Source organism: Sorex fumeus, unplaced genomic scaffold (assembly GCF_029834395.1).
Source record: "Sorex fumeus unplaced genomic scaffold, SorFum_2.1 ptg000008l, whole genome shotgun sequence".
NCBI lineage: Eukaryota > Metazoa > Chordata > Mammalia > Eulipotyphla > Soricidae > Sorex > Sorex fumeus.
The window spans coordinates 47616456-47760634 of record NW_026606065.1 but is presented as its reverse complement, the minus strand read 5'-3'; the positions used below and the strand labels follow the sequence as shown (position 1 = coordinate 47760634).

At 39.7% G+C, this 144179-nt stretch overlaps 1 pseudogene; it reads left to right on the top strand.

Annotated features, from left to right (window-relative positions):
- Positions 1-134608: 134608 nt before the first annotated feature.
- On the top strand, positions 134609-136669 carry LOC130019159 (craniofacial development protein 2-like; annotated as a pseudogene).
- Positions 136670-144179: the final 7510 nt, after the last annotated feature.

Genomic DNA, 144179 nt, shown 5'->3' with positions numbered 1-144179 from the left:
AAGGGTGTTGGGAGGATCATCCCAGGATGGGAGATGCATGCTGAGAGTAGACTCTAGACCAAACATGATTGCCACTCAATGACTCTTTTGCAAACCACAGGGCCCAAAAGGAGAGAGGGAACAAGGGGGAATGCCCTGCCACAGAGGCAGGGTAGGATTGGGGGGGGGGGGACAGGGGGTCGGAGGGATACTGAGATCCGTGGTGGTGGAGAATGGGCACTGGTGGAGGGATGGGTATTCGATCATTGTATAACTGAAACCCAAGCACAAAAATTTGTAAATCTACAACTTTACCTCATGGTGTTTCACTAATAGAAATCTAAATTAAAAAACAACTGAGCATAGTTCTACTTACTATGAAATGTGAATTCTAGTAGAACTTTGAGGATTAAATGTGAACATAACTATACAATACTTGCTCCAGAATTACTTGCTCCAGAGAAAAAAGTTAATAAAAATTAAGTTTGTATTTGGAGGTTAAGAAAATAGTTTTAGGGATCGGAGCAATAGGACAGAAGTAGGACATTTGTCTCAAATGAGACCTGAGTTCTAGCCCCACCATCCCATATGGTTCCCCCAATACTGCCAGGAGTAATTTCTGAGTGCAGAGTCAGGAATAACTCATGTACATCTCTGGGTATGATTCAAAAAGGGAGGGTGGGAAGGAAGGAAGGAAGGAAGGAAGGAAGGAAGGAAGGAAGGAAGGAAGGAAGGAAGGAAGGAAACCCTTAAAGTCAACTGTCTGCTTATCATATTTTAAAAGAAAGTTCCAAAAGATTGAAGTACAATTAGGAAAACTTGAATTAGATGATGTCCCATTCCTTTCCATTCAGAAATCACTGGATAGGATCTGGCTTCTACATTATTGTTTGCTTCAAAACTCTCTCCATAATTGCCAATGTGCCAGAGGTTGAATTTATTTTTTGGCAAAAGGACAAAATTAATATGGGAGCTTTTTAAATGCACATTCTCACAAGAATACTCTAGCTTTTCTCATTTTATTTCATCATTTTACATTTGCTACAAAAATTCCCAGTTAATTTTAAGCTTCATCCATGTACTTGGCTCTAATCCTCCAGTTTACAGCAGTCCGAGTGTTCCTATCTCCATACAGTCCAAGTTGCAGAGGCTCACACTTTCCTCATGTGAAGAATATGTGCAGAATCCCTGTGTCATAGTTGGAGTGGCGGAGAGCCAGAAAAAGATCCATGAACCTGTGTTTCATTTGTCACTAACAGGAGGTGATTGTGCTGGGATTGTCATCCAAATCAGCGTAACCTCAAAACCATGTCTCTTTCCCCAAACGACTTTCCATCTACAGGATCATAAACTGTGGAAGACAATAGAGAAAGGTTGCTGCTCCTAGGTAATGAATGACCTAACACTACACAAAAAACCCTTGACTGGAGGTGCAGGAAAGATACAATGCACTAGGATGCAAAGCCATTCTTTATATTCTTGCCCCTAGTGCATAACTTCAATCCAAAGCATGGTCATAACTCATCAAAAGCAAATTGAGGCATGTTCTAGAAAATAAATCACCCTCCCTTTTTTTAAAGCATGAGAGTCCCAAAAAACAAGGAAATATTAAGCAACCGTTGTAGGAAGGAAGAGGCTAGGGGAAAGACAAAGGGAGAGTCTGGATTTTACTATTTTACCCTGGGATAACAGAAAAGGTCAAAATGAAAATTGGTGAAGTTCAAATAATAACTAATTCATTTACTACTTCTTCAATCATGTTAATATTCTGTTTCTGTAAATTATACTATGCCCTGAAAAATTTAAACATTAGGTGAAATGAAATGAATGATAAAAGGGAACTCTTGTACTATGCAACTTTTCTATAAATCTTTGTTTATCATTGTATCTTTAGCTGACAAATTATTTGCATTAATCAGGAAATCTTACCTGAAGATATTACTGGTTATCATATCATTTGCTACCAACATTTTGGGATATCTAAGTTGAAAATAAGAACTCTTAGTGTCTCTTCTGTATGTAAAATTATAGGACATTCAATGAGTTCACATGTAATTTTCCCGATGAAAGGAGATGCTAAATCTCAGGATTAAATAATGGCTTTGATTAGGTTGAAAAAAACACACAAAGTTTCTGATAGAAAATTCCCTTAGAAATTAGGGGGGTGACAATAGTCTGAAAAACCTATTTAATTGAATAGATATAATGGTACTTTTCATGCCAATAAGTCAGAGTAATTCCTTTCCCAACTCTGGTAATTTAGAAGTAGAATGATTTATATTTCATAAATACCAGAAAAGAGAATTTTTACTGTTTAACTGGGCCCGCTCGAGCAAAAATAATTTTTACTACATAAACAATTATTTCAGTAGTTAAATAATTCAAAGGTTTAATTTGTTACTAGAAACCAGATTTGTTCACAGCATGAGTATGTCCTGAGAAAGCATGTACAGGAATCTGAATCCTTAGTTCCAGACTGTAACATCATCAAACATTGCTTTGGTGACAGGGTAGATGGAGACAGCAATAGAGATTGTAGACAGAGTCATGGGGATGCTTCTGTGTTTCAGTAATATAGGACAGGACCGTGACCCTCAGCATTTTAGCAAAGATGAAAAAAACAGAACTAACGGAGAAGTTACTAGCAAGAGGTCCAAAGCCTCTGATGACCTGTCTCAAATACTGTGTGAAATCAGTAACAATGAAAGTGATAGAGATAGAGAGGGAGGGTGGTGAGCATAGAAGTGACAAGAATGTAATGAAAAGGAAGTGAGGAAGAAAAGTGAGGTGATGGAAGAACGGAAGGACAATCTGTCTACTAAAAGTTTTCATTATAGTAAATATTCTGCAGAAAATAAAACAAGCTAGTGCGAAGAGTCTGGGGCTGGGGTGGAGGTAGGAGTGCTGGCTTAGAGAAGGAGTAATTCAAGGAATTATCACTTGATCTGAGAACCTGAAAAAAAATAAGTAACTCTGCCCTGAAAATCTCAAGAAGGGTTGGGTATGGACCCTGTAGAGATCTATGATGACAGCTACAGGCACATAGCCTGCACATAGCCAGACACTCTGGATTTGAATCATGTTTCTTCCAGTGACCCATATCTTTTCTTGGTCAAATTTCTTAATTTAACTATGTTCAGATTCCTCACTGTAAAATGAGAATAATAAGAGGACTAAGTAGGAGATATACTTGAATGTTATGTACTCTTTGCATTATTTAATCATACATACATTATATTCATATATAAGTTCTGCTTCAGGTTATACTTGGAGGCAATTGGTAAAATAGAGGGGGATGGTTATTTTTGATTCATGTTTTATCAAAGTATGAAATATTATTTACAATAGAATTGAACTCATTACCTTACTTTGCAGTGCTGATCTTGCCACCAGTGTTTCAAGATCCCTTCACCATTATCCCATGGATTCTTTTTATTCCCATACCTTAGACTCCTCAGTTCATAATTCTACATATTCTGTTCATAGTCTCTTAGAATTTGTTTACATTGGGAATTGCCTACTCCCTTTTTTGGTTTCTTTATACTCAATATGTTAGTGAGATCACCAGACATTTATTCTTAAAATTTTTTAAACATAGTTTGGGTCACATGGTTATACTAGCGTTGATACTTATATTTTGTTCTGTCTTTTTTTTTTTTTTTTGCTTTTTGGGTCACCAGATGATGCACACGGGCTACTCCTGGCTCATGCACTGAGGAATTACTCCCGGCGGTGCTCGGGGGAACATATGGGATGCTGGGAACTGAACCCAAGTTGGCCACATGCAAGGCAAACGTCCTACCTGCTGTGCTATGGCTCCAGCCCCGACACTTACAGTTTTGATGTACATAGTTACCTCACCTTAATGTCTCTGAAATAAATGTCCAAGACCCTAGACCAGTGCCATTATGGTATCTCCAAATTGCCTCCTCTTTGCCGACCACTCTCCTTCCATGGCCTTCTCATTTCTATAATCTAGTGCCAAGGATTTGCCATCATTTCTTCCCCTTATCACTGTATAACTAAAGATAAATGAGATCATTCTGGAGCTATCCTTCTGCCTCTGTTTAATCACTTAATCACTTAACTTCCCGTTAGTCGTCGATTTGCTCGAGCGGGTGCCAGTAACGTCTCCATTTGTCCCTGTCGCGTGCTAGTGTAGCCCAATGGCATCTGTTCGCTCCGGGAACATGAAGGGCCTCAAACCAATCGTTCATGATCTTGACGAAGAAGTCTGACCATCTGGTAGGTGGGCGGCCATCGGGTCTTTTGACATCCCGTGGAATCCAATCAGTAACAGCTCTAGTCCAACGGTCATCTTTAAATCTCATTACGTGACCAGCCCATCTGATTTTCGACACCTTGGCAAATGAGACAGCGTCCCTGATCCTTGATCGTCGACAGATGTCAGAACTCCGGATTCGTTCTCTCATTTGAGTGAAACGTGATATTCCAAGAATAGCTCTTTCTATTCTTCTTTGGGAGACCTGAATAGCATTCTCATCCTGTTTGCGTAGGGCCCAGGTCTCTGAGGCATATGTTAATGCAGGAAGAACAGTGGAATCAAAGAGATGTGCCCGGAGCCGGAGGTTCTTCGTCCTCTTAGCTATTTCTTCGACGTTCTTGAAGGCGTTCCAAGCTGCTCTCTTCCTCCTGCGCAGCTCGGGTGCCAGGTCATTTGTCATGTTGACTTCTCGACCTAGGTACACATAGCTGTTGCATTCGGAGATGGTCGTTCCGTTGAGAGCGAATGGGACGTCAGGAACGAGGCTGTTTCTCATAAACATTGTCTCCATAAGATTCAGCTGTAGTCCTACCTTTCCACACTCACAGTCAAAGTCGGCCAGCATTTGTGCTGCTTGGCTGATGTTTGGTGTTATTAAAACAATGTCATCAGCAAAGCGGAGATGGTGTAGTTGCCGACCATCTATCTTCACTCCCATTCCTTCCCATTCCAGTTGTCGCATGATGTTCTCGAGGGTGGCACTGAAGAGTTTTGGTGAAATGGTATCACCCTGCCGCACCCCTCTCTTGACATCAACGATCACGTCTTTGTAGAATGGTGAGATCCTGGTAGTGAATCCGCAATACAGCTCATGGAGGATCCTGATGTATAGGGCTTGAATGCCCTGATTGGCTAGGGCTTCAAGGACCGTTTCCGTCTCAACAGAATCAAAGGCCTTCTTTAAATCAATGAACGTTAAACAGAGCTGCATCTTGAACTCCCGAGAAACCTCAATGAGCTTGGTTATCATGTGGATATGGTCGATGGTGCTGAATCCTTTGCGGAACCCTGCTTGCTCGCATGGTTGTCTTTCATCTAGTGTTCTGCCAATCCTATTTAGGATGACTCGAGTGAACAACTTGTAGATGACAGACAATAGGCAGATTGGGCGATAGTTGCCAATGTCATGGATGTCTCCCTTCTTGAACAGTAGTACGGTCCTGCTGGTTTTCCATTGGGACGGAACCTTGCATTCAGACAGGTAGCGAGTGAAGAGCCGAGCCAGTGTATTGATGAGTACTGATGGCAGGTTCTTCAGGTGTTCAGGTCTGACCTTGTCTGGGCCAGGTGCTGTTTGTTTCTTTACCGACGAAATGGCGTGTCGGATTTCGGAAGGGAGAATGTTGGGAACGACATATCCATCCTGTGGAATTTGGTATGTCGGCAAGTGGACATGGCTATCGAAGAGATTTGAGTAGAAGTCATAGATAATCTTCTCCATTGCCATTCTGGAGGATGTGATGGATCCATCAGGACGTCGGAGGGCAGTCATCTTGGTCTTATAGTTGGCGAAGGACAGGCGGGCGTTACGAATACTTTTCCCGGCTTCTGCCGAATCTACCAGTACTTCTGCTCTTCTCTCTTTGAGGTCTTCCTTGATCGCATCTCTGCACTGCTTTGCGAGCTCGGACGTTAGCTTGCGGTTGCCTGAGGCATGCGCCAAACCACGCTGGCGAATTAGCTCAAGAGCTTTCGAAGATAGGCGATTTTTTGTGGCTATCTCTCTCTTGGCGTTCCTCGCACATTCATGGAGGTGCAGAACCAGTCGATCATATTCCTCGTCAATGTTGTCAACAATGGCATCTTCCCATGTTGCCACAATAGTACCAAAGAGTTCCCAGTTGGTGGTCATTCTGGGAGTTCTCTTTTTGAACTTTGCAGCCCTTTCTCCCCGCTCCGTGAAGTAGAATTTTGCACGAAGGAGACGGTGGTCCGATCCCGTTCAAAATTTTGGGACAACAGCGACATCAGTCAGGCAAAACCGTCGATTGAATATGATGTGGTCTATTTCGTTGTGGAATCGTCCACCGGGAGACTCCCATGTCCATCGTTTAGATTCTGCCTTCTGGAACTGTGAGTTACCATGAATGGTCTTGGTCAACATGATGAACTCAGACAGTCTCTCACCCTGTTCGTTCCATTCTAGGCCATGGGTCCCAATGTGAAGTTCTTCAGCTGATCTTCTCGGTCCTATCTTGGCATTAAAATCACCCACAATGATCTTGTAGAAGGTGTGGTCTTCTTTATAGAACATCTCTAGCTCCATGTAGAACTTCTCGATTTCTCTTTCATCATAATGAGATGTTGGTGCATAGACAACGAAGATAGAAACTGCAGGCAGTGAGCCACATCTATTCAAATATAAACGTCCAATTCGGGTTGTTAGGCATTCGAATGAATCAATGCTCTTGGCCAAGTTTGTGTTGACAAGGACACCGACGCCTCCAACACCTCTTTTATCGCATGTTCCGAGGAACAATTCTTCCCCAGTGTCGAAAACGGCATGGTGAGATTCGTGCCTTCTTGTCTCAGTCAGACCAATGATGTCGTACTTGATCATTCGCGCTTGTACCATCAGGTCCTCGATGGATGCATCTGATGCTAGCATACGTGCATTGAAAGTACAGACGATCATTTTTGTCTTCCTTCGTTGTGGCAGCCTAGGTCGGCCTTGAGATTTTGTCGGCCTCTCCTTCCTCATCCTTCTCAGTGCTGCCATGTCGGTGAAGCCTTCAGGGTCAGGTGAATGAGACCAGTTGTAGTTACTGGTTTTGGCATATCGAGTACACTGCGGATAGCTTGCCAGGCTCTTCCGTGCGGGCGGAATACTCTCGGTAGCTTGCCAGTCTTTCCGAGAGGGATAGAGGCTTTTGGGGTGACCTCTAATCACCCTTGTAGGTGTTACCATATTTGAACCCTATCAAATATGGTACAACAAATCCAGAAGATGGGTATTTAGTGTCTTATGATGTGTCGCGCGGCCGCTTTGCGGCTGCATGGGTCCGGAAAGTGTCCTGGAGTGTGGCGACGGCTGGGTAGTGGAAGTACTGTTTAATTTTACTTAATATGAAATCCTCCTGTTCCATGTAGGTTGCAGCAAACTGCAATGATATCAACTTTTCTCACAGCTGCATAGCATTCCATAGTGGAGTCATACCACAGTATTTTTTTTTGTACATTTGTTTGCCATTAGATATTTGGGGTTTTTATCCTAGCTACCATACTAAGTGCTACAATATACAAAGGTAAAATACCATGTTAAGGGAAGGGACAGAGGACAGTAGAAGAGACTGAAGCTCACACTTTGCAGTGCAATATCCTAATGCAATTCCAGTTTTGAATTCCTGGATATTGCAGGCTAAGATCCTGGAGAACACCTCTCCCCCTGCCCCAGCAGCCAAGCACACCCAAACACTAAGTGTGGACCTTACAGGCCACAGCACCCTAGGGCCTGAGCAGTGCTGCATATTTGGTGCACATATTGAACCACACAGAGATCTCCTGAAAATTGTTCAGGATATTAAGAAAGTTTTAAGGGTGTAAAGGTAACACTAAAGGAATAGTAAATAAAAAGGCTATTTAGAAACTTCTCAGACTATTTGAAGAACTTAAGGTAATTTGGAATAGATATAGGCAGAGGGCAGTTGCAGAGGACATCTGGTTATTTAGCACTAAATAACAAGAATCCTAAAACTTAAGTGCTTAAAACTGTAACTGATTATTATCTCTCATGATACCTGAGAATGTTGGGTGTAGTATTGTTTGGCTCATGCAGTCTCCCAAGTAACAGCATTCAGGTGGTAGTCAGGTTGGGATCATCTAAAGACTTCCTTCATATGTGTTTCTTGGGCTGGGTGTCTAAAACAGCTAGAATCTAATAAAGGCAATCTTTCTGCACTTCTTGGAGGTTAGCTTGGACCCCCTCCCCAAAATGGTGGTCTCAGGTAATAATGACTCTTAATTGGATGCTTTGTCTGGAGTGAGAGTTCTAGGAGAAAGAATGTGGAAGTAGCTAGTTTCTTGATGTCTTTATATGGAACCAGAACCATGAAATAGCTACCATGTTTGCTGGTTGAATGAACCACAAAACAGTCCAGACTCTTGCGGGGGGGGGGGGGGGGGGGCGAGATATAAATTCTAGTTTTGACAGGTCAAAAGAATATGTTACCATTTTTAATTTGCTCCAAGGGGTGATAAAACTCTAAAGATAGGGGTCCGGCAACTGTCTATTTTATCTGGTAGGCAATTTTGTAACAGTTTAGGTTCTAGCCTGGGAAACACTAAATTTCTAAGTTTTATAACTGAGGATTAGAAAATAAATGACTCCTTACTCCAAAGTTGTTGGTGAAACATGAGGAGAATAAACCCATAAGAAGAATGAAGTGTAACAAATTTTCCTTCAATTCTGAAAAATTATCATTTTGGTCCAGTACTGCTTTCCTGGTGCTGGAGTGATAGCAGAGTGGGTAGGGCATTTGCCTTGCATACGGCTGACCCAGGTTCAATTCCTCCGCCTTTTTCGGAGAGCCCGGCAAGCTGCTGAGAGTATCTCGCCCACACGGTAAAGCCTGGTAAGCTCCCCATGATGTATTTGATATGCCAAAAACAGTAACAACAGGTATTACAATTTGTCGTGAGATGTTACTGGTGCCTGCTTGAGCAAATCGATGAAAGACGGGAGGACAATGCTACAGTGTTCTTGCTTTCCTGAAGAGAAGTTTTTCTAATAGCCACAGATACTTCCTTAACTCCCATACAAAACAATTGTGAGCAGAACCTATTATGAATCAAAGCTAAGTTTGGATAAGGCACTTTGCCTACAATTTACTCAGAACTTCTCCTTTAATCACATTATTTTAATTCACACAGAGGCCATTTTGGTGTGGGAGAATGAACCCATCTAGAGAGGGAAGGTATTGACTATTTTGACCAGCTCTATTAGATCCACTTATCTTTTAAGAATTGATCTATTGAATCACTGTGAGATGATTATATGCTTTCATGTTTGGGTTACAATCACACAATGATCGAACACCCATCCCTCCACCAGTGCACATTCTCCACCACCAATGTCCCCAGTATAACCTCCCTTTCCCACCCTCCTTCTGCCTCCATGGCAGATATGATTCTCCATAATCTCTCTCTACTTTTAGGCATTATGGTTTTCAATACAGACCCTCAGAGGTTATCATGCTTGGTCCTTTATCTACTTTCCTCACACATCTCCCATCCCGACCGATTCTCCCAGCTATCTTTTTCTCAGTGATCCCTTCTCTATTCCAGATGCCTTCTCCCTTTTTTTCATGAGGCAGGCTTCCAGCTATGGAGCAATCTATCTGCCCCGTCTATCTACTGTCCTTAGATGTCAGCCTCATGTTATATCATTTTATACTCCACAATGAGTACAGTCCTTCTATGTCTGTCCCTCTCTTTCTGACTCATTTCACTTAGCATGATACTCTCCATGTCTATCCATTTATAAGCAAAGTTCATGACTTCATCCCTCCTGACAGTTGCATAGTATTCCATTGCATAGATGTACCAAAGTTGCTTTAACCAGTCATCTGTTCTAGGGCACTTGGGTTGTTTCCAGATTTTGGTTATTATGAACAGTGCCTCAATGAACATATAAAAATATAATTTAAAAAAACAAATCTGAACAATATAGGGTAGAGGTCTTGGCATTAAACCCAGTGCACCTACAACCCAATAATGGAAACTGTGTTGGCCAACCTCAGTCCATAACTTTTGTATTCATGACTCACCATAAAGCTCAGAGAGTCCCAAGTCTATCCGTACCATATTGAGTGTATTAAACATGAACATGTGTCTAATGTTTTACTGCTTTTATAAGCTGACATTGGTACATTATGAAGATCCATAGTTTCTACCTTTGTATAAGAATTTTCTTCTTGTCTTACATATGTATTTTGTCTTAATGTATTTTGAAAAATGTGTATTGCCAAATATCCATCATTAAAGTATCATATAGAATAAAAAAAAGAATTGATCTAATCCTATTGTGATTCTTCAGCAATTTGCTCTGCAGACATAATACATTTTCCTATGTACATTTACATAAGCATTGATTAACATTTTCTTCCCTTCAGTATCTATTTTAAAATCAGAGACAAAGAATTTAAAGGTTGCTCAGAGAAAGAGAAGAGCATTTATGCAGTTATGAAACCTAAAACAACTTGACTTTCATTGACAAAATCCCATCTGTAATGGACCCATAAAGGATTTCTGTACCAAATGGAGGCATTCTTATGTGAAAATTCCTAGGTACTAGGAATAACTGCCTACTGTGGCTAGCTGCCGCTTGCCCCATGAAAAATGAACCACAGGTACATGGTTTCTTCTCTAATATTTTCTTCTCAAATCATTTCCCCAAACCTCAGGACTTTGTTTATTTAACAAACACTTACATCCTGATTATTATGTGTCAGATATGACTCAAAGGACTTTGTAAATAATAACGCATTTTCTCATCATTACCACCCCAGGAGGTGATCATTGTTATCATTGTCCCAAGCTTTGTAGATGAGGCAGAGAATAGTTAGAAACACATCTAATAAAAAGCAAAATTAAGGTTGAACTCCAGAATTCACAGTCTAAATCCTGTGCTTTGTTGGCTTATCTCCCCTTTCCATGGTGACTTTGCGTCTAAATAACTCTCCCTTAGCCTTGGGCCAGACCATTTTAATTATTGTAAGCCCTAATGTTCAGAAGGCCAATTTTGTTCTTCGTTGTATTCATTGTATCTGGCCTTGTACTTAGAAGACAGAATTAAAGATATCAATTAAAAATAGGAAATAGAACTCAAATGAGTTAATTTTTCCTAAATTAAAGAAACTAGTTTAATTATCACTTCTATCACTTATTGTCCCATTGTTCATCCATTTGCTTGAGCGGGCTCCAGTAACGTCTCCATTCATTCCTGTGTCATGCTAGCGTAGACCAATGGCATATTGGGGGTATGTTGGGGGTTCTGTCAGGGTCAGGGGGATGAGGCCTATTATTTTTATTGTTTTTGGCATGTCAAATACGTCACGGGTATCTGCCAGGCTCTGCCATACAGGCAGGATACTCTCAGTAGCTTGCTGGGCTCTCCAAGAGGGAGAAACTGTTTAATTATAGTAGGAATAAATTATTCCTAGACTTGATCTGTCACCCAATAAATGGGGTCTATTTTATTTAATAGTGTCATTGTCTACATATGCTTTTTATTTTCAAATTGGCATGAATATGTATATATATGAATGCATATATATACAAACTATTTCTACCTTCTCTCTATATATACACATGTATATGTATGAATACATTTATATACACACTAACTCTACTTTCCCTATATTTCTTAGTATTCCCATTTATTTCTCTCTAGAGAAATTCTTAGGAAGACATAATTCAAATTTGATTCTAAGACAAAGATTAACTGACAATAATATGCAAGTATTAAATAGTATATACAAAAATAAAGGTAGATGTAATTTCTGAATTAGAAAGCTTTTCTGCTTCAGATGCAAATTTCTAAAGAAAATGCTTCTTGCACACAATCTGATGTTTTTAGCCTTATGCAAAAATTACTACCTAAGCACTGTACAGTAGTCAAACTGTTGTCTATAAATTATAATCTCCTAATTATACAAATATAATTGAGGTCTTAGTTGTAAAAAAATTTATGTATTATAAGACATGGTCACTGAATTTCTAATGCAACATAGACATGTGTAAGCACATAGAAATCAGAAAATTAATTCATTGTATTTTTTTCTAGTTTTTCAAAATGTTGACAACATTTAAGATGGAAAAAAATCATTACCATTGAACTCCATGCAGCAATTTTTTTCTTTTGGTTTTTGGGTCACACCCAGTGGTGTTCTTGGATCTGTACTCAGGGATAACTCCTGGCAGGAGTCAGGGGACATACAAGGTTCCAGGGATTGAACCTAGGTCATCCAGGTGCAAGGCAAGTGCCCCTGACTGCAGAACAATTACTTGAGGCCTTATGCATTCTATTTTAAACAACCTTCTTGAACTGAAGAGAAATTATAGGAGGGAAGGTGCTTGTCTTTCATGTGGCAAACCCTGGTTTGATTCCCAGTATCACATATGGTCCCTGAGTACTTCTAGGAGTGATCCTTGAGTACAGAGTTAGGAATAAACCTTCAGCCCTCCTAAGTGTGACCCACCACCTTCCCACCAGGTCTAAACAAAACAAGTTTCCTGACAAATAGAAAAATTTTTAAAAATTCCATTGATGAAAGCACTTTTGTGAAAAAAGTCATAATTACAGATACATTTATAATTAAAGGTAATTATAATTACATTTCTCATTTATTTATTTGGGTAATTAACTAGAAAATTCATACTGGAAAACAAAATACATAAATACACACAAATTCATGAAATGCTTTCAATGTTTGGAAAACACATTCCTCTTAAGGCTTTTTGTTGCAAATGCTGCTTTGAATGTTTTCTAAAAGTTAATTTAAAGTCATTTTATAGTGCAGAAATCATATATTTCTTGTATCTTGTAATAAGAAAAATAAAAAATAAGAACAATCTTTTCTTTTTCTTTTAAAAGTAAACTCAGAGATTCTAAGCATGTCAACACAGATAAATGATTATGCTTCAATCAAAACATGCCTTTCTTATTAAAGTTTTTGGGTGGGTTCAAGTTGCATAAAACACAAACCAGGAATATTGGAAGCTTGGACAGCACATAATTTGGGGATCTAATAAAATTGCAGACCTGAGCATACTTCTTCTGTTACAATGATGTTATCTGAACTGGTAAGTGTAGCTATTAGTCGGACTTGTCAACTCGCTGCAGTGGACCAAGAAAAGACCAGTCTTGATCTCACACCTTATTTTTAAACATATGTGGGAGAGTTTCAGAGAAAAAGATGCCAGATGAAATAGCATACAGTAGCAAAATAGTTTTGTTATTTTATGTTTCCCTTTGAATAGGGAATCACCTTATTCATGACAGCATTTCTGACATCAACAGAGTCAGATTAGAATGTGTTGAGTGCAGGTGCATGGTTAACTCATTACAAAAGCAGCAATGAGATGATCTTAAAATGTCAGAGACTCTAGGACACTGAAATGTTACCAGCAAGGGGGCTGGAGTGATAGCACAGCAGGCAGGGCATTTGCCTTACATGTGGCAGCCCTGAGTTTGATTCCCAGCATCCCATATGGTCCCCTGAGCACTGCCAGGAGTAATTCCTGAATGCAGAACCAAGAGTAACCCCTGAGCACCACTGGGTGTGACCCAAAAAACAACAACAAAATGTTAGCAACAAGATTTTTTACAACTAAAACCCCTAAATAAAGATGAATTTTTATTTGGTTGATTGATCTACAAAAATGCACACCTTCAGGAACAATCAGGTATACAACTTGGCTTCTTGTTATCTAACAGTGAGATTTTCTGTCTCAGGGTTTAAGTAGATCTAAGCCACACCAAAAAAATGCTCAGTTCCTAATTATATTGTATTTGCTTTCATTGATTTTTCTCAATGGCAACAGGATGACAATGACAATTATTTATGGAATGACAGACTGGGTGAAATCTTAGATTACTTACTTTTCAGAGAGATAAAGAATGAGAGAGTGCAAATTGAAGCTCTGGGTAAGCAAGTTACTAGGAATGTTACTAGGTTATCAAGATAACTAGAATGTTACCAAGCTCTAGTTAAAATGGAAGCCAGATGTGATGTCCCAAACTCCCATTGCAATCTTTTGATTAATATCTGCATAGTAATGTGATTGCTAGAAAATGATCACAAAAGCAAAGAGAATGCTATGCACATAAGAGGAAATGGTTAAATGTTTTAAGGTGAACCCACTTTCAGCATTTCAATAATAGTTATGCTCGTCACTCAATATTTTTTACAATTCAGGGCATAAAAATCCAGTTGCTGTTTCTATTATTAAGTGATGAATTGCTACCTCTTGAAATGTTGGGAAAATAACCAATTGCTCAAGTCCTGTGGTTAGTTGCCAAGCAGACACCAGGTATCAGAATTATATGATGGAATTATCAGAATTTACATGGCCACTCTTTGTTTAGTGATGGACACTCAGACAAACTTTGTGAGAAAGAAGAAGATGGAAATCTACGGGAGAAGATACAAGGTCCAGAAACAGAGTTTTTCCCATCCTGTCTGCCCCCATTGACCACTAGGATTCCAAAGTTTAGGAGAAGACAGCTTTATGGGAGCACTTTCCGAGTGGGTGGTGCAATGCATTATTTTTTAATTAAAAAAATTAATTTTTTAAAGCACAGATATACAAAGTTACTCATATTTGGGTTTTAGACATATTATCTTCTAGCACCAATTCCACCACCAGTGTTTTCGTCCTTCCACCAGGGTTCTCAGGTTCCCTCCATCTTTTCACCACCACTTCCCTTGCCTGCCACCTTGATGGGCACACTAAGTTTGGTTGTTGAAGTTTGGATCTCTTTTTTAATGTGTTGACTTGTGGTTTGGCTATTGAGCCATACCACTCCTTTACACCACTAATGTTCTCAAATCCCCTTGGTCCCTAATCCCCATTACTTTCTGTCTATCTCTTCTTCCCCGCTCAGTAACCTTCATTCTCTGCCCTCTCCTCCCTATATTCTTACACCAAGAGTTATCTAGGCATCCCCCCCCCCACTTTCAAACATTGCATTCCCTCATCCAATTGTTCTATATACTATAGGACACTGCCTGGTGCTTGGATGTTTTGTCAAATGGCTATGTTGTTACCATGCTCAAAGGCTCAAAGCCCAAAAGTTGTTTAGGAAGTTCCATGTTGACTGAATTTATGGAGATGAAGCAGTCTGTGATAAGGGAATAAAATGAGATGAATTTAGATTAAGGATAAAAGGGGGGGTATTCAACTCTACTGTGAACAAGAATTTATATGTCCATTTCTCTGGTTTTAAACAAAAACTACACTGGAGCATCTTTTAACCCAGTGCCAATATCTAACATGAAATAAAAGAATGATTGTCAATTGTGAGCAGTCACATGAATATGCCACTCTTGCTTCTCACTCAGGCTACTTTTGCAGACACTGGAGAGTAAGAGGCATGCTTGCTATACACTCTGGTGAACACAATAGCTTCAGCCCACAAAAAGTCCATGTTACTGGATATTTATTCAAGAGCTAAAATAATAATAAATGGCAGGCTGCTCATCTATTATGGTTTTAAGGCCTGGATACTTGAGGACATGAAATATGTATCCTGAAGCCTGAGAGTTTGCAGGATTCAGTCTCAAGTTAGTGCTATAGTACATCTTGCCACCATTGACATTGGCATACCTTTTTTTTTGCCTGGGGCATTAGATGTCTAATTTCATTAAATTCAGACCCTATAATTTGAGTTCAAGCCAAACCACAATCAAATCATAAAATTTCCAAAACCTCCACCATCTTGGAAATGTCAAATGCCAGTTGGGGGAGCAGGAAATGACTATACAGGGAATACAGAGAGTCTTGCTTTAATGACTTTTACATTTGGTATTTATGTGAAACCATAAGTTCATTAGCTAGAATTTGCACCTCTTGATTAACATATAATTCATGAGGGGGGAAATTATGTCTACATGTGACATGCATATCAAAATATCCTACAATGAGTTTCCAGGTGCTCTCAGGTCCCTTAGATGGTATCTGAAGTCCACTTCATATTAGGCATAAAAAAACAAATCTGGGAGAAAGGGATGTTTTTATATGCTCAGATATTAGAAGCTGTTAGAAGCTTTGACTGCTTTGGCAGTCACTGTCAGACCTCCCCGATGTCTGAGGAATTGTATGCTCCTTTCTAAATCCTTTCGGAAATTGCCAGTTTGATAGAATAACATTGCAGGAAACCACTCAAATTGAACATATTTGTTGTTTCATGTTCTGCCAGACAAATGTCAGAACAATGCCAGGAGACCATAGTGGGTCAGAATTGAAGGGGGCAGGAGAGGAGGTGGAGGGGAAGGAACCAGGGGCAAAAGAGACAAATGAAAATAGAATAGAGAATTGCTTTAATGAGGGAACTTAAAAGCTTTACAAATTCTCGCTTTTGAGAATTAAAAACAAAATACATTGTGCCTCGTCAATTGTCTTGTGGTCAATGGCATGACGGCCAATCTGAGAATTTTTTGTTGCAGAATTTAATTACTGTGGTCAACAATTTTCTGGTAAATCTCAATCCACTAGTCAATATGTTGCCAGCAATGAAGAATAAATACATGGCTCACTTGGAGAGCTTGCTAATGGAGTCTTATTCTTCCCATTTTGTTTCACTTATCTTGAATTTAAATCTGCTTCTCTACTGGGACCATTTTTTCCTTCACATTTTTTCATTTACATGCCGTGTCTTATAAATCATTTTAATTAATTAAGAACAACAATTTACCATAATCATCCCTTCAATCTCTGTTTGAAGTCCCGGTAAACTTTTTTTTCTAAATCTGACAGTATAATAGAACTTACTGGTAGTGATTCCAAATAGTCCTGTAGGAATTTATTTTTCCAGAAAGATCAGTATGGAAAGGACGATGTGAATAACCATATTAGCTTTGCTTCTTTGTTTGTTTTAATGGTTGACTCATAAATTAAGAACTTGGGTCTCTCTCCAGGACTTTGAATGGTCTTCTAATGAGTACAAAAACTGCTTTGTTTATTTATTTATTAACTGATATGGATTCTATCTTTTGATAGCAATTTAACACCTTAGTAATGGTGGTTATATTAGTTCCATAATGTTGTTTGGATATCAGGTAAAAAGTTTTGCCTTCTCTCCATTCAGGTATTAAACTCAGAGTCAGACATTTTTTTTTTGCAAGATTGTAACTACATTTTGACACATTGAAAAACTTGATATTGAGTGAAACCAATATTACTTTCAAGTAACCAAACAAATTTTCTACATCAGTTTCAAAAAAGAGATATTTCTTCTCCAAGTATCTAAATACATTTGTTTTAGCAGAAGTCATCTAGTAAAAACCATATCTTATTTTCAAGTACGTAAAATTGGCTTGTTCAAAATGCCACAAAATCCAGTAAATATTTTAAATCAGAATTTGAAAGAATTAGTTACTTTTTGGACAATGTTAATGTTTGGTTTTAGATCCATGTGCATCTAATTGCTCTAAAATTAGATATTTTTAATTTGTCCCCACCTCTTAGTTGAGATGCTCCTTCATCACATGGTCTTACCATCAGCAAAACTTTTATGCTTTTAAATGACCGAAAAAATATCAAACGGTAAAAAGTTTTGTGACCTATTGCATAGATAAGAAATTCCAAGTTTAGTGTCCAGTCTTTTAGAACTTTACATATGTTTGTACATTTTCTGGTGGCTATGGATGTATAATAGCAGAGTTGAGCAATTGCAATGTTCTGTAAGGTAATACAGTCTAAATTATTTGCTCTCAACAAAAGGGAATTCCCTGCCACAAAGGCAGGGTGGGATGGGGGGTATGGGGGATGGGAGGGATACTGGGATTAGTGGTGGTGGAGAATGGGCACTGGTAGAGGGATGGGTATTCGATCATTGTATAAGTGAAACCCAAGCACAAAAATCTGTAAGTCATCCCAACCAGGTACAGCCCGCCCCCAAGGGCCTGGGACCCTCTCTGTGCATGCGCAGCTAGCTCCATCTCCTAAAAAGCCGGTTTTCTCCCCTGATCTGCGCGGGACGGGCACGGAGGCCCAGCTCTGGGCAACAAAGCTGAACGGCTCCTATTACAACCAGGTACAGCCTGCCCCCAAGGGCCTGGGACCCTCTATGTGACTACACAGCTAGCTCCATCTCCTAGAAATCTGGTTTTCTCCCATGATATGCGCGGGACGGGCACAGAGGCCCAGCTCTGGGCAACAAAGCTGAACGGCTCCTATTCCAACCAGGTACAGCCTGCCCCCAAGGGCCTGGGACCATCTCTGTGATTGTGCAGCTAGCTCCATCTCCTAGAAAGCCGGTTTTCTCCCATGATCTGCGCGGGACGGGCACAGAGGCCCAGCTCTGGGCAACAAAGCTGAACGGCTCCTATTCCAACCAGGAGACATTCCCAACTACTCGCCCAGTGCCAGGGACTCTTTCCGGAGCCGCGGCCGCTAATGCGGCCGTGAAATAATTTCCCACTACATATGCCATAGGAACCATAAGCTACCTTCTTAGATGGAAAATTCTCTAGTTTAGCTCAGCCACTAGAAACACAGTAGCCAATAACTCATAAGCCTATCTTAACTCACACTGCATATCAAGCGGAATAGTAACAGTGAACGTGAAGGACTAAACCACACTTGTCACAATGGTAAAGCAACGCAAAAGCCCAACAAACTTTCTTATTGAAGAATCTAGCCCAGATGACACCAACAGTACTGTAGTGTTAGACAACCTCTCTGACAAGGAATTCAGAAGGGAGCTACTTAGGATGCTTAGGGAACTAAAAGAAACAATTGAAAGCAATGCCAATAGAAGACAAGAGGATTTGAAGGCAGAAATGAGGAAAATGCAATCAGAAATGTCAGACCTGAAAAATCTCGTAGGCGAATTGAAAAACTCAGTGGAAGGCCTCAGCAGCAGAGTAAGAGCTGCTGAGAACAGAATCAGTGAGCTCGAAGATGAAGTTCAGAGACTCTCCAGAAAAGAGCAGAAAATGGAAAAGAGACTCACAATTCGGGAACAGATGGCAAGAGAAGATCGTGATGAAGCCAAGAGGGGTAACATAAGAATTATTGGAGTCCCAGAGGAACAGGAAGAAAACCTTGATGAAGAAGAAGCTGTCAAAGACATCATTGCTACAATGTTTCCAGAGCTGAAGAAAACTTGTGACCACATTCAGGAGTCCCGAAGGGTACCAGCTAGAAGAAATCCGAATAAAAATACCCCAAGACACATTCTGATCAAAATGACAAAAACCTTAGACAGAGACAAAATTCTGAAAGCAGCAAGATCGACGAAAGAAATCTCTTACAAAGGAGCATCCTTAAAATTCACAGCTGATTTTTCTGATGAAACCCTCATGGCCCGTAAACAGTGGTGGGACATAGTGAAAAAACTCAGTGAAATAAATGGCTCTCCAAAAATACTTTACCCAGCGAGACTATCATTCATAATGTAAGGAACAACACACAGTTTCACAGACAAACAACAGCTCAGGAACTTCATAGCCTCAAAACCATGGTTACAAGAACAACTAAATGGGCTACTTTAAGGCAAGACAAGCCCCTCAAATACACCAAATTTCAACAGAACAATGGGGCAAAATCCCATAACAGTAATCTCTGTCAATTTCAATGGGATAAACGCACCAATTAAAAGACATAGAGTGGCAGGATGGATTAGAAAAGTTAACCCAACATTCTGCTGCCTGCAAGAAACACATCTCAATAGTCAAAGCAAACGCAGACTCAGAGTCAAAGGCTGGAAAACAATCCTACAGGCAAACAGCTTCCATAAAAAAGCTGGGGTAGCCATCCTAATATCAGACCACATCGATTTCAGAGTGAAGAAGGTCATAAGAGACAGTGAAGGCCATTTCTTATTGATCAAAGGATCTGTACAACAGGAAGAACTTACAATAATAAATGTATATGCACCTAATGAGAGACCAGCAAAGTATTTAAAACAACTACTCATAGATTTGGTAAAAGACATCAATAGCAACACAATAGTAGTGGGAGACTTCAACACCGCTTTGTCACCTCTGGATAGATCAACCAGACTCAAGCTTAGCAAGGACATACTTCATCTGAGGGAAACAATAGAAGAAAGGGACTTAGTAGATATATACAGGACACTTCATCCACAAAAAGCTGAATACACATTCTTCTCAAGTGTACATGGAACATTCTCCAAGATAGACCACATGCTGAGCCAAAAAACATGCCTCCATAAAATTAAGAAGATAGCGATTGTATCAACAATCTTCTCAGACCACAATGCGCTGAAATTAGAAGTAAATCACACACAAAAACAGAAAACTAAACCAAACACCTGGAAATTAAACAGTGCGCTATTGAACAACGAGTGAATTAGACAGGAAATCAAAGAGGAAATCAAAAGATTCCTACAAACGAATGAAAATGAGAACACGAATTACCAAAACTTATGGGACACAGCAAAAGCTGTGTTAAGAGGAAAGTTTATAGCTCTACAAGCATTCCTCAGGACGGAGGAGCGAGCACACGTAAGTAACCTAACCTCACAGCTTAAGAGCTTGGAGAAGGACCAAAAAAAGGAGCACAACCCGAACAGGAGAAAGGAAATAATAAAACTCAGAGCAGAGATTAACGAGATGGAAACCCAAAAAACAATCCGAAAGATCAATGAAACCAAGAGCTGGTTCTTCGAGAAAATTAACAAGATCGAGAAGCCTCTAGCAAAACTCACAAAGAAAGGGAGAGAGAAAACCCTAATAAACCGAATTAGAAATGAAAAGGGGGTCATTACAACAGAAACTACAGAAATTCAAAGGCTCCTCAGGGAGTACTTTGAGAAGCTTTATGCCACGGATCATCAAAACCTCGAGGAAATGGATAAATTCCTAGACTCCTACAGACTCCCAAGGCTGAACCAAGAAGACCTGGAATACCTGAACAGACCTATCACCATCAAGGAAATTGAAATGGTAATAAAAAGTCTCCCCAAGCACAAAAGTCCTGGCCCGGATGGATTCACTAGTGAATTCTTCCAAATCTTTAAAGAGGACTTACTCCCAACCCTCTTTAAGCTTTTCCACGAAACTGAAATATCAAAAACACTTCCCAACAGTTTCTACGAAGCAAATATCACACTGATACCAAAAGCAGACAGAGATACCACAAAGAAAGATAATTACAGACCGATATCCCTGATGAAAAGTCTCCAATGGAGACGTTACTGGGCCCGCTCGAGCAAATCGACTATCAACGGGAGGGCCTTTACCTTTTACCTTTTATCCCTGATGAACACAGATCCAAAGATACTCAATAAACTACTAGCAAATAGAATCCAACTACTCATCAAAAAGATCATACACCATGACCAAGTAGGATTCATCCCAGGGATGCAAGGATGGTTTAACATTCGGAAATCAATCAACATAATCCATCATATCAACAAAAGAAAAGATAAAAAGCATATGATTATATCAATAGATGCAGACAAAGCATTTGATAAGATCCAGCACCCCTTTATGATGAAAACCCTAGCCAAAATGGGTATAGAGGGGACCTTCCTCAACATAATTAAAGCCATCTACCACAAGCCTACAGCAAGCATCATCCTCAATGGGGAAAAACTGAGAGCCTTCCCTCTAAGATCAGGGACGAGACAAGGATGGCCACTCTCTCCACTGCTGTTCGATATAGTACTGGAAGTACTTGCAATAGCAATTAGGCAAGAAAAAGATATTAAGGGCATTCAGGTAGGAAAGGAAGAAATCAAGCTCTCACTATTCGCAGATGATATGATACTCTACTTAGAGAACCCAATAACCTCCACCAAAAAACTCCTAGAAACAGTAGACTCGTATAGTAAAGTTGCAGGCTATAAAATCAATACCCAAAATTCCATGGCTTTCCTATACGCAAACAGTGAGAGAGAAGAAAGCAACATGAAAAAAACAATCCCGTTCACAATTGTGCCCCAGAAAATCAAGTACTTAGGAATCAGCTTAACTAAGGAAGTAAAGGACCTGTACAAAGAAAACTACAAAACGCTACTTCAGGAAATAAAAGAGGACATGAGGAAATGGAAAGATATCCCCTGCTCATGCGTCGGGAGACTTAATATTGTCAAAATGGCAATACTACCGAAAGCATTGTATAAATTTAATGTAATCCCTATAAGGATACCCATGACATTCTTCATAAAAATGGAGCAAACACTCCTGAAATTTATATGGAACAATAAGCCCCCACGAATAGCTAAAGCAATTCTTGGGAAAAAGAAAATGGGAGGAATCAACCTTCCGAACTTCAAACTGTACTACAAAGCAGTAGTAATTAAAACAGCATGGTACTGGAACAAAGGCAGTATTGCAGACCAATGGAACAGGGTTGAATACACTGACATCTCCCCTCAATCATATGATCATCTTATCTTTGATAAAGGTGCAAGTAATGTGAAGTGGAGTAAGGAAAGCCTCTTTAATAAATTGTGTTGGCATCACTGGACGGCTACATGCAAAAAAATAGGCTCAGAACTCTGCCTAACACCATGTACAAAAGTAAGATCAAAATGGATTAAAGAACTCAACATCAGACCAGAAACCATAAGGTACATTGAAGACAAAGTTGACAAAACCCTCCATGACATTGAAGCTAATGGTATCTTCAAAGATGCCACGCCACTGGCTGAGCAAGTGAAAACAGAGATAGATAAATGGGACTATCTTAAACTAAGAAGCTTCTGTACCTCCAAAGAAACTGTGACCAAAATACAAAGACAGTCTACAGAATGGGAAAGGATATTTGCCGAATACACATCTGACAAGGGATTGATATCCAGGATATAAAAAATACTGGTTAAAATCCACAAGAAGAAAACATCCAACCCCATCAAAAAATGGGGTAATGAAATGAACAGAAACTTCCTCAAAGAAGAAATCCGAATGACAAAAAAGCACATGAGAAAATGCTCTACATCATTAATCATCAGGGAGATGCAGATCAAAACCACAATCAGATACCATCTCACACCTCAGAGACTGGCCCACATTCAAAAGAATAAAAGCAACCAATGCTGGCGTGGATGTGGTGAGAAAGGGACACTCCTTCACTGTTGGTGGGAATGCCGACTGGTTCAGCCCTTCTGGAAAACAGTATGGACGATTCTCAAAAAATTAGAAATTGAGCTCCCATTTGACCCAGCAATACCACTCCTGGGAATATATCCCAGAGAGGCAAAAATGTATAGTCGAAGTGACATCTGCACTTGTTTGTTCATTGCAGCACTCTTTACAATAGCCAGAAACTGGAGGAAACCTGAATGCCCAAGAATAGATGACTGGTTAAACAAACTTTGGTACATCTACACAATGGAGTACTATGTAGCTGTTAGAAAAGATGACATCATGAAATTTACATACAAGTGGTACAACATGGAAAGTATCATGCTAAGCGAAATGAGTCAGAAAGAGAGGGATAGACATAGAAAGAGTGCATTCATCTGGGGACTATAAAGTAACAAAATATGAGATTAATACCCAAGAATAGCTGAGATCAGCACCAGGAGGATTACTCCATAGCTTAGTGGCCAGCCCGGCATTCTACAGGAAAGGGCAGCTCAGATAGAGAAGGGAGCACCAAATAAAGGGTGTTTGGAGGATCCTCCCAGGAGGGGAGATTCATGTGAAAGTAGACTATGGACTGAACATGTTTGCCACTCAAAGCCTCTTTTGCAGACCACAACACCCAAAAGGAGAGAGAGAAGAAAGGGGAATGCCCTGCCACAGAGGCAGGGGGGATGGGGGGATGGGGGTGGGGGGTATATTATCCATGGTGGTTGAAAATGGGCACTGGTGGAGGGAAGAGTATCTGATCATTGTATAATCAAAACCCAAGCACAAAAATTTGTAAATCTACAACTGTACCTCATGGTGTTTCACTAATAAAAATTTAAAAAAAAAAGAAAAAGAAAAAATATATTTGCTCTCTTGTGTTTTTATAAAAGAAAAAAATCCTTGCTGAATTTTCCATATAGTCCTTGATCAAAATGACTGTAAGTGCCCATACTGTTGTGATTGCTAAGTGTGTCTCTTCTCTGCTAGAGAGTAAATTCCATAGAGTAAGCTTCATGTGAATCTTGTAATATTTCTAGTACCTAGAGAAAGTGAGGGCATGAAGTTAAGTGATCACGAATGAAATGTCAAATGTATTAACTCTCCCTAAGAAAGTCTTCTTTTATGAATGGTAAATACCATTCACATTCAATGTTTCCTTTATCAGTTAGGCATTATTTCTCAATCAACACAGCTTCTGGTTTTCTGGTAAAACTAACAACTAAATAAGAGGACAGAATCCAATTAAGAAAGAGCCTTTACCTAATTTGGATATATCTTATTTTTTATTAATGATCAATTAAATTCAGGACTTCCTCCTTCTCATCCCTTTCTCCATTTATTACAATCACCCTTACTTAAGAACTGAAGCAAGAACTAGAATTTATTGTTATAATTCACTTCTGTCTAGCTATCTGGGAAAGTCTTTTCTCTTTTTAATACTTGAGGTAATATGGTGGCAATAGTGTTTAATTTATGTTTATGGTGGACAAAATTAGAACCTCCACAGTGTTCAAGGGTCTCCACCCAATTCTAGTGTCACTTCTAATGTGCCTCTTTGGTCCTTCCCTCCTTTCTCCCTTTCAAAATCCAGTGGGTTATTGTCATTAGATATAGTCCATTTCCCTGCTCTGTTTCACTCACATAAGGGAGTGAGATCTTCTTGAATTTATCCTTTTCTTTCTGACTTAGTTTGTTCAACATGACCTATACTAGTTCCATCTGAGTTAAAGAAAAGATGAAATCAGAGAAAGTCTTTTACCTGTTTTTAAAAAAGACAAATGGTTTTATTTTATTTCTGTTTTTATTTTATTTATTTATTTTGGCTTTGGGGCCACATGTGGCAGTGCTCAGGGCTTACTTCTGGCTCTGTGCTAGTGATCACTCCTGGCAGTGTTTATAGCGGATCATGTGGGGTGTTGGGGATTGAACCTGGGTTGGCGGCATTCAAAACTGTGCTAATCCCTCTAGTCCCTGATTTTATTTTTTAAATCCCCCTCCCCCTTCTTCTCATTGTTGTTGTTGCTGACTTGCTGTTGCTGCAATAAGTGAGTTGTACGCACAGTTAGCTGTGTGCTAGCACATTTTATGAGTGGCACTCAGCCAGAGTTGCACATCAGGTTGTGGTTCCCTCATACTCGACAATGGTACTCACTGATATTTTCACTCCGTGTGCTGTAATGCTTGAATGTACTCTTCAGAGGTCACACACTTAGTTAAAGCACATGTTTCTTATTGGTTTTTCTGTTTGCTTTTGTTTTATTAACATAATCCTGCAGTAAGATGGTAGTTTCTTGAGTTAGCTTTTTTTCTTAAAAAAATTATTTCTGTACTGTTGTTGATTTTTTATAACAGTACCAATATTATTGTTTTAGATTTGCTATACTGCTACGACTACCAGAATCCCTTCACTATTATAGATCACTTGGATATCATGTAATATGCATCTCTATCACTTATTGTTTTTTAGATTGAAGTTTATTTTGTTTGCTACAAGTATCCACCTTTTTCAGATTACCTTTACTCTGAATGATTGTTTTCTAGTCTTTTACTTTGAGACTGTTTCTTATGACCATTAAAGTGAGTTTTAAGCAGCAGAGGTTGAATACCAGGTTTCTATTATTTTTTATTTTTGGTTTATGTATTTTAATTGAATCACCATGAGATACACAGTTACAAAATTGTTCATGATCAGATTTCAGTCATACAATGTTCCAACACCTATCCCTCCACCAGTGTACATTTTCCATCACCTATATCTCCAGTTTATCTCCTATCTCCTGCCACCACCACCTTCCCTCAGCCTGTCTCTATGGCAGGATTCTTCTTCTTCTTCTTCTTCTTCTTCTTCTTCTTCTTCTTCTTCTTCTTCTTCTTCTTCTTCTTCTTCTTCTTCTTCTTCTTCTTCTTCTTCTTCTTCTTCTTCTTCTTCTCCTTCTCCTTCTCCTTCTCCTTCTCCTTCTCCTTCTCCTTCTCTTCCTCCTCCTCCTCCTCCTCCTCTTCCTCCTCCTCCTCCTCCTCCTCCTCCTCCTCCTCCTCTTCTTCTTCCCATTATGGTTTGCAATACAGTTACTGAGAGTTCACAGATCAGATCACGGTCCTCCCGTTGTTCATCGATTTGCTCGAGCGGGCCCAGTAACGTCTCCATTGGAGACTTTGTTGTTATTGTGTTTGGCATATTGAGCACATCAGGGGGAGCTTGCCAGGCTCTGCTGTGAGGGCGAGATACTCTTGGTAGCTTGCCGGGCTCTCTGAGAGCGGTGGAGGAATCAAACTCGGGTCGGCCATGTTGGCTGTGTGCAAGGCAAACGACCTACTGAGAGTAATCATGTTTTTTCCTTTACCTACTTTTAGCATGCAGTTCTTACTAAGCTGGAGCCATCATTTCCAACCATCTTTGTCAGAGTGGTCCCTTCTCTATCCCACTGCCTTCTCCCTGAACACCTGAGACAGTCTTCCAACTGAGGAACAGTCTTCCTGGCCCCGTGTTTCTACTGTCCTTGGGTTTTAGTCTCATATTATGTTTTTTTATGTCCCACAAATGAATGCAAACATTCTATGTTTGTCCTCTTCTGATTCATCTCATTCAGCATGATTCTCTCCATCCATTTACAAGCAAATTTCATGACTTCATTTTTCCTAATAGTTGTGTAGTATTCCACTGTATAAATGTACTATAGAGTTCAAGTTTTGATTTATTCAGTCACTGTGTATCTTTTGATCAGGGACTTCATGCCATGTATATTAACTAAATTTTTTTGAATAAAGAAATTTACTCACATATTCTTGTATGTTTGGGGGTGTTTCTGAAGTCTTTGTTCCTTTAGCTTTTCTTATGAGACCATAGTTTTATAATTCAAGGTACATCTTTGCAGTGCCTGCCAGTAAACAAGAATCAGAAACAGTACCACTAATAGTTATCTTTACCATCATAATGGGAAACATAATGTTTGTTTTATATTGAGTTTATTATTTTTTTATTAATGTAGGAGTACTGCTATTCATTCAGCCACTGATTAGGCTGATTGAATTGGGCATGAACTCCACCTTACTATTTTTCCATTTTTTATAATTTTATTTATTGAATCACTGTGAGAGCAGCTACAGAGCTTTCAAGTTTAAGTCTTGATCATATGATGAAATACACGTACCTTCACCAGTGCCCATTCTCCATCACCAAAAACTCCAGTATATATAAAACCCCTATCCCATACCCTCCCTCTACCTGTGGGGTAGATGATTTCCACATTACTCTCCCTCTACTTTGATTACATTCAACATTTTGACACCTGACCCACCATTATTATTTGGGATTTTACCCCAACACTTGGAATGCCAAAAAGGCAAAGGTAGACAATTTGTTTTTATTGCTGGTTATGAATAACATAAGATGTCGCACGGCTGCAGCAGTGACCACACAATTTTGGAATTCTGAAATTTTAACTATTAAATCTGGAAGGATTTCTTGCCAAAATCTGCTGGGTTCTGAGATTTGTTCCTGAGTCTCTGGGATCATGGCAGTTTAGCAGCTTGATCAGGAAAGAGAGATGCCGTTCATGGGCAGCGACTTGGGGTCTTGTTGGGAAAGGGAGGAAAGGTCTGGCTCCACCCCTATTCCGTGAGTCCTCAAGTGTCTCGTCACTGCAGGCCCAAACCTGACTGTCCAGTTTCCTTTGGCAGATGGCAACCACCGAGCCACCAAAGGGGAGCAGGTGGAGGGACAGCACCCTTTTCCCCTGGGCTCGCCCAGTGACAATAACCTACTGTGGCATCCAGACACATTTCTGCCAAAAGCCGCTGGGTTTCGAGATTTGTTTCAGAGTCTCTGGGATCATGGCCATTAAGCAGTTCGATCAGGAACCAAAGAGGCCATACCTCCAATTATATAGCTGAGCCGGAGGTGGTTTGTGGGTGTGTCTCTCACATACCTAACTTTTGGCCGTTTACTTTCTTGGTAAACTTTGCCCCAAGTTTTTAGGGTCTGGTCAAAGGCACAGCAGCAATTTTGGGGTATCTGGAAGTCTGAAGGCACCATCAGGCTACTGATGCACTCACCTCAAAGGTACAGATTGACCTGCTGGCAGCACCATATCCCCTGGTTTATATTGAATTTAAAACTTCTAAAGGACCTGTACAAAGAAAACTACAAAACGCTACTTCAGGAAATAAAAGAGGACATGAGGAAATGGAAAGATATCCCCTGTTCATGGGTCGGGAGACTTAACATTGTCAAAATTGCAATACTACCGAAAGCATTGTATAAATTCAATGCAATCCCTATAAGGATACCCATGACATTCTTCAAAAAAATGGAGCACACACTCCTGAAATTTATATGGAACAATAAGCCCCCACGAATAGCTAAAGCAGTTCTTGGGAAAAAGAAAATGGGAGGAATCAACCTCCCTAACTTCAAACTGTACTACAAAGCAGTAATAATTAAAACAGCATGGTACTGGAACAAAGGCAGAACTGCAGACCAAAGGAATAGGGTTGAATACACTGACATCTCCCCTCAATCACATGGTCATCTAATCTTTGATAAAGGTGCAAGTAATGTGAAGTGGAGTAAGGAAAGCCTCTATCACAAATTTTGCTGGCAGCACTGGATGGCTACATGCAAAAAAGTGGGCTCAGAACTCTGCCTAACACCATGTACAAAAGTAAGATCAAAATGGATTAAAGACCTCAACATCAGACCAGAAACCATAAGGTACATTGAAGACAAAGTTGGCAAAACCCTCCATGACATTGAAGCTAATGGTTTCTTCAAAGATGCTACACCACTGGCCGAGCAAGTGAAAATGGACATAGATAAATGGGACTATCTTAAACTAAGAAGTTTCTGCACCTCAAAAGAAAAGGCCCTCCCGTTGATCATCGATTTGCTCGAGCGGGCCCAGTAACGTCTCCATTGGAGACTTTGTTGTTACTGTGTCTGGCATATCGAATACTCTCAGTAGCTTGCTGGGCTCTCCGAGAGGGGCGGAGGAATCGAACTCGGGTCGCCCATGTTGACTGCATGCAAGGCAGATGCCCTACCCGCTGTGCTATCGCTCCAACCCCTACCTCAAAAGAAACAGTGACCAAAATACAAAGACAGTCTACAGAATGGGAAAGGATATTCGCCGAATACACATCTGACAAGGGGTTGATATCAAGGATATACAAAATACTGGTTAAACTCCACAAGAAGAAAACATCCAACTCCATCCAAAAATGGGGCAATGAAATGAACAGAAACTTTCTCAAAGAAGAAATCTGAATGGCAAAACAGCACATGAGAAAATGCTCTACATCACTAATCATCAGGGAGATGCAGATCAAAACCACAATGAGATACCATCTCACACCTCAGAGACTGGCCCACATCCAAAAGAACAAAAGCAACCAATGCTGGCGTGGATGTGGCGAGAAAGGGACACTCCTTCACTGTTGGTGGGAATGCCGACTGGTTCAGCCCTTCTGGAAAACAGTATGGACAATTCTCAAAAAATTAGAAATTGAGCTCCCATTTGACCCAGCAATACCACTCCTGGGAATATACCCCAGAGAGGCAAAAATGTATAGTCGAAGTGACATCTGCACTTGTTTGTTCATTGCAGCACTCTTTACAATAGCCAGAAACTGGAAGAAACCTGAGTGCCCAAGAACAGATGACTGGTTAAAGAAACTTTGGTACATCTACACAATGGAGTACTATGTAGCTCTTAGAAAAGATGAAGTCATGAAATTTACATACAAGTGGTACAATATGGAAAGTATCATGCTAAGCGAAATGAGTCAGAAAGAGAGGGATAGACATAGAAAGATTGCATTCATCTGGGGGATATAAAGTAACAAAGTAAGAGATTAATACCCAAGAATAGCTGAGATCAGCACCAGGAGGATTACTCCATAACTTAGAGGCCAGCCGGGTATCCTAGAGGAAAGGGCAGTTCAGATAGAGAAGGGAGCACCAAATAAAGCATGTTTGGAGGATCCTCCCAGGAGGGGAGATGCATGTCGAAAGTAGACTATGGACTGAACATGTTTGCCACTCAATGCCTCTTTTGCAGACCACAACACCCAAAAGGAGAGAGAGAACACAGGGGATTGCCCTGCCACAGAGACAGGGGGGATGGGGGGATGGGGGTGGGAGGGATATTATCCATGGTGGTGGAAAATGGGCACTGGTGGAGGGATGGGTATCTGATCATTGTATAATTGAAACCCAAGCACAAAAAATTGTAATTCTACAACTTTAAAAAAAAATAAAATACAATAAAGGGAAAAAAAAAAAGAAAAGATGAAGTCATGAAATTTACACACAAATCGTACAACATGGAAAGTATCATGCTAAACGAAATGAGTCAGAAAGAGAGGGATAGACATAGAAAGAGTGCATTCATCTGGGGGATATAAAGTAACAAAATATGAGATTAATACCCAAGAATAGCTGAGATCAGCACCAGGAGGATTACTCCATAGCTTAGAGGCCAGCCGGGCATTCTAGGGGAAAGGGCAGCTCAGATAGAGAAAAAAGCACCAAATAAAGGGTGTTTGGAGGATCCTCCCAGGAGGGGAGATGCATGTTGAAAGTAGACTATGGACTGAACATGTTTGCCACTCAAAGCCTCTTTTGCAGACCACAACACCCAAAAGGAGAGAGAGAACACAAGGGATTGCCCTGCCACAGAGGCGGGGGGGAATGGGAGGGATGGGGGTGGGAGGGATATTATCCATGGTGGTGGAAAATGGGCACTGGTGGAGGGATGGGTATTTGGTCATTGTATAACCGAAACCCAAGCACAAAAATTTGTAAATCTACAACTGTACCTCATGGTGTTTCACTAATAATAATTTAAAAAAATTTTAAAAAAGCTTCTTTCTCTTCCCCTTTAAATGCTATCACTTCTTGTCTCAATATATATTTGTAATATATTGCTAACATATGCCTAAATAAAGCTTCAAATAAGATTAAAACAGAAGTATTAGAAGAGAAAAAGAAAAATCTACAGTTTAGAATAAAAAATTCTGAGTTTTTTATATTGTATATCCATGTTGAAGGCTAGGTGACATCTTAATAGTCAATGGCAGTCAACTATTAGATAAAATCTTGCAGTTTTCTGCCATGTCGATGAAATTGTCATAAGAGAGAAACAAATTTTGGGTGATCTGACTCACTCATGATACATGAGAAACAAAACAAAGAGTAGACAGCATTTATCTTTGATTACAGAATGGAGATTACAAAACAGTGGGAGGAATTGTATGTTGGGAAAAGATGAATGAACTAGAAATAACCTAAGGACAATGGTGGTGTTTGCTAGACATGTTGTACAAATAACTTGTAGAAAAAGACCATATATTAAGAGTATAAAAAACTACCTAAAGTCAATGAGTGAGTAGGTAATATAAATCATTTGTCTGAAAGTTTTTAGTTATTTACATTGCAAGTCTAGGAGAATTTTTTTGAGAAATAAAATAATTATGTTATTAAACAGTTCTCTTCAAAAAAGTATAACATAAAAATTAATGCATGCAGATATCATGACTTTATTTTAATATCGATTATACAGCAATATTTGTTTTCTGTTAGCATCCTCGATACACTAGTATTAGTCATCATAGTAAAGACATAGTAAAGACAAACTCTCTCAAAATAGATGTATAGAAGCTTGCATTCACTTTGTTTTTAAAATTATGATTTGGGGGGCCTGAGTTTCCTGAAGTATTTTCAAAACCTATGTCCTTGTGAATGGAAAACTTGTCACATGGTTGATATTTTACTTACTAGTGGCTTCTTTATGTCCACCATAATATGAATAATGGGTACAATGCTATACTGATTTTGAGCTGTAACCCTTCCCAAGTATACTTCCTATTAGTTTCTATTATCAAATTTCATGTACCTAAAATACTACCTAATGAACCAAAGTAAAGTCATCTTCATCTTGTCCTTATTAATAAATTTTCAAATGATGGCAAAGAAAAAGTTATGGAAATAATCAGCAGATACTTATAAACTAACCACTGACTTTAATAAGTTTTTTTTACATAAAATATTTTTTTCTTCCTATAGAGTTTCTGAATCCTATAAAACATGTATAAGAATGTCCTCCCACCCATCTAATTTGAATTCTAGATATTCCTCCTGAGGCATCTGGGATAGACAGGATAGGATATTCTTTGCTGATAACTGTCTAAATCCTTCAGCAATCTCTTCCTAGGAAAAAGCAGGATGTAAAAGCTTTCTTTACTGGCTATACTCACACAGCACAGCCAATAGTGATCAGTCAAGGTTCATGTAACTATTGAAGTTTACAGGTAAAAATAAAACTCTCGCAAGTCATAGTTTGAGATCTCTCTTCCTTAAAGTTTGTGTCCACATTTTATATCTAACTCCACAAAGCAAGGGTTACTTACTTATTTCACTTTGCTTGGTTCCATGTCGTGGAGTCAAAGATGGAAGCTGTGACCCAGAAGGGAATGAATTGTTCTTTCTGACATTTTCCTTTACTCCTCTTTCTGTTTTTCAGTTGACTCTCCTGTGGGATATAAGTACTACCCGCTAACCGATTGCACAACTGGAGATCCTGGAGAGATAGCACAGTCATAGGGTGTTTGCTTTGCGTGTGGCCAGCTCACCGAGCTGGGTTCGATTCTTCTGCCCCCTCGGAGAGCCAGCAAGCTACCAACAGTATCTCCCCAGTATGGCAAAGGCCGGCAAGCTACCCATGAGATATTTGATATGCCAAACACAATAACAAGTCTCACAATGGAGAGGTTACTGGGCCCGCTCGAGGAAATAGATGAACAACAGGAGGACAGTGCTACAGTGCTCCTCTGGGATGATTGGTCTGCTGTAAACTACTGCACTTGAAATTGTATATTTCCTATTGTCATTGTTTACAAGTTATCGCAACTTAAACTAAGGTTGCTGTTTTGGCGTTTAGACATTTGAAAATGAATCCCAATGAAGACAATCGATATATTGATGGAACAGCACTCTGGAGCCTAGGAGAGGAAAATCTGCCGTAATTGATTTCCTTACCATTTCCACCTTCTGAAGGCTGTCTGCCCTGCTTAGCTTTCAGAGTCTCTTTCCATCTCCAAAGATATCAATGGTTAATTGAGTTATTCTTGCACTCGTCATTCTAACATTGCTCCTGTGGTAAGATTTCCTTTTCTAGTTCTTCTATCTCCCTTTTCTAAACTAAATGTAATGTCATGACTTTATTAGATAATCCTTATAGTCTTGGATGCTTTCCTTATTTATTCTAAGATGAGTTGACTATCAATTTTAGCTTCCCTTTTCCAAGTCATATAACATACCCACAGATTCTGAGCAATCCAACATATACATCTTCAATAGCCATCAATCTACCACAGGTGCAAATCCTTCTCTATGCCCAGAATTACAATAATTATCTTCTTAAAACATCAAATAAAATTATTTATTATAAGTACAATCACTAAATTCTGTATATTTTGTCTTGAATATCTGTATTTGAGATATGTTGTACTGTGCAAACTTTGGTCCACCTCCTACAGTATTTATTTTTATGAAATAAATGAAAAAAACAGGGTATCAGATCTTTATATCTTTACATATTAGGATCTTCTTATCTATCACTTGTGGATATCTGCTTATGCAAATATACACATGAAGGCATTCTAGACCCACTTTTAGGAAAGAAAGTGTTATTTTGTCAGAAATAAAGTTTGTAGACACTTAAAGTTGCAAACACACAATTTACTACTCTAAATCAATAACCAGCCATTCTGTTGGTGAGATTTAGATTAGATTTAATCCTTGCCTCCATTTCTTTCTTAAGGATATGCATATTCTCACCCTCTCCTTCCTCCTTCCCTCCCTCTGCCCCTTTTCTCCATATCTGTATTTTCTAAATTGTCCACTTTAGATGCCATTTTTTTAACAGAACAATAGGAACATCTGCTCTGGTGTTAAATTTAGATCTTCATTTTAGAAAACAGAAAACACGTTTCAACATGACTATTTTGGGTTTAAAAATCATTTAAGATTCTATTTATAGACTACCTAATGCAAATAGCAGTCTCATTACCTATAGTTTCGATGTCCATCTCTGACAGGTTTTCCAGTATTATCTAAACTTTAAAATATTTGTTTCATTGTTTTATATCTGTCCAAACTGTGGCTCTGAAATTAACATGCATGTCCATTCTTCCTTGCATTTATTTGACATAATGATTGTGGAAAGAACTTGTCAGTGAGTTGATATAGTATCTTTCTGTGTCTTCTAAAACCTACCTAGTCTCTTCTGGAGTTTATGTAAGTTTGTCCTGACTTCTTCAATATTTATTTCCTATTTCCTGTAGCTATTCAAGCAAATTCATTTTGCTTATAGAAGGCATTCTTTTCCTTTAACATCCAATTCAAATGATCATCTTTTGTCACAGTAAATCTAGTATTTAGAATACATACCAAGAATACCTTTGATCTATCTGCTTTTATCTTTCTTTCTCCCAAGTATTATAAATAAGAAAGAAGTTTATCTTAATTATCTAAAAATATAAGTTCCTATGAGGCCAAGAATTACATCCTTTTTATAGTCTCTAATTCTCAAACCTTTGTGAATAGAAAATGTTGAAGTGCTCAATTAACAAATGAATCAAGGCACTACCATTTCTTTCTTAAATGTCACATATTTTTACCCAGCTAAAAATATTTTTCTGTGGTCTTGGCATTTTGCATGTGACATGGCATCTGCTCTGAAAGTAACAATAGAATTATAACAGACCTCTCAACTGCTATTTTCAGTAAACTATTTTGTCATTGTAAACTCTTTTGTTAAAATGCAGAAAAGATAATTATTCTTTTTTTTCTTAACACCATTGTGAATTAAAATGCAGTGTACTTACAATTAAAAAAATTATCATTGAAACATCTAATGAGGGTGATGCAGAGCAATTTTAGTAATATGCTAATCCTCTTGGGACCACTTTATATATATTTTTTGCCCAAGTTAATTCTGCCTCAATAACTTAAACATTGCTCCTCTGACCATAATCTGTCCCTCAGGCTTTTCTTTTAAGGGGGACAAATACATAATCACTTCCTTTCCTGTTTAAATAGAAACTTGGCACTGCAGATATATCTGAATAACAGATTACCTAAACTCCACTGGGAAGCTAGGCACAATAGAATCAGACCTAGGGACAGGCCGGGACATTTGCCCAGAGAATTTACTAGACTAAAACCCAGGCCCCCAACCATTTTTGTATCGTAGTTCCAGATGATCAAATTAAACAAAAGTGAACAATTAAAAGTGATCAACATCGCTTGTATACAAAGTCAAATAAATGCCTAGATTACTTTTCCACCCATAAAATTAGCAGGTTGGTTAATTAATTAGTAGGTTGTTTGCCAGACTGTAGGAACAGAATACAATTGATCTGAGAATTATGATTATAAATATAAGTAAAGAGAAAAGAAGTGAAACAATTAAACAGGTAATTACGCATATAAAAACTGTGATGGAAAAGCAGTGTGTTTCTTCATGAATCCTGAATATGACAATATTCATAATTAGTCTTATACGTTCTCTCTTTCTGGTTTGCAATTTAAAAAAATTTCCTCTGTCTTTTTCTTTATTTTCTGAAACAAAAACTTGGTTTAATAATTCTCATTTTCTAGATTTAAAAATTATAAAATCCTTTCTTTGGTTTGTGTATAAGTTTTCTCCCTAAAGAGTTAGACACACAAACATGAGTTTTTGACTCATAAACTTTTCTAAGTTGTTTTCATCTTTAAAATCCATGCATGCATTTCACTTTGCATCATAATTTCTCTGTTTGTATTTCTATGAAAATACTCTTTTCTTCTTAGGCTTTGTGTAAACTTGGTTCTTAAGGAGGAGGCCCCCAAAACTCAGCGACTATAAACCAAAGCTCCCAAAAGAGATTACCAAAGAATTTACTGACCCCACACCAGGCTATCTTCACCAAGGCACCTCGGAGGGGAGAAGGTTGAGTTTCTCACCCTTCTCCAAGCAGAACCCTGGCAGCTGAAAACCTCCAGAACCCAACAGACACCGTGTTTAAGGCCACTCTCCACATGCTTGGACGAGTTGCATCCATGAAGGAACTGGCAGACGAACCCAGGTATGTGGGAACCCGTGACTGAGATCTCCAAGCCCACTCAGATCGGGACTGGGACTCCTCCCCCCATTTCTCCAGTTTTCCAGTAGCTTGGCAGTCACGCCCACAATTTGCCCCGCCCCCCCACACACACACCATGTAATCTCATCAATGACCAAGATCCAGAGACTATAAACCAAAGCTCTTAGAAGAGAGCACCACAGAATCTCCTGGAGCACATGGCTGCATTTGTGGCCACGCAAACTCTTATATTCTAACCTGCTTACCCGCTTACTTACCAAAAGTAACACACAAACAAACCAATTTGTTTGGTTTTAACATACTTGTTTGTATTATCTTATATTTGGGCTTAAATTGTTCCATAATGAAATACAACAACCTTCACACACGTCCCTATTTTGTGGTGGGAAGGTCCTTGGTGGTGGGTTTGGTGTTTGAATATTATCTGTAATGAACTATTGTGAACTACTTTTATGAAAATAAAATATATAAAAATTGAAAAAAAATAAAAATTTAAATAAAAGGAGGAGACCCCAGGTTTATGCTGTGACTTTGGCCTAGAAACAATCTAATTATTATTAAACGTTAAACAATTGATATGTAACTAACATTAAAATTGGATAAATTTTATTTTAACTTAGTCTTGTCTGATTTCAAAGTTCTCCTTTTTCTACTATTCCACACTGTCTCATTTCTTCTTTCATTTATTGAATACAAGTTTTACAATAGCTAGCCTGCAGTAGGCACTGCTTGAGTTACTGAATAAAACAAAGTTGCTATACTTTTGGGTGTACATTTTAGTTAAGCAAAAATGAAAAAAAACCAATGTGTACATAGTATATATAATATATAATATTTATATATATTAGACATGTAATTATGCTTGCTGTAAAACAGTCTAACAATCCAGGAGTGTTCACAATTAGAAAAATGTCCTGAAACAAATCAGGTTGGAGAGATAGCACATGGGTAAGGTCCTTGCCTTGCATGCAGCTGATATGGGTTTCTGTTCCTGGAACCCCCTATGTTTCCCAGAACCCACCAGGAATGACATGTAAGTTCTTATTCAGGAATATGCCCTGAGCATTACTACATGCAGTCCCCAAACCAGAAACATACAAAAAAAATAAGTTCTATATAAATTATAGAAACAAATAAAACAAAGAATCCATAATGAGTAACAGTAAACTCCAATAATATAAACTATTGAGAGAACGAATTATTAACTTACATATAATTTCACTATGATCTTACTGAGAACACTCTGTATATCAGGTATGGGGGTAGTTATGGGCTGAAAAAGGCCCAGAGATATAATACAGAGGTTAAGACTTTGCCTTGCATACAGCTGACCTTGGACAGAATTCTCTGCACCAGATATGTATTCTAAGACTTGCCAGAAGTAACCTCTGAGTACAAGTAACATGAGAAACTCATCAGTTTATTGTATTCAAAGCCTAAAATTTTATTCAGAATATTTTATAAAAGTCCACTAAATCCCAAATCTTCTAAATGTGTGAAAGGTTGAAAGTACATGAGAAGAAATAATCTTGGAGAGAAGAAGGTGTAGAAAGTGTTGTTGGAGAGCTGTCTTCAGAGCAGACTTATAAGGTTGTTCTTAAAGAACTGTTAAAATATACCATAGTTTCTTTATTTAGTCATCTGTTCTCGGGCACTTGGGTTGTTTCCAGGTTTGGGCTATTGTAAACAGTGCTGCAACAAACATAGGAGTGCAGATGATTTTCCCACTGTATGTTTTTGGGACCCCTAGAAGTGGGTCAAATGGGAGTTCAATTCTAGATTTTTGAGGAATGTCCATATTGTTTTTCAAAAGGGCTGGACCACTTGCAATTCCAACCAAAAACAAATGAGAGTGCCTTTCTCCCCACAGCCCCACCAGCACTGGTTGTTCTTGTTCTTTTGAATGTGGTATGAGATGATATCTGACTGTTGCTTTGATTTTCATCTCTCTGATGATTAGTGATGCAGAGAAATTTTTTCTTATGCCTATTGGCCATTTAAATTTCTTCTTTGAGTAATTTTCTGTTCTAAAAATGATGGTACATCTACACAATGGAATACTACACAGCTCTTAGGAAAAATGAAGTCATGACATTTGCTTATAAATGGATAAACATGAAGAGTATCATGCTGAGTGAAATGAGTCAGTAGGAGAGGGTCAGGCATAGAATGACTGCTTTCATTTATGGAATATAAAATATATAGTGTGAAACTAATATTCAAGTATGGAAAAAACAGGGGCCAGGAGAACTGCACAAGTGTGTGTGAGGTGGAGGGTGGTTTGGATAGAGAAGAGACCACTATGACAATAATATTTGGAAATTATCACTTTGGACAAGAATTGAGTCCTGAAGGTAGGTAAATATATGTACACAATAACATTTCATTATCTGTTTATCTGTACTGCAAAACAAAACCATAATTCCCAAAAGGGTGGGGAGAGGTGGGGGAGTGCCTACCCTAGAGGCAGGTATAGGTGTGGGGGGGGGTGTCCAAGGGAAAATGGGGACATGGGGACATTGGTGGTGGGAAATGAACACCAGTGAAGAGATGGGTGTTAGAACATTGTATGTCTGAAACCCAACCAAGAACAATTTTGTAACTGTACCTCAAAGTAATTCCATTTAAAAAATAAAAATAATATATATATATATTTTTTAAAAAAGAATCTGAGAGTTTACTATGCATAGACAGAAACTTTCTTAGAGAGAAAATAGGAAAGGTGAAAATGGACATTTCTGGAATAGTGGGGAAAGCTGGTCACTAGAACTCTGGGTAGAGAGGAGCAGAGGTAGGAGATAACAAGAGGCGGGGGGTGTGATACATTGAAAGATCTGATACTGAAAGTGCGGATTCAGGAAGTTAACTGTGATGAAAGATTCTTTTAATCTCTAGTGTTTCCATGGGAATCCTGTTTCCATGGAGAGGAGCCTCCAAAGTCCCCCTCACCTCGTCTTTCTCACATTCCTCTGTAGAAGAGGAAGAAAAACTCATAGGAAGATGAATTTGGGCTAGAAATTAAACACATATAGTTCAAACACACTGTTTCTGCTCAGGTAAATTCCCAGGACAAGCTCTCTTATCTGGCACTCCCGGATGGCCATCCAATAAAAAAAAAATCTTTTGTATCCAAGAGTGACGTATTAGACACCCCATTGGTCATGGAATAGAACACTTTACATTCTGCCATCAGTGTTTGTCAATAATAAAGCTGGAATTTGGAACTAGAAAGTTCTAGTTTCTTTCTGGGGTTTTCATTGGAAAAAAGAGTAAGCTGACATGCGACTTTTCTAAAACTCTGACACACTCGTGCAGGGCAGATAGCGGTGCCCAGCAATGTCCTCCACCCTCATTTCCTAAATCGAAATATGTAACTTTATGTGGCAAAAGGGAGTCTACAGATAGGATTCAGGTGAAGAATGTTGAGGTGGTGCGGTTTTGCCAGAACATCCTTGATTAATGCAATTTTAACTTAAGGAGTTCTTAAAAGCTTGAATGTCCTTAAGCTGGCCTAGATGGAGATGTAAGGATGAAAAAATTGGTCAGAGAGATTGAGGACTGAAGCCTCCATTACTGGCTTTGAACATGATCGAAGAGAGCTACCTACCAAATAAGGCTGGCAGCTGAGCCTGTGACAACCTTCCACTGAAAAGATGTGTTGACTTTGATCCTAGTGCATGGAAGCCTTGAGTTCTGCCAATAATCCAAATGAGCAGAAATCTGATCTCTCCCTGGAGTCTTCAGAAAGAAACATAGACCCAACTAGTATTTTGATTCTAGCCCAGTGAGACCCATGTCACACTCCTGACTGACAAAACTGTAAATTAATCATGTGCATTGCTTTAACCCACAAAGATTCCAGAATCCTTCGTTTGACACTGTTTTTGAAGTGCCTCAGAACTGAATCACATTATTTTTCCAAATTATATGATTATCCTATTTCCATTTCCCCCTTACGCATTCATAACAAGAATATTAGTAATTCCTTTGTAGTGAAAAGAATATTGTCCACAAAACTGAAGTTTTATCCTCCCCTCAAGGTCAAATTCCATTTGTAATTAGTGTGTTTAGGTTTTTTTTTAATTATTACAAGCAGAGAAAGATGTGGAAAGTTTCTGTCAAGCTTTTGAGTTTTAAATATTTTTTTAAAACAAGATGTTGCAGAAATAGTAACAAGAAGGTACATGCACCTATCCTATTTCTTCCTTAATGGTAACAGCTTACCAACTATAAAACAGTTTCAAATCCAGGAATTGATATAGAAACAATACTAATGATTAGCTAGATTTCAGACCCTAGTCAGATTTCAAAGGTTTTTTACAAACTCCTATCCCCCTGCCCCCCTGGCTCTGTGTGTTTAGTCCTTTAAAAATGTTACAACACAGAGATTTGTTCATCTGTATTTTGCCACAATTACCATGAAGACTCATCATAAAGATATTCCCTGGTTTCACACATTTTGTTTCACTCTATCTTTTTCTTTTAGCTTTTGGACCACACTTGGCTCTGCTCAGGGCTTAATGCTGACTGTAGGATCAGGGATCACTTTTGGCAGGCTCAGGAAACGATATGTGGTACCAGGAATCAAACCAGTTTGGCCGAGTGCAAGGCAAGTGCCTTACACTTTGTGCTGTCTTTCTAGCCCCTATAGTTTCACTTTTTATTTATCAACAACTGGCAATCATTGATCTCTTCTCTATTCCAGTAGCTTTATTATTTCAAGAATGTTATATTAATATATAATATATAACACATAATGTTAACATATTATGTTAATATATTTTATATATTATATGTTATATAATATATCATAGTAACATGTTATGTGTTATATAATACATTATATGTATATATGCATATAATGCATAATATGTTAATATTATAATATTAAAATGCATTATATTTAACAATATATTATATTGGCATTTTACCCCAACATAATCTTCTTGAGATTTCTTTCATGATTCTACATATAATAATCATAATTTAGTATTCTTCATTGCTGAGTAATTTTCCTGGTATGAAAACAGTATGAGTGATAGCACAGAGGGTAGAGCATTTGCCTTGCATGCAGCCAAACTGGATTCGATTCCCAGCATTGCATGTGGTCCCCCGAGCACCACCAGGAGTAATTCCTGAGTGCATGAACCAGGAATAGTGAATGAACTAGGAGTAGCCCCTGTACATTGCCAGGTGTGACACAAAAAAGCAAAAAAGAAAACAAAAACAAAAAACAAAAAGTACCCAGTATGTTTATGATAAAAAGTATATTTATCCTTTAACACAGAATAACATTTGGGTTTCACTTCAAGAACTTAAAACAGTATAGTCTTTAGAAATCTTTCAACTTGCAAAAACATTTTATTATTGGAAAATAATTACAGCAAAATTTCTCAATGTCTGTTCTGAAGAGCTTTTGTTCCATGGAATGTTAACAAATCAGAGACAAGCTAAACCCTTTTTCACATACTGGCTGGCCCAAAGGATTTAATTTGAAAACAAGGGTTATCATTCATTGATAACACAGTTAATACATAAAATAGTTATGTATCATTTCAGTTGTTATTAGGGAGGTAATCATCAGAGTTGCTCTTATCTAAGAGGGAAAATTACACTATTATGTGTGTCATTTAGGAATGATCAGCTCCTATAGAACTCTAGTTCAGATTAGGCTTATCTTTAATGAGTCCTTAATAGTTTATGACTGGCTGAGATGCTAAAAAATATTGTATATTATGATGGATTGGAGAGATAGTATGTGGGAAAGATGCTTGCCTTGCACATGGGCAGTTCTGGTTCAGTCACCTCATATTATTCCCTGAGTCTTACCAGGAATCATCTCTAAGAACAGAGTCACAAGTAAGCCCTGAGTATGGCCAGTGTGACCAAAAAACAGAGGAGAAAGGAAAAAAAGAACAGAAGTGGGAACATTGTATATGAAATTCATAACAAAAAATAAAGCTGTATGATCTCAGCAATTTTGATGCCATTTTCAGGACTCAAAGTTTTCTCAATGTTGTTCCTTTGGGGAAAACAACTTTAAAAATATAAAAGGGGCTGGAGCGATAGCACAGTGGGTAGGGCATTTCCCTTGCACGTGGCTGACCTGGGTTCGATTCCCAGCATCCCATATGGTCCCCTGAGCACCACCAGGAGTAATTCCTGAGTGCAGAGTCAGGAGAAACACCTGTTCATCGCCAGGTGTGACCCAAAAAGCAAAATAATAATAATAATAATAAAATTAAATTAAAATAAAAAAATAAAAGGCAAAAATCATAATCCAAAAGAATCACATTGAAGGAAGATTATATAGCTTATTTTTTTCACACAAAATAATTTAGAGGATAAGCCTAATTTCAAAGTTACAGCCTTATAAAAGTGAGATTGGGATTTGAAAATATTAGAGATTTAAATTTATTATTTTTAACCATAAAAATGAGGTACTAGGAATTACAGTACTGTTATGTACAGTTTCATGTGAACATCATTCCAGCACTACACCCATCACCAGAGAACAAATTTCCATCCACTAGTGTCCCAAGGATCCCCCCAACCTCCCTTTCGTCAGCTCAGCTCTATAGACAAAATCTATGGTTCCAATAATTTTTGCCATTTGTTGTTCCCTTACAATGTTTTGTTATATCACACATATGAGAAAGTTTTTTTTAATGCAGTGTGGAGGTGTGATACCTACACATATATAGATCATTAAAGTAAAACAACTGAAATTACCAAAACTCAAAGATAAACTGAAATTAATGATCTAAAAATTTTTTTTCAAAAACTGTATTTCTTTTTTTCAGTATATAAATTTAGATAATTAATGGTTTAAATAATTCTTTGCTAATACACTTAAAATTAAGGTGAAACACATAAATCCTACTAATATACAATTCAGTAAGTGAGGGGAGGAGAATTAAGAAAATTTTAAGGAAATTAGAAATTGAGCTCCCATTTGACCCAGCGATATCACTGCTGGGAATATACTCCAGAGAGGCAAAAATGTGTAGTCAAAGTGACATCTGCACTTATTTGTTCATTGCAGCACTCTTTACAATAGCCAGAAACTGGAAGAAACCTGAGTGCCCAAGAACAGATGACTGGTTAAAGAAACTTTGGTACATCTACACAACGGAGTACTATGTAGCTCTTAGAAAAGATGAAGTCATGAAATTTACATACAAGTGGTACAATATGGAAAGTATCATGCTAAGCGAAATGAGTCAGAAAGAGAGGGATAGACATAGGAAGATTGCATTCATCTGGGGGATATAAAGCAACAAAATATGAGATTAATACCTAAGAATAGCTGAGATCAACACCAGGAGGATTACTCCATAGCTTAGAGGCCAGCCGGGTATTCCAGGGGAAAGGGCAGTTCAGATAGAGAAGGGAGCACCAAATAAAGGGTGTTTGGAGGATCCTCCCAGGAGGGGAAATGCATGTTGAAAGTAGACTATGGACTGAACATGTTTGCCACTCAATGCCTCTTTTGCAGACCACAACACCCAAAAGGAGAGAGAGAAGAAAGGGGAATGCCCTGCCACAGAGGCAGGGTGGGAGGGGTGGTGGTGGGGGATATTATCCATGGTGGTGGAGGGTGGGCACTGGTGGAGGGATGAGTATTTGATCATTGTATGACCGAAACCCAAGCACGAAGATTTGTAAATCTACAACTGTACCTCATGGTGCTTCACTAATAAAAAAAAAAAAATTTTAAGGAAAAATGTAAATAGGTCTATAAAAAGTATAAAAGTGTGTTTAAAGCTTTATATTTAGAAAATATATATTAATCTGCGTTATTTATAAATAGCTGCAGTAATAAGTAAAAAATTATAATTGAAATCTATGGATGAAACAAAATCAACTAAATAGAATGTTAAATGTAAATTTAAAAAGCAATTTATTAATGAAAAAATATAACATTCCTTAGCAAGTGAGGAATAAACAGACTTTTATTTATCTTGTAGAGATAAGCCATAATGAGTGAATACAAATACATAATTGCCAAGTGTTGAGAAATTTGTTTTGTTTTTTTAAAGAAACTCTTTTAATGCTTCTTGCAAAATTAACTTTAAGGTTATGAATCCCTAAGCTGTTGCCTGTCCATGAAAGTCTGTTCCTTCAAATCTAAATGATAATGCAACTGGATAGAATATTTTTGATTATATTATAAATTGGGGCTGGAGTGATAGCACAGCGGTAGAGCATTTGCCTTGCACGCAGCCAACATGGCCGACCCAAGTTCGATTCCTCCGCCCCTCTCGGAGAGCCCAGCAAGCTACTGAGAGTATCTCGCCCACATGGCAGAGCCTGGCAAGCTACCCGTAATGTATTCGATATGCCAAACACAGTAACAACGAAGTCTCCAATGGAGATGTTACTGGGCCCACTTGAGTAAATTGATTATAAATTGAATTCTTTCTATTTGAGTCTATTTTCACTAGAACCCTTTTGGCCTCTTAGATCTCAATGCCTGCACTGGGAAATTCAAAGCTGTGATTTCTTTAACTAGTGATACTTCAATTTTTCTTATTTTCTAGACCTCCAGCAATTTTTATTTTGTCCTTCTTGACCTCATTCCATAGTTCTTGGATGTGCTGTTGATTTCCTTTTTAACTTTTCCCCATCTTCTGTTCTTTTCTAGATTTACTGCATCTCATCTTGAGGTCCTTGATCTTTTCCTTCGCTGCTGTTAATCTGCTGCTCAGATTTTCTGTTGCTTTTTTGTTCTTTTTGTTCCACACCAAATTGTACTCAGGGTTTACTCCTTTCTTTGTGTTCATAGAACCACGTGATGTGTTGGAATCAAATCAGGGTCAGCTGTATGCAAGGCAAGCTCCTTATCTGCTGTACTTCTTCTCTTGCCCCTTTTGCATTTTTTATATCACCTACCATTGTTTTATAAGTTACTTCTGAATGTAGTTTTCCCATTTCTGCTCTCATATTTTCTTGCCCTTTGCTGACTACTAGTGAACTTATTAGTCTTTGAACTTATTAAATATCCTCAACATCATGTCACTAGTCATTCTCTGAGAGTTTATGGAAATGGTTGTTACTAGTAGAGCCTTTGTGTTATTATTTTAAGCCAAGGAATTCTGTTCTATTCCTTTCTTTAATCTCTTGAATGAGAACTCAAAACTTGCAAGCACTAATTCTGGAGATTCTTAAATCTCCCTTTCTCTTAATTTTCTCTTTCTAAGTTGCCAGTTTTAGTTTTGTTTTATTGGGCCAAAGTAAAGCTTGCATTGTGTTAGTGAGGCACCATTTGTCTGAACCATACTGGACCTTCCTCTTGGAGAAAGTTCCAGACCCAGTGATATTCAGGACATACTCCTGGTTCTGAGCTCAGGGGACCATGTGGAGTGCTGGGTATTGAACACTGGTCAGCTGGAAATGCAAGGAAAGTGCCCTGCTCTCTTTACTACTCTACTGTCTCTCTACACCTGTATAAGCTTTCAGAATGTATAGCTACATGAACATTCTTTATAAGCAACCTGTCTGTTTTTCTCTGGGAAATTCTTACAGATAGCAGAACCAATATACATTTTGAGAGGTCTGTGAACATTGAGAAGTTTATCTTTGCACTGTCACTGTCACTGTCCTCCTGTGGTTCATTGATTTGCTCCAGCGGGCCCAGTAACATTGTGAGACTTGTTGTTAATGTGTTTGGCATATTGAATACATCACAGGTAGCTTGCCAGGCTTTGCCCTTTGGCCAAGATACTCTTGGTAGCTTGCTGGGCTCTCCGAGAGGGGCGGAGGAATTGAACTCGGGTCGAGTGGGTAGTCCGCCTGCAAGGCAAATGCTCTACCCACTGTGCTATCACTTTGAAATTGGAATGCAGGCCCCTGTTTTTTCAAATAAATCTGAACTACAAATTTAACATAAAATTTAAATTATTTGCATCATTGCATCAACACTTATTTTTATTATTTTTGGTTGTTTTTTTTGTTGTTGTTTGTTTTTTCACTTTTGAGCTAAACCTGAGAATTCTCAGGGGCTACTCTTGGATTTGTGCTGGAGAGTTATTCCCTGTGGTACTCAGGGGAGCATCATTTGCCATGGATTGAGCCTTGGCCTCCCTCATGAAGGGCATGCAAAGATTTTGAGCTAGCTCTCCTGTCCTGTTTTTAATTTTTAAGTCCTTCTCACTATTTTTTACTACTAAGAGAAAAATAATAGTGCAAATATAGTCTGAATCTATATATCTGAATATATGTGCAAATACATTGAATACATATTTTAATGTACATTTTATAAATAGAATTGAATATATATATATTATGATAAATGAATAAATGGAGGGAGGGAACCACAGATTGGTTTGGAAGTCTTGAGAGATTGAACTGGCTCATATAAAATTTATTTATGCAAACATTCCCAAAGATGCATCTGCCATCTTGATTATGGGTGAGGTTGAACTGTAGAATTTATCTTCTCTAGACACTCATTAATGTGTGCATTAAAAGTCATAATGATAGTCAATGTTTTTGTCTTTTCTCAATAACAAATCACAGTAACAGATACATGAAACTCTCCTTTCTTAAAACAGGCAGTGTTTGCCTTTCAATTTTCACTGCTTCTTAGCCATTTAGCCATGCCTCATCTGTATTTCTCAGCAATAAGAGTCTGACCCAAATTCAATAAAAAAGTAATTCTTTGAAGAAAAAATATGTACATGTTTTTCTTTTGGTTCATAAACAGGATTTTCAGAATTAATCAAAGAAAGGTTGCTTTGGGTTAGTGAGGCATCATTTGCCTGAACCACATTGGAACCTCCCCTTGGAGATATTCCCAGACCCAAAGTCCAATCTGGGTTTTTATGCTGTGGCATCTGGAAGTCTACAATGTGAATTTCTCGGGTTTCATACTCTGCCTCATCTATGAACTATGTCTTTTAAGTATGAAACTAACTTCCCCCAAGATTATCATAACCAGTCAGGAAAACATAAGAGTATAGATACTTTCTGTTATGCTCTATTTGATTTATCATCATAGTTTTACTTGAACTGAAATGGGACACTTCCATATAATATGACAAATGCAAGTGCTGGCATACAAATATATGTATTTATACATACGTGATTTACAAAGTTTATATATACCATGATTTACAAAGTTAATTACAGTAGAGTTATTTCAGACATATAATGTTCCAAAACCTATCCCATCATCAACGTCACCTTTTCTTCCCCAGTGTCCCCTCCTACCTTATCCCCTTAGACTGGCAAATAACAAATTTGTTTCACATTGCTTTCTTCAAAACAACCTAAAGAAATGGCAAATGGAATTTTTAGAAAATAAATCAACAAGTCAATTTGTAGTAATTGATTGCTATATGATTTTATTTATTTATGTTATATTTCTTTCTTTATTTATTTATTGAATCACTGTGGGAAAAGTTACAAAGCTTTCAAAATTAAGTCTCGGTCATACGGTGATCAAATACCTTTCCCTTCACCAGTACTTATTTTTGAACACCAAGAACCCCAATATACCCCCCTCCGACCCCTCCCAAAGACTGTGAGGCAGATAATTTCTACTTAACTTTCTACTTTGATTACATTCATTATTTCGACAAAAAATGCACCATTATTGTTTAGAATTTCCCCCCCAAAATCAGAACTGCTGAAAAGGCATTGTGAAATCATTTGTTTTCTATAGCTGGTTATGAAAACCATATGAGGTTGCGTGGCCACTATTGCGGCTGCACATTTTTGGATTTCTGATATTTTACTAGGTAAGTCTGAAGGGATTTCTGCCAAGAGCCAAATAATTACGAGACTGGTTTCTGTGAGTCTGGTGTCATAGCTGTGCCAGAGAGCCGCTAGTGGGGGGCAACTCATGACCTCGGTGGGGCATGAAGGATGAGCCGGTACCGCCCCCATTCCCATGAGACTGCAGTTGCTACATCACCACCGGCTCCCAATAAGCTTTCCAATAAGCTCTGAGGCAGCGGCCACCTTGCTGCCAGGGAAGAAAAAGGCGGAAGGGAGCAACACCCTTTCCCTTCTGCTGCAAGCTGCCAGGCTCTGGATTAAGTCCTTTTGCCTCTGGAGCCATGGCCGTGCCAGAGAGCCACTCGTGGGGGGCAACTTGTGACCCTTGATTGCTATATGATATTAACCTATGTAAATAAAGAAATTCAAATCATTTCATGAAATACACTATATTATCAACTCTCATTTTCATAACTAAATATTGAACTTTGGCATCTAAAATATATTGCATTAACTTTTATTTTGCACTTCGATTTCATTGCAGTAATCATATCTTTTCTGCCATGAAGGTTTTTTTGCCTCCCTTAGCAGGGATGTAACAAATTTGTTTCATATTACTTGTCACTGTCACTGTCATCCTGTTGTTCATCAATTTCCTCGAGCAGGCACCAGTAACGTCTCCTTCATCCTAACCCTTAGGTTTTAGAAAGTGCCACATTCAAGGCTCTTTCAGGATCAAGGGAATGAAACCCATCATTGTTACTGGTTTTTGGCATATTGAATATGCCACGGGGAATTTGCCAGACTCTGACATGCGGGCAGGATGCTTTCGGTAGCCTGCAGGGTCCTCAAAAGTAAGAACTAGATAAGATGTCACGTGGCCGCAAATGTGGCCATGTGCTTCCAGGAGCTGGGTTTTATAGTCCCCAGGTCTTGGCCATTGATAGGATTACACGGCGCTGGGGGCAGTTGGTGGGTGTAATGCCTACCTACTGGAAGATGGGGGATCTGGGTGGAGGAGGCCCAGTCTCAATTCGAGCAGGCTTGGAGATCTCAGCCTGGGGTCCCGCATGCCTGGGTTCCTCTGCTGGTTCCTTCATGAGTGAGGCTCATCCAAATGTGTGGAGAGTGGTCTCAGCATGGCTGGGTTTGGTTCCAGAGGTCTCTGACTGCTGGGGATCTGCTCAGCGTGAGGAGGGAAACTCAATCCACTCTCCTTCAAGGGGCCCTGGTGAGGACAGCCAGGTGCAGGGGCAAGAGACTCTGTGCTGATTTCTTCCAGGAGCCAGGTTTTATAGTCTCTAGGTCTTGGCCGTTGATGGGATTACATGGGCGCAGGGAGCAGTTGGTGGGTGTAATGCCTACCTACTGGAAAATGGGGGATTTGGGTGGCGGAGGCCAGTTCCGATCCGAGCAGGCTTGTAGATCTCAGCCCCAGGTCCTGCATATTACTTGATCATATTAGGTAAAAGGTAAAGGTAAAGGCCCTCCCGTTGATCGTCGATTTGCTCGAGCGGGCCCAGTAACGTCTCCATTGGAGACTTGGTTGTTACTGTGTCTGGCATATCGAATACTCTCGGTAGCTTGCCGGGCTCTCCGAGAGGGGCGGAGGAATCGAACTCGGGTCGGCCATGTTGGCCGCTTGTAAGGCGAACGCCCTACCCGCTGTGCTATCGCTCCAGCCCTAGAACCATTACTTGATCAAAAAAACCCCTAAAAACTTAAAAGAATGGCAAATAGAATAATCAGAAATTAAATCAATAGGGCTGGAGTGATAGCACAGCAGAGAAGGCCTTTGCCTTGTATGTGGCCGACCAGACTTCGATTCCCAGCATCCCATATGGTCCCCCATGCACCATCAGGAGTAATTTCTGAGTGCAGAGCCAGGACACTTTCCTTGTATCCTGTGCTTAGCTGGTGTGACCCAAAGAGAAAAAAAAATTAAATCAATAAAAGTTGATTTGTGAGGATTAATTACTATAAGTTTTTAACCTTTCTTAATCTAGTAGAGACCAGCCATTAGTGGGTGCCATATTCAATGCCGCATGATAGGAAGTTTCTCCTGTCCTTTGAAAGTGTTCTTTTATCCAGAGTGATCATTTCCAACTATCTTTGTCATAGTGGTCCCTTCACTATCTCAAAAAAGTCTTCATTTTTTAAGCTACCATAATCCCCAAAAGGGGGGAAAGAGAGAGAGATAGAGATAGAGACAGAGACAAATACAGAGAGGCAGAGAGAGACAGACAGAGAGAAAGTGAGTGAGAGAGAGAGAAGGAAAGTGCCCACCATAGAGACAGGCTGTGGGGGAGGGGGGTAAAGGAGAGAAACTGGGGGCATTGATGGTGGAAAATGTACACTGGTAGAGGCATGGCTGTTGGAATATTGTATGACTGAAATCCCATCATAAACAGTTTTATAAATGATAAATGTGTACCTTATGGTGTGTGAGTCTCGGCCCGAGTGTCTGGAGGTGTCCTGGAGCATGGTGGTGGCTGGGTAGCGGAGGTAGTGGAGGTAGTGGAGGTCAGCCGTGAGGTATTTATCTGGTACCGGTAGGGTGGTCTTCTGTGCATAAGCCAACCCCTCGGTCGCAGATGGTTGGTGGAAGCAGACAGGGCAGGGTAGGGTGAAGCTCCTGGTTTTAATTCCTTCTTCACCTGTGGTTGGTGGAAGCAGGCAGAGGATCTCTGTCCCCGGGTCCATTGAGCCTGGTGTCCAAGGTCTCAGTGTTCCACTTATCTTGTTCTGTGGGGCTTCACTCGTGTGTCTCAGCCCGAGCGTCTGGAAAGCATCCTGGAGACTGGCAGCAGCTGGGTAGTGGAGGTAGTGGAGCCTCACAGAACAAGATAAGCGGAACTCTGAGACCTTGGACTCCAGGCACAACGGACCCAAGGACAGAGGTCCTCTGCCTGCTCCCACCAAACACAGGTGATGAAGGGATTAAAACCAGGAGCCCCACCTGTCTGCTTCCAACAACCTCTTGCAACACAGGGATTCCACACAGAAGACCCACCCTACCGGTACCAGATAAATATCTTACCTGCAGACCTCCACTACCTCCACTACCCAGCCGCCACCACGTTCTAGGACGCTTTCCATACCGCGTGGCCACAAAGTGGCTGGGTGACACATCTTAAGGCACTTAATACCCATTTTCCAGGATTGCCGCACGATATTTGATAGAGTTCAAATATGTTTTGATGGGAACACCTACAAGGGTAATTAGTGGCCGCCCCAAAAGCGTCTATCCCTCTTGGAGAGCCTGGAAAGCTACCAAAAGTATCCCGCGTGCATGGCAGAGCCTGACAAGCTATTCCTGGTGTATTCAATATGCCAAAACCAGTAAATACAATGGGTCTCATTCCCCTGACCCTGAAGGAGCCACCAATATGGCAGCATTGAGAACCATGTGGAAGGAAAGGCTGATAAAATCTCAAGGCCAAACTAGGCTGCCAACCTGAAGAAAGACAAAAATGACTGTCTGAACTTTCAATGCACATATGCTGGCATCAGATAAATCCATCGAGGACCTGATGGTACAAGCGTGAACGATCAAGTACAATATCATTGGTCTGACCGAGACAAGAAGGCATCAATCACATCATGTCATTTTTGACACTGGAGAAGAACTGTTCCTTAGAACATGTGACAAAAGAGGCATCAGTGGTGTTGGTGTCCTTGTCAACACGGACTTGACCATGAGCATTGATTCATTCGAATGACTAACAACCCAAATTGGACAATTACACTTGAATAGATGTGACTCACTGATGGCAGTTTCTATCTTCCTTGTCTACACACCAACATCCAATTATGATAAAGGAGAAATTAAGAAGTTCTACAGGGAGCTGGAGAAGTTCTATAAAAGAAGACCACACCTTCTACAAGATCATTGTCGGTGATTTTAATAACAAGATAGGACTGAGAAGATCAGCTGAAGAACTCCACATCAGGACCCATGGCCTAGAATGGAATGAACAAGGTGAGATACTGTCTGAGTTCATCATGTCGACCAAGACCATCCATGGTAACTCACAGTTCTAGAAGGCCGAATCTAAACGTTGGACCTGGGAGTCTCCCAGTAGACAGTTCCACAACGAAATTGATCACTTCATATTCAATCGACGGTTTTGCCTGACAGATGTTGCTATTGTCCCAAAATTCCAAATGGGATCGAACCACCATCTCCTTCGTGCAAAATTCTACTTCACAGTGTGGGGAGAAAGGGCTGCAAAGTTTAAGAAGAGAACTCCCAGAATGATCACCAACTGGAAGCTCTTTGGCACTATTGTGGCAACATGGGAAGATGCCGTTGTTGACAACACTGATGAGGAATACGATTGATGAATACGATTGAATACGATGGATAAGCACCTCCATGATTGTGCGAGGAACACCAAGAGAGAGATAACCACCAAAAAAGCCTGTTTTCAAAAACTTTTGAGCTTATTCGCCAGGCTTGGAGCATGCCTCAGGCAACCAAAAGCGAACATCCGAACTCGCAAAGCAGTGCAGAGATGCAAAAAAGGAAGACCTCAAAGAGAGAAAAGCAGCAGTGCTGGTAGATGCAGCAGAAGCTGGGAAAAGCATTCATAATGCCCGCCTGTCCTTTGCCAACTACAAGACCAAGATCACTGCCCTCCAACGTCCTGATGGATCTATCATATCTTCCAGAAGTGCAATGGAGATTATCCATGACTTCTACTCAGATCTCTTTGATAGCCACGTCCACCTGCCCACATACCAAATTCCACAGGATGGATATATTGTTCCCAACATTCTCCCTCCCAAAATCCAACACACCATTTCATCAGTAAAGAAACAAATAGCACCCGGCCCAGACAAGGTCAGACCTGAACACCTGAAGAACTTGCCATTAGTACTTATCAATACACTGGCTCTGCTCTTCACACGCTACCTTCTGAATGCAAGGTTCTGTCCCAATGGAAAACCAGCAGGACTGTACTACTGTACAACAAGGGAGACATCCACGACATTGGCAACTATTGCCCAATCTGCCTATTGTCTGTCGTCTACAAGCTGTTCACTTGAGTCATCCTGAAAAGGATTGGCAGAACACTAGATGAAGGACAACCATGAAAGCAAGCCAGGTTCCACAAAGGATTCAGCACGATCGACCATATTCACACAATAACCAAGCTCATTGAGGTTTCTTGGGAGTTCAAGATGCCGCTCTAACATTCATTGATTTAAAGAATGCCTTTGATTCTGTTGAGATGGAAGCGGTCATCAAAGCCCTAGCCAATCAGGGCGTTCAAACTCAATACATCAGGATCCTCCATGAGCTGTATTGCGGATTCACTACCAGGATCTCACCATTCTATAAGGAGGTGATCGTTTACATTGAAAGAGGGGTTCGGCAGGGTGATACTATTTCACAGAAACTCTTCAGTGCCACCCTCAAGAACATTATGCGACAACTGGAATGGGAAGGAATGGGAGTGAAGATAGATCGTCGGCAACTATACCACCTCCACTTTGCTAATGACATCATTCTAATAACACTAAGCATGAGCCAAGCGGCACAAATTCTGGCCAACTTCGACCGTGATTGTGGAAAGGTCGGACAACAGCTGAATCTCACAAAGACAATGTTTATGAGAAACAGTTTCGTTCCTGATGTTCCATTCACTCTCAATGGAAAGACCATCTCTGAATGCAACAGTTATGTGTACCTAGGTCAACAAGTCAACATGACGAATGATCTGGCACCTGAGTTGCACAGGAGGAAGAGAGTGGCTTCGAATGCTTTCAAGAGCATCAAAGAAATAGCTAAGAGGACGAAAAATCTCCGACTCCAGGCATACCTCTTTGATTCCACTGTTCTTCCTGCATTAACGTATGCCTCAGAGACCTGGGCCTTACAAAAACAGGATGAGACCGCTATTTGCGTTTCCCAAAGAGGAATCAAAAGAGCTATGCTAGGAGTATCATGTTTCACTCAAATGAGAGAAAGAATCTGGAGTTCTGACTTCCGTCAACGCTCAAGAATCAGGGACACTGTCTCGTTTGCCAAGGCATCGAAAATCAGACAGGCTGGACACGTAATGAGATTTGGAGACAACTGCTGGACTAGAGCCGTTAGCGACTGGATGACATCCATGGAATGTCAAAAGACTGTGTGGCCATCCACCTACAAGATGGTCACACTTCTTTGTCAAGAACCTGAACCATCTGTTTGAGGCTCTTCATGTTCCTAGAATGAACAGACGCCACTGGGCTACACTAGCACTCGACAGGGACAAATGGAGACGTTACTGGCACCCGCTCGAGCAAATTGATGAGTAATCGGAATTCAAGTGATCCAGTGATTTCTTGGTGATTCAAATAAATAAATAAATAAATAGAATGCAAAATGCACCATAGCTGTCCTCCCATTGTTCATCCATTTGCTCCAGCGAGCACCAATAATGTCTCCATTGTGAGACTTGTTACTGTTTTTAGCATATCAAGTATACCACAAGAAGACTGCCAGGCTCTGCCATGTAGGCGGGATACTCTCGGTAGCTTGTAGGGCTCTCCGAGAGGGATGGAGGAATTGAACCCAGGTCGGCTTTGTGCAAGGCAAATGCCTTACCAGCTGTGCTATTGCTCCAGCTGAAAATGGAAAATCTATAACACTGTCCTTCCATTGTTCATCGATTTGCTTGAGCGGGCCTAGTAACATCTCCATTGTGAGACTTTTTGTTACTGTGTTTGGCATATGGAATACGTCATGGGTAGCTTGCCAGGTTTTGCTGTGTGGACGAGATAGTCTCAGTAGCTTGCTGGGCTCTTCGAGAGGGTAGAGGAGTCGAACCCCAGTCAGCCGGCTTGGCCGAGTGCAAGGAAAATGCCCTACTGCTGTGCTAAAATAAAAGTGGTCTTTTGACACTTGCAAAACTGGTTTCAGGGCTATAAATTCCCTGAACTTTTGTCTATCCATGAAGTTCTATAACTCCTTTGAATCTGAATGATAATCTAGCTGGATAGGGTATTCCTATTGAGGTGTTATTTCATTGAGTTTTTATACTATATCATTCATATTCTTCTGGCTCATAGTCTCATTTGATAGACCTGCTGTAAATCTTTCATACTTTCCTTTTTTCAATTCCTTTTGTGGTCTTGCTGCTTCCAATATACCATCTCTGTTTTTGGATTTTGTCATTTTGAGTATATGTCTTAGAATTTTCCTAATTGGGTCTATTTTCAGTGGGATTGTTCAGGCCTCTTAGATCTTGATATCTGTAATCCCCAACTCTGAGGAATTCTTATGGATGATTTCTTTAAGTATTGTTTCTTCATCACATTTGCCTCCCTGTTCTTCAGGGGCTCTGATGATTCTTAGATTGTTCCTCTTGAACTCATCCCATAGTTCTCTGGTACACTCTTCATTTCTTTCAGACTATTTTCCACTTTCTGCTGTTACCTAATGATTTCCTCCTTCTCATCTTGGAGCTCTCCAATTTTTTTCTCAGCTTTTGTTATTCTGCTGTTCAGAATCTATTTTGACGTTTTTAATATCACCTACCATGTTCTTCATTTCTACCATTTCTGACAGTAGTAATTTTTTCATTTTGACTCCCATACATTTTTGTGCTTTGCTGAATACCTGTGCTATCATTTATTTGAATTCATTGAACATCCTCATCATAGTGTCACTAAAGACACCATCTGAGAATTTACTGGTGTTTATTTCTGTGGTGATATTGCTTTCACTTAATATACTTTTATACATTAAAATTAAAATTCACCAAAGTGAAAGATAATACTTTGCCTTTCTTCTTATATATTTATGCATATGTAATATGTGCATATAGAAATGATATATTTTATGCATATAAGTAAAATAATATATAAACAATAGACCACAATACATTGTCTATAAATAAACCATTATTTACATATATACATTTTTTTCCCTTTATTTTATTTTTTTTAAAGTTGTAGATTTACAATTTTTTGTGCTTTGGTTTCAATTATACAATGATCAGATACCCATCCCTCCACCAGTGCCCATTTTCCACCACCATGGATAATATCCCTCCCACCCCCATCCCCCCATCCCCCCTGTCTCTGTGGCAGGGCAATCCCCTGTGTTCTCTCTCTCCTTTTGGGTGTTGTGGTCTGCAAAAGAGGCATTGAGTGGCAAACATGTTCAGTCCATAGTCTACTTTCGACATGCATCTCCCCTCCTGGGAGGATCCTCCAAACATCCTTTATTTGGTGCTCCCTTCTCTATCTGAACAGCCCTTTCCTCTAGGATACCCGGCTGGCCTCTAAGTTATGGAGTAATCCTCCTGGTGCTGATCTCAGCTATTCTTGGGTATTAATCTCATACTTTGTTACTTTATATCCCCCAGATGAATGCAATCTTTCTATGTCTATCCCTCTCTTTCTGACTCATTTCGCTTAGCATGATACTTTCCATATTGTACCACTTGTATGTAAATTTCATGACTTCATCTTTTCTAAGAGCTACATAGTACTCCATTGTGTAGATGTACCAAAGTTTCTTTAACCAGTCATCTGTTCTTGGGCATTCAGGCTTTCTTCCAGTTTCTGGCTATTGTAAAGAGTGCTGCAATGAACAAACAAGTGCAGATGTCACGTCGACTATACATTTTTGCCTCTCTGGGATATATTCCCAGGAGTGGTATTGCTGGGTCAAATGGGAGCTCAATTTCTAATTTTTTGAGAATCGTCCATACTGTTTTCCAGAAGGGCTGAACCAGTGGACATTCCCACCAACAGTGAAGAAGTGTCCCTTTCTCGCCACATCCACGCCAGCATCGGTTGCTTTTGTTCTTTTGAATGTGGGCCAGTCTCTGAGGTGTGAGATGGTATCTCATTGTGGTTTTGATCTGCATCTCCCTGATGATTAATGATGTAGAGCATTTTCTCATGTGCTTTTTTGCCATTCGGATTTCTTCTTTGAGAAAGTTTCTGTTCATTTCATTGCCCCATTTTTGGATGGGGTTGGATGTTTTCTTCTTGTGGAGTTTAACCAGTATTTTGTATATCCTGGATATCAACCCCTTGTCAGATGTGTATTCGGTGAATATCCTTTCCCATTCTGTAGACTGTCTTTGTATTTTGGTCACTGTTTCTTTGGAGGTGCAGAAGCTTCTTAGTTTAAGATAGTCCCATTTATCTATCTCTGTTTTCACTTGCTCGGCCAGTGGCGTGGCATCTTTGAAGATACCATTAGCTTCAATGTCATGGAGAGTTTTGCCAACTTTATCTTCAATGTACCTTATGGTTTCTGGTCTGATGTTGAGGTCTTTAATCCATTTTGATCTTACTTTTGTACATGGTGTTAGGCAGAGTTCTGAGCCTATTTTTTTGCATGTAGCCGTCCAATGATGCCAACATAATTTATTAAAGAGGCTTTCCTTACTCCACTTCACATTACTTGCACCTTTATCAAAGATTAGACATATATACATTTTTGAGATCATATCACAAAACATAATACTTCTATGTGTTAGTAATTTCATTTCCAACTACTATAGTATTCTATCAAAGCAATAGCTAATGGGTTCCGTATTTTTCTCAAAAAATATTTTCATTTGTATTTAACTTAGAAATAGCAAATACAAATAAAAATAGCCTAAAGGAGTCATTCATTTTTCTGAGACAAATACAATTCTATGCCAACAAAAAACATTTTTCATCCATGTAATCGTTAATCATGATGACCTTTACACATAGATAGTTTAGGAAACATTTTACTGATTTTGTATCTAAATTATCTTATGGGGCTTACTTCTTCGAACATTACATTATATATTTTTAAAGGGAAAAGAATTTGAGCCAGTTTATAACTCTTTTCCTTTGAATCCTTGGTCTTTTTTTCCACATTTGATTCCTTTAATGCCTATAACACTTATTTCTTCTTTTTTTAATCTGGGAAAATTTAGCTTTGGCACACCATCTGTTTCATAGTGAAGTTCTTATATTCAGCTTCCTAGATGGACTGAATAAGAGAAAAAGGTTAAATGATTTAACTTGAATTCACACAGTGAGTCATCTGCCCTAGCTCAGTAATGACAAAGTGAAAGATTTTTAAGTCTGTTTTCTTCTTCATTATACCAGTTTGGAGATTATGTGAATTTAAGTAGCATTATCCTGAAATACGACATAGTCACAAATTTACTCAGTATTGTGGATAATAACTTCAATTTCAAATTTATTTCATGTATATAATTTTGAAACATTTGGGAAAAATATTTTCCTTTGACAAGAAATTAATATTTGACTTTTCAATAGCATTGTTTCCTAGTGACAATTACACCTTTCCTCTCTGTTCCAGAAATCTGGAGCTAGCTCTCTCTAAACTGCATCTAGATATTGTGGCAACACCCCTTCATTCTCATCTCTCCTAAGTAGGCAGTTTCTTCCTCCCTGTAGTGTACAGATCTCTGGCCCTCCAAGAATGCCTAAAATTCATATTCTTTGGTACTTTCCTAGTTTGAAGTATTAGTACTTCAACATAGTTTCTATTTGCATTGTAAAAGAACTCCTATATAAGAGCTTTCTGACAAGATGCCAGAATGGATGCTTTCTGTACCATTAAAATGCAGTATTTTAATAGCACAGAAAGAGTGCCAACTTGATTTTTTTCAACCTAAATTTTAGTTGGTGCAGAGTTCTAGTCCAGATAATGGTGATTCCTTGAAGAATTTAATTTCCAGTAGGAGTCATAATCCAGGTATTCTATTTAAGAAACAAATTTCTTTCTTCACTAATGAAATAAATTCTGTGACAATCAACATAACTGAAATCTGGTAGATTTGCTTAATTACTTTTTTAACCATAGAGTCAGGTAAGTATTTGAATGTAGCACTGTAACACTGTAGCACTGTCGTCCTGTTTTTCATCAATTTGCTCTAGCAGGCACCAGTAATGTCTCCATTGTGAAACTTGTTGTTACGCTTTTTGGCATATTGAATATGTCATGGGTAGCATGCCAGGCTCTGCAGTGCGGGCGGGATAGCATGCCAGTCTATCAGTAGCTTGCAGGGCTCTCCAAGAGGGATGAAGGAATTGAATGTAATTAAAATATAATGTCAATCACCCTTCGTTCATGGTGTTAGCAATATATCCCAGTCTTTTAGTGTGCCATTGTTACTTATCCTATTTGATTCCTATCGGTACACATTTTAACATTATACATTAAAAATTATAATAATTCTTTAAAATTTCTTCTAAAAGAATCTAAAGAAAAACCCTTACGTTTCAGAAAGTAAGCTACTTCAGTATGGAAGATTTATGCATGCATCATAAAATAATACATGCATAAAACCTAACACTATGCTTAGCCCATAATTCAATGATTATTCACTAGCATTACAAGAATAGTAATGATCTTTTTTAATAATTCCATCCATCTAGACAATTAATCTGAATATTCATGTTATATAAGATAAAATGTTATAGAAACAACATTAAACAGACTTAGTATTTCTAAGATTATATTAGTCTATAAGGGATTTTGAGTGTAGTTATTGCCCCACTCAGTATATTTAATTGCAATCATTTGCTTAACTTTTTTCTTTCAAATATTATAACTTATTTTGACTAAAAATGGTCTCTTTTTGTTCAAGACTAGCTCGAAAGCCCTAGGCTTGTAGCTGGAATATTGTCATACTATTTCATTAAATCAAAGTACATTGAAAACCATCTGGCTTCCATTTATAGAAGAGGTGACATTTAAGGAAATAGTTGTAATCATAGTATAAATAAGTATTTCTGTACCAATATGAATGACTTAAACTACTTGTACATAATTAGAGTTCTAGAAGAACTCACTAAGGAACCCCTACATGACCTGTATCAGGATAGATGACTGTGCCCAGCTAAGTGGAAGGGACAGCAAGATATTTGAGCTGTAGGAATAGATCTGGTTTCTGATAAATATAGAAATAAAGACCAATAGCTTTTACCTTATGATCTTCCTCATCTAGCCAAAGAGTTACAAAATGTTGACTGAATTTCTTTCAATCACATACAATTCAGAAAGATGCCAGCAAAACCAGATGGATGGTTTTCAGATTCACACTTTGGAAACACATGGTGCTTCTCTGAGGCAATTGTGTACTGTTTCTTTTAAAATAGCAGAAAGCATATGGGAACGGGATTGGATCTGTCAGCTACTATCAAAAGAATGGTGAAGCATCTAAAATATATTAAATTAAAATCTATAGAATAACAAAAAACTATCATATTTTGAAAATTTTACGTCGTAAGTATATGAATAGTTATGAAGGACAAAATAAAATGTAACTCTTTTTTCATGAAAATCACAATCCTTTGTACAGTTGCCAATCTGAGGTTGGAGTTAGGTATGGGGCTGGGGGAGAGAGGGAGAGAGAGAGAGACAGAGAGACAGAGAGAGAGAGGGAGAGAGGGAGACAGAGAGAGAGAGGGAGACAGAGACAGAGAGAGGGACAGAGGGAGAGATCAGGAAAGCTTTATGGATTTATAATTAGTTCCACTCTTCACTTTATTTCACATTTGTTTTTCTAAGTAAAGTGTGTATGGAACAGTTTAGGACAGTTTATTTCCTCTACTTTCTTTGTTTTCTTAATACAGACATACAAACAATATGAAATTTGTTACACTTGAGAATGTCTGTTTTGATGGAAGTAGATGCTGTGGTTGTTCATTTTTTCATGTGCCATATCTCTATACCCACCCTGCTCTGATCTAACAAAGATAGGGAGGCTTTGCAGCAATCTAACCATAGTGCGTCCACGAATGAGTTTTATAACCAGGTCAAATATTCCAAATGCTAGACTTATAACTCTATCACACTTTGTGTTTTTATGGTACTATATCTCTCCCCAAATTATTATTATAGGATTTAGGGTGATTAAACTTCAAGAAGAGTGATTTCATAGGACTGAACCCAAGGAATTAAACAAGCTTTATATAGCAAACCTCTATTTTAAGAAAACTATTTTTTCCAAGGAAGATGATTTCCTTTGCCTTTTATCCACGCAGAGTCCTTGATCCCAGATAAAGTTAATGAACTACTGTTAGCTTTGAAGTTCTCCGCTCTCCTTTACTCACTCAAGAACATACATTATTATTCTTCCTGACCCCCAAATGCATATAGCTTTACCTCCAAAATCTTTTATATGCCAATGAAAAATTGTCAACATTAATTTTAGGATGGGTATATGAAAATAATATCATGTTATTCTTATTTGTTTACTAATTCCATGACATTTATTGACTTCTAGGACAGGAGTGAAAGAAGCACTCAGAAATTAAAACTGTATCAGACTTTAAAGAGTGCACAGGCTGGAGGTAAGCTAGGATGTACAAATGGCTATAAAATAAGGAACAAAGTGTTAGGTATCATTAAAAAAAATGTACAAATTAAGTGTTAGAGGAGTTCAAAAAAAGTAGTGGGTGGTTCTAGACGTTTTGCTGATTTTTTTTTCAGGATTTAAAAAAAAAATCCCTGAAACACTCAAAATGTCAAGTCAAAATCAGTGCATCAGACACGAGCAACTTGCAAGAGATTTTATATTCCTGTAGAATGTTAATTCGTCATCATTTCAGTTTATTGATAACTTTTTCTCTCATCACTTTCCAAGTTATTAAAAGTTGTACTTCCCTTTTTTGAAATGGGATTTTCTACATGTTGCATCCTGTTTTTTAACTAGTTGAAAGTCCAATAAAATGTTTTGTCTTTGTTATTATTGTAAGGGCCTCAGTTTGGGCTATAGGACTGAGGTTCACCTGTGACAGAGATCCAATGCAGGACCTTGCTCTTGCAAGATGTGTACCAAACCACTTGAGTTACATCCCAGCTCTAAAAGCTGTTTTTGTTTGTTTAAATCATTGTGAGACACAGAGTTACAAAGTTGTTCATGATTGAGCTTTAGTCATATAATGTTCCAACACCCATCCCTTCACCAGTGTACATTTCCTACCATCTGTGTCCCTAGTTACCCTCCACCTCCTACCCCAGCCTGCAGTTATGGGAAACACTTTTCTTTCTCTCTCTGACTCGGTTCTCCCTCTCCCCTCCCCTCCCCTCCCCCTACCTTCTGTTTCTTTCTTTTTTTTTTCTTTTGGGTACTGTGGTTTGCAATACTGTTACTGAAGAATTATCATACATTTCCCTTTACCTCCTTTCAGTACCTAATTCTTGTCCAGAGTGATCATATCCATATACCAGTGTCACAGTGGTCCCTTCTCTCTAATAACTGCACTGGTGTAGCAAGCTTTCTACCATGGACCAATCTTCCTGGCTCTTGTTTCCTTGAGTATTAGTCTCATACTACGTTTTTTTTATATCCCACAAATGAATGCGATCATTCTATGGCTGTCTCTCTGTCTTTGATTCATTCCACTAGGCATGATACTCTCCCTGTCCATCCAGGTATAAGCAACTTTCATAACTTCATTTTTCCTAACAGCTATGTAGTATTCCATTGTGCAGATTGTACCATAGTTTGCCCACTCATCTTTTCTTGTGCACTTGGGTTCTTTCCGAATTCTGACTACTGTGAGTAACACTGCAATGAACATAGGAGTACAGGTGCCTTTTTTGTATTATATTTTTGGGCCCTATCTTTGGACCCAATAATGCTCTTCAGGAGCATTATTGTGGGATCAAATGGAAGCTCAATTTCTAGTTCTTTGAGAAATGTCTCTATTGTTTTCCAAAATGGCTGTACCAGTCAACATTGCCACAAGCAGTGAATAAGAATCCCTTTCTCCCCATGTCCAAGCCAGCACTGGTTATTCCTGGTATTTTGAATGTGCACCAGTCTCTATGGTCTGAGATGATATTTCACTGTTATTTTTACTTTCATCTCTCTGATACTTACTGATATAGAGCTTTATTTTGGGGCTACATCTGGCAGTGATCAGGGCTTGCTCTTGGCGGGGCACTCTGGGATCACTCTTGGCGATTCACAGGAGACGATATAATGTTCCAGGATTGAACCTGGCTCAGCCACAAGCAAGGCAAGTGCCCTACCCACCATACTTTCACTCCTGCCTCTGATGGAGAGTGCTTTTTTGACTCTACATGCCTTTTGGTCATTTTTATTTCTTCTCCGAGAAAATTTCTGTTCATTGCCTTTCCCCTTTTTATGATGGATTTAGTGTTCTTTCTTGTAAAATTCTCTCAGTGCCCTATATAGCTTGAATATTAGCTCCTTATTAGATGAGCATTGGGTAAATAGTTTCTCCCATTTCAGGGCCTCTCTTTGTTTTCTGGTCATCACTTCCTTTGAGGGGCAGAATCTTCTTAGTTTAGTGTGGTTCCATTTGTTTGGCTTTGCTTCCTTTTGCTTGGTCAGTGATGTTTCATCCTTGAAGATACGTTTAACTTCACTGTCATGGAGAGTTCTTTCTGCCTGCAATTTCCTCATTTACCTGATGGATTCTGGTCTCATATCAAAATCTTTAACCCACTGACTTTTGTACATAACTTTAGGAAAAGGTCTGAGTTCATTTTTTTTGGTCTGTCACTGACAAGTTTTTCCGACAATGCTTGTTGAAGAGATAAAAGTTATTTTTAAAAAATTGATTCTAATATTTATCTCAACTTTATTTATGGTCTGAGAGCCATACCTGGCGGCGCTCCTGAATAACTGCTAGCTCTGTGCTCAGGGAGCACTCCTGATTAGGTTCAGGGGACCATATAGAATACTAGGAATTCAACCAATGTAGGTCATTTGCAAGGTAAGCATCCTACCCTCTGTACTATCACTCCAGCCCTGACCTTAACATTAAAGCCACAGAGCCCACAAAATATTTGCTTTTATTGGATAAGCTTTATTTATAGTTTCATTTTTGCTTTTCTAAGTTGCACGAGAAACTGAAAAGGTCCTCACCCAGTATGGACTTGGTAACATACCTATCTTGCAAGCATATGAGTTAAAACCCCCGTTGTTCCACAGGTGTCAAGCATCATCCTGGCAGCTTGGCTATTAGAGCTTAGCAGCTGTCCTTCCTGTGATCCCCCAGAGCCACAAAGAGTTTTAGCCACACCACAGCCAAGTGTGTGCAAACCACAAAATGGGTGCCCATCCCTGCCCAGCAAACACTGCAACTAGGGGCTCGAGCAATAGCACAGTGGGTAGGGCATTTGCCTTGCACGCGGCTGACCCAGCTTCAATCCCCAGAATCCCATATGGTCCCCCAACACTGCCAGGAGTAACCCCTGAGCATCGCTGGGTGTGACCCAAAAAGAAAAAAAAACACTACAACTAAAAATTATACATACATGTATATCAACCTGGGAATTAGAAGCTCTGGAGAGCGTGTATTTGACCACGACAGATACCATGACCATACGCAGTGCACCTCAACTAAGTATGTGCCCCTATCGAGCACGTGTAGGATCACCGCAACTAAAGCAGTGTAATCCTCAGTGAGCACTGCAGCCAAATGTGCGAGCACTATATTCTCATGCTGCACCTCTCTCCCTCCCCACTGCAAGCTCCACAACCAAATGTGACCACCACAGCAGTGCTGGTGCAAGCCCTTACCAAGCTTGACAATAATAAAGGAAAAGGGGGGGGATTATAAATATACATATTTTAAATGAAATCTAGTATGTTATAGAGCTGCCTAGCTTTTATGTTAACATAAGTTAGAAATAATGAAAACCATGCTTTTAGTCCATTTCTTTTTATGGAGATAATGAGATGTTTCCAAAGCAATACTGAATACAAAAAAAAAGAGGGAGCAAAATTAGTGCCAACAAAAGTAAAATGATAGCCAAAAAATGGGCTTTGATAGTGGATGACAAAATAAACAAGAGGAAGAATCAAGCCTCAAGGACAATAGTCAAGATGATGGTTAGCACACCACCTCATTTGGAGGATGGATGGACAAGACAGGTCTGGAAAAGGCGGGCTGAGGGTTTCTTCCCCTGCTTTCTGCTTCATGTTACTTGGTAACTTGAAGAAGCTGCACATTTGGATCAATTTTCATTTAGTTTCTAAATAAACATAACCCAGATAGTCCTGCCACCAAATATTTATGTAAATATTTCTCTGCACCCATGTCATTTCTGTTTCAAATTCTTTAGTGTAATTCAAGAAACAATGAATGATTACCAAGCATTTCAGCCAGACATAGCAAGCTGTTCCTCTCTTACCATCACTTTGTAAAGTTATCACCTCTACTTTCTGGGCTCTCCAAATCATCGTAAGTAGTGAATTTGCCGAGTCAAAAGCACTTCCCCCCACAAAGTAAAATTAGTATTAGATCAATAAAAACATTATATACAAATTTCAACATTAAATAAAGCATGCTCCAGAGAAAACATTAACTTCAAGCATCTGCTTTGTTTGTAGAAAACGGAGAATTTAAACTCCAAATTTCTAGTGGCTGTGCCAGAAAAACTGTTGAGCCATGCATATTCAATTATAATATATGCAAAACACATTATCATAAAATAAACATATGAGAATAAGTAAGCTTCTTTGCCATAAGTAATCATTTAATTATCTGAGAAATAGAAGAGCTCACATTAAATAATTTACTGTTATAAAATAAACATCAATGATTGCATTATAAAACATCAATGATTTCTTTGCTTTATTCTGGTTTTAACCAGAGCATTGTTACATTCCATCGGGCTAAACTCCCATCCTAAAACACCACTAGGAAGCCAAGTGTCTTTGCTTTCAAGGATGTAGGTTTCTCAGTAGCAAAAACACTAAAAAATTGAATAAAGCTTTCATTAATAATAAAATGTATACTGACTTCTAGAGAAGATTGGCAGATAAGTCTTTTCCTCTTCCTCTCATTTTACCCTCCCAATGTTATTCCTGGGTTTGGGCTTCGACAGGACACGCAGCAGTGGGTGTGTTATACTGTCACATCTCTCTCATCTATGAGTGTGTCTCTTTCTGTGCTTCCAGATGTTTATTATAGCTCCAATATTGTCTATTGCATTGCATTGAATAATGAAGATGATTTGGCTTCTGCTTGCTAAACTGTGACTCCTTTGAGGATCAAATCTATTTTACTGTCCCATTCACCAGGATCCCTAGGACAGTGCCTAATCTACTCCAAGTTAAAAGAAATATTGGAGGTGGAAAGAGTGTTATATTTATATAAGTAAAATGCTTACTTATTTATATAAATGCTTTATATAAGTAAAATGCTTTTTATTTATATAAGTAAAATGCTTTACTTATTTATATAAGTAAAATGCTACTCATTCTGTTTAAAGTAGTGGCCATCAGTAGTGTTGGAATGTCATGTGGGAAGAAAAACTTTTCCCCACGTCCCCCATCCTTACAGTGTGAACTTACCAAATTTCCCACACACCCTTGCAAGCTCAGGAAGCCAACTCTGTCTCCTGGGTCCAGAGCTCCATTAACCTCACTCAAGAAACCGAAGAGTAAAGTCAACATGTCAGCGTATTATGTTACACTGAGACATGTGCACGCACTCTCCTCAGCTCACATTTCTAACTTGGAGAATCTTTCCATGAGATTTAGCCCACAGCATGATCTAAAGGGACTCAAGTGGTCTTTACTAGCAAGACTGTCATTAATAGGAAGAGGCAACCCATTACTATAATTTCAGTTTAAACTCCACAGTTTCCAGTAACCCAACAAGTCTCCCAGGAGTGTTTCCAAGGAGACAGTATCAATTATGGTTTGAAGAAAAAAATATTTCCAGTGAAGAAAGAACTTTTATAGGAATTTAGAATTTACTCATTTTGGTCTCTTTTAGTGTAACTTGCTACCTCAATTAATGACATTTGTCTTTCTTTACTTGTTGCCTAACTCAGCCTTCTTTCTATTTGCAGAAAAGCCTCTTAATCCTATTACAGTGACAGGAGAATAGACATCAATTCCCAACGTAATAATGAACTTTTATTTTTAAAAGAATTAGATATTGTAGGAAGAGTTCTACATAGCAAGATAAAAATCTAGGGAAGATTTTTACCTTGTGAAATGCATTTTTGTTATGGAGTTTGAATTCAGCAGCTGGGATCATAGCATTTATATTTCAATGGTTAAAACACTCAAACCTTATTTTAACCTTCACTAATTGTATTGAAAATATAGAGGAAAGTACCAAATTGACAGATTATAAAGGTGCTTACTACCACCTACACTCATAAACAATCAATGCCTACTAATATATTGATCTCTTCAGAAGCAAGTCTGAAACCCAGACAAATAGAACTTCTGCAATAAAATATTGTGAAATGGCACCCAGACAGGAAAGAGACAGAAAGACAGACAGAGACAGAGACACAGAGAGAGACAGAGACAGACAGAGACAGAGACAGAGACAGAGGCAGACAGAAAGACAGAGAGAGAGGAGAGAGAGTCTCTGAAATGAGGAGAACTGAGTGCATAAGGCAATGAGGAGTAGTTAAGAAGACCTCTCTAAGGTATGAAACTTTTCTCTGGGAGACAGATTTATGACAGTACCCACCACGCTAGGCCTATAATTCATCATAGAGGAAACCCAAGTGTAAATACACTCCTCAAGCCTCTGCATTGAGGATCATTGGGAAGGAGGAAGAGAAAATCAATGGAAAAGTTGAACTAAGAACCAGGCCTATGTCTGCAGGCTGACTCACTTGCTCTAGGAGTCAAAACAGTAGCACCTACCTAAATATTGCCCAACCCTAGGTGAAAGGATCTGAGAAATAATATTTACAATAATTTTTAGAAATGGAAAGAGAATCTAAGTGGACACTTCACCAAAGAAGATATATTGATGACCAATAGATTCATGGAAAATTCACATCACTTATCACTAAAGAAACAAAAATCAAAACAACAGTGAGAGTTCACCTCACACAGACTATATTGACTGATGTTCAAAAGTCAAGATACCAGCATGGGATAAGAGGAACTCTCAGTCACTGTTGGTGGGAATGTAAGTTGCTGTAGCCTTGATGGGCAAAAAAAAAATATAGAAAGTTCTTGAAAAAACTAAGAATAAAACTACAAAGTCATAAGAATAAAACTACAAAGTCATTTCCATTGTGACCATTGCTGAGTATTTACTTAAAAAAGTAAATCCAAAACACTAATTCAAAAATATATATGTACCCCTATGTTTATCAAAATACTATTAACAATAGTCAACATATGGCAACAACTCAAGTGCCCCAAAGATGATTGAATAAAGGATATATGTTATATAGACTCTGTGGAAAACTTCTGACATAAAAAGAAAAAAGGGGGAAAAAATTTAAAAAACTCTTGCTATTTGAGACAGCATGAATAGACCTTGAGAGGATCATGCTAAGATAAGAAGGAAAAAGGACAATTATTATATGATTTTGCTCACTTCTATATTTGTTTTAAAAAGCAGCAAATATAATAAAAGAAATTCTGTGGGGCGGGAGCGATAGCTCAGTGGGTAGGGCATTTGCCTTGCACACAGCTAACCGGGATTTGATCCCTAGCATCCCATATGGTCCTCTGAGCCAGGAGTAATTCCTGAGTGTAGAGCCAGGAATTATGCCCTGAGCATCACCAGGTGTGATCCCAAAAGCAAAAACACACAAAAACAAACAAGCAAACAAAAATAAAGTAAATTCTTTGACTCTGATAACAGAATGGTGATTACCGAAGAGGTAGGGGTTTGCTGAAAAATGTAGAGAAAATGGACTAGTTTGTGATACTTGGTAACTAGAAATTTGATGTTTCAAAGTGTGATATATACAGTTGCTAGGGGAATAAACTAAACACCTGTAACCTATAGATACTTGAAAACTAATATTACCTTTAAAAAGACAGATGAAATACAGAGACTTACAATTACTATCAAGAAAATATTTGAGCAATATACAACTGATGTCTTCCACTAAACAATGATTTCAGCAACATTATGATAGCTTCCCAAGCTATCAATTCTCCAATTCACCCTTCCTAAGTTATTCATAATAATAGAGTATTATGTAGAGAAGTTATAAGAGAATTTATGAAGAAAAGATTTTTTTCTCCACTATCTCAGCACTTCAAGATATAAATTTAAGACTAATTTAAGGTCATACAGACCATGTCTTTACTAGTTTCTATGCCATGACCTTATAAGAGCAAAATTGATCTTTATAGATTATTATTATGGGCTGAATTGTGTCTAGCACAAAAAGTTCATAGGTGGAACCCCAATCTCCTGATGTCACTATGTAGATATAGGACTTCTGGGAGCTAATTCAGGTTAAAAGCTGTCTTAAAAGTGGAACTTCATTCCAACAGGAGAAAGATGAAAACAAGGAAAGGACATACACAAAGGAAAGGTCTTGGGAGGATGCAGCAAGAAGGTCAGATCAAAGTCAGAGACAGTGCAAGAAAAACTAGCCCAGCCAGCACCTTCATCTATGACTCACAGAATCCAGTACTGTGAGAATCAAATTTCTGTTGTTTAAGCCACCAGCATATGGTATTTTGTTATGGCAGCCTAGCAGATGGATACAATAATGTAGCGGGTACTTTCTGAAGGGTCTGTTCCACACAGGACTCCCTTATGCTAAGAACTCTGCTCAAAGAGAGTGGATCCCTAAAACTACATACGTATTCAGAAATGCACTCAGAATGGTGGGCAATCCCTGCACAAGCTGATGTACTCATCTTCTCTTCAGGGAAAGTTGAACTAGATATCAGAAGTGCTCATCCATCTTTAGTGGGACTGGACCTTGTAGAATGAAAGTAGGGATTGGGTTGATAATGTCCCCAGACTGCCCTGCCCACATGTCATCCATTCATTAGGATATATGTTATAAACTGCCTCTCCCCCACAACACCCTCTGTCTCCTGAGTACAATCAGGATTCCCCACACACACCTTTTTTTTTTAAATTAAATGATCACTAGCACAGCGGGTAGGGCGTTCGCCTTACAAGCGGCCAACATGGCCGACCCGAGTTCGATTCCTCCGCCCCTCTCGGAGAGCCCGGCAAGCTACCGAGAGTATTCGATATGCCAGACACAGTAACAACAAAGTCTCCAATGGAGACGTTACTGGGCCCGCTCGAGCAAATCGACGATCAACGGGAGGGAAAAAAAAAAAATGATCACTTACTAGGTGTTTTATATTGCTATAATCTCTGTAAAACTGTAAGGTATATGCACTTATACAATATATGTTTGTTTTTGTTTTGTTTGTCTTTTTTTGTTCATTTATTTGTTTTGGGATCATACCTAGCAATGCTTGGGGTTACTCCTGGCTCTGCACTCAGGAATTACTCCTGATGAGGCTCAGGGAACCGTATGGGATGCCAGGGGTTAAATTCAGCTCCAGCCCTACAATACTTTTTTTAATAGAGAGATTCTATACATGAACAAAAGCAGTGATAGAGAATTTAAGCAATTTGTCTAACAGCTGAAAAGTGGTAGTAGAGTAAGTCTCAGGACAGGTAACTTTACTTCAAAGTTTAAGCTCTGAACCAGCATCTATAGTGCCTCTTCCTTTAAGAAGGAAAAGGAAGGAAACAAAGGGAACCAGTGGGAATGTAACTCAATGTTTCCCTTTCAATTCACAGATTTTAAAATAATGAATTTTGTTTACAAACAATTCTGAAGCACAGGATATGTGATGTAGACTTTGCCAGTGTCAGGATTAGAACACAGGAGTGGTGGAATACTCACAAGTCACTTCAACCCTCAAAGCTATCCCACTGTCAACCCTAGTGGCTCTGCTGGAAAGGCTTTTTCTTTTGCGCAGAGACCATCAACTTAGAGACAGAACTGAGGGGTTACTGGTGAGGCTGTTGCACTGGCCATGTGAGGACAGATGTACAAAACATGTTGCTCTGGTTGAAAATGTGAATCAGCAGAAATCCAGGGAGGGGAATGCCCAAACATTTCAAGATTGAGAATTTGGTCATTGATTTGGTCATTGAGATCATTTCCAGACTTATTCCTGGAATGTCCACACTTACTAAGGTTTATCTGATTAGTCAACTAGCTTTCAATTCTCAATAGTTGGAGTTTCTTCCTCCCAAATGGGAACGACTGCTTTTTTTTTTTTAAATTGAATCACCATGAGCTACACTTACAAAACTCATGTTTGAGTTTCAGTCATACAATAATCAACACCTGTTTCGCCACCAGTGTACATTTTCCACCACCAATGTCCCCAGTATATCTCCTCCACCCCTCCCGACACCCCCCCCCCCCGCCTCTATGGCAGACAATTTCCCTCTTACTCTCTCTCTACTATGGGTATTATGGTTTACAATACAGATGCTGAGAGTCTATCATGTTTGGTCCTTTATCTACTTTCAGCACCATCTCCCATCCTGAGTGATCCCTCCAACCATCATTGCATCATTGACATAGTGATCCCTTCTCTATCCCAGCTGCCTTCTCCCCCAGCTCATTAGGCAGGCTTCCAACCATGGGGGAATGACTACTTTTAACTGAGCTTGGCAAACTTCTTATGTAGCAAATCCAAAGTGCTTTAAGAGAGACTCAATTTCTAACTCATTTTACCTGGTTGTTTTTTAAGAGGTTAGAGTGATAGAACAGTGGTAGGGCGTTTGCCTTGCATGCAGCCAGCCCAGCCGAGCCGGGTTCGATTCCTCTGCCCCTCTTGGAGAGCCCGGCAAGCTATCAAGAGTATCTCTTCCACATGGCAAAGCCTGGCAAGCTACCCATGACGTATTCAATATGCCAAACACAGTAACAACAAGTCTCACAATGGAGATGTTACTGGGTCCGCTCGAGCAAATCAATGAACAATGGGAAGAACGTGACCGTGACCATTTTTTAAGAGAAAAGTGAGTAATAGAAAAACAATCGAGTTTCTTTCTCTGATTGAATATATAGAATCTCAATTTTAGAGATAAAATGAATTGTATTCTCTTTAATTTTGATATTGTTTTATTTTGCTTGATAAATTTATGACTTTCTGGAAGACTATTATTAGATAAAGGCACTAGGCCTGGTCAGGGATATATCCCAAGTTATAGGGTTCATGGCTAGCAGGTGCAAGGCCCTGAGTTCTACCCTGGGTCTGCATGAATAGGAACCTTGTAAAAAACTGTAAGATATATACACTTATACAATATATGTTTGTTTTTGTTTGGTTTGTTTTTTTCGTCCATTTATTTGTTTTGGGGATCATACCTAGCAATGCTTGGGGTTACTCTTGGCTCTGCACTCAGGAATTACTCCTGATGAGGTTCAGGGAACCGTATGGGATGCCAGGGGTTAAATTCAGCTCCAGCCCTACAATACTTTTTTTAATAGTAAAAAGAAGCATACCTGTAAGCTATGAAATATTTTGCCATGAAAAATAGCAATTTTCAAACATGTTCAAATGTCAGAACTGAATTTAGAAGTGAAAGCTAAACATTTACATGACACACTTGTTTAAACTGAGTCCTTCTGGGTCAGGATAAATAAAATAAGAGATCTCATACTCTTTTCCTCCAAACACAGAAAAATTTTTTTAAAAAAGATGTTCTTTGCCTACCAGGAAATCTATCAAATAAATCAATGATGGTTTATCAGAGCTTGGCTATGTTACCACTCTCTTTATGGAGCTAGAAAGAGGTAAGCATAAGTAGAAATTGGTGTTCTGATATGGTTTTGAGATAGAAGGAAGGGTAATCTCAAAACCAAGGTAGGAAATTGAAATTCTCTGTTAAGGAAAGACAGTTGTCTGTTGTGTTTTTCTATGAGGAATCTTCCAAGAAAATGGGAGACTTTTTTTTTTCTGGCTATGGCTTGTTGTTGTTGTTTTTAAAAGTAGATTGTGGTTTATCTTTCATAAGCAAACCAAATTCTACATTGTTATAAAATTTGGGCACCCCCTCCCATCCTCTAGCCAGTGGGGTGGGAATGAGATAGTAACCTATAACCACAAAGCAGAGAGTAATTTTGAAAGTAATAATGGGAATGAATAGTAGTTCATACAACTGCTTATATATTTTCAACATTACTTAAAGTGAATTTGTCAGTTGACTTCTTAAAATTTCCTGAAATATACAGTGCTTTTGTCTAATTATATTGCAACTATTCAACAGGAAAAAAAGTGTTTTAAAAGTCTACCCTATTCTATTGTCAATTTCACATTTTACTATCCGAAGAAAAAAAGAAAAGAGTGAAGATTCAGCGAATAAGGTGCTTGCCTTATGCAAAACTAACCCAGGTTCGATCCCCAGCATCACATATGGTGCCTGACTCCTGCCTGGAGTGCTCTCTGAGCCAGGAATACCATCACTCTGGCCCCCCAAAAAGCAAGCAAGCATACAGACAAACAAAAAATAACCACAAGGAGAGAAAGAAGTCCATCTGGACCGATGAATGATTATTTTTCCTCAGGCACAACGTAGTCATATACATTTGCATGAAAAGATGCCTATCATCTTTCTGATTTATCTTGCATACGGTAACCCATTAAATTTCTGAATTGAATAAATGACTAATGATGAAATATATTTCATAGTGTCACAGAACTGGCGAGCATCTAACAGGTTTTAATTTTGACCTTGATCACCATTTTAAGTGAGAGGAAGGAGAGAAAAGGAGGCCTGTGAAATGATGAAAACCCAAACCAGGTAACTTCGCCACCTTTAAAGTCTTGTTTGCAGACCAAGTATGGTCTAAGCGACCCCCAGTATGACACCTCACTTTCTTGAATTACAGACAGTTGCATTCCTTAAAACCAGTGACTGTCACAATGAAAGTGGAAAAAGTTCTCAGGAGGAAGCAGCTGTCAAGGATGGCTAGACTGGAAATTTTACTTATCTTGACAGCGGTTTTGACTGTAATGGATTAACCCCCAGGATTAGTGTTTGTCTACTTTCGCCTTTTCCTATTTCTTCCCCTTAAAAGCAAATGCCTAGATCCATATGATGTTGCTCTATTGTCTGGAGACATGTGTGTTTATCTCTACTGGAAAGGGGGTGCTATTAGGATCTGGTGAGTGAAAGTCAGGAATGACACTAAACATCTAACAATGGGCAGGACACCCCCCCCCCCCCCCCGCCAGCCATCATACAAAAGAATTCTCTGGCGTGTGAATAGACCTGAGATTACAAAGCCCTACCTTGCAAATATAGGTGCATACAGGCAACCAAGAGTCAAGATAAGTTGCCTCCATTTGTGCACTTGTCATAATTAAGTTTTAATAATTAAATATTTAATTAAATGTTAAATAAATAATTAAATAAAATAATTAAAACTGTTTAGAGATTTTTTACAAGAAATCTCTAAACAGTATGTCCTTCTGTAAAGGAATCCTTTGATGATTCAAATATTATTGAGTGATACTAAGTGTGGCTGACTTGGGCATGAGGTCAATGAATGAGTATTGTTGAACACTGGTAAATAATGGAATTTGCAACTAAGTCATTCTCAGCACTGGCTTTACATCATAATCATCTGGGGATATTTTGTAAACTACTGTTCTAAGTCACCACCCCTGGCAATGCTGATGTAATTGATGATCTTTGTGGGTCTGGGTTTAAGTGGTTTGTAGAGTTCTGCAGGTGTTTGAGACTTACAGTCAAGGAAAAAGAACCATTGATTCTAACCAGTGGGCACCCACTGCTATGCCAACAGAATTAGAAATTCATTGGTGCATATGGGCTGGGACTCATTTTGGCAATGAGTTAGAGAACTAAAAGTTGTAGGAATTGACTCTGAATTTTAATCTTACCAATTATCTCTGGATGGTATTGGTGTAGTGTGAGCCCCAGAATTCCCCCAAGGACTCCCACAGAGAATCTTGCCTCCCCAAGTTTACAAATGACACCATCTATACATACTAGGTGGCATATTGTGTGAATATTCCAAGCATATCTATTCTTTCTTTGCATTTCTCTATCCTATTCAGTGAATCCAAATATATTTTTCTTTCTTCGCATCATTCTACCCTACTTTGTCACATAGCAGTGGAACCAGAAAAGCTATTGCCTATTGTCTGTGATCCCAAAAAGCACACTTAGAATGGGGTACTATTTCAAACTAAATTAGTAGGGAATACAAATACATTTTCAAATATAATGTTTCTTCTACTCTTTCCAAAAATTCCTGGGATAAAAAGGATGACTTTCAAATTATCTTCTGCCTTTTTAGTGCCAGTCTCTAGATTTCGTACTAGCAGTGAATGTGGATATTTTCTGCACAAATTTGGGGAAGCACATGATTATCCTTGCATTGTTTTCTTTCTTCCTTTTTTGTTTTATGGTTTTTGGTTTTGGGGCCACACCTCTCGATGCCCAGGAGTTAGTCCTCAATCTGCACTCGGGAATCACTCCTGGCAGTGCTCAGGGAACAAAATAGGATGCCAGGATCAAGCCCGGGCCTGCCACATGCAAGGCAAGATCCTTGCCTGTTGTATTATCTCTCTGGCCCCATCCAGGTATTTTTCTTGAGTCAATCCTGAAGCAATACGCTCAGCTTAAAATCATACAAAACCCAAATGCATTAAGTGGAACAATACTAATGAATTGGTTTAATATTTGCAAAAGAATTCCTGTAATGGACACACACACACACACACACACACACACACACATATTAGGTTGTCAAACTCCAGAGCTATAGGCAAACATAATTTTTCAGTACTATTTTTTTTATTTGCTTTTGGGGCCACACCTGGTCATGCTCAGGGTTTACTCCTGGCTCTGCTCACAGGGATCATTCCTGACAGGGCACAAGAAACCATATTCAGTGCTGTACATGAAATCCAGATTGCTTGTTGCAAGGCACAACCTGTTGTACTATTTCTCTGGCCCTCAATACCAAAATTTAAAAGAAGCAAAGTATTCCATATTAACTATTTTATAGGGAAGATGATATTATCAGTGTAAGTTTCAACATATACAAATATGATATGAAATAGAAATCTGTTACTGGCTTTTGACAACCTCAGAAAGTGTGGCTAGTCGCTTAGGTTACCAGGTCAAAGTTTTCAGGTTACCTCAGGATATACTGAAAGTTGAGGGCACCAATAGAAGACAACTCTTCTTAGATGTATTGAAAGAGCGGAGAATCCTGGGTTGCCACTTTTATCCCTTCAGGTTCTAATGTTTTATGGGAAATTCAGGTAGAAGACATGGTTATCACAAATCACACAGAGCCCAAAAAATTAGAAAAAACACTAGTCTATGCTGTTGGCTTAGTTCTCATACATTCAGAAATGAGCAGAATTTTCCTCTCAGCTCATTCTCAAAACCTACAGAGAAGAAAGTTTTGGTTTTTCTTTTCTGTTTAGAGAATGAGCTGAGAGGAAAATTTTTTGCAGGCTTCCTTTATGCCCAAGTTTGTGCCAGCTGCCTAAACAGTGATGTTTATTGCAATGCACTGTGAGGATCATTTATTGTAGAGATTTAGCTTTGGGGAGGTTAAGAAAGTTGCCAAGACAATAGTGAAAAAAATATTAGACAACTTAAACTTAGATTTGACTTGAAACTTCTGCTACTTTTTTAAAAATAGTTGATCATAGGGTCACAGAGTGAAAACAAGGAAAAGAAAACAGAAAAAATATAGTGACTGCTGCTATGATTCATATTGCAGGCTTCACTGTCCTTTTTGTGTTTATTTATTTGTTTGTTTGTTGTTCTGGGTTTTTATTTGTTTATTTTTTGGTTCGGGGGCTAGACCCGGCAGTACGCAAGGTTTATTCCTAGCTGTGTGTTCAACAATCACTCCTGGTGTGCTCAGGGCATTATATGTGACACCAGGTATCAAATCTAAGTTGACTGCACACTAGGCAAGTGCCACCCATGTTACCTTCATTTTGGCCCTCTAGAAGTAGGGTTTTAACCAAGCAAATGATCCAGAAAGAAAGAGCAAAAGCAATCATCTGAATCCTGGGCATTGAGCGTTCCCTCCAATTGAAAAATAATTGAGTTAGTGGGGACTTTAGATTTTTGGTATCAAAACTATTTGATCCTTGACTTTTTTTTAACTTAAATGTATAGGAAAATATTTTCTATGTCTTAGAATCTATGACAATATTTTTAATTTTTAGAAAAATCAATAATTTGATTGATTTAAATAGACTTAACTAAGCTGACTTTTCGAATTGCTTTCAGAATTCCCCATCTGATTGAATTTCACTCCCTACCTTTGTTTCCCAATTGCATGGATATACTTAAAAAGCGGCTAGAAAGCAAATTTTTTTTTGGGGGGGGAGGACTGGTCAGATTTGAGATGAGTTACTTTTTAGGTTTTATTAATTATATAATGTGTTCATTAACAAAATTCAGAAGCAGCACTTACCCCTAAAAATGTGCTATAAAAATTAAGTTTAAAAAATTAAGGACATTGGGGGCTGGAGCAATAGCACAGTGGGTAGGGCGTTTGCCTTGCATGCAGCCAACCCAGGTTCGATTCCCAGCATCCCATATGGTCCCCTGAGCACCGCCAGGGGTAATTCCTGAGTGCAGAGCCAGGAGTAACCCCTGAGCACCGCCGGGTATGACCCAAAAAGCCAAAAAAAAAAAAAAAAAATTAAGGACATGGACCAGGAATATGACTCGCAGGACTGAAGCACATGCTTTACATGCCAGAACACTGGGTTCAATCCCCATCACAGCCCGGTTACCCTGAAAATGCCAGGGATGCACCTCAACAGAGAAAGAAATTCAAGTCTTGGTGTATACTACTCACTGAATCAATGTTCATTTATTTATATCCCTATAAGTGATTTGTCATCGTTTTGGGGGGATTTTGGGGGGCCACGCCCAGCAGTGCTCTGTGCTTAGGGATCACTCCTGGTGGTGCACAGGCGACTGTATGGGGTACTGGGAATGTACTTCAGGCTGGTTGTGCACAAGACAAGTATCCTACCGGTGATATAATTGCTCCATCCTGATCAGTTGTTTTCTTTTTTGTTTGTTTGTTTTGTTATTTTTCTAACTGAAATGATTTGAAGTGAGAAAGGTAGAAAAATATTGTTTTCTCAAAATCAGAGTCTAGATTATTGGTTTATCTTTTGGACTTTTTAATAACTTGTGGACTTTCGATAACATAATAATATCTTGTGAATTTTCGAATTGCTGTCAAATTAAAAGAATACCCCTCAGAGGGGCACAGAGTTGAGATTTAGTATACAGAGTACCATATTCCTCAGTGTTTGGAATGTAGTCTCTCAATAATGTCCTCCAGAGTAAATGTATGGAAGCCTATTAACGTTTGGTTTGGATTGTGCAAAAATAAACAGCTTGCAAAACTATGAAGATCTCTAAATTATATTTATTTTCAGGCAAGAAAAAAATCTAGGTAAAATCTTTTTTATTCTGAAAAAAACCTATTTTCTGTCCTTTAACCTACATCTCATAGGAATCAAAACTAAAGCCTGTTTAGAGGAAGTTGATTTGGAAATAAGCCAAATTCCATGCTTTGCAAGCAGGCAATTTCCCCTCTGTCTCCACAGACTCCTGTCCCCCCCTCCATCCCCCCCCCACACACATACACAGGACAGTATTGAATTCCCACTGTGCTTTAATCCTTAGTGGGTGTTGTTCTGGAACATGAAAAGCACCTACCTTAGGTTCCAGGGCATGTTGAATATTTGAAATGAACTCAGTGTCCTATTCTAGACCAGCACTTGCAAAAAACGGAACTCTTATTCTGGGTTAGATAAGAGAAAGCAGAGGCTTTGTTGGTGAGACATGGTGATGTGACTCTTCCTAACTGAAGAGTATTTTAAGATTGATTGGAGTAAAATGGGTCCATTTCCTGGACCTGAAAATGAGGATAGTCATCGACAGTTCCAGATGTCCCTCCTAACCAACAGGCTACTCACCAACTAAGTATGTGGACTCAGGAGATCATGGGAAGACGAGGAGGGTCTCAGGAACAGAGCTAATGTAAATGTCATGCCTTCACTATTTAATTCATCCTGACATCTGTAGGTAGATAGGTAAGAAGAGCTCATATACTTAGTAGGAACATTAATAGGTTGGAGGACTCAGAGGTCTCCTTAGCTCTGGGGAAAATTCAACTGCAGAATAGTTATTTTAAATACAAATGTTAATTAGCTAACTATAAGAATAGTAGCATAGAATATTCCCTTCCATTTTTATTAAAGACAGATTAAAGTAAATAATGCGTCTCGAACACAGTAAGTAATGCATCTCAAATGTAGAGCTTTTAGCAGCAATGTATAACTTTTCCCAGACTGCCCTATGTTAATCAAAATGGCAAAATATGTATTTTGTAGCTTTAAAAATGATGCATAAAAAAAGATTGAGTAGCATAATGGGGCCATAATTATGCCAAAATGTTGGCTGAAAATAGTATGAAACAAAATTCTACATATGGTTAAGGTTTAACAATCTATTTTTAATGCTGCTGGAAAAAGACTACAAGAAAATACACTAAAGTGCTCATAATGTTTGTCTTCAAATAGGGGTAAAATGGTTGAATATTTCAGCTTTCTACTTCCTGATTTTGTACATGTATTTTTTCTGCAACCCTAGGGTAGGGTGGGAAGTGGGGGCATAAAACAAACTTCCTATGACACAGCATAGAAATGTATATGCATATTTCTGTTCAGTTGGAGATGACATTCACATACCAAGGATTTGGCAGGGGTTCTCTCTCTCTCTCTCTCTCTCTCTCTCTCTCTCTCTCTCTCTTTCTCTCTCTTTTGTAATTTTTCTTACTAAGTGAATCAAATCAGACTGGTTTTCTCCCTCTTTTAATTTTTTTTATTTTCCCTCTCCTTCATTTCAATGAGAAATTTACTTTCTCTGCCTAGGCTTGCTAGTCAAGCACGTCTTTGGTTTGCTCCCTTCACACAGTGTTACGCATTTTTCTTTTCTGGACTCCCAAGGGGATGCCTTCAACAAATGCATTTCCAAGGTGATAGGAAACAGCTTCAGTGGAGGCCCTGGCCAGCACAGGCGCTGTCCCTTTAAGAGTAGCATTCCACCTCCCCCTTCACACCCACATACTTGTCCTCTCTTTGCACAGCAAGTGCCAAGCAGTGACATCTACTATAGTTTCTAGGACACGATGGTCTCTGCTATACGGGGGGCAGGGAAGGGGGGAGCGTGAGTGAGAGCAAAAAGGCGGGTGGTGAGGGAGAATGAGCACAAATCCAGCTATGTTCCCAGAGGATGAGTCACTTCCTCGCCAGAATCCTGAGATGCTGTTTATGGCTGAGCTGCTGATAGGGGCTCAGCTCCGTGGTTCAGCAGCGCTGCGGGACGCAGCCTCCCCCCTGGCTGTCCATTAATCATGAGGGGCTGTTACCCAGTGTACACAGAGTGGGGGTTCTGCCTACGAGTGGCCTCTAGCTGTCTCCAGCTCAATGAAATGACCCTGTGTGAAAACTTGTTTTATGAGAGATTGGTTTATTTGTAACTAAACTACTTCCTCTGTTATTTGATAAGCTCAAATATTTGCTACTGATAGTCTGAGAGTGTCACATTTATTATCCTATTTCAGGGGTTGCCTAACTCCTTTGGAACTGACTACATTAACCCTTTGAAGGGCGGAGGAGCTTGTCATCGGCTGGTTTCTGTCTCTCTCTGTTTGTTTCCCTTCTGGTTTGGGCAGCAACGTCAATGTCATCTTTCAGTGCACTCTGCCTGATTTTAGATCCACTATGACACACTCAAATCAAAGACCATTTTGGTCTCCAAAAAACACAGACAACCCTAAAACTCCCAGAAGGCCTTGGAATCCCCAAGAAAATGAAGAGAGCCACTCTCACTTCTAGTGGAGGTCTAAGGCCTTCTGCAAAGTGGTGCTTCTGAAAATCGCATTTTAAAGATGGCACAAGGATTCACCATAGTTTCTTGCCCCCACCCCCAGCTCCCCCAGCTGGGGAATATCATCTGCACAGGACACAGAGTCTTAAATCCTGGAGCATTGTGCATTTTGAAACTTTGCCTTTTGGAGACTGAGCTCATTTGCATTTGGCAGAACTTGATTTCCTGCTTCTACAGAAGGGGGGTGGGGGAGAGGCGGGTGGTGAAAGCCTTTACAGTACTCCCTCAAAGGGCTCAAAGGGCTTTCTGAACATATTAAACTATGTTACCACGAATTCAGTGAACCCGAATGAGGCAGATTTCATTGGAAATGAAAAAGAAATACAGGCTTTGTTACAGGCAATACATTCGAAAAACTAAATTGAAATATCTCTCCTCGACAAACCCATATTGAGACTGTTTTTCAGCTGCCTAGCTCGCCTATGGGCTACACAGAGCTCTCAGTGAATGTGGAAGAGGCGAAGGAAATAACCACTTATGTGTGGCAAAATGTTCCAGCCTTGCAGAGATTTTCCCAAAATCATTAGACCCACCAAAAAATGCTTTCCATTGGCCAGGCCCACACCTTCTTCATCACATTTTCCACACTTCTCTAGACTCCAAGTACTGTTCATCTGTATTTCCTAAGTGAGCCAGTCATCGGTAGACAAAAATATAACCGAATTTACTCTAGAAACCAGAGATCTCCTTGACTGTCAACCCAAAAGAGAAATAGAAGAAGAGTTTTCAAATGTTTACCTTTCGAGTAGGTCAGAACGTGAACCTTGGGACTTGCCCAGTCCCACAGCAAAGAAGGTAAATTTAGGACAGCTGCATGCTATGCTCACGAGCATGAAGACAGCCGGCAGGACTGCTATGCCACATGCTGAACAGGATAAGGTTAAAGGTCAATTACATGGATCACACCTCTGGTCACTTTTAGGTCCCTTTCTCAGCAGGTAGCCTCTCGGAGACACTACCCCATGGCAGAACAAAGACTGGCCCTGAGAAGAGTCTGAATGATCCTCTTCACTGGATGGCACTCAGGAACAGTTAGACAACGTGTTGGATTGATTTTACGTTCCCATCCTTTCCTTCATCTGCTGTTTTTATTATCAAGTTAAACACACACACACACACACACACACACACACACACACACACACACACCATGAGATCTACCCCCTTAAAATTTGAAGGGTACACTATTTTTAACTATGAACACATAATGGTGTACAGCTGAGCTCTAGAACATTTTCATCATGCATGACTAGCAACCTTATATCATTAAATAGTAACTCCCAATTCCTCCTCCCCCCCAGCCCCTGGCAACCACCATTCTACTTTCTGCTTCAGTGAGTCTAACAACTTAGATACCTCATATAAGTGGAATCAGGCAGTGTTTATCCTTCTGCGACTTGTTTATTTCACTAATGTCTTCCAGGTTCAGCCATCCTGAAGTTCAACCATATGACAGGATTGATTTCTTTCCTGTTTTTATGGCTGGATAATATTTGATCATATAAATATGTATTTCATTTCTTCATCCATTCATATTTATATGTATTTATAAAATGTCCTCCATATAGATGTATTTGCATATATAATATTTTATGGATACTTAGTCTGAATAATAAACATGGAGTGCAGATATATATTGAACAGATGACTAATATTCCAAATAAGGAACTACTATAACTCAATAGAAAAAAAATGTGAATGTAAACAAAAGCAAGCAAATAACCGGATTTTTTTTAAATGGCCAATGGGTTAGAGTTGGCTTAACATCATGGAGCATATACTTCCATGCTGGAGGCCTCACCTTGACCCCTAGCGCTGTATGACCCCCCTGAACAATACCAGGATCAACTCCTAAGCACCAAGCCAGAAGCTGTCTCTGAGCAGAGCTGGGCTGCCCACACCTCTACCTGCTACAAAAGAAAAAAAATTCACCCTAGATTTGGTTTTTCCTAGTATCCATTAGGTCTATTTTCTTTATAAGTGGGTAAATAACTAACTTATCATGCTTCTTGCCATGTAGATATAAAATATTTTATTCTTAAACATTGAAAATAGGAACTATAAAAAATGCCTGCCATAGAGGCAGGTTCAGGATGGGGAGGTGATGGGAGGGAAAACTGGGGACATTGATGCTGGGAAATGTAATGGGTGCTGGAACACTGTATGATTGAAACCAAATTTTGAGCATCTTTATAAAGCTCTCACAGTGATTCACTAATAAAAATCTTTAAAAAATAAAAAAGAAACTATAGAGATAGTACAGGGATTACAGTGCTTTCCTTGTACCCAGCCAAGCCTGGTTAGATCTCCAAACCACAGCTTTCCCCCAAGTAATGCCAGAAATGATCCCAGAGCATAGAAATGGGAATGATCCCTGAGAACTGTCGAGTATGCCTCAAAAAAGGAAAAAAATAAACAGCAAAGTTTTTATTCGTGTATATGTACATCATAATATACTATTTTATTAGGTTGTCTTCGATGACAGCTCAAAACTTTTTACCACCTTTATGTAATGTATTTTTTTTCTTTTTCTCTTTTGGCTTTTTGGGTCACACCCAGAGGATTCTCAGGGGTTAAGCAAATGCCCACATACTGTACTATCACTGTACTATCACTGATCCAATTTAATTTATTTTCAAAGTAATTTTTAAAAATATATTTTCTGTGTTAGAAACAGGGGCCAAAGCAATCGTACAGTGGGTAGGGCATTTGCCTTGCACATGGCTGACCTGGGTTCAATCCCTGGTATCTTATATGGTCTCCCAAGCACTGCCAGGAATAATTTCTGAGTGCAGATTCAGGAGAATGGCAGAAAGAAAGAAAAGAAGGAAGGAAGGAAGGAAGGAAGGAAGGAAGGAAGGAAGGAAGGAAGGAAGGAGAGAGAGAGAGAGAGAGAGAGAGAGAGAGAGATACCCAATAATTGCTACTGCTTCTTATTAGTCAGTCATAGGTCCAGGGATAGAATAATAATTAATCAAGGTTGAAATAGCTATGAAATGGAAAAAATAATCTCTCCTAGTCATATTCTCCAACACTAATTTTCCACTGCTAATACATGCACTGGAGAGTGAAAGGAAATAGGTGATTTGTCTCCCAAAATCATTTTTGTCTCCTAACATCATTTTGTACTCTATTTTCCACTGTTCTCTTGTCTTTCCCAGTCTGCCATATTGTTCACATACCAGTTCAACTCTGTGGCCCAGCAAAACTTAACAGAATGTCAAGATCCCCTCAGTGTATAAGCTGGAGTTATTTTCTGGCATAAGTCATATTACTTGGTTTACTTGGTAGTTTCTTCCAAGGACTTCCAATTTCCCCTTTACTTCTTAAGTTTATAGTGCATAATGCACACTAGATACTCATATTGTCGAGGTTGCCTTTGCTGCTGTTTCCTTCTAATTAATCCCATATTCTGCTCCCTGGAGATGAACTTGACACATGTATTAGCTTCTCTTAATTCTGTTGTTCCTTGGCTCTCTGTTTGCTCTGGTCATAATACTATGGAGACTAGAGATAAGAATTAAGATAAAACATTTAACTTGAACTAGATCTAAATGCTGTCTTTTCAGTATATAGCTGGTGACCTTGAATACGTTCTTTCTAATGAGCTTCAGATGCCTCTTATATAAATATGGGAAGAATAATAGTGTCAATTGCAAAATATTTGGGGTGGCATTTTATGTACTAAGGTATGTAGAACACTTCAGTCAATGCAGGGCACATGTGAATTGTTTTTTACTGAAGAAAACATATGCTTATGTTTGTAAAAAAAAGGAGCAGAGTTATAAAAATTGACATAAAAGTCTCATTAAAATGAGAGATTTAAAAGAAATTTTGTGTTACTCTGAGACCACTTTAAGCTTAACTTGTCACATGCTCGATTTTCTTATTTTTTTTGGCATTTCAGGGAAATTTTTTGAGAGATATTATTTTTTGACAGTAATTTTGCATTTGGAATTCAAAGAAACAACTGCTGGGACCAGCAAAAGTGGAAAATGGCATTTAGTGGTTCACAAAGCTAAAGTATGCAGCTAAATTCAGGATTCAGAAATATCATCTAGTAATATTTTAATAAGCTTCTATTATTGTTAATTTATTTGCTTTTGCTTCTCTATTGTGGATGATCATTTTTTTCTGTTTTTTTCTCTCTGTTGTTCTGTTTCTCTCATTATATTAAAATAATAATTATTATTACTCCCTAATGTTTTCACAAAGAAATTCTGCTAGGATCTTAGTAACACTGAGTCAAAAGTGTCATCTTTTTAGATTTGGTTTACATCTAAACTTTCCTTGCCTGCATGTTTCAAATTTTATCATATTAGCACTGAGTTAAAAGTGAATGAGGATGTTGAAGAAAACATTTGTCAGAAGATATAGTTATTGCAGCGTTAGCTGACAGGTATAAAAGGTATAAATCTCAATCTACAAATAAGCAGTTAAGAAGGAAATAGGTATTTGCTTTCCCAACCCCATTTCTCTATCTTTACCTAGTAGTCTTTTATGGAAAAGAAAGAAAAAATTATTTTTAAAAAAAAAATCACTTAAAACCTTAGAATATATCTCACCTATTCTAAAATGTTTCACCAGAATAAATTTGCATGCATTTATATCTTATTTACATTATGTCAACATTACCTGCTTGTTATCCTGACTGCAGAAAGAATTCCCAAGAGAACAAAGAACATGCTCTTTATTTTTACATTTATTTCTAAAACCTAGTCGACTCCTAATGGGAGGTCATTATATGTTCATTTATTTTTCTTAAGAGACTTAAATTAAAAGTATAAATATGAACACTTTTATAAACCATGTCACCTCCACAATCATAAAAATCAATCAATAATATTTTCCATTTTGCATCTTCAAAGGTAATTTTCGAAAATGGCACTAATAGAGGAAATGGTACAAATTAAAATACCTGATGTAAAAATACAGAAACTTTTTCTGTAAAGAAGCAAGTAGTTATATTTCCCCGTTTTGAAGCCCTAAACTCTGTGCCAGATACTCAGCTCTGTGGATATGTGAAAAAGCGGGTTAGACACAGTTAAGTGAGTAGATATTTTGCTGTATTCCAGGAGAACTTTATATACAAAAGTAGGCTGCAGTTCTGAAATTGGCCCAAAAGTCAGAGCTTGATGAGCAAGTGCTAAACAAAGCAAAAGGCATGAAAGGTAAAGTTATTTTTGAAAATGTATTTTAAAAAGAAACTCATTTTCTCTAAGGCAACCAATTCAGGAGGCCACAGACTAAGAGGTTTCCTGCGATAAAGGATGTTCAGTGTAAAATCAGGATAGCACCAGACGAAATGGGATGAGTGAGAATCAGTAGACATTATTTGCTCAAATAAAATGTTAACGTTATTTTATTCATTAATTTATCATAGAGTCCTTACTCCTATTAAATCAACACTCAATAGTTTTGCATTTAAAACAAGCATTTACTATTTTCTGCATGATCTGATAGTATAAAACATGTAATTTGGAAATAATTTTTAAAAACCAATATTTTGATTTATTATTTTTAAGAAACTTGACAGTTTTTTAAAAATAAACTTATTGCCATAAATAACAACATAAAATAAGATAATAGCATATTGCTCAAAAGAAGGAAAAGTGATATAAATTTTTTTTCTACTTACTTCATGTAGAAGTTATTCACTTAATCTGTTTCACTACCATATTTTATTCAGGCAATAAATGATGTCTTCCTGTAATAAAAATCCCAAATTAGACTTCTTTATAGGCAAGAAATTTGAAGAGGTTGCCAAACGTGCTGAGGAAAATCCCAGTGACTTCATGATTCATCATTTGTATTGAAAATTAGAAGGTGAGAAAATTGAGAGGGGAAAAAAAAATCTCACTAATAAGGATTAAAAACAAATGATTCATTTCTTAAACTTTTTTCAGAGAAGCAAATTATAGTCAAATTATAGGCCTGACAAACCATAATTAAAGCATGAGAGGAATTATGGGGGACTGGGAGGTGAAGAAGGCCATGTTTCAACTTAAATATCAATTTCACTTAGCATCTTTAAAATTAGCTCTTTCCTGCTACAAATTCTTTTCGTTTCTGAAGTCCCCATTTAATGGAAAGAGAAATGGAACATTAGCATCTCCATATATAAATTAAATGTGGTTAAACATGGACGCGAACTTACATAAAATTGTAAAAGTATTTATACACAAACACAGATAATATTTTTAGCCTGAAAATTAAAAGGGACACTTTATGTATGCTTAATGTACACATTTCACTTCATCCCCTGCTTTGCAATTTCAGGGTTGCAAGAGAATTTTTGAAAGCATGATTGCTCCACATGATGTCCCTCTTAGAGTAGTGTTAAGATTTAGAATAATAAATAATTCTGATTTTTTATCTGAGAAATAAATTTTTTTTATCATCTTATTGATTTGTGCCGTGCTGAGCATTGAACCCAGGTTTCATGTATGCAAGCAAGTACGTGTGCTTTTACCCTAAGCCCCATCCACAGTCCCTCAATTCAAACATTTAGCAGAGAAAAACAGGATTTAAAAATAGAATTTAAGAAGCTTGAATATCTTCAGATTAGATTGAGCAACTTTCAAATAAAGATTTAACTGATTATTAGTTGGGAGCAACACACAAATAAAGTTGTTTATTTACAACTTTCCATTTTGTTTATTTCAGCAAAGTGACATGGAAAATCATCATTTTCAACAGCAATTTAGTAAAACTTACCCCCCAAAAAACTAAAAACTGAACAGACTTTTAATTTTTGAACTATTGCTTATGTTGAATACACACACTGTATGTGAATCTAGTCACTTTAGGTGTGCCAGAGGAATGGGCCAAAGGATTGGGGTTTTTGCTTTAGAATTTTAATTGCATTCATTTGTAATCCAGCAGAGGAAGTAAACAGCATACTAGTAACATTCATCAATGAGAATAGGGTAAAAAGTGATTTCAATAGAGTCTGGCTGCGTGAGCCTAATCAAATGAGGCCAGCAGTGTTAATACTCTTCCGTTCTCTCAGTAATAACAGTTCATTCATGAAAAACTTTATAATCATTTTATTAGCCATCTTTGTCAGAGGCCTAGTAACTTTAATTTAAGGGTCTTTGACAATGGAAAAAATGGAAGTATAAAAATGTAAAGAGAACACTTGTGGTCTGAATGTGGTCCATGCAGTGAGCGCCCCTCCCCCCCTTCTCCCGTTGGAGATCATCCAAAAGCAACAAGAAGAATGGGAAACAAAATGCAAACTCCATTTTCAGCAAAAGTAGGAGACAGCTCAAATCTCCAGAGCCCAGAATAGGTGTGAGGGCTGCCAAAAAAGAGGGGAGAAGAGAGCTGGGCGGGGGGGGGGGGGGGGGGGGGGGGGGGGGAAGGGCTGGGGGAAGGGGAGAGGATTGTGAGGGGGGGAAGGAAGCTGGAAAAAAAATGCCACAGAGTGAAGTCCTTAGGAAGCAGCAGGGGAACTGAGTACGGCAGATACTGCAAGGGGTATAATCTCGTGGTTATATCTGTGCTGCTGTTGTTTATAATACAGGACCGAAGGGTAAGGACAGAAGCAACCTGGACCTGAGTTGCTTTTGAGAAGTAGCAGAGGGGCCGCGCGCACACACACACACACACACACACACACACACACACACACACAGAACCACTCCTCATAGAACAGCCATCGGGAGAAGAAAGTCGTTTGTCTTTGTGACTATAGGGTTCAGTGGTAGTCTTTGCACTGTCTTGCACCTGCCTATATCCACAGAGAGAGGAGACGCTGTGGGTTACATGTACTGACATGCAAAATGGTCTGTAGCATGCATGGGGCTCAGGCTCCTCCTCCACACCAGAAACTCCTGCAGTAGCTGGGCCTGGAAAATGTGCCCCTTCCAGCGATGAGTTCAAAGGGAAAGGGAAACACGGGCTCTCCAAGGAGAAACTGTAAGAAACAGAAAAAGGTAGAACAAAAACTAAAGAACAAAAGGCATCCCCTTGAAAGGCAGCCTGGCTTAGTGGTGAATACAGTAGAATCTGGGAGCAGGTAGCTTGGATGTTAGTTAATTTACATTTTAGTGTCTCTGTTTCATTAGTTTAATAAACAAGAGTTCCAGGTAATGTTAAGTGGTTATGATAATCAAGTGAATGTTGGAAAGAGATTTGAATAGTACTTAATGCAAGGGATACTCTTTATAAATCCTAAAATTTCCAAAATACTAACCTGAAATACAGGTAACTCTACCTTTAAAAAACAATAACAATGTTGTAACTGCTAAGACCATTAGAAAGTAAGACTACAAAACTCAACTACAGTAATAAATGGGGGAAAGGTGAGGAAATAGGAAGAAATGCAAAAGGGACTAGTATTTGTTCTATAAAAGATTGGGGGAAAGCAACTTAAAATAAAGGAAAATTTGGCTAGATCTCAGGGATGATAGAGGCCCAAAACTAGAGTAGATATACAAATATAAAAATGACAAAAGTGCCACCATTAGATTAAAAATATTGTTAACAGAATTCTAGATAAAATGATGGTTGCAGAAGAGAGACAAACAAACACTGTCCTCCCATTGTTCATCGATTTTGCTCGAGCGGGCCCAGTAACGTCTCCATTTTGAGACTTCTTGTTACTGTGTTTGGCATATCAAATACGTCACAGGTAGCTTGCCAGGCTTTGCCATGCAAGCGATACTCTCGATAGCTTGCAGGGCTCTCCAAGAGGGGCAGAGGAATAGAACCCGGCTCAGCCGGGCTAGCTGCACACAAGGCAAACACCCTACCGCTGTGCTATCGCTCCAGCCCTGACAACACAATTAGAATGTACTTTATATTCTTTTCATCAAAGCATAAAATAGTGCAACTTAAAGAGGATGGAACAAAGGTTTAAATTGCTAGAAAACATGCGGGGAACTTTGGTATGGACCCCAAATAAGCAAAATGTGCCCCAAAATTTTCAGAGTAAACATAATTGAAGAAAAAAAATCCTAAAATAAAAATTGATTCTTGTGGGATATAAAGAAACCTTGTAGGGGATATCAGATGCCCAATGGCAGAGAAACGCAGAGAGCAGGAAAACTGGTCCTGAGTAGGAAGCTTGCCACTGGGGAGGGTGGAGAAATAGTTAGGGAAGGGAGCACCAGGACAATGGGAGAAGGGAAAAGTGCCTGCCACAGAGGCAGGCTTGGAGGTCGAAGGGAACTGCGGACTTTGGTGGAAGGTATTGGGATTGGTGTTGGAACAATCACTTGTCACTTGTCATCCCGCTGTTCTTTGATTTGCTCAAGCCAGCACCAGTAATGTCTCCATTCGTCCCTGCCGTGTACTAGTGTATGCCAATGGCATCTGCTCACTCCAAGAGCACAAAGAGCCTCAAACCATTTGTTCAGGGTTTTGAGGAAGAAGTCTGACCATCTCGTAGGTGGGTGGCCACACGTCCTTTTAACGTCCCATGGAATCCAGTCAGTAACGGCTCTAGTCTTGCAGTCATCTCTAAATCGCATTACGTGTCCAGCCCATCTGATTTTCGATGCCTTGGCAAACGAGACAGTGTACCTGATTCTTGATCGTCGACAGAGACTGGAACTCCCAATTCCTTCTCTCACTTGAGTGAAATGTGATATTCCAAGCATAACTCTTTTGATTCCTCTTTGGGATACCCATTGGAATAATATACGCCTGAAATTCAATTACAAATATCTTTGTGACTTTAAAAAAAATAGAATCTACTATTTGAAATTATCCATCATACCTCAGGGACACTTTCATTAATAACTGACAACATCTTTTAGGGAAAACCTTTAACACATACATTTTATGCTGAGTTAGTTTTCTATGCAAGTATAAAGCCAATCAATCATATTTCTCAAGCATTATGAATCTAATAGATCTGCTAGGAGGTAAAGCATCAACTATGGGAAAGGGGATAGTGAAAATTGACTGTAAGCCAAGGCTCAAACAAATATAGATATCAAGGTGATGGGAGGTGGCAAACTCTATGTGTTGCTTGACCAGTGAAAACATGGAAAAGGGCAGGAGGGATAGTATAAGGGTTAAGGTGTTTGATTTGTGGGTTCAGATTGATGTACAGCAAGTAGGGTGCTTGCCTTGCATGCAGCTGACCTGTGTTTGATTCTTGACATACCTACCGCATGGTCTCTTGAGAACAACCAGGGGTGATTCCTGAATGCAGAGCCAGAAGGAACCTGTGAACATCAGCATTTGCCTTGTACTTGTTTGAACCTAGTTCAAACCCCAGCTCCACTTATGTTTCCCCAAGTCCTGTGAAGAGTGATCACTGAACACAGAGGCAGGATTAAACTCAGCACACCAGTATATGGCTCCCAAAACAAACAACAAAAAATTTAAGCATATAAGGAAGGAAAGGAAATAGAAAGTAAAGAGTAAATATTTATTGAGACTGGCAAGATAACACAAGGTGTTAGAGCTAGTACTTTGATGCATGTGGGAGCCTGGGGTTTAATCCCCACTACCAGATTAAGTACCACTGGATTTGGCGCAGAAACCCAACCTCCCCTCGAAAAAATGCTCAAAGAATGGTAATTTCTTGTTTATATTATACCAGGGCTCAAAGAATACTTTATTGTTTTAATTTTATGGAAAAAGTAACAAATCAAGTACATATCAATGAAATTCTATTTAATAAAGAAAAGCACATAATAAGAGAATTAATATAATTGATTAAGATGGTAGAGTTGAAGAAAAAGGAAAAGGATAAAGATACTCAATTGTAGGAAAACATAAAGAATGCCTTTGAAAAGAGGTCTAACATATGAAAAACAAGTTGATAAAGGTAACTACTTTATAAATGCACAAAGGATGGAGCCAGAGAGGTCGTACAGGGGTTAAGGTGCTTGCTTTGCATCCTATCAGCCTGAGTATGATTCTGGGTACCACACACAGTCCCCTGAGCATCATCAGGGTTCACTCTTGAGCACAGAACTTTGCCCACACCCTATCCTACAAACGAACAAAGGCTAAGAAGCATCATACAAATACTTACCCTCAGGGCTGGAACAATAGCACAGCAGGTAGGGTGTTTACCTTGCATGCAGGTGACCCAGGTTCGATACCCATCATCCCATATGGTCCCACCACCCCAGAACTGCCAGGAGTGATTCCTGAGTGCAGAACCAGGTGTAACCCTTGTGCATTGGCAGGTGTGACCCAAAAAGCAAAACAAACAAACATAAAACAAAACAAACAAACAAACAAAAACAACCTACCCTCTAAATATCAGTGGGGAAAAGACTTTCAAGTTTAAGCAATTTTGAAGGGGACCCCCAAGTAGTGCTCAGGAGGCCCAACAACCCTTTCCTGGGATTCTTCACCCACCAGTCAGTGGCTGAGTTTGAGAGGCTGAGGATGAGGAACTGCTCCCACCCTGCAGTGCTGGAGTCAGGAGGTGAACCCAGCCCCTCACATTTAAACAGTTTTAAAAAGCCAGCTATGGCAGGAACTGATGCCAGACCAAAACCAAATGTATATGAAGCTCAGAAATGTACCAAAAAAGAGAAGCACTTTCAGAAATACTGATGACAAACCCATCAGCTTACTGTTTAACCATCCTTTACTGATGCCCAGGGCTGGAGCGATAGCACAGCGGGTAGGGCGTTTGCCTTACACGCGGCCAACATGGCCAACCCGAGTTCGATTCCTCCGCCCCTCTCGGAGAGCCCGGCAAGCTACTGAGAGTATTCGATATGCCAGACACAGTAACAACAAAGTCTCCAATGGAGACGTTTCTGGGCCCGCTCGAGCAAATCGACGATCAACGGGAGGGCCTTTACCTTACCTTTACCTTACTGATGCCCAGTAAAGGAAGGAAGCTAGAGAGAAGTACCACAGTCTTAGGGATTAAAAGCCACCAAAATGAGATGGCAGAGGACCTTCACTGTGGGACATTATCAATAAAAGGATCAGAAGGATTATCTAAAAGTTGACAGTAGGGGCTGGAGCACAGCGGGTATGGTGTTTGTCTTGCACGTGGCTGACACGGGTTCGATTCCCAGCATCCCATATGGTCCCCCAAGCACTGCCAGGGCTAATTCCTGAGTGCATGAGCCAGGAGTAATTGCTGTGCATCACTGGGTGTGACCCAAAAAACAAAAAATAAAAATAAAAGATGAAAGTTGACAGTGGACGTTTCTGTAAGAGGAAGGTGGGGAATAAATCTAGAAGGACTAGAGTCTCAAAACATTTGTTCTCAGAATATGAAAATGCATCTGGAGGGTGGATATTCTATGTAAAAGTTATCTCTTTACTGAGCACTACTACAATATCCCTTTAAGAGAAAAATAGTGTTCTTTTTACTCTTAAAGGATGGGTGTGTGTTCTCAGCAAATTATTCCCCACACGAGATTAAGAGATTAAAATACCTAGAAGAGTCTAAAAGAAATGTGGAGATTGGATCTGTGTTGTGGGGGATGAGAACTTAATTTTCCATGAAAACCAATCTGGGACAATTAAAGTCCCCTGGGCAATACCGTTCAAAACTGAATAAGCCAAATTTGAGGGGTATTCAAATATTCTTGGTTCCCCCCCTCCCCACATATAGTTAGTCAGCCAACGTTCCAGGTGTTTCCCTAAGGATGGCTTTAGTCCCATATTGAGGAGACAGACTATGAAGATGAGCAAAGAGGACAATCACGTTCCTCACCAAAGATATATCAGTTGTAGTGGAAAAGCTTTGGTAGATGCTGGAGTGATATACAGCGGGTAGGGCATTTGCCTTGCACACCGCCAAGGAGGGTTCAATTCCCAGCATCCCAGCAACCCATATGGTCCCCCGAGCACTGCCAGGAGTAATTTCTGAGTGCAAAGCCAGCAGTAAACCCTTTGTGTAAACACTGGGTGTGACCCCAAAAACAAACAAACAAAACAATAAAAAAATTTAAAAAGCTTTGATAAAAAAAAACTTATTTTATATGCAAGTTCTGATTTCACTTCTTCCTTTCATTCAAAAAAAAAAAGTTCCTATCTGTATTTAGAGCCAACAGTGTTTGACCTCACTAATAACATGCTGGCCATTGGCAAACACCAGTTGGGAGAGTTGCCCAAAGTGGAGCTACTGAAGTCAGCTTGGTCTCACTGGGATTTCTAAGGGTGAAGCTTTCCTGCCTGAAAGGAGTTCAAGTGTCCTCTGTCAATCTTGCCGGAAAGCGTGAATTCCTGAGGGGGAGGGGAACTCGAATAATAGGTGTTTTTCTGGTGAGAAAAACACTTCCTCCTTTCTCCTGCCAGCTCCAGGGTAGCTGGCTTCCCTGGGAGCGGTAAGCCAAGCTGTCCCAGCCAAGGAAGAGGCTCCCAGGCGTCAGCAAAGGGCCTTCTTCAGGGTGAGATCGGGGATTCCACAGCCTCTGACCCTCTGATGCTCACCTTCTCTTTAAGGTCCCTTTCTGTTTCTGTCAAGCTTTAAGTGGTCTTCTTAGGGTTACAATGATTCAGCTCTTGTTACCCTGAGTTCTAGAAAGAATCTCTACCCAAGTTGTGGGACCATGGTCCACCAACAAAGCGTTGTTTGAGGAAAACTTGGTCTGCAGGTGCTCTGAGAAGCAAGTGCTTTCCATGCTGAGAGGAGAGATTTGCCTGTGCACCTTGGCTGGGAAGCCTGACCAGTCCCTCCTCCTCACTCTTTGCTGCTGTTCCTGGCAAAGGTGCCTGGCAGCGGCCAGTAGATCTGATCGCACAAAGGGATTTTACAGGCACATGATGGGTAAACAGAATTACAACTGAGTCCCAGAAATATTAAGCAAATGACCTAAAATTGTGGGAAGGAGCAGGAAATAGTTCCCTAGGAGAGAGAAACAGGTACACTGGTGATGGCTGTAGTATTGGAATTATGGATGTGAGAAGCCATTGTTAATAGTATTATAAACTAAGAAATAAAGTAAATCTTTGAGATAAACCTATTCCATGAAGGCCAGGATGATGCAGTGGCTAAAGTACAAGACTGAAAAATATGAGGCCTTGAGTTTAATCCCTGCTGCCACCCCTGCACTCCAAGTGTGACTTTGGTCACTGATGTCAGTGTTTATTCTAAAACTAGGAGAATCTGAAGCTGGGCCGGTTTTGTCCCAATGCATATGCTATTAATGAGTGTGACGGTTAAAATTCTAAACAACTTTAAAATGTGGTTTAAATAGGCCAAAGAGACAGTGCAGGGACTAAGGCATTTGTCATACATGTAGCCAAGCCTGGTTTGATTCCTGTCACATTATAATGCCTGTACATTGCCAGGAGTGATTCCTGAACACAGAATTAGGAGTAATCCCTAAGCACAGATGGGTATGGCCCAAAAATAAGGCCCAAAATGTGATTTAAGTATAAAAATATTATATTTTCCCTCTGAGGTGGAGGGGTGGTGGGGGGAATAGGGAGGATGAGAGGGATACTGGGAACATTGATGGTGGAAAATGGGCATTGGTGGAGGGGTGGGCACACATTCATTGTATAATTGAAACGTAAGCATGAAAGTTTGTAAGTCTGTAACTGTACCTCATGGTGATTCATTAGTGCTGTCACTGAGATACTCTTGGTAGCTTGCTGGGCTCTCTGAGAGGGATGAGGAATCGAACCAGGGTCAGCCAGGTTGGCCGCATGCAAGGCAAATACCCTACCCGCTGTGCTATCGCTTCAGCCCAGTGATTCATTAAAAAATAAAAAAAAAATTATTTAAAAAATTGGCAAACAATATTATATTTTCCCTCTGAGACAGCTCTGTACTTTTTATATGTTTAATTCTAATTCAGATGTATGTACATATGATTTACTAAGTTCATTTAATCAGAACACTTACTTATACTTAAACACTTCTTACAATTAAATAATCATTGTTTTTTTTTAAATGTAGGAGTACTGCTATTTATTCAGCCACTGATTAGCTGATTGAATTGTGCATGAACTCCAACTTACTTTTTCTTTCTTTTTTTATGATTTTATTTATTGAATCACTATGAGACCAGTTACAAAGCTTTTGGGTCTAAGTCTTGGTCATACAATGAAACACCCGTACCTTCACCAGTGCCCATTCTCCACCTCCAACAACCGTAGTATACCCCCATCCCACACCCTCCCCCTACCTGTGAGGCAGATGATTTCCACATTACTCTCTCTCTACTTTGATCACATTCAATATTTTGATACCATTATTCTCATTTGAGATTTTACCCCAACACTCAGATCTGCTGAAAAAGCAACAGTAGACAATTTGTTTTCTATTGCTGGTTATGAATAACATATGATGTCACGTGGCTGCAATAGTGGCCTCGCGATTTTGAAATTCCGAAATTTTAACACTTAATTCTGGAGGGATTTCTGCCAAAACATGCTGGGTTCCGAGATTTGTTTCTGAGTCTCTGGGATCATGGCCGTTAAGCAGCTTGATCAGGAGCCAGAGAGGCCGTTTGTGGGCGATGACTTGGGGTCTCATTGGGACGGGGAGAAAAGGGCCAACTCCACCCCCATCCCATGAGACCCAACGAGTTTCGTCACTGCGGGCCCAAGCCTAACTGTCCAATGGCCTCTGGAGGATGACGGCCAACGAGCTGCCAAGGGGGAGCAGGCAGAGTGACAACACCCTTTCCCCCCTGGGGTGGCCTAGCGACAGTAACCTACTGTGGGGTCTGGACGCATTTCTGTCAAGAGCCACTGGGTTTTGAGATTTGTTTCTGAGTCTCTGGGATCATGGCTGTTAAGCAGCTTGATCAGGAGCCAGAAAGGCTGTTTGTGGGCGATGACTTGGGGTCTCGTTGGGATGGGGAGGACAGGACCGGCTCCACCCCCATCCCGTGAGGCCCTGCATGTCTAGTCACTGCGGGCCCAAACCTGACTGTCCAGTGGCCTCTGGAGGATGGCGGCCACCAGGCCGCCAGGGGGAACAGGCCAAGGCACGAAACCTATTCCCACCTGGGTTGGCTCAGCACCAGTAACCTACTGCAGGGATTGGACGCATTTCTGCCAAAAGCCACTGGGTTTTGAGATTTGTTTCTGAGTCTCTGGGATCATGGCTGTTAAGCAGCTTGATCAGGAACCAGAGAGGCTATGCATCCAATTATATAGCTGAGCCAGAGATGGTTTGTGGGTGTGTTTCCCACATACCTAACTTTTGGCCGTTTACTTTCTTGGTAAACTTTGCCCCAAGTTTTTGGGGTCTGGACAAAGGCACAGCAGCAATTTTGGGGTATCTGGAAGTCTGAAGGCACCATCAGGCTGTTGATGCACTCGCCTTACAGGTACAGATTGACCTGCTGGCGACACCATACCCCCAAATAATCATTGTTTTAAAATTAGAAGGAGCTTTTACTTTTTCTTGGATGCAGAGTGAAAATTAATGTAACCTTTATATTAGTATATATGTAAAATGTGAAGATATATATACAGTATATAAAATGATTCATAAATACATAACCAATGTTTATGTTATCTATAAATAATTGCATAGCTATAGCTTATTTGTCTTCACAGTTATGAATGAGAGCTCTGAATCTTAGCAGATAGAAACCAGTAAGAACGCAATGATATTTTATTCTCTTCCTATTTTCAAAAACAATTTCAGCTCTCAAACCCATTTTGCAAAAATGAGCAAATGCATTCGAAATTTGTGCTTTTTCTAGTTTCCTTTCTGAACAGCCCCCACACCTCCTGGTCTCAAAATCATTTTACATTATGAAACCTGCTTCAAATGCAATCTTCCCAAGAGCTTTTTCTTAACCCTTTCAAAGATTTTTCTGCCTGTAAAATGACTTGATTGTGTCTCTACCTCTACTTTCCTGTCCTGTTATGTGCTTTTTTCCTTGAGTATACGGAACAAGCTGGATTTCGTTTCAAGAGTCAGGCCACCATAAAGTTAAAATGATCTTTCTCATATGTGGGACTTAAAGATACACAGGGAGGTAGTAACAAAGATTCAAAGGCAACATAACAGGGAACTTAACCCAAACAACTGAGTTGGAGGCTGAGGGTGAAAATGAAGGGGGGAACAGTTCCCTGGGAGAAAAAGACACGTACACGGTGATAGGTGTGCTGTTGGGGAATTATGTACATGAGAATTGTAAACCAAGAAATGAAATAAATATATCTTTAAAATAAACATGAGGGCTGGGATGATGCCATGGCTAAAGTACCAGGCTGGCAAACATGAGGCCTTGAGTTTAATCCCTGGAGTCACCCATACACTCTAGGTGTGATCCAGGCCACTGATACTTATGTCTGGATACTCTGCTGAGTGAGCAATCCCGAGTGCTACAAACAATTCCTGACCACACCACAGCAAGATGTGCACAAAAGCAGCCACTAGAAAGGGTGTGACACCCAACACAAAACACAATTTGAGAGTACTACATCCAAGAGTTCAGACACACACCCTGCTTCACAACCAACATGTGTCGGGTTTTATTATTTATTACTTATTATTATTTATTCAGGTTTCTGCTTCCATTTGTATGTCAGTTATTTGAAGTCATAGATTAATAATACTTCACTTTTTATGGGAGAAAGAGTTGATTGAAAATCAGTTGAGAGTAAATCAGGAGCTAGGGGATAGAATATGCGGTGCAAGAAAAAGTGGAGGGATATTTCAGGCAGAATTATCCTGAATTGTGAGGACCAAGGTCAGAAATGGAAATACAACCCACATGCAGAGCTCCAAGAAGCCATGTGCCTGTGGCACCAGGCAGAAAGTCTGGCTATAGACCGCGATGGGGACATTTCTGTCTTGCCTTTCTCCACCACTGATTCGAACAGGGCTGCTGTTAAATACTCGGGTGAATCTAGTCCAAACACCACTGAAGCACTTCACTAGAAAAAAAGATCAGTGTTTACAGGATCTTAAGAAACTAGTAATAAGTCCCCTCAAGCAAAATACCATCATGATATTTGTTCAAGGGAATAAAATGAATGTGGGAAATAATTCCAGGAATAATGAAAGCTGAATGGAAAAATGACCCCTCCCCCCCCAAAAATGACATGCATCCATCATTAGATTTCATTCTTTGATCTTTAAACCCTGCATTCTCTCTGTATTCACTGAGATAGTCCAGAAACATTTTAACCACAAATCCAAAATGTTTCATCAGTATTTTCCTCATGACATTTTATGGGAAGCAGGAAGAATGCATATCAAGCCTGTTTTATGGTTATGAAAATAGCCAGTGAAAAAGGCCCCAGAAGCTAACCTGGATCTCTGGAAATTACCAGTTTAGGGTTGCATTTCTTTTCATTGTAGCTATACCCAGTGGTGCTTCCGGATTACTTCTGGGGGATTTTTAAAAAGTGAACACAGATACACAGATCTCTGGGCTGCCAGGGATTGAACCCAGGTCTATTGCATGCAATACAAATGCCCTACCCATTGAATTATTTCTCTGGCCCCAATATTTGTGAAAATCCTGTCAAAGAGATGAGCATTTTCCTGACAGTATGCAGCTTTGTATAAATAAGATCAGGTAGAAGTCTACTAAATACATAGCATTGCAAACAAAAACCAGAGACCTTGGGTTTCAGAAAAATCCTCTGAACTATCTGTGGACTGTCTCTCTCTCTCTCTCTCTCTCTCTCTCTCTCTCTCTCACACAGAGAGAGAGAGAGAGAGAGAGAGAGAGAGAGAAGACAAGCCTAGAAAACTAAAACAAAACAATCCTAAGATTATTTTTTTTAATTTTTTTGTGGGTTTTTGTTTTGTTTTGTTTTGCTATTTGGATCACACCAGCGATGCACAGCAGTTATCCCTAGTTCTGTACTCAGGAATTAGCCCTGGCGGTGCTCAGGGGATCATATGGGATGCAGGGAATCAAACCCGGGTCAGCCACATGCATGGCAAATTCGCTACCTGTTGTGCTATCACTCCAGCCCCCAATCCTAAAATTCTTATAGACCATGGAAAACATCTCCACTGAGTCTTGTCATTATCCATGGTCCTCCCTTCCTTTCACAGTCCCAAGCATTCAGTTTTAATTGTGACCCACTCACCATTCATATTTCTTATTTTGTACTCATCTTAATTCCAGTCAGGACAGAATGTTAAACTTAAACAAAAAAATGATCAATTATTTCCACAAAATGGATCTATTCAGAAATAACTAAAAGGCAGTTTGGAATATCTTCAAGGTGAGAATCACATGTCCATCTTAGAAATAGAGCCAGAGCTCCCTCTAACAGACTACCAAGGGGTGTCTGTTGAATAAAGCACCCCCTTCTTCCTTTGGCCAGGGCAAAAAAAAACAATATTCCTTCCCATCAGAGAAGCAACCAGTTTGCTGATTGTCCATGCACAGATTCAAGTCTCACAGCCTTGTTTTTAAAATATAAATCACCTCAATATATTGCGCATTCATAGAACACTATATGCCTCATATAGGTTATTGAGAAATTCCATATGTTTCTTAAAATAAGTCTCAAGGAATTTAAGAGGATTAAATCCATTCACAGAATGCCCACTGATCACTGAATGACAAAAAGATATGACACTGACAAAAAGATACCTACCAAAATCATCTCTAAAGAAATAAATAAGACACAGGCTCCAGATGAGTTCTTTTTGGTCTGCTCTATGAGAATACAAGACAACCAGCTTCAGATGGGAAGAATGCCCTCACCACAAGCTAGATTTAACAGCATCTTAGCCTTGAACTAGCTTTCCAATCTCCAGAATTATAAGAAATAAATGTTTGTTTTCGAGTCATGCAGTCTATAGCATTTTTACTATAGCAACACAAATTAAGAGAGATATGTTACATTTTCATCATTATTCCACTTAAAATATTTTCTAAAACTTCTATTGATTTTATCCTTGGTCTATAATTTCTTTGCTATTTTGTTTAAATCTCATTTAAATAGCTTCTAAATATGTATTCAAAAGAGCATATACTTGTTTTATATTTATTTCTGTGACCTATACAGTGCTAAGCATTTTGCATATGAACTCCAAATGCATTTTAATTATCACAAAATAAGTATAGTATATAATGATAGATCTATTAATCATAAAATAATTTCCCATTACTTTATTATATTTCTTTAGGGAAAAAATTAAATTTTCTTTAAATAATTCTATAGATTAATTTACTCATCCTGCATATTTTATTATACATCGGTTATGATACTCATTGAGGTATCTCGGGAATTCAAGATGCCACTCTGTCTAACGTTCATTGATTTAAAGAAGGCCTTTGATTCTGTTGAGACGGAAGCAGTCATGGAAGCCCTAGCCAATCAGGGCGTACAAACTCAATACATCAGGATCCTTCATGAGCTCTATTGCGGATTCACTACCAAGATCTCACCATTCTACAAAGAAGTAATCATCCATATCAAGAGAGGGGTTCGGCAGGGTGATACCATTTCACCAAAACTCTTCAGTGCCACCCTCGAGAACATCATGCGACGACTGGAATGGGAAAACATGGGAGTGAAGATAGGTGGTCGGCAACTACACCACCTCCGCTTTGCTGATGACATCGTTCTAATAACACCAAACATCAACCAAGCGGCACAAATGCTGAACGACTTTGACCGTGAATGTGGAAAGGTCGGACTACAGCTGAATCTTACGAAGACAATGTTTATGAGAAACAGCCTTGTTCCTGACGCTCCATTCGCTCTCAACGGAACCACCATCTCTGAATGCAACAGTTATATATACCTAGGTCGAGAAATCAACATGATGAATGACCTGGCACCTGAGTTGTGCAGGAGGAAGAGAGCGGCTTGGAATGCCTTCAAGAGCATTGAAGAAATAACTAAAAGGACAAAGAACCTCCAGCTACGAGCACATCTCTTTGATTCCACTATTCTTCCTGCATTAACATATGCCTCAGAGACCTGGACCCTACGAAAACAGGATGAGAACACTATTCGGGTCTCTCAAAGAGGAATCGAAAGAACTATGCTTGGAATATCACGATTCACTCAAATGAGAGATAGAATCCGGAGTTCTGATCTTCGTCAACGCTCAAGAATCAGGGACGCTGTCTCATTTGCCAAGACATCAAAAATCAGATGGGCTGGACACGTAATGAGGTTTACAGACAACCGCTGGACTAGAGCCATTACTGATTGGATTCCACGAGACATCAAAAGATCACGTGGACGCCCACCTATAAGATGGTCAGACTTCTTCGTCAAGACCCTAAATGATCGGTTTGAGGCTCTGCATGTTCCTAAAACGAACAGATACCATTGGGCTACGCTAGCACGCAACCGGGATGAATGGAGACATTACTGGCACCCGCTCGAATAAATCGATGAATAACGGGGATTAAGTGATTAAGTGATTATGTTTTCAGTAGTTAAGGTACAGCATCATACAATAAATAAAGGTCCCTAAAAAGAAAGTAAGAATGAGAGATAAAACAAGAGAAAGAATGAGGAATGTAGGAAGGAAGGAAGGAAGGAAGGAAGGAAGGAAGGAAGGAAGGAAGGAAGGAAGGAAGGAAGGAAAAGAAGGAAGAGAGGGAGGGAGGGAGGGAAGGAGGGAGGGAGGGAGGGAGGAAGGGAGGGAGGGAGAGAGTGAGGGAGGGAGGAAGTTATATTCAGTGTATCAGGGGAAGAATGAATAAGTAAATTAATAAGACCAACACATATTAATAATAAAAATCTAGGAAAATAGTTATGCTACAGAATAATATAAGTGAAAGTTATTGAGTATTTAGGTTAAATGATCGAGAAGTCCTCATAAGAGAGAAATCTTTTATCTTAGTTAAGCAAACCTTTTAGGAATAGGAGAAAGAGAGAGAGAGAGGAGAGAGAGAGAGAGAGAGAGAGAGAGAGAGAGAGAGGAGTACTGTAAGAATGAGGATTATCATAATGCCGAAAAGTAGAGAGATTATGAGGAATATTGTCTGCCATGGAGGCAGGGGGAGGGTGGAAATGGGGGTTATACCAGGGATATTGGTGGTGGGGAATGTGCACTGGTGGAAGGATGGGTGTTTGATCATTGTGTGATTGTAACCCGAACATGAAAGCTTGTAAATATCTCAATAAAATTCAATAAAATTTTTAAAAAATGGGAATTATCAAGTACCAAGATCCTGAGGTAGAAAACTGACTAATGTTCAAGGTACAGAAAAGTCAATGAGGACTAGAGTAATTGTGTTCAGGGAAGTGTAATATGAAATGATTTTGAAGACAGAAATAGAATTGAAAGCATGTTAAGTTTTATAAGCTATGATTAGATTAGATTTTCTAGTGGTAACAAAAACCATATGGTTGTCTACAAAAAGTTTGAGTGCCGAGTTTGATAGCATCAGAGTGGACCCCAGTGACTGATTTTCATCAGTAAAATATGAACAGAAGTGGTCAATGTCACTTTCAAGTCAAGCTGGCAAAATAATGTGCTTCCTTACACTCTCTCCATCTTTTGCAGAAAACAGGATTCTGATGCCCAAAGCATATTGGAATTACAGTTACAAGATCAAATTTGCCTGGAGAAAAATTTTTGATCAGCCAGAAACATAGGCACTAACCCCTACATGAGCAAGGTCTTTTTTGGCTGGAGCGATAGCACAGCGGGTAGGGCGTTTGCCTTACAAGCGGCCAACATGGCCGACCCGAGTTCGATTCCTCCGCCCCTCTCGGAGAGCCTGGCAAGCTACCGAGAGTATCTCGCCCGCACGGCAGAGCATGGCAAGCTCCCCGTGACGTATTCGATATGCCAGACACAGTAACAACAAAATCTCCAATGGAGACGTTACTGGGCCCGCTCAAGCAAATCGACGATCAACGGGAGGGCCCTTACCTTTACCTTTACCTTTAATTTTTATTAGTGAAACACCATGAGGTACAGTTGTAGACTTACAAATTTTTGTGCTTGGGTTTCGATTATACAATGATCAAATACCCATCCCTCCACCAGTGCCCATTTTCCACCACCATGGATCCCAGTATCTCTCCCACCCCCATCTCCCCCATCCCACCCTGCCTCTGTGGCAGGGCATTCCCTTTAGTTCTCTCTCTCCTTTTGGGTGTTGTGGTCTGCAAAAGAGGTATTGAGTGGCAATCATGTTCGGTCCATAGTCTACTTTCAACATGCAACTCCCATCCTGGGAGGATCCTCCAAACACCCTTTATTTGGTGCTCCCTTCTCTATCTGAGCTGCCCTTTCCCCTAGAATGCCCAGATGGCCTTTAAGTCATGGAGTAATTCTCCTGGTACTGATCCATGAGCAAGCTCTTAGCCATTGTTAAGTAGAGAGTTTGTTCATTACAACAAATTGCATAAACCAACTAATATATCTATGATGTGACTTTCCTCTGCAAAGTCAGAGTTATATGATTCTGGCAGTGTGGGATAATAGAATATAAGACTCACATAGAGAAGATGTGGCAGCAAAGAGATGTTTGCAAGTATCTTCATGAGCAATAATGTTCACTTGCTTTGAGGACATAAAGTTGAAAAGCTTTTTTTTTTGAGTCAAGACATATTTTAAAATCAGATCCTTCAGAAGCTGTTGTTGGAGAAAGAAGAAATGTGAGGAATATTTTTTTAGCAACATGACTTTGGTTTCATTTTTCAAAAGAAGATTTACATCCAAACAATTTTATTTTCACTGATGTGACAGAAAAGTTTTGCCCTTCAAAAGTTTTATAAAGCATTTTTCTTTGTTTTAGTTGTAACTAATTATCATGAAAGATGTGTTGAATAATAAAATTAAAATTAATTTAAAATCTGTTAACATAACCAATTATTTTAAATAACAGCTTGCATCTTGACCTGAAGAAAGTATAATAAAATATCAGTCTTTCTTGTTTTAGATAATACACTTCTATTTACATAGCTTAAATTTACCCTTACTTTATTCAGTAACTTCGTGATATAGCTGTCTCATTTAGAAGCATTGTCCCTCATGGGTTAATGATAATTTCCCAAATCTTTTTTTTTTCCATTGAACTACTTGAAAATAAGTTTATCTGCAAGTGAGCAAAACCCAACTGTCTCTTTCTTGCTTTTTAGTTTGTTTTATACATCCTAATAATTAGAAATCTTAAAATAGTAAAAACTAGGCTTAAAGAGCAAAGTCTTGTCTAATTCAAATTTACGAATCAGTGATTTAGTTTAATGTGTTCCTACTTATTAGCTTGATAACTTGGGATTCTCTCAGTAAGAAATACAAATCTATTTGCATTTTAACCACTGTTAGATAAGTGAATGTTAACTAGGGATTTAATAATAATAATAATAATAATTGTATCCAAAATGGTTCTCAGGAAGAAAAAATATGAACTACAAGATGGTGGGTGTGGGGAATGACATATGCTGATCTAGTCTTTTCCTTTTATCAGAAAATAACAATCTTTGGAACACCTTCTGAAAACATTTTGGTTATAACTTCGGCATTCATGGAAAATCTAAAGTTGAAAAGAGGTCTAAAGCAGTAGTAAGTTTTTCATGCTCAGAGGACCATAGGCATTGCCCAAGATCAAACCAGCATCAGTCATGAGCAAACAAGGGTGTTACTCCCTGCACTTTCTCTCTTGTTCCATGACATGTTTCAGGATGATCACATGATCGTCCTGATACAAAGCCTTTTTTTTTTAAAGGAGATCATTTTTGCAAAATATTCCAAAAGGAAAAGGAGTTTTTTAGAATATAATCTAAGGAGGTATAATAAAATGCCCTCAAACAGAGTGGTTTATCAGTCAAGGGTTAAGGTCGTTAGTACCTCTGCTCTTTTCTACAAGTTTCATTCGCAGTCATTTCCCAGGCATCTGGAAAGAGTAGAAAACAGACAGATATCCACCCCATTAATTAGAAAATATGTCCGCAAGTAGCCCCTATTCGTCTACTCACAAACCACTGGACAGAGTTTAGTCTTTTTGACTGTTTGTAGCCACAAGAGAAGCTGGAAAAAGTGGTGATTCGCTGGGATTCCTGAAACTGTATTAATTAGGAAGGAGGAAATGGCACAGGGTAGGAATAAGGGTGGATTATTCTACAAAAAGCCTTACCAAAGTCATTGCTTTTCATTTTTATTTTCACATAAACCCTTCAGTTACCAGCCTCACAACAAAATTATTCCCTGATCCAAAACATACTGATTGGATTGACACTTAGCTTATGGTTCTTCATCTCATACAAATGTAATTAATGAGGAAAGAAGAAGTTCGCTAAACTTCTTTATCCATTCATTAAACAAACAGTCACTGACTCCAAAGCCCCAGCAGAAACTAAGTTTTAAACAGAACATCACAGGAAGATGAACAGAAATAGTACATGGGGACAGGAAAGGTCAAAATTGCTCAGAGAAGAATAAGACTGGTTTGATGGGTTCTTAAGCTCTAGTACAGTTACATGAAAAGAGGTTTTTAACGTACCTTGAAACCAGACACTAGTCTACAGAGTTGGAATTTATTTCTTGAAACAATGAAAAGCTATGGAAATGTTGTAAATATGAGAACAGCATTATCTAAAATGTGTTTTTGGAAGATTACCTTGGCAGCGGCACAAGTATTTGCTACTCAGGGGAGTTAAGCAGGAATTCACAGCATTGCAATCATTCATGTGGGAGGTGATGAGGGACTTCAATTGGGAGGAAAAGAGCAAACGTGGGAGAGAAGCAGATGTAGCCACTCACTGCATCAGAGAAAACCAGGGAGGAGATGGAATGAATCAGACTGGCTAATCTGGATGACTCGGGGTCTGATGCTGAAATTAGCTGGAAGGTGGAAGCACAGAACGCAGAACACGTGTGGGGAAATATGGTGACTTTCAATTCACCATATTTCTCCTTCTGGGGGAGATGCAATAACTATGATATGTGACTAATAAAAATAATAAAACTAAGCATTTTGTGCTCTGCGACCATGTGTAGTACAGATAGTCTCTTATTGTTCTGGGAAACTCTCCCAACTCAACATTTGGCTGCAGTCGTTGTAAGCCCTTGAGAGTCGTTCAGGAAATTCCGTACACTTATGACTACTTTGAAAGTGTACACCCAGGAAAAGACCCAAGGAGTTATGATGCACTTTGTAGAGTCAGGACTATACTATGCTAACAGTGAGCCCTGAAGAAGCTAAGAGCCCTCTAGGGACTTGCTCTAGGAAACATCCTGTGAGGCTAGATTTCATGGGTGATTCATATCTAAGGGCACACTTGCAACTGGCACCCAGCAGGAAAGGATAGAGTGCAGCTAAAGAAGGAAAAAAAATGAAAATACTGGATCCAAGAAAAATAAAAATGAAGGAAAGAGCTGTCGAGCCTCTTGGGACTTAGTGAATAGTATTGAAATATTATGGCACCTAATTTCATGATTAGCTTTTGCCAGAATGGCCATCCTCTAGTAAATTAGGCCAAGTGACTAACTCATAGGGAAAGATATGAGGCACCTGCTGCATGTTCTTTAGGCCTTCTAGAAAAGAGAATTTTGTTCCTTTGACCATATATATGTGGATCTATAAGAAAACTGATGTTGTAGACCTCAGAGGAATGACCACTCTTCAATGGCAGGCTTTACGTTGTCACCCTTGCAAGGTGTTTACAATGTGACTCTGCAGGCATTTGGCATTGTGATAAATGAGGGCTAGACTTGTCCAAAAGTTACCTTTCCTACGGCTCCAAATAGAACGGTATTTTATCATCTTAAACCAAGAAACCTTCTTAAAACAGGTAAGGGGGGGCAGTGGAGTGATAGTACAGTGGGTAGGGCGTTTGCCTTGCACACGGCCAACCCGGGTACAATTCCCAGCATCCCAGATGATCCCCCCAAGCAGTGCCAGGAGTAATTCCTGAGTGACAGGAGTAATGCTTGTGCATCGCCAGGTGTCACCCAAAAAGCCAAAATAAATAAATAAATAACAGTTGAAAGGATGGATAAAAAACAGGAAGCCAATTTAAAATACTTGGGTTCTGGCAAGTGCCCCCGGTCTCCTCTAGGACCCTGGGACAACAGCAGCCTGAGCCTCTTCATCTTCATCCCCAATGCTGCGCCATTCTTCTTCCCCTCCAGGTCAGTTAACCCTCCAGTATTTGAACCCGGGACTTGGCTTTCTCTGTGTAAGTGCCCCTAGGAACCTGGGACAACAGCAACCCTGAGACTCTTCCTCTTCGTACCCAATGCTGTGCCGGTCTTCTTTCCCTCCCAGCTAGTACCCCTAACACACACCAGGTTCCTGTGGGGGCGCAGCCTCTTTGGAAGTGAGCGGGGCTTCTACGAAAATGTGCGTGGCCTAATCACCCACAGGTAGTTTAGTCATACTAACAAATCTAGTATAATATCTCAGTTCCCATACCTACACACCAACATGAAGAAACAACCCAAACACTACAAGTATAACAGACCCTTAGAGAAAGATGACAACAATGAAAAGAGTCCAGAAGCCTCAGTAGTGTTACTCACCTAAAGGACCTCTCTGAGAAAGAATTCAGATATAAATTAATGAAGATGTTCATTGAACTTAATGAAACAGTCAAGACAGATATCCAGTAACATGAAAGAAACAATCTAGAAATTACTAGAAGAAATGAGAGCAGAAATGTCACGAATAAAAGATTCCATAGATGAAATAAAAAACTCAGACTGTGCCCTCAAGAGTAGAATGACCACAGCTGAAGACAGAATCAGTGAGCTAGAAGATCAGCTGCACCAAGCCAATGGGCAACAACAAACAATGGCAAGAGACCTCAAAATAGCTTTAGAGCGAACCAGAGTCCTAGGAGATGATTCCAAGAGGAACAACATTAGAATCATTGGAGTACCAGAAGCTCCAGGAAACAATCCCTATGAAAAAGGCACGGTTCAACAAATCATTGCTGAAAAATTCCTAGAGCTGGATAATGCAGCCATTCAGATTCAAGGATCCCGAAGGTGCTAGCTAAAAGAGACCCTAACAAAAACACTCCAAGACATATCATAGTTAGAATGATGGATGCCGCGGATAGAAACATAATACGACAAGCAGCAAGGTCAAAGAAGGAAATCACATACAAAGGAACACCCCTTAGATTCACAGCAGACCTATCAGAGAAACACTCCAAGCCTGAAGGCAATGGTGGGATATAGTGAAAAAACTCACTGAAATGAATTCTTCACCAAGAATACTCTATCTGGCTAAACTCTCACTCAAACACGACGGAACAGTACACTATTTTCTGGATAAACAGCAGCTCGCAACTTCATAGACTCAAAACCAAACCTAAAACAAGGGCTAAAGGCGCTACTACAAGACAAGACAAATACTCCAAGTATAACAGACCCTTAGAGAAAGATGACACAAAACCCATAAAAATAATCTCTCTCAATGTCAACGGTCTAAATTCACCAATCAATAGACACAGAGTGGCAAAATGGATTCAGAGACAGAACCCAACATTCTGCTGCCTACAAGAAACTCATCTGAACAGTCAGAGCAAACACATACTCAAAGGATGGAAAACAATCCTGCAAGCAAACAGCTCCCTCAAAAAATCTGGGATGGCCATACTAGTATCCAACAACAAATTAAATTTCAGGTTGAAAAAGATTAGAAGGGACAGCGAAGGCTATTTTCTATTCATCAAGGGATACGTACAACAGGAAGAAATCACACTCTTAAATGTATATTCACCTAATGAGGGAACAGCTAAATATTTAAAACTGCTAACAGATTTTAAGGAGGACATTACTAGCAACACAATAGTAGCCGGAGACTTCAACATTGCCTTATCACCTCTGCATAGATCTACAAGAACAAAACTCAGCAAGGAAACATTGGCTTTGAAAGAAGAAATAGAAGAGAAAGGGCTCATATACCTATACAGGGCTTTACACCCCAAAAAGAAAGAATACAAATTCTTCTCCAGTACACACAGAACATTTTCCAAAATAGACAATGTGCTAGGACACAAAACATACCTTAATAGAATCAGGAAGATAGAAATAGTATCAACAATCTTTTCAGACCACGATGCACTGAGAATAGAAGTGAATCATACACAGACATGGAGAACCAAATCAAACACCTGGAAATTAAACAACTCAGTGCTGAACAACAAGTGGGTCAGGAAGGAAGTCAAGGACAAAATCAAAAGATACCTCGAAGCAAATGAGAATGAAGACACAAGCTACCAGAACCTATGGGATGCAGCTAAAGCCGTGTTAAGGGAAAATTTATACTCTGCAAGCATTTCTCAGGAAGAAAGAAAGGGCCCACATAAACAACTTGACTTCACAGCTCAAGATCTTAGAAAAGAAACAAACGTATTTTGGCTCAAGGGGTCAAAATACGGCAAGAGGAAAGAGATCATAAAACTTAGAGCAGAAATCAACGACATGGAAACCAAAAAAACAATCTGAAAAATCAATGAAACCAAGAGCTAATTCTTTGAGAAAATAAACAGGATAGATAAACCACTAGCAAGACTCACAAAGAAAGAGAGAGAGAATCCTAATAAATGGAAACAGAAATGAGAAGGGGGATATCACAACAGAAACCAAAGAAATTCAAAAGATCATCAGAAACTACTTTGAAAGTCCGTATGCCATGAAACAAGAGAACCTAGAAGAAATGATAAATTTCTGGATTCGTATAATCCCCCACGGCTGAATCAAGAAGATCTAGAGTACCTGAATATACCTATTAACATCAAGGAAATTGAAACTGTAATCAAAAGTCTTCCCAAAAACAAAATCCCAGGCCCAGATGGATTCATTAGCAAATTTTTCCAAAGATTTAAAGAGGACGTATTGCCAGTTCTTCTCAAGCTTTTCCAGAAAATTTAAGAAACAGAAACTCTCCGAAACAGTTCCTACGAAGTCTATATCTCTCTAATACCAAAAGGAAACAAAGACACCACAAGAAAAGAAAACTACAGGCCAATATCCCTGATGAACACAGATGCGAAGATTTTCAACAAAATACTAAAAATAAAGTTCAACAACTCATCAAAAATATCATACACCATGACCAAGTGGGATTCATCCCGGGGATGCAAGGATAGCTTAATATTCAGAAATCAATCAACATAATCCATCATATCAACAAATGAAAAGATAAAAACCACATGATCATATCAATCTCAGAGGGTCTGGCAAGCTACCGAGAGTATTCAATATGCCAAACACAGTAACAAGAAGTCTCACAATGGAGATGTTACTGGGCCCACATCGAGCAAATTGATGAACAATGGGAGGACATTAGATTCGATTCGATTTGATTCGATTAGATTAGATCAGATCAATAGATGCAGAGAAAGCATTTGACAAGATACAACACCTGTTTATGATGAAAACCTATTATGATGAAAACTCTCGCCAAAATGGGTATAGAGGGGACTTTCCTCAATAGAGTTAAGCCATCTACCACAAGCCTACAGCAAGCATCCTTCTCAATGGGGAAAAACTGAGAGCTTTCCCCCTAAGATCAGGGATGAGACAAGGATGCCCACTCTTTCCAGTGCTGTTCAATATAGTACTGGAGGTACTTGCAATAGAGATTAGGCATTGTCACTGTCACTGTCACTGTCCTCCCATTTTCATCGATTTGCTCAAGCTGGCCGAGTAACATCTCCATTTTGAGACTTGTTGTTACTGTGTTTGGCATATTGAATATGTCACGGGTAGCTTGCCAGGCTTTGCCGTGCGGGCGAAATACTCTTGGTAGCTTGCCGGGCTCTCCGAGAGGGGCGGAGGAATCGAACCCAGCTCGGCCAGGCTAGCTGCACGCTACACAACCCCCTACCACTGTGCTATTGCTCCAGCCCAGAGATTAGGCAAGAAAAAGATATTAAGGGCATCCAGATAGAAAAGGAAGAAATCAAGCTCTCACTATTCACAGATGATATGATACTATACTTAGAGAATCCTAAAACCTCTACCAAGAAATTCCTAGAAACAATAGACTTGTATAGTAAAGTGCAGACTATAAAATCAATACCCAAAAGTCCATGGATTACCTATATGCAAATAGTGAGAGAGAAGAAAGTGACAAAAAAAAAATCCCGTTCACAATTGTGCCCCAGAAAATCAAGTACCTAGGAATCAGCTTAACTAAGGAAGTAAAGGACCTGTACAAAGAAAACTACAAAATGCTACTTCAGGAAATAAAAGAGGACACGAGGAAATGGAAAAAATATCCCTTGTTCATGGATCAGGAGAATTAACATTGTCAAAGTAGTAATACTTCCCAAAGCACTGTACAAATTCAATGCGATCTCTATTACTATACCCATGACATTCTTCAAAGAAATGGAGCAAACACTCCTGAAATTCATATGGAACAATAAGTCCCCATGAATAGCTAAGGCAATTCTTGGGAAAAAGAAAATGGGAGGAATCAACCTCCCTAACTTCAAACTCTACTACAAAGCAGTATTAATTAAAACAGCATAGTACTGGAACAAAGGCATAGCTGCAGACCAATGGAACTGCGTTGAATATACTGACATAGTGTTAGGCAGAGATCTGAGCCCATTTTTTTTTGCATGTAGCTGTACAGTTTTGCCAGCACAATTTGTTAAAGAGGATTTCCTTGCTCCACTTCACATTTATTGCTCCCTTACCAAAGATTAGATGTGCTGGCAAAACTGGACAGCTACATGCAAAAAAAAAAAAAAAAGAAAAACGGGCTCAGATCTCTGCCTAACACCATGTACAAAAGTAAGATCAAAATAGATAAAAGAGCTCAACATAAGACCAGAACCCATAAGGTACACTGAATACAAAGTTGGCAAAACCTTCCATGACATTGAAGCTAATGATATCTTCAAATATGTCACACCACTGGCCAAGCAATTGAAAACAGAGATAGACAAATGGGACTGTCTTAAACTATGAAGCTCCTGTACCTCAAAAGAAACAGTGACCAAAATACAAAGACAATCTACAGAATGGGAAAGGATATTCGCCCAATGCACATCCGACAAGGGGTTGATGTCAAGCATATACAAAGTACTGGTTGAACTGCACAATAAGAAAACATCCAACCCCATCAAAAAATGGAGAGACAAAATGAACAGAAACTTTCTCAAAGAAGAAATCCGAATGGCAAAAAGGTACATGAGAAAATGCTCTACATACTTAATCATCAGAGAGATGCAGATAAAAACAACAATGAGATATCACCTCACACCACAGAGACTGGCCCACATCCAAATGAACAAAAGCAACCCATGTTGGCGCAGATGTGGTGAGAAAGGGACTCTCCTTCATTTCTGGTGGGAATGCCAAATGGTTCAGTCCTTTTGGAAAACAGTATGGACTATTCTCAAAAAATTAGAAATTGAGCTTTCATTTGACCCAGCAATACCACTCCTGGGAATATATCCCAAAGAATCAAAAATGTATAGTCGAAGTGACATCTGCACTTGTTTGTTCATTGAAGCACTGTTTACAATAGCTAGAATCTGGAAAAAACCTGAGTGCCTGAGAACAGAGGATTGGTTAAAGAAACTTTGGTACATCTACACAATGGAGTACTATGTAGCTGTTAGAAAAGATGAAGTCATGAAATTTACATACAAGTGGCACTACAGGGAAAGTATCATGCTAAGCAAAATGTGTAAGAAAGAGAGAGACAGACATAGAAATATTGCATTCATCTGGGGAACATAAAGTGACACAATAAAAGAAAACACCCAAGAATAGCCGAGATAAGTACCAGGAGGTTTACTCCATGGCTTGGAGACCAGCCACACATGCTAGGGGTAAAGACAGCTCAGATAGAGAAGGAAGCACCAAATAAAGGGTGTTTGGAGGATCCTCCCAGGATGGGAGATGCATGCTGAGAGTAAACTCTAGACCAAACATGATTGCCACTCAATGCCTCTTTTGCGAACCACAGCATCTGAAAGGAGAGAGAGAACAAAAGGGAATGCCCTGCCACAGAGCAGGGTGGGATGGGGGAGATGGGGGTGGGAGGGATACTGGGATCAGTGGTGGTGGAAGATGGGCACTGGTGGAGGGATGGGTACTCAATCATTGTATAAGTGAAACCCAAGCACAGAAATCTGTAAGTCTACAACTGTACCTTATGATGTTTCACTAATAAAAATTTAAAAATATATATACTTGGGTTCTACTGAAGTCTTCTCTACTGACAGCATGATGGGTGAAAGAGAAGTAAACAAAAAGCTGGTGAGACAGTTTGCATAGTTGGCTGGGGAGATAGTTTGCTTAGTATACCACATGCCAAGCAGGTACAAAGCCCTGGATTCTGTTTCTAGCACCACATCCATATAGCCCACCCCCCACCCCAAGCCAGTTTTGTTGGGTGGGACCATGGTGCTTCTCTGAATAACACAATGCCCCCAAATACTGAACCCTCTGGCCTGCACCACTCAGTAGGGATTCCTGCTGTCACCCTTATAAAAAGAACACTTTAATCCCAACCGATTCCTCCAGCCATCATTTTCTTAGTGATCCTTCTCTAATCCAGCTGCCATCTCCCCTTTGCTCATGAGGAAGGCTTCCAGCTATGCAGCATTCTACCTGTCCCATGTATCTACTATCTGTAGGCATCAGCCTCATGCTATATTGTTTTATCGAATCTGTTGGAATGGGAGATGTGTGCAGAAAGTAGATAAAGGACCAAACATGATAACCTCTCAGTGTCTGTATTGCAAACCATAATGCCCAAAAGTAGAGAGAGATTATGAATAATATTGTCTGCCGTGGAAGCAGGGGGAGGGTGGAAAGGGGGAGGTATACCAGGGATATTGATGGGGGGGGGATGTGCACTAGTGGAGGGATGGGTGTTTGATCATTGTGTGATTGTAACCCAAACATGAAAGCTTGTGACTATCTCACAGCGATTCAAAAAAATTTTTAAAAAAAGAAAGAAAAAGAACACTTTAAGTAACAAAGGACTGGATGTGGGAAATGGCTCAAGGGGAGTTCATGATTTCAGGAGCAATATGTTCCATTCCCAGTATGGTCCCCTAAGTACTGTCAGAAGCAACTAAGCGTTGAGTGTCTCGGGTGTGGCATCAAAGCCCAAACAAATAAAATCATTGTTAAAGACTTCTAGATCACTAATTCCACCATGAAATTCTGGTCATATGAGACTCAATCCCTGAAAGGCAGGCCATGTAGGCTAAACATACTATTCATCCCTAATAGATGACTAATATCAGAAAGATTTGTCCTAAATCCAACCTATTACTTCATCCCCATGTCTTCATATGCCACATTTGACTTAGGCTACATCCCCTTAACACTTCCTAATCCATTCTTCTCGCCTGCCCCTTCCCCTATATTTTTTCTAATAAACATTTCTAATAAAAAAATTTTCCCGTTCTGCTCTGTTCACATTCCTGCTCATCCTGTGTGTCCTTCGTTCTGGTTTGTTGTACATAAAGAAACTTGCTGAAATTAACCCTGTATGCTCTGAAATGCTTCTCTCAATAAATGCAGAACAATAAAGTCCAAAGGGGGAGAGAGAAAGAGAGAGAGAGAGAGAGAGAGAGAGAGAGAGAGACAGAGACAGAGACAGAGACAGAGACAGAGACAGAGACAGAGACAGAGAGAACAGAAGTGCCTGCTTGCCTGCTATAGAGTGTACAAGGTGGCCAGGGGACCGGAGAGAAACCGGGGACATTTGTGGTACGATGAGACAGATCTTGGAACATTATATGATTGAAACCCAATCATGGACGACTTTGTAACTGGGTATCTGTTTTAATAAAATAATTTAAACTTAACAAAAACACCCCAGGGGGCTGGAGCAATAGCACAGCGGGTAGGGTGTTTGCCTTGCACATGGACGACCCGGGTTCGATTCCCAGCATCACATATGGTCCCCTGAGCACCGCCAGGGGTGATTCCTGAGTGCAGAGCCAGGAGTAACCCCTGCGCATTGCCAGGTGTGACCCAGAAAGCAAAACAGAAAACAAAACAAAACAAAACAAAAACACCCCAGGGCATTGATTGATTGGTCAGTGGTCTTGCTAACCCAGGCCACATGACCAGGAGCAGTCAAAGTGGAGGAAAGTGGCAGAGTGTACTTGAATGTTTTTGCACTTCCATTTTTATGAATTACCTTTAAATTTCAAACTAATTTTGTCAATAATGTGTTAGACTTACAATGCCAGATTCATCATCACCTATGTCTATGGAATATCCTCATTCCATCTCATTCAGTAAAATTTGTGATAAATAAGGATCTTAGAATGGTGTTGAGCAATGAGATTAATTACAAGATATAGTAGCTGTCCTGCAATAGACTTTAATCAACATGACAGTGATTCCTGAGTGCAGAGCAGGAAGTGTTATTTAAAAAAAAAATAAACAACTTTGTATATGTACAGTATCTCCTATGATAGGAGCATACACAGAGAGGTTTGCCACTCACTTTGTGGTGCCCATACTTAACTACATCTGTACCTATATCTATATATCTGTATCTACGTCTGAATCAAAATCTTTGTCTACATACCTAGAACATTACTTCACCCACATATCTAATAGCAGTCAATTAAAATCAAACATAGCACCAATAATTAGCTGTTACCTGTAATTTATTATAAAATAATAAATGAGAAAAGTCCCAATCATGAACTATATTTATAGTGGACAAATATATTTGCTCATAAAATACAGATCTTACTATAACAATGTCCATAGCAAATGTTTTTGCATGTTACCAGAAAACTCTATTGGAGGAGGAATATTCTCTTAATACATTTTGGGGGATCTGCATGGATAAGCCTATTTTTATAATAATTCTATGACTTTTTTATGTTTTCACTTTTGTTTCATTAATATTGAGTGGAGTTCCCCAGAGGCTCCATGAGACTTGATATTGTAGGAGTTTAAATGTAGGAGACATAAGACATTTGTACATAAAGGGATTTTTCCAAAAGGTAAAACAATATGACGACAGTTTTGCTTTACAAAATTTTGTTTCCTAGAAAGAAGTTGAGCTGGAGCAATAGCACAGCAAATAGGGTGTTTGCCTCACATGTGGCCAACCCGGGTTCGATTCCTCTGTCCCTCTCAGAGAGCCCAGCAAGCTACCAAGAGCATTTTGCCTGCATGCAAAGCCTCGCAAGCTACCTGTGACATTATTTGATATGCCAAAAACGGTAACAACAAGTCTCAGAATGGAGACGTTACTGGTACCGCTCAAATAAATCGATGAACAGTGGGAGGACAGTGCTATAGGAAAGTACAAAAAGAAGTTACTGATGCGATACATTAAGAAAACAAAAAATGAATACAGGAAGAATGTCCTGACCCTAAGCCAGAATGTCTTCACTGGGGCACCTCAGAGGGGGACAGGGTGAGTTTTCCTCCCTACCCCAAACAGAACCCTGGCTCCTGAAAACCTCCAGAACCCAACCACCGCTATGCTCAAGGCCACTCTCCACATGCTTGGATGAACCTCACCCAAGAGCAGACCAGCAGGAAAACTCAGGTATGCTGGAATCTGTGACTGAGATCTCCATGCACACTTAGATCAGGACTGGGCCTCCTCCTCCCAGGTCCCCAGTTTTCCAGTAGCTTGGCATTCACATCCACAAACTGCCCCCTGCTCCATGTAATCTCATCAATGGCCAAGACCCAGAGACAATAAACTAAAAGTCCCGGAAGAGAGCACCTCAGAATTTCCTAAAGCGTGCGGCCACATTTGCAGCCACTCTACCTCTTACATTCTATCTCACTTACTTATTAAAATTAGTACACATTTGTTTGGTTTTAACATACTTCCTTTATTCTCTTATAGTCAGGCTTATAAAGCTCCAAAATGAAATAAAACAACCTTCACACACTTCCCTCTTATTGTGGTGGGAAGGTGCTTGGTGGTAGGATTGCTATTTGAATATTATCTGTAGTGAACTATTGTGAACCACATTTATGAAAATAATATATATGTTAAAAAGAAGTGACTACATTTTTCTGCCTTAATTTCTAACAAGTTAAATATTGATAATATTGATAATATAACTCACATAATCAAATTCCTTTGTGTACTCAATAATTTTGGGGCTGGAGCGATAGCAGAACGGGTAGGGCATTTGCCTTGTGTGCAGCCAGCCCGGCCGACCCGAGTTCGATTCCTCCGCCCCTGTTGAAAGCCCAGCAAGCTACCAAGAGTATCTCGTCCACACGGCAAAGCCTGCCAAGCTACCCATGACATATTCGATATGCCAAACACAGTAACACGTCTCACAATATTACTGGGCCTGCTCGAGCAAATTGATGAAGGAGGACAGTGACAGTGACTCAATAATTTTTAAGAGTGTATTTATTTATTTTTATTCTGGGGCCACACCCAGCAGTGTTCAGGGCATTTTTATGGCTTTGTGCTTAGGGATCACTCCTGGCAGGCTCAAGGAACTATATGGGTGCCTGGGTTTAACCTGGGGTAAGCATCCTGCTTGCTTTTCTTTTCTTTTCTTTCTTTCTTTCTTTTTTTTTTTTTGGCATTTTGGGTCACACCTGGCAATGCACAGGGGATACTCCTGTCTCCACGCTCAGGAATTTCCCCTGGAGGTGCTCAGGGGACATATGGGATGCTGGGAATCAAACCCAGGTCGGCTGCATGCAAGGAAAATGTCCTACCCACTGTGCTATCGCCCCAACCTCCCTACTTGCTTTTCTTTTGCTCCAATCCCAAGAGTTTGACAGGACCTTGAGGAGTCAGACAGATAACTCAAAGATTTAGGTGCAGCTTTGCACAAAGAGAGCCCAGGCTCAAAGCCTGGTAACACTTAATAACTTTAGTACTATTGAGAAAATAGCCATGAGTAGCCACCAATTACTGCTGGGTAAAGGTAAAGGTAAAGGCCCTCCTGTTGATCGTCGATTTGCTCGAGCGGGCCCAGTAACGTCTCCATTGGAGACTTTTGTTGTTACTGTGTTTGGCATATCGAATACTCTCGGTAGCTTGCCGGGCTCTCCGAGAGGGGCGGAGGAATCGAACTCGGGTCGGCCATGTTGGCTGCTTGTAAGGCGAACGCCCTACCCGCTTTCTCAAAAAGCTAAATAAATAATGAGGCCTTGAAATCATCTGAGAAACATTGCTTTACAGTGGTATTTATAATTCACAGAACTATACTGCTTATTTTCTAAAAAATAGTAAAAGAGAAAATTGGGAAGTTTCTAATAGGTAGGAAAAATATACATACTAATGAATGGCACGTAATATGGAGTGAGAAAAATTTTCTTGAAGGAGAGAAAAAGAATTCTTTTACTTCTTAGCACTCTGGAGCTTCGAGAAGGAGATGAGAACTAAATTTATTTGACCTTTAGAAAATCATTGGGCACCATATATTTATTTCCTTTGGATCTTTAGAGGATCTAAAATATTAAATCAGAAAAAAATGAAACTTTACATTCAATAGTCAAGAAGCAAATAAGATGTCAACGCTACCCCCTGCCCACTGCGTGTCCTCAGTGCTTTTTGATCTGAACAATCACTCTATTGTCATTGCACAATTGCTCCATATATTCTTTGCTCAGTATGTGGGCACAGCTTGCATGGAGTCAAAGGGACTTCAGTGCATGTGTCGGTGGAATATCTATGCCTGGAATGGCACCATATATTGACCAAACTCTTTCACAAAGGACTCTATGATCTGACAAAATATGCCCACTGTAAAGTTCTTATTTTAATGAAAAAGCATTCTTTTTATGTGACTACTACAACCACATATGTATGGGCGAGAGCCCCACGACTTACCAGCTTGACCCTACCCCCATGATCAAGCATGCTTAGCATTGTAAGTAATGTGTCGCCACAGCAAGGACGACAAGTAAAGTGCCAGCACAGTAACCTGGCATGTCTGCAACCCCAGTCATAGCAAAACCAACAGTAAAGGAAAAGGGAAGAGACAGTTTGTAAATTAGAATTCCATATCTATAAGAAATGTTGCAAGTTTGTTTGAAATGAGGCTTTATAACGATGGCATTCAGTATAGAAGAAAACTATATGCCTTCACTTCATATTTGTTCCCAAGAAATCAAAAAGCAGAAAGTATTCTTATAGGGCACACAAATGTCTGTAAAATTCAGACTGATTGTAGCTGAGAAATAAAAGTTTATATTAAATGTTATTTTGCTGTTCATGTAACATTTTAGGTGCAGGCTAAACTTGTCATGAATATTCATAGAAGCTATATTCTCAGCACATGAATATCAACAGATGAATAGACCCATCTATTCATCCATATATTAGCATACTACATTCATACTTTAGAATACTACTCAGCAATAAAAATAAACGAATCATTGTTATAACAAATGAATGAATCTCAGAATTACTATGTTGAGTGAGAGAAGTCAGCCCCAAATAGTACATGCTTTATGATTTCATTTACATAAAACATTAGAAAATACACACTATAGTTACAGATTGCAGATTGGCAGTTTCAGGGGGAAGAGAAGCATAAGGAAGACTAGAAAGCAAAGGGGACAGCTTTAGAAGTGTTGAAAACATTCTGTATGTTGATTGTGACAGTGATTTCGCAGGTGTGTACCCTGTCAAAACTCATCAAATTGTGCACATTAAATGGATTCAGTTTTCTGCACATGAGTTATAACTTCGTAAACTTGATTTTTTAAAATGCATTTAACACAAACTTATTTGATCATCTTAACAATCCTATGACAGTAGAGAAAAACGTGATTATATTTTGTAGATGTAGCACTGTAGCCCTGTCCTCCCATTGTTCACCCATTTGCTGGAGCCGGCACCACTAACGTCTTTATTGTGAGACTTGTGTTACTATTTTTGGCAAACTCAATAGCTTGCCAGGCTCTCTGAGAGGGATGGAAGAATCAAACCCTGGTTCACTGTGTGCAAGGCAAACACCCTACCTGCTGTGCTGTAGCTCCAGCTCCTCCCCTGTAACCCTCCCCTGCAACCCTCCCACATAACCTTCCCCTGCAACCTTCCCTCCAAACCTTCTCCCTGTAGCCTTCCCCCACAAACCTATCCCCATTTTGAAAATGAGGAACTGGAAATCAAATCATACAGAAGAATTTCCAGGCTAATTCTTAGACCTTGAGGAGAACAGCTGTGAGGCACCTTCTTGGTTTGTTTGTTTGTCTGTTTCTTTTTTCAACTACAGTATCCTACAGAACACAATTGGAGAGAGTGGTAGATGCCTAAATGCTAAGATTGGAGGAGTGAAGTGTTAAGTGGGGGTGGGACAGCAGGGATGGAGCAAAGCTATCTTCACAGGCTCTGAAAAAGTGTGAAACTACTGAAGTGATGGCATAAATGCTGGGTACAGAACACCTTGCCTTCCACCTTGGCTAAAGGTGCATGCTGGCACATAACGTCGAACCTATTCACAGAATCAGTCACATGGAATTGTTTCTCATCCCTCCAGTTCTCTTGGTCCTTACTCCTGTGGCTATGATGCCTGGGATTTGGCTGCAGTGTTCACACATTTTTTACTTTTTAGCTGTGGAATTAAACTGTATCAAAATGTGCTTGCACACATGCTCACCAGAAAACATACTGTTAGTTAAAGCATGCAAATTATGATTGTCTTCCATGTCGACAGTTTCTGTGTTGCTCACTTGCATGCTTGACTGAGGTTGAACATATACTCCGTGGCAAACATGCACACGTACACACAAACACACACACACAGACATATACACACGCACACACATACATACATACACATACACATATACACATCCACACACCTTTTTAGTTGTGCTATTCATCGCGGGGGGGAGAGGGAGGATTCACACTCTTTTGTGTTATGCTTACACATCCCTTGCAACAGTGCTGCGAGAAATCAATAGTGAGGTCAGGGATCATGGACAGCAGAACTCCGGCCAAGGTTGAGCTCCGTGCCTGTGACACACTGGGAATTTGAGCTTGTGTTCGTACTCTGGCAAAGGAGATGCTCGAAGCAACTCTACTGTTCCTCTGTGCTCGGTCACAAGATTTTCAGTGTTGTGCCATTTGCTTGTTCAATGTTTTCTATAACAGCTTAACTATTACATTTCAACTTTCAGCTGATTGTTTTCTTTAAAAGGGAACCATGTCTAGGTGCCTGATATTTTAGATGTTCTCATGAGAGCTGAGAATGATGACGTTTCTATGAAGTAATCTTCCACAAAACTAAATACCAGGCTGGGGCCAGAGTGATAGTACAGCAGTGAAGGTGCCTGCCTTGAACACAGCTGACTTGGTTAGATCCCAGGCACCCCAGATGACCCCCTGAGCTCACCAAGAGTGATCCCTGAGTGCATAACCAGGAGTAAGTCCTGAGACTTGCTGGTGTGGCCCCCAACCAGGAAGAATTCATGGAAGCTGGATGAAAAGCATTGCACTGGCGATAAGAAGGAGATGACTGAGCAATCACCAGATCCTCTTTGACTCTGATCTCTCCAGCATTGGGGTTGTGGCTGGAACAGAATCAGATTCTTACTTGAGCACTTCAACTTCTCTTTATCTCCATGACCACCATAACTGAGAACAACCAATATCCTTTTGCTCTAGGACTACTCCACACACTGCAGCCAAAATAATCATTCCAAAACTGCAACCAATTCCTGCCAGTCCTACGGAAAGGCCTCCACTTGCCTCCCCCACCCCCATTTCCTGTAGGAAAGTGTCCAAACTCCATTTTTAGGGTTTACAAAATCTTAATGAAATGAACTGGATTCTACTTATCTCTCAGCAACATCTTTTACCACATGTGATCTTAAACTTTATCCTTCAGCTAAATGAAACTTTTCCAGTTGCACACATCAGTGACTTCTAGGCTTTCAAACACATTACTACTTCCTCCCCCAGAAAGTTCCTCCATTTCATCCACTCACCCATTCATTTTAATTCTCACTTCATTTGGAAAACTTCTGTCATGTCTTTCATCTTGGTCAAATGTTTTTCTAAGGCTGCGTGCTTTGCCCATCTGGTTGTTTATTGCAGTATGATGACGAAGTATTGAAGTGCAGGTTACCTCGCTCTGAATTAGAAACTCAGATACAACTTGTTGTTTTGTTTTGTTTTCACCATTTTCTCTCCAATATATCTAACAAAGTGCCAGGCACAGAGTAAGGAGGCAATAAATATTTCAGAATAAGTTGACCGTGTAAGCCATCCTAACAAATGGCCAGAGCAGATGGCCCTACTCTATGGATGGCATCAGATTAAGATAATATATTTGCAGCAGATGGGACACATTACGTCTTCCAAAATTAAGGTACCAGAAAGTGAATGTGGGTTCATGACTCAACATCTTAACTGACTAAATATTATATAGAATGGCTGGATCTGTTTCAAAATCAAAGATTTTAATCTCTGTAAAAAGAATACATAGAAGTGTTATCATTTTCTAAGATATTATCTTTTCCTGACTAAGAAGGGCCTTCTAGTATTTTAATCCATAAAGTACTTCTATGATTAGGTTTAAGATTTGCTGTGGGTATAAGGACCCTGTCCAATGAGACGAATGCACCAAGGTTAAAGAGGAAAAATACTGGTAAGCTTTAAGCATGTTAGGATAATTGGGCCCAACATGCGTAAATTGCTTTCAGATGAAAGGCTCTAAGCAATTGTTAAATTATAAACACGGAAAAAAAAATTCTCTGCATCCAATCTAGAGAAGAAAAGGTTTCCATTTGTACAGCAAATTAGATTCAGGTATTTCTGTAGGTCAGCAATATTTTTCTTAAGTCCAGGGACACTTTTCTGAAGCTCACTGCATCTGATTCAGAGATGGAAGGGATTTGGGAACTGTGGAAGCCTTTTTTGTCTTGCACTTGTCCCACAGCAATTACATTGGAAGGGGTCCTAGATTTGTGGGGTGTGGGATGTGGGATAAATTTGGAGAAAGACCACAATATGTAAACAAAACCTGCCAGTTTTCCAAAATACCTAACCACAAGACTTCACATTTTGGCTGCTTAGAAAGAGTCAAATGTGCTTTATTCTGACAACAAATTTTATTCTCAGTGGGAGAATTACGAATCCCAGTTAAAGTAAGCAACTACTAACAAATTAAAGGAATTTTAAAATATAGCCTATGTAGTAAAATTCGGTAAGCTTATGTTTTGAAATAATATTAATCAAGGGACCAATGGAATCTTTGAAGCATTATGTGTTCTCAAAAATACTCACAATTAAGAAATTCTGGAGCCCAACAATGTGGTTTCAAGAGTAGAGCACAGACCTGCCATGTGTGAGGCCCTGGTATGGATTCCCAGGCACCTCAGGGCAATACCAGTTTGGTGGTGCCAACACAGTGTCACTGAATGTGGCCTCCACACCACCACAATAGCAGCAATAGCTAAGCATTGAGAAACCCCCCAGGAGAGAGGTGCCTGTAGTCAACCATTAGCACTCAAGAGCTTAATGTTAATGAAAGCTTCTGACTTGTAGCATCAGCCACTTAATAGCAGTGCTTGAGCTTTATGTATGGCTTTATCATAATGTTTAAGTTTACAACTCCTATGAGTTTACAACGTTTATATAACTTTATGTCACTAGTTAGTATACAGTCTCAGAGATGTTGCTATGGTCACTGTCACTGTCCTTCCGTTGTACATCGATTTGCTCAAGTGGGCCCAGTAACATTGTGATACTTGTTGTTACTGTTTTTGGCATATCAAATATGTCATGAGGAGCTTGCCAGGCTTTGCCATGAGTGTGAGATACTCTCGGTAGCTTGCCAGGCTCTCTGAGAGGGGCGGAGGAATGAAAAGCAGAGGAATCAAACTTGGGTTGGCCCAGTCGGCCATGCAAGGCAAACGCCCTACCTGCTGTGCTATCCTCCAGCGGAAAGCTATAGTTAAAAAAAAAAAGATACTTTGTCTCCAAGCATTGTTGTTTTCCCCAGGTTTTCAATATTGCTGGTGATCACAGTGGTGGTAGGAATCCCAAATTGCTCTAAACTGGTACCATAGCCAGTATCACCAACTCATATTGAAGCTTGGCCAACAAGGCTGGTCAACTTTGCTATTGTTTGGAAGGAAGTGACAGCAGGGTCTGCTCTTTAGACAGAGTTCACCAGAACCCTGTCTTTTTCAGGTCTAGAGATGTGAAGAAAGGCACGCAACTCAGTTGCTGAAGACATTGCTTTGATTAATTTCTAGTTAGGGAAAAGGGTAAGCATGGATCTGAAGGTCTAATGCTCCTTTGCTGAAGTTGAGATTCTGAAGTGAGGTGCACTTAAAAAAAAACATAATGGAACAAGAAAAGGGTGGGAGTGATTCTAGTTAGCCAATTCAGAAAGGATTTGAGGCCAAGTGGTAGAAATTGTTTTTTAATTATACGATGAGAACAAGTACAATGGTTTTATTAAAGGTGCATTTATTTATTTTTTTTCTTTCATTTGGGGAAATAGTTATTGAGTAGTTAACTCCCTACCCTCATCTGGTTTTAATTCTGCCTGGAACTAAATATTAACAGTGAATACGAATGAGCACTCTAATTTCATGGAATTTTCTGTCAGGTGTATGTTGCATGTATATTTGGGAAAAGGAAATAGAGGAAGATATAAAGAGAGAAATCAAGTTTAGATTTCAAATGTACCTACTTAGAGAGTCAGAAGACATCCAGCAGATCAGGGAAGAATTGACCTTGCTTCTTTCTCACCTTCCAACTGTGGAAGTTGACCAAAATAATCACTTGTTGCCCCCAGCAGTCAAAGTTGGATAAGCTTTCTTTTAGGAATCTGAGATTTGAGGACATATGACAATGGACTAGAAATAATTAGGAAAAAAAATTCAAAACGCTTGTACTAATAGAATGAGCAGTCTTGTAGGTATGAAGATCTAAATAGAGAGCTTGGTTCCTGATGTGAACTACTTGGCCTTGGGCTTCCTGCCAATTTACCATCCCTGAAATTTTGATAATCTTATCAATCTCTCTCCTATATTTTTAGTCCTCCATTTGAACAGTTATCAACTGACATTTGCCACCTAGAACAGTGACTTGTAGAAGGGAAGGCAGTAAGCGAGTGGAACTATATTATAATTAAGCTACAATCATGAGAAGTACTTTAAAGGGGAATAAATGTTCATCTGTCTGTAGAACAAGCAGAGAAGGTATTTGGGGAGTATGGGACCCAAGTCATAGCTAGGCTCATAGTTAAGCTATAGCAAAGTGTTCTAGGAACCAACGCGCTCTTGGACAATACAAGAGAGGAAAGTTCACCATTCACCTGCCTTGAACACAAAGGAAGAAAGAGCTAAGATGAGATCCAACACGAATCTTGAAAATGAACACCAGAGGGGTTGACATTTCTGTCAGGATATCTTTGCTCTTCATAAATAGTAAAATCTCGGAAAAGATTTGTATTGCTCTCTGCACTTCAGGACAATCCCTGCGTACAGGTGGTGACAGTTTTATGTCTCCTCCATTCACACTATGATAGCCCTGAACAAGACCCATCACCTCTTTCCTGACTGACATGCCCGGTTCTTGTGTTCAACCTTCAGATCTGGCCTTGTCTTTGCCATCCAGGTGATCATTCTAAATTACTATGTGATTATGTCAGTTCTCCTTCTTAAAATCCTTCTGGGCCATTCCATCATCCCGTTGCCTAAAGGATGGAGGGTTTGCTCCTTAGCAGACATGAAAGCCCTCTCTAATGTGGTTCTCTCTCCCCAGCCTCACTGCTGCTTCTTGCCACCTGCAGCCCTGCCTCCTAGCAACATTGCACTGCTTGTAATTCTCCCAACGCACCAGGTGCTTTCATTCCTCTGTTCCTTCGTTCAACTATTAGATTTTTCTCCATCTGAAATAGCCTTTCCCCACCCCTTACTCCTCTGCCTGCTCTAACTAATTCTAATTCTTGTTTGATTAATGAGCTCAGATGACATCTTTCCCTTCAGGAACTTTCCTGAAACCCCTGTGATAGAGAAAGAGTTCCTGTTTCAACTTGCTTATATCTTATATCTCTATGATAACACTTATCAAGTTCATGACATTATCTTTTATGTCTTGGTTCATACCCCATTGTCTTAGTTCTCGGATGCTTTGACAAGTACCACAGACTGGGTGAGTTAAAGTATAGACATTTATTTCTCACAATTTGGAGGTCTGGAAAGTTTAAAATCAAGATATCTGCCTATGTAGTTCCTATTGGACATGCTTTCTCTAGTTTTCAGATGGCCATTGTCTCCTTGTATCCTCACATGGCAAAATGATAAACCCACTTATTTATGTCTCTTCTTTAAGGATTTTTAATTCATTCATAAAAACGTTGCTTCATTTTTTTCTACCCCAAAGACCTATTTCCAAACTAAGTATTTGTGTATATGGGGGCTGGAGAGATAGCACAGTGGGTAGGGTATTTGCCTGGCATGCAGCTGATACAGGTTCAATCCCAGGTGTGCCATATGGTCCCACGAGTACTGCCATGAGTGATTCCTGAGTGAAGAGCCAGGAGAAACCCCTGAGAATCACCAGTGTGACCCAAAAAAAAACAAAAAGAATTGGGGTATGATACAAATACCTAAAATGTTTGGGGTCTTACTTTTTTTTCTTTTATATCACTGACCCTTTAGAATAGCTCTAGCAAAAAAAATGGCCATTAAAATAATGAAACTATTTTTATATGTTCTCATTAATATCAGTTTCTAAATTATAACCTCTGATTTTACTGAGGTCCTAGTCATATTTAAAATGACTAGCTCTCTCAGAACTCCTTGCTCTTTGATAATCAATAGAGCTTTCTGAAAAAGTTAAAAGAGAGAGTTAAGGAAGCAAATAGCAAGCTAAGAAAAAGAAATATGAGGGAGTAATGTTGCTACAAAAAGAGATGAGTCACAAACAGAGACATTTGCAAAATGAAGAAGGAAGGAGTAGGAAATGAGAGGGCTTAATTATGGTGCATGATTCAACCACAGATTAGACTGCAGTATCTTACTTCCAGTTTCTTCACTTCTATTTAAACTGTACAAATCTGACTTCCTGAAGTAATCTATTTCTAGTAACATATATTCGGCCCTGTCATGTGTAATTCCTGTCACGGGTTATATCAACATGGGAAAGACAAAAACCAGATTGCTGACAACTTGGCACTGGAATCCCCTTCTTCATTCCTCAGGTCACTCAGTAAAGAAGTGCAGCCACAGCCCTGGGACAGGAACCTGTCCCCAGCCAGTCACAAACCCCCAGGGAAGCAGCCTTTTTCATCCCTTTACAAACTCCCTTGAAGATCCTTTCTCTCACACGGAAAATAAGGAAAGGTAAAAGAGCCAAGAGCTGAGAGCCATGAGTTGGATGTCGGTCCATCCTAAAGCAACCCCCATTGCTATCACTTGCTATTTCCTGCAATGCTGAATACTTACTTAACTTTTTCAAACTAAAACTTGGGGAAATATTACCCCAACAAAGAAGAGTTGGGTGACCAGCAAATGTAAATTAATTTGTGATGCTGTGAGCACTCGACCAGAAAGCTAGTGATGATATTCAATAAATGATATGCTCGTGAATCCTTTCCAAGCAAAATAAATCCAGCGTTGGCCCACGATGACTCATTCGGTCATTTCACAGGAGGACTGACACCAACCCCTTCCCCTGCAGTATGTATGAAGTAAGTATGCACAAGCCTGCCACTGGGACCAGCCATTTTTTTGTGGGAGAATGACTCTCTCTCTCTCTCTCTCTCTCTCTCTCTCTCTCTCTCTCTCTCTGGCTCTGGAGCTGTGCACAGCCCTATTACTGCTCTGAAAGAGTCATATCTGCAGCACACTGCACATTGCTTGTGGCTTCTGCACTTTTTTTTTTTTTTGCTTTTTGGTTCCACCTGGCAATGCACAGGGGTTACTCCTGACTCTGCACTCAGGAATTCCCCTGGCGGTGCTCTGGGGGCCATATGGGATGCTGGGAATTGAACCCAGGTTGGCTGAGTGCAAGGCAAACGCCCTACCGGCTGTGCTATTACTCCAGCCCCGGCTTCTGCACTTTTAACCTTCAAGAGTTTAACCACATTTACCCATGCTGCCACATGGCTTACGTGTAGCAGCAAATACTTAGCCAGTAAATAGCCTGGCTGATTATTCAACCTCTACATCTTAATTAGTATTTGTGAAATTAGGGATTCTGGAATGTCTCAAGATGTTTCCTTTGTAAATGTCAAGGGTGTCCCATATATATGGAGACCAGGTTTCCAAGAAAAGTTCCATACGCCAACTGGAAACAGATGTATGTTAACTAGGTGCAGCCTGGCAGACCCTGGTGTGAGATTTCCTAAAACAGGATGGTAGACACACCATTTGGAACTGACCGCCCATATAACCAGTTCTGTGAAGTCCAGCCTGATTTTTTAATTGTGTTTGCAATCCTAGAAAAAAATATATATATGTGGAAATCTTTATACAATGCATATATACTATATATACATATAATGGAGAATATAAACATGCATCTTTCCATTAGCATTAGCATTTTTACTTAATGCATTCTGAGCTGCATGACCTATGCATGCTCTCCTAACTAGCCACAGTGACTAGAGATGAGAATAGAGACTCTCTGTAGCTTTGTATCCCTAGCACTTGCCCGTTGCAGTTTCTGATATGTGGTTTCTTTTTCTTTTCTTTTATTCTGTTTCTTTCTGTTGTTTGTTTTGGAGCCTCACCCAGGATTTCTCAGGACTTGCTCCTGGCTCTGTGCTCAAGAATGACTCCTAGCAGTGCTCAGGGGACTATATGTGGTGCTGGGGATCAAATCCAGGTCAGCAAAATAGTTCAAGTTCAGCACCCTAAGCACTGGACTATCTTCCAACCTTGATACATGCTTTTCACTCAATGTTTCCCCCATAAGAATGAGCCAGGGAAGGCAGTACTGGCAGTTCTCCAGGTCACGCACATATGTGATTGGTTATACCTGCTGAATCCACCAAAATAAAGGTGGATAGATTGCAATGCCCTAGTTTTTGCTGTGAGAAGTTTTCTGAGCTCTTCTGTTACCATATAAGGGGATTCCACCTCGATAATCCTATTGCACCTTAGATTGACATCTCCCAAGGTCTTGACTCCTCTGGCAAAGTTTGCCCCTGAGTCATAGTCACTCTCTGCCTCCTGTTGTTGGTAGATGTCATAGAAACCTAACCAACAGCCAAGCAGCTCTCTACCAAGTCTGCCAGAGGAGGATTTATTATTCTTACAGAGAAATCTCAAAGGTAGCAACAGTCGCAGTTGTTGTATTCTGCCATCACCTAGGAAATCCTGAAGCAGTCTGGCTGGCTGTCTCCAGAAAAGGGACCTCAAGCCACTCAGCCAAGTTACTGGGAAATATCAGCCTGTCACAATCAGGACCTGAGATACCCTAGCACTAGGATGGAAGGACCCTTAACTTCAGCCCTGGTTTATCTGCCACACATGCAAGGTTGAGAAGTAAACATCCTGAAGTCCAGCCTGCGTGGTTGTGGCTATATAACAGAACTGATAAAGGTAACTGGTAAGAACTGTGCATCATCAGTTTTCATGGCTGGAGTAGCACTAACCCCTCTCCTGGTATCTTCAAGACTAACGAGGATGCAGTTTCCTATGTTGGATGTGTGGGACTTTTCATCAGTTCAATCCTTAACCAAGACCCAGGACTTGAATAATTCAACTCTGTTTTCATGTAGCTTTGTAACAGGAAAGTCAGTGGGCATTTAGTACTGGACAAGCTACAACTCTGCTGTTTCCATAGTCTTAAACCATGTTTGTGCCCAACTTATTAGCATCAGCTGAACCAAATAAACTTAAGTGGATCAAATTCAACCAGATCAAATTGTTTCATAGAAACAGAATCACTCACAGTCCTCTCTGAAAGTAAAGAACTATTAAGCCCCAAAAGACAGGAGTTCCACCTCATATCCTAGTGCATTCCTAGTGCCTATACTACTGATTCTGTCAAATGAAAGAATGAAATTTTAATTATCGGAATTAGACCTCATTCCTGTTTGACCTTGAATTCAGTAGACATGCAAATTTGTCTATTGTTTTCTGAAAGCATAATCCTAACATAAATATAATAAGACTATATATATACATATATATATATATATAGTACCTCTCTCTCAACCCCAGCTTTCATACAGTACATTAATACCTTTTATATAATACAACATAATAAGTTTCTTTGGAAAAAAATTTCAGGTCCAAAGCAGGTAGGGCATTTGTCTTGCATACAGCCAGTCCAGGTTCCATCCCCAGCATCCCATAAGGAGCACATCACAGTATTCCCTGAGCACTGCCAGGAGTAATTCCTGAGTGTAGAGCCAGGAGTATCTCCTGAACATCACCAGGTATGACCCAACAAGCCTAAAAAAACTTCAAGATTTAATGAGCACTTAAGAAAGAAGGATAGCAAGAAGACCTTGCTTCCTGCCCAAATTTTATTTCCAAACATTGGAGACATACTGAAAGAATTGGTTTAAGGATAATTGGCTTCTATGAGTACTTGTTAGAGGACATAATATAACAACATCTCTGTGTAAAGATGCATGTTAAAATCACCTGCACATAGAGTTTTTGTTTAAAATGGGCACGATATGCACACCATTATTCATTGAAGCACTTGGCACTGTAGCTACGATGTGGATTCAACCTAAGCATCCAACATCAGATGAGTCAATAAATAAGGTGTGGTGTAGGTACACAATGGAACACAACACAGCTGCCAAAAAGAGTGAAGTTGTGCAATTTGCTACAACTTGGATAGAACTAGAGGATATCATGTCGGGCAAAAAAGTGAAAAGAAGAAAGACAAATACCAGTTGAACTTTGTCTGTGGTATTTAGAATAATAGGACAAGGGAAATCAAGACATCCTAGAAGAATTACCTAGATTGACCTGGAACCTGGGCTACAGAACTGTGGATATGGAAGAAATAAACTGAAGGGAGGGAAGTAAGAAGATTCAGATAGAAGGCATTGAGGGCAGGAGGCAGGGGTCTCTAACACACTTGTGGTGAAGAGTTATTATGTTACTATATCTCTGAGCCACAGAACCAACCACAGTGAAAGCATGGCACCCAAACAACAACCAAACTTAAAAGTGCCAGGCTGTCAATAGGTAGACTGGTGCAGGGAGGAAGGAGGAGAGAAACTGGGGACATTGGCAGAGGGAAGTTGAAACTGATAAAGGGATTTGAGTTGGAAAATTATATACCTGAAGCCCATCTAATTAATCTATGAATAATTTTATAAACCACAGTGCCTAAATTTAAGAATGAATAAAAAATCTTTAATAAGCTGAAGAGATAATACAGAGGGAAGACTTTTGCTTTGCATACCACGGTTTGATCTCCAACACCACATATGGTCCCCACAAGTACCACCAGGGGTCACTCCTGAGCAGAAACAGGAAATAGGGCGTGACTAGTTATGACCCAGCTGCCAGCCCCTTAATCCCAAGAGGAAGATGCAGATTTCAGCTGGATCCTGAGGGATCATTGTCAACTGAAGCTGTTGGGAAAGCCTGGATGGAGGAAGTGATCGGGGAACAAGGGGTGGCAGATCTCTTCAGCTCAGGAATCTATAGCCCCTAGGGAAGCTTCAAACTTTACTGTTCTCTTTCCATGGCTCCCTTGAGTTCTGTGGCCCTGGCTTGTATTCTACTCTGGCAGCTGAGCTATAGACATTCGAACAGGTGCAGAGGTATCCATTCATAAAACAACAGAGATCCTGGCATCCAAGAACAAATGACATGACCTAAGGTTCGTACTATACCGCTTGTAATCTTATCATAAGGCCATGCCAAGTTACAGAAAGGAAACCACTTGGCTCAACCTGTAGAAATTAACCTACAGCTTCAAACAAAATGAACAGATAGAGGAACATTTTGCAAATAATGGAACATGACAAAACCCCTGGGAAAAATCTCAATGCAACAGGACTAGGTAATTTAACCTGAAGAAGAGTTTTAGTGAACAGTTCTTACAATGCTTATGGAAATAAGGAGACAATCAGTGAACAAAATGAGAAAATAGCAGGGAAATATAAAAAAAAGATACAGTTTCAAACAAATAATAGCTCTGAGGAACATAATAGCTAAACAAAAAAATGTATATAATAGTGGGACACAGCAGCCTAGAGAAGCAGCTGATAAAATTAGAAACCTGAGACACAGGACAGTATAAAACAGGTCAGCACATCACCACTACCAGCAAAAATACCCACAAAAACTTACATACAAAATCACTAGGCCTCACAGATGCTCAATCAATTGGATTGCATACTCTGCATGCAGAAGGCTCACTGTTAAATCCCTGGCACCACATGGTCCCCTGAGCGCCTCAAGAATGACCCCAGATCACAGAGTCAGGAGTATCTTATGAGAACTGCCAGGTGTGACATAAAATTCACTGTATTCCTTCACTTCTTCATCTCCTGGAATGTTTATATTCTCGATATTGTTCTAGCTATCTATCCCACAAGCTCTCTATGATTAGATAGATAGATGATTACATATATATGTAAATATATGTACATATGTATGTATATGTATATATAATCATATATATTATCTATAAAACACAGACCTTTGGGCCAGAGTGATTATAAAGTGGGTAGGGCATTTGCTTTGCACATGACCAACCCAGGTTCAACCCCCAGCATCCCAAGTCCACCAAGAATGACCCTTGAGCACAGAGCCAGGAGTGAGTTCTGAGCACTGCCTGCTGTGACCCAAAAACCAAAAACAAACAAGCAGAGAAACAACAAATACAGATCTTATCTGAAATAATAAAATAACTGAAAATCACAATGGGGGGACAGCAGATGTTGAATATTGAGACAATGGTGGAGGGAAGGGGATACTTTGTTGAAGGATGTGGGCTGGAACATTGTAGGTGTGAAGCTTAAATCATCATTAACTACACTGAAAATTATGGTGCTTCAGATAAAATTAAAGGAAAGAGTAGATGTCCCAGTCCAAGAGACTCAGAATTCCAAACAGGCACCAAGGAGATAGTTCAAAGTGCTGAAGAATATGCTTTGCATGATTAATCCCTGTCACCTTACGTTCCTATGAGTACCACTGTCATCCATTAACTGTAGCCCTGAAACAAAAGAAATTAAACCCAAACTGAAAGACATATTATTGCAATGCCCAAACGAAAGATAATAGAAATGTCGTCAGAACAGTAAACCACAATAAGGCAAATTCCTCAATGAAGTATATGGACATATTGAAGTGTGAAGGTGTACTCCTGAAACTCATTCAGTTTTGTAAAACAATGTGATTTTTGTTTGGTTTTGGCGGAGGGCGCTATACCCGGCAGTACTCAGGACTTGCTCTAGGCTCTGCACTCAGGGATCATTCCTGTAAGGTTGGGGTAACATGTGGAGCACCTGGAATCATATCCTTGTCAACCGCATGCAAGGCAAGTGCTCTACCCAACGTACTATGGCTTTGACATCATTTTTAATTTTATTAAATAAATAAATGGGGGAAAGAATATTAACTTTTTAATCACTTAATCACTTAACTTCCCGTTAGTCGTCGATTTGCTCGAGCGGGCGCCAGTAATGTCTCCATTTGTCCCTGTCGCGTGCTAGTGTAGCCCAATGGCATCTCTTCGCTCCGGGAACATGAAGGGCCTCAAACCGATCGTTCATGATCTTGACGAAGAAGTCTGACCATCTGGTAGGTGGGCGGCCACGCGGTCATTTGACATCCCGTGGAATCCAGTCGGTAACAGCTCTAGTCCAGCGGTCATCTTTAAATCTCATTACGTGACCAGCCCATCTGATTTTCGACACCTTGGCAAATGAGACAGCGTCCCTGACCCTTGATCGTCGACGGATGTCAGAACTCCGGATTCGTTCTCTCATTTGAGTGAAACGTGATATTCCAAGCATAGCTCTTTCTATTCTTCTTTGGGAGACCTGAATAGCATTCTCATCTTGTTTGCGTAGGGCCCAGGTCTCTGAGGCATATGTTAATGCAGGAAGAACAGTGGAATCAAAGAGATGTGCCCGGAGCCGGAGGTTCTTCGTCCTCTTAGCTATTTCTTCGACGTTCTTGAAGGCGTTCCAAGCCGCTCTCTTCCTCCTGCGCAGCTCGGGTGCCAGGTCATTTGTCATGTTGACCTCTCGACCTAGGTACACATAGCTGAGAAGGATGAGAAAGAAGAGGCCGACAAAATCTCAAGGCCGACCTAGGCTGCCACAACGAAGGAAGACAAAAATGATCGTCTGTACTTTCAATGCACGTACGCTAGCATCAGATGCATCCATCGAGGACCTGATGGTACAAGCGCGAATGATCAAGTACGACATCATTGGTCTGACCGAGACAAGAAGGCACGAATCTCACCATGCCGTTTTCGACACTGGAGAAGAATTGTTCCTCGGAACATGCGATAAAAGAGGTGTTGGAGGCATCGGTGTCCTTGTCAACACAAACTTGGCCAAGAGCATTGATTCATTCAAATGCCTAACAACCCGAATCGGACGTTTACATTTGAATAGATGTGGCTCACTGCCTGCAGTTTCTATCTTTGTTGTCTACGCACCAACATCTCATTATGATGAAAAAGAAATCGAGAAGTTCTACATGGAGCTAGAGAAGTTCTATAAAGAAGACCACACCTTCTACAAGATCATTGTGGGTGATTTTAATGCCAAGATAGGACCGAGAAGATCAGCTGAAGAACTTCACATCGGGACCCATGGCCTAGAATGGAACGAACAGGGTGAGAGACTGTCTGAGTTCATCATGTTGACCAAGACCATTCATGGTAACTCACAGTTCCAGAAGGCAGAATCTAAATGATGGACATGGGAGTCTCCCGGTGGACGATTCCACAATGAAATAGACCACATCATATTCAATCGACGGTTTTGCCTGACTGATGTCACTGTTCTCCCAAAATTTCGAACGGGATCGGACCACCGTCTCCTTCGTGCAAAATTCTACTTCACAGAACGGGGAGAAAGGGCTGCAAAGTTCAAAAAGAGAACTCCCAGAATGACCACCAACTGGGAACTCTTTGGTACTATTGCGGCAACATGGGAAGATGCCATTGTTGACAACATTGAGGAAGAATACGATCGACTGGTTCAGCACCTCCATGAATGTGCGAGGAACACCAAGAGAGAGATAGCCACAAAAAATCGCCTATCTTCGAAAACTCTTGAGCTAATTCGCCAGCGTGGTTTGGCGCATGCCTCAGGCAACCGCAAGCTAATGTCCGAGCTTGCAAAGCAGTGCAGAGATGCGATCAAGGAAGAGAGAAGAGCAGAAGTACTGGTAGATGCGGCAGAAGCCGGGAAAAGTATTTGTAACGCCCGCCTGTCCTTCGCCAACTATAAGACCAAGATGACTGCCCTCCGACGTCCTGATGGATCCATCACATCCTCCAGAACGGCAATGGAGAAGATTATCCATGACTTCTACTCAAATCTCTTCGATAGCCATGTCCACTTGCCGACATACCAAATTCCACAGGATGGATATGTCGTTCCCAATGTTCTCCCTTCCGAAATCCCACACGCCATTTCGTCGGTAAAGAAACAAACAGCACCCGGCCCAGACAAAGTCAGACCTGAACATCTGAAGAACCTGCCGTCAGTACTCATCAATACACTGGCTCGGCTCTTCACTCGCTACCTGTCTGAATGCAAGGTTCTGTCCCAATGGAAAACCAGCAGGACCGTTCTACTGTTCAAGAAGGGAGACATCCATGACATTGGCAACTATCGCCCGATCTGCCTATTGTCTGTCATCTACAAGTTGTTCACTCGAGTCATCCTAAATAGGATTGGCAGAACACTAGATGAAGGACAACCATGCGAGCAAACAGGGTTCCACAAAGGATTCAGCACCATCAACCATATCCACACGATAACCAAGCTCACTGAGGTTTCTCGGGAGTTCAAGATGCTGCTCTGCCTAACATTCATTGATTTAAAGAAGGCCTTTGATTCTGTTGAGACGGAAGCGGTCATTGAAGCCCTAGCCAATCAGGGCATTCAAGCCCAATACATCAGGATCCTCCATGAGCTGTATTGCGGATTCACTACCAGGATCTCACCATTCTACAAAGAAGTGATCGTTGATGTCAAGAGAGGGGTGCGGCAGGGTGATACCATTTCACCGAAACTCTTCAGTGCCACCCTCAAGAACATCATGCGACGACTGGAATGGGAAGGAATGGGAGTGAAGATAGATGGTCGGCAACTACACCACCTCCGCTTTGCTGATGACATTGTTTTAATAACACCAAACATCAGCCAAGCGGCACAAATGCTGGCCGACTTTGACCGTGAGTGTGGAAAGGTAGGACTACAGCTGAATCTTACGAAGACAATGTTTATGAGAAACAGCCTCGTTCCTGACGCCCCATTCGCTCTCAATGGAACGACCATCTCCGAATTAACTTTTTAAAATCATTTATTTTATTTTTTGGTTTGGAGGCCACATGGGGCAGTGCTCGGGGCTTTCTCCTGGCTCTGATCTCAGGGAACACTCTGAAGGATAACATGTAGTGCGAAGGATCAAATCAGGGTGGTCTACATGCAAGGCAGAGTCCTTAACCTCTGTACTATATCTGTGGGGCAAGGGGTTAGGCAATTAAAATCACACCCCAAAAGTGTCTGATTTCACTGACCTGTTATGGGGTCTAAATATGGCTGTGATTTCAAGGTGAAATGGAGAATGTTTCTGAGAGCAATGTTATTCACAGCTATTTGTAAACTGAGTCTAAACTTGCAAGTTTCTTCAATAACCTAAATACAGAAATCAACATTGGGGAGATATAGCTCAGAGGTAGAGCACTTGACTATCGAGATTAAAGTTAAGCATTTTAAGTTTTTATTGAGTGTTTGCTGAGTAATTTTTCTTAGTTGAATTTAATAATAATAAACCTAAGAGGTCTGTGTTTTCTTATTTTAATGTTAATTTATTAGCCTAATAATTAAATTCATTTGTATTGTGTTTAAAAAAGGTGTTATTTTATAACTATAATGTGTTAAATACTAAAAGGGAAACAATAACACTTTCCTCATCCTGCAGTTTCTCTCTCTTTCCTTCTTTCTTTCTTTCTTTCTTTCTTTCTCTCTCTCTCTCTCTCTCTCTCTCTCTCTCTCTCACACACACACACACACACACACACACACACACACCACTGGAAAGAAGTGCAGACTTCAGGAAACATGTGTCTACATTTTTGAAGGTAGGTGGAAATGTTTTCCCTGTACCTGGTTCTCAATAAAAGCAAATAGAATGACTGTCATGCCTGTCACTAGGCAAATCCCTGATTATTTTCTGATAAAATTTGCCTTTAGTGATAGGAAAGCTTTCATAATTATGTCATACCTCCCTACAGAACTGTCATCCATTAATGTTTTTATTTTAAATTTTTATTATAATTTAGATAACATAAGGCCCCCCGTTGATCGTCGATTTGCTCGAGCGGGCCCAGTAACGTCTCCATTGGAGACTTTGTTGTTACTGTGTCTGGCATATCGAATACTCTCGGTAGCTTGCCGGGCTCTCCGAGAGGGGCGGAGGAATCGAACTCGGGTCGGCCGTGTTGGCCGCTTGTAAGGCGAACGCCCTACCCGCTGTGCTATCGCTCCAGATAACATGGTTGCAATAGTGTTAAAATATGTCGTTCCGATGCACAAAGTTCCAACACTCATTGCTTTTTTAAATATTTTTTAATTGAATCACCATGAGATACACAGTGAGAAAGTTGTTCATAATTGGATTTCAGTCATACAACGTTCCTACACCAGTTTCTTTACCAGTGCACATTTCCTACCACCAAAGTCTCCAGTTTCCCTACAGACACCATAACCATCCCCTGTTGCCCATCTCCACCCCAGCCATCTCTATGGTAATGCATACAATACAATACAGGTTTGCAATACGGGTACAGACAGGTTATCATGCATATTTCTTTACCTACTGTCAGCACTCAATTCTAGTACAGAGTGATCAACCATCATTGTCATAGCGGTCCCTTCTCTACCCTAACTGCACCACTCTACTTGTGGTAAGCTTCCAACAGTGAACCAGTCCTTCTGGCCTTTGTTTCTATTGTCTTTAGATATTAGTCTCATACTGTGTATTTTTTAAATTTTTATATCCCAGAAATGAATGTGATCATTCTGACTGCCCCTCTCCAGCAATCCTTGGGTAAAAGAAAATGTGAGACATCACCTTCTCCAACTTCAAACTGAACTATAAAGCAATAGTAATTAAAACTGCACAATATTAGAAGAAAGACAAACCCACAGACCAATGGAATAGAGTAGAATATCCTGACACACACCCACAACTATACGATTATTTAATCTTTGATAAAGGAGCAAGAAATATGAAGTGGAGAAACAAAAGCAAGTGGTGATGAGAAGTCTGGGCAGATACATGCAAAAAAAGTAACTCAGGCCTCTTTCTAACACACAAAAGGCACAAAAGTCAGATCAAAAATGGATTAAGAACCTCAACATCAGACCTAAATCCATCAGGTACATGGAGGAAAGGTAGGCAGAACCCTCCATGACACTGAAACCCATTGCTTATTAAATAATCAGATTTATAATAGAAAATCCTTTACCTCACATCAGGCCAGTAGACACTTAACTGATTCTAGCATCCCTAAATTTGACATCGTATTTGTCAGTGTTTATAATCTGCCATGGAATTAAGAAAGGGGAGGATTAGTCAATAAGAAAGAAGGGAAAGGAGATTTTAAAAAAAGAAAAGGGAAGATGATAAAAGGAAGAAAGAATGGAAGGAAAATAGTCACTTCTCACTCACTGTCCCAGTGCTGAGTAAGTTAGTGTATAAGCCCATTCTTTTGTTTGCCTTTTTCTAGCCTGAAGATTGCTCCCTTTTTGTATGTAGCATTTTTAGCTATTATATCCTCCTTGATTTTAATTCACTCACTAACTTGCTGATAATATTACCAATTACATTCCAATGTGACATTAGCCTAATAACAAGCTTAGAAAACAGGTCTAGGGGAAAGTACATTAGGAGTAAAAAGATAAAGTGCTTGCCTTGCACTGAACCAACCTAGGTTCAATCCCTGACAACCAATATGGTTCTTGGAGTCCCACAAGGAGCACAGAGCTGGGAGTAAGATTGAGCACTGAGAGGTGTGGCCAAAAAGAAAAAAAATCAAATGGTATTAGCAGAGGTAAAGATATTTTAATGTTCTTTTGTTTTCTGTACAATATTTTAGTTTATGGGATTCTGAGTATATTGGACATGAGTATATTTATACATTCAAATACTGTTGATTTAAGTGTATCAATCAATTGACAGAATGAATCATTTGACAGAATGAATCATTTGCAATACATCAGATCTATATTTATTATTCCAATAATTAAAATATGTGCTTGACCACTAAAGATGAGTTTATATGAAAACCAGGTCATTGATCTTTGTTTTTCACATTTATTTTATTCTTTGTTCCACTCAGGTGTTAAGAGACTCAATGGTGGTTAGGATTCTTAATCTGAAATATCAAGATATGGCTTGAATTTTCAAGGGTGTTTTTAATAACAAATAATGTTAACAAAACATTATTTTTATAGTCTCTGGCCAAGATCCAGAGGCTATAAAACAAAGTTCCCAGAAGAGAGCGATGCAGAATCTCTGCCCCTGCTCCAGGCTGTCTTCATTGGGGCCCCCTCAGAGGGGGGCGGGTTGAGTTTCCCTCCCCGTCCCAAGCAGAGCCTCAGCAGCTGAAAACTTCCAGAACCCAGCCACAGCCATTCTCAAGACCTCTCTCCATATGCTCCGACGAGCCTCACTCATGAGGGAACCAAGAGAGGAACCCAGGTATGCAGGACCCATGGCTGAGATCTCCAAGCCTGCTCGGATCAGAACTGGGCTTCCTCCACCCAAATCCTCAGTTTTCCAGTAGCTTGGCAGTCTCAGCCACAAACTGCCCCCGCAGCCATGTAAATCTCATCAACAGTCAAGATTCAGAGACTATTTAAAAAAAGCTCCAGGAAGAGAGCTGTGCAGTATTTTCTTCTCCGTGCAGCAGAACCTGACAAGCAACCCGTGGCTTATTTGATATGCCAAAAACAACAACAATAACGGGCCTCATTCCCCTGACCCTGAAAGAGCCTCCAATTTGGCAGTGTGGGAAAGATGAGTAAGGAAAGGTTGCTAAAATTTCAGGGTTGGGACTAATGGAGATATTACTGGTGCCTACTCGAGTAAATAGATGAACAAGAGGACGACAGTGATACAGTGAATGTCAACAACGGTTTTCCCATAAAGTTTTAAAAATTGTTGAAGTAATAAACACTATTTCATTGGCTATCTAATGAAAACAACCATTATTTTCTTTCTACTGTTAAGAAGATCTCAACTGTTAGCCATAAAGGCATTCAGTAAGTGAAAAAAACTATTCTTTCCTATGCAAAACATGTCAACCCTTGAAAAAAAAATCTCTCAAAGCCAAGAGCAGGATCTTTGCTGTGTAATAATTAAGACAATTTCTCTTTATTTCTAACATTATCATTCATTAAATATAATCTAGACACACGAGGAAAATGATTCTACAGCTGCAGTGGAAATATACACAGTGAATAAGGAGTATCTTGTGAAACTCCTTGACAGAAAGTAAGGAAGTATTCAAACAATAAAAGTTAAGGACATGTCAAAGAACACAAAAGCCAACTTGGAGAAGCTCCAAATGGGCAAAGCTAGTAACAATAAAAATCAACAAAATAAATGATATTGTACTGAATAGCTACCCCAAAGGATAAAATAAACATATTAGTTCATATAAAGAGATTAGTAAATAAGTAAATGGAAGAGAAGAGACACTTTCTTTACAAAAGAATTCTGAATTCTATGTCTAGATACTTCCTCTTACCTTGGGAATGGAGCTTAATTCATTTCTATCTCCACACCCATTCCACTCTTGAGTAGTAATTTGTTTAGAAAATGGAGCAGAGGGCCTGGAGACATAGTACAGAGATTAAGGTATTTGCCTTGAATGCATCTGACCTGGGTTGGATTCCAAGCATCACAAATTGTCCCCAGAGATCTGCCAACATTGACCCCTGAGCACAGAGTCAGGAGTAAGCCCTAAGCACAGCAAAGTGTAGCTCAAAAAAATGATCAACAAAACTTTTTTAAAATATAAATAAATAAATAAATAAAGCAGCGAGTACAGTAGAGAAACCTGGTAAATACTGCCTTAATGAAAGGATCAAGTTAAACACCATTAATGTGGCACTTTGATAGCACAGCAGGTAGGGAGTTTGCCTTGCATGCGGCCAACGCGGTTCGATTCCCAGCATCCCATATGGCCCCCTGAGCACCGCCAGGAGTAATTCCTGAGTGCAGAACCAGGAGTAACCCCTGAGCATCGCCAGGTGTGACCCAAAAAGAAAAAAAATGTGGCACTTTGATGTCATATATTCTCTGATAGAATTATTTAAGAAGGAATATATTCCTCTCAAAACCCATAACCCTCCTTCACGCCCTACCGAGGTCACCAGTTGCCCCCCGCGAGCGGCTCTCCAGCACGGCCACAGCCCCAGAAGCACAAGGACTTAATGCAGAACCCAGCAGCTTGGAGCAGAAAAGTGAAAGGACTATGCGTTAATCCAGGCCATCATGTCTGCCCGGAGGGGAAAGGGTGTTGGTCCCTTCCACCCTCCTCCCTCTGGAAAGAAAGATGGCGGCCACATGGGAGCCTTATGGACAGCAGGTATGAGCCGGGGGTGTGGGGGCGACTAAAACCTCATGGGAAGGGGGGCGTTCCGGTCCATCCTTCACGCCCTACCGAGGTCACCAGTTGCCCCCCGCGAGCGGCTCTCCAGCACGGCCACGGCCCCAGAAGCACAAGGACTTAATGCAGAACCCAGCAGCTTGGAGCAGAAAAGTGAACGGACTATGCGTTAATCCAGGCCATCAGGTCTGTCCGGAGGGGAAAGGGTGTTGCCCCAGTCGCCTTCTCCTCTCTGGAAAGAAAGATGGCGGCCGCATGGGAGCCTTGTGGACAGCAGGTATGAGCCTGGGGACTGGGGGCGACTAAAACCTCATGGGAAGGGGGGGCGTTTCGGTCCACCCTTCACGCCCTACCGAGGCCACCAGTTGCCCCCCACTAGCGGCTCTCCAGCACAGCCACGACTCCAGAGCACAGAAACCAATTTCTTAACTATCTGACTTTCAGTAGAAATACTTCCAGGGTCAATAAGTAAAATAGCAGAAATCCAAAACCAACATATAATTCTTGAACCCAGCTGTAGAAAGCAAATCACTTCACAATGCTTTGTCAGCATGTCTGATTGGGGGGGGGGGGTAAACTCTAAATAATAGTGGTGAATCTTTTATTGAAACAATGAATCTAATCAAAGCAGATAGAGTGTTAACTAGAATTCATCTGCCCCACAGGGACTGGGAGGGGTGGGGGGTGGGGTTTTATTGGGGTTCTTCATGGTAAAAAATAAGTTTTGGTAAAGGAAAATGTGCTTGATATTTGCATGACTGAGACCTAAACCTGAAAGCTTTGTAACCTTTCCCATGGTGATTCAATAAATAAATTAATTAATTAAAAAAAAAAAACATAACCCAAAGTTGTGACATGGCACACTGGTAGAGCACTTGCCTTGCATGTGCAAGGTTCTGAGTACAACTCCCAGGAACACAGAAAAACAGAAAAGCCCATAACTCTAATCAATGTCAAAAACATCATATCAACTGATATTGAAGGACACTAAGAATTAGAAATAATTGAATCATGGTCACTGCCAAGAGGAACCAAAGGAGACATGACAGTTAATATAATGTATTATCCTGGATAAAGTGTCAAAATAGTAACTAAATAAATAAAAAGAAGTTGCAATTGTACCAGGGAATCAACTCAATGAGCTGAAGCTCATGCTTTGCAGGAATGAATTAAAGGATTTTATCTCTACCACTGCGTGAACCAGCACTGGATGGTTTTCCTAGAACATAGGGTGTGGTCTAAAAACAAAAAAGAAGAAAAAGGACACTAGGGAAAACAAGAAAGAATCAAATAAAATGTGGTACTCAGCTGATATGAACACACAAATAGCAGATCCTTATTTGGTTACAAATTCCTTATTTGGAAACCAAATAGCATGAGCTGTTAACACAAGGTAAAGTGAGCAAAAGCCTCCTTCTTTCAACTCTATCTTTTCAACTTTCCTATAGAATTAAAACTATTGTAAAATTGTGTGTGTGTGTGTGTGTGTGTGTGTGTGTGTGTGTGTGTGTTTTGAGTGAATGATGCTTGGCAGTTAATGTAAAGGTATTCACAGACATTTGACTGAAACTCGGCAGAAGCACAGCATGGAAGACAGGGCCCGTTGCATAGTTAGTGGTCGGCAATCTCTGTTGAATAAACTTAATGGCCATAAAATATTTATAGGTCATATAGGCTATTTATTTGCAATTAAAAAGTTTTAAAAATCCTTAAATTTTAAGGTTACGGGAGAAATTACTTAAAAGGAGGAAAAACAATGTTTTCATTTACTAAAAGTTTCCAAAAGATATTCAAACCAGGGATAATTTAAGGCAAGTTACAGAGGAGGTGCATATGCGATCAGTTAGCAAGCTGCCCGGCCAAACGGAACATTGCTGGAAGGGAAAAGGGAGGGGATCTGATTAAAAGTAGGTATGTTTTCTTATGTGAACTTGAAAAATTGAGACCATTTCCTCTTCTGCCTTTTGTTTGTTGTGGTGAACTCTAGTCTTCTTGCTTCCTCTTATTTTCTCTTCCTTATGTATGTGAATCTTCTTATTTTTT